The sequence below is a fragment of the Leptonotus elevatus genome, chromosome 9 (genome assembly GCF_054856555.1).
Source record: "Leptonotus elevatus isolate MCC_2025b chromosome 9, RoL_Lele_1.0, whole genome shotgun sequence".
Classification (NCBI taxonomy): Eukaryota; Metazoa; Chordata; class Actinopteri; order Syngnathiformes; family Syngnathidae; genus Leptonotus; species Leptonotus elevatus.
In genome coordinates, this window is record NC_141247.1 from 14426546 (window position 1) to 14569117 (window position 142572).

General features: G+C 38.8%; 14 protein-coding genes across 19 annotated transcripts in view; 5 read left to right on the forward strand and 9 right to left on the reverse strand.

Moving 5' to 3' along the window:
* Nucleotides 1-3821: 3821 nt before the first annotated feature.
* On the reverse strand, nt 3822-11178 carry LOC147168482 (protein NSUN7-like). Its single transcript, XM_086085564.1, has 3 exons — nt 11128-11178; nt 10163-10514; nt 3822-3901 (listed from the first exon to the last, which is right to left on the reverse strand). Exons 2-3 carry the CDS (start codon nt 10512-10514, stop codon nt 3822-3824), a joined length of 432 nt encoding a protein of 143 aa, XP_085941690.1. The 5' UTR covers nt 11128-11178.
* A 2806-nt stretch (nt 11179-13984) lies between these two features.
* LOC147168483 (neuronal acetylcholine receptor subunit alpha-9-II) lies at nt 13985-19919 on the reverse strand. Its single transcript, XM_086085032.1, has 6 exons — nt 19809-19919; nt 18790-18935; nt 17538-17692; nt 17191-17371; nt 16374-16725; nt 13985-15184 (listed from the first exon to the last, which is right to left on the reverse strand). The coding sequence occupies exons 1-6, from the start codon at nt 19846-19848 to the stop codon at nt 14388-14390; spliced, it is 1671 nt and encodes a 556-aa protein (XP_085941158.1). The 5' UTR covers nt 19849-19919; the 3' UTR covers nt 13985-14387.
* Nucleotides 19920-22080: 2161 nt separating this feature from the next.
* Nucleotides 22081-28787, reverse strand: LOC147168484 (ubiquitin-conjugating enzyme E2 K). The gene is made up of 7 exons (XM_086084225.1): nt 28418-28787; nt 27748-27841; nt 25787-25845; nt 25594-25676; nt 24562-24661; nt 23206-23334; nt 22081-23131 (listed from the first exon to the last, which is right to left on the reverse strand). The coding sequence occupies exons 1-7, from the start codon at nt 28478-28480 to the stop codon at nt 23057-23059; spliced, it is 603 nt and encodes a 200-aa protein (XP_085940351.1). The 5' UTR covers nt 28481-28787; the 3' UTR covers nt 22081-23056.
* A 2944-nt stretch (nt 28788-31731) lies between these two features.
* On the reverse strand, nt 31732-39665 carry klb (klotho beta). The gene is made up of 6 exons (XM_086084221.1): nt 38804-39665; nt 37144-37660; nt 36032-36300; nt 35692-35948; nt 34176-35077; nt 31732-32501 (listed from the first exon to the last, which is right to left on the reverse strand). The coding sequence occupies exons 1-6, from the start codon at nt 39560-39562 to the stop codon at nt 32107-32109; spliced, it is 3099 nt and encodes a 1032-aa protein (XP_085940347.1). The 5' UTR covers nt 39563-39665; the 3' UTR covers nt 31732-32106.
* A 3233-nt stretch (nt 39666-42898) lies between these two features.
* Nucleotides 42899-54507, reverse strand: lamp2 (lysosomal-associated membrane protein 2). 3 transcript variants are annotated; one of them, XM_086084222.1, is made up of 9 exons: nt 54362-54507; nt 52517-52632; nt 51983-52193; nt 50618-50779; nt 50331-50551; nt 50132-50251; nt 49822-49876; nt 49535-49705; nt 42899-43743 (listed from the first exon to the last, which is right to left on the reverse strand). In XM_086084222.1, the coding sequence occupies exons 1-9, from the start codon at nt 54405-54407 to the stop codon at nt 43601-43603; spliced, it is 1245 nt and encodes a 414-aa protein (XP_085940348.1). In that variant the 5' UTR covers nt 54408-54507; the 3' UTR covers nt 42899-43600. The 3 variants fall into 3 exon arrangements, with proteins under 3 accessions (XP_085940348.1, XP_085940349.1, XP_085940350.1); XM_086084223.1 differs by lacking the exon at nt 42899-43743 and adding an exon at nt 43751-45418; XM_086084224.1 differs by lacking the exon at nt 42899-43743 and adding an exon at nt 46954-48826.
* Nucleotides 54508-54798: 291 nt separating this feature from the next.
* Nucleotides 54799-65997, reverse strand: cul4b (cullin 4B). The gene is made up of 20 exons (XM_086085532.1): nt 65091-65997; nt 63387-63502; nt 63199-63302; nt 63031-63100; nt 61857-61930; nt 61617-61779; nt 61416-61505; nt 60450-60532; nt 60297-60364; nt 59839-59957; nt 59554-59746; nt 59380-59484; nt 59184-59294; nt 59026-59111; nt 58292-58399; nt 58090-58203; nt 56913-57018; nt 56657-56829; nt 56426-56578; nt 54799-55735 (listed from the first exon to the last, which is right to left on the reverse strand). Exons 1-20 carry the CDS (start codon nt 65542-65544, stop codon nt 55640-55642), a joined length of 2586 nt encoding a protein of 861 aa, XP_085941658.1. The 5' UTR covers nt 65545-65997; the 3' UTR covers nt 54799-55639.
* Nucleotides 65998-68222: 2225 nt separating this feature from the next.
* mcts1 (MCTS1 re-initiation and release factor) lies at nt 68223-70252 on the forward strand. The gene is made up of 6 exons (XM_086085372.1): nt 68223-68417; nt 68684-68836; nt 68915-69012; nt 69314-69447; nt 69906-69973; nt 70048-70252. Exons 1-6 carry the CDS (start codon nt 68407-68409, stop codon nt 70127-70129), a joined length of 546 nt encoding a protein of 181 aa, XP_085941498.1. The 5' UTR covers nt 68223-68406; the 3' UTR covers nt 70130-70252.
* Nucleotides 70253-71084: 832 nt separating this feature from the next.
* c1galt1c1 (C1GALT1-specific chaperone 1) lies at nt 71085-74549 on the reverse strand. Of its 2 annotated transcripts, none has more exons than XM_086085370.1 (2): nt 74380-74549; nt 71085-72777 (listed from the first exon to the last, which is right to left on the reverse strand). In XM_086085370.1, exon 2 carries the CDS (start codon nt 72765-72767, stop codon nt 71817-71819), a length of 951 nt encoding a protein of 316 aa, XP_085941496.1. In that variant the 5' UTR covers nt 72768-72777; nt 74380-74549; the 3' UTR covers nt 71085-71816. The 2 variants fall into 2 exon arrangements, with proteins under 2 accessions (XP_085941496.1, XP_085941497.1); XM_086085371.1 differs by having other exon boundaries at nt 74260-74549.
* Nucleotides 74550-77104: 2555 nt separating this feature from the next.
* urp1 (urotensin-related peptide 1) lies at nt 77105-79683 on the forward strand. Of its 2 annotated transcripts, none has more exons than XM_086085603.1 (5): nt 77105-77195; nt 77920-78042; nt 78139-78179; nt 78261-78366; nt 79652-79683. In XM_086085603.1, the coding sequence occupies exons 1-5, from the start codon at nt 77105-77107 to the stop codon at nt 79681-79683; spliced, it is 393 nt and encodes a 130-aa protein (XP_085941729.1). The 2 variants fall into 2 exon arrangements, with proteins under 2 accessions (XP_085941729.1, XP_085941730.1); XM_086085604.1 differs by having other exon boundaries at nt 78154-78179.
* Nucleotides 79684-80032: 349 nt separating this feature from the next.
* On the reverse strand, nt 80033-85328 carry clic2 (CLIC family member 2). The gene is made up of 6 exons (XM_086084625.1): nt 85118-85328; nt 83692-83801; nt 83107-83232; nt 82152-82252; nt 81883-82064; nt 80033-80867 (listed from the first exon to the last, which is right to left on the reverse strand). Exons 1-6 carry the CDS (start codon nt 85169-85171, stop codon nt 80706-80708), a joined length of 735 nt encoding a protein of 244 aa, XP_085940751.1. The 5' UTR covers nt 85172-85328; the 3' UTR covers nt 80033-80705.
* A 3100-nt stretch (nt 85329-88428) lies between these two features.
* Nucleotides 88429-94449, forward strand: LOC147168492 (protein eva-1 homolog C). 2 transcript variants are annotated; one of them, XM_086085110.1, is made up of 8 exons: nt 88429-88537; nt 89707-89906; nt 89996-90119; nt 91188-91340; nt 91688-91831; nt 92251-92322; nt 92423-92503; nt 93620-94449. In XM_086085110.1, exons 1-8 carry the CDS (start codon nt 88453-88455, stop codon nt 94012-94014), a joined length of 1254 nt encoding a protein of 417 aa, XP_085941236.1. In that variant the 5' UTR covers nt 88429-88452; the 3' UTR covers nt 94015-94449. The 2 variants fall into 2 exon arrangements, with proteins under 2 accessions (XP_085941236.1, XP_085941237.1); XM_086085111.1 differs by lacking the exon at nt 92423-92503.
* Nucleotides 94450-95738: 1289 nt separating this feature from the next.
* Nucleotides 95739-104147, reverse strand: LOC147168493 (alpha-1A adrenergic receptor-like). Its single transcript, XM_086085751.1, has 2 exons — nt 103024-104147; nt 95739-96554 (listed from the first exon to the last, which is right to left on the reverse strand). Exons 1-2 carry the CDS (start codon nt 103937-103939, stop codon nt 96001-96003), a joined length of 1470 nt encoding a protein of 489 aa, XP_085941877.1. The 5' UTR covers nt 103940-104147; the 3' UTR covers nt 95739-96000.
* A 27660-nt stretch (nt 104148-131807) lies between these two features.
* Nucleotides 131808-134673, forward strand: LOC147168494 (hepatitis A virus cellular receptor 1 homolog). The gene is given in 7 exon segments (XM_086085135.1): nt 131808-131830; nt 131832-131860; nt 131956-132294; nt 132567-132626; nt 133247-133287; nt 133497-133590; nt 133680-134673. Coding segments are annotated over 7 exon segments (645 nt in total). The 5' UTR covers nt 131808-131819; the 3' UTR covers nt 133751-134673.
* Nucleotides 134674-136537: 1864 nt separating this feature from the next.
* The window catches only part of LOC147168495 (protein sidekick-2-like), a 7278-nt gene continuing 1243 nt past the window's right edge, over nt 136538-142572 (forward strand). The window contains exons 1-14 of the mRNA XM_086085042.1: nt 136538-136583; nt 136647-136985; nt 138294-138422; nt 138512-138679; nt 138778-138848; nt 139858-140104; nt 140734-140817; nt 141072-141137; nt 141233-141361; nt 141448-141612; nt 142016-142068; nt 142269-142374; nt 142457-142487; nt 142569-142572. The exon at nt 142569-142572 is cut by the window's right edge and continues 1243 nt beyond it. Coding sequence (XP_085941168.1) covers nt 136538-136583; nt 136647-136985; nt 138294-138422; nt 138512-138679; nt 138778-138848; nt 139858-140104; nt 140734-140817; nt 141072-141137; nt 141233-141361; nt 141448-141612; nt 142016-142068; nt 142269-142374; nt 142457-142487; nt 142569-142572 — 1638 coding nt within the window. The remainder of the gene's footprint in view (nt 136584-136646; nt 136986-138293; nt 138423-138511; nt 138680-138777; nt 138849-139857; nt 140105-140733; nt 140818-141071; nt 141138-141232; nt 141362-141447; nt 141613-142015; nt 142069-142268; nt 142375-142456; nt 142488-142568) is intronic.

Below are 142572 nucleotides of genomic sequence, written 5' to 3' on the forward strand. Positions count from 1 at the left end.
GGAGTGTCTGACCTGTTTTTTATTTTATTTTGTTTTTAATCAAGGGCTACAATGCAGTTACAGTGGATATAAAAAGTTTACACACCCCTGTTCAAATGCCAGGTTTTTGTGAGGCGGAACAATACCAAGAACCAAGATAAGTCATTTAAAAACTTTTGTATAATTAATGTGGCCTATAACAAGAACAACTCCCATTGTATGTGTGGCTTTTTTTCTTTCTTTTTTTTATGTTTTCACAAGGTGAAGTAAAAAAAAAAAACTGAAATAATGTGCAAGTATTAATTTCATGCAATTTTAAGGAAATATATATTGGTCTTTTTTTATTATTATATGTTGTTAATATTAGTATTATTTTTATTTTATGTATCAAAAGTACTAGAGGTATCTGTGATTACTCAAGAGGTATCCCTATTTGTATAAACAGTATTGTAGATTTAAAAATAATAATAATAGTATAGTAACCAAAATATATATTTTTTATTAAATTATCTTTTGAGAAAAAAGTGAACAGAAATTATTTTCGGTTTTCTGTTCTCTTCAAATGCTGCTTCAAATTCAGGAAGAAAGATGGAAAGTCAATGCATCCTATTGACTCATTACATTTTCAGGCCTTCGCGAGCCTCGTAAAATGATGTGGCAGGCTGGATCCTTCCGGTCGACACCTGTGCACCACACAGCTAAGTATTTCTATATATTTTAGCAGGTGAGTTGCAAGTTTTGCAATATCACCATGCCAGTATTTAAATAATGTAATATAACACTAAGTCTTTATAAAGTCTGTCAGTCTAAATTTGGTAACATAATTAAAACCTTCTCAAGAAACGTTCACATAAGTTCAAGGACATAAAATAGAGCAGTGTATGAATGAGATTAATGTTTCACGTGGTTCATTTCACACCGAGCGAGGGGCTATTCCTGCTTGGTCCCTCGATTCCCCATTGTCCTTCAGGCTCTTTCAATTCTCCCCAGGATTTAAGGTTAATTTTCTCACTCCATTGTGATCAAGAACGCCAGAGGCTTTTTTTACAACCCAAACTCTATCCTTTATTCTCCCTTTCCACTCCCAACCCAGTAGTACCCTGATGTACGTCACTTTTTTCCCCGCCAGTCTGCTTCCATCGCCTCCCGTCTCCATCAAGGTTGAACTTTATAGACGCCAGCAGTGTAAAAGAAGCTCAGAGCTATTTCTAAAGTGTGTCTCATTGTGGCTTAGCTTTACTGTCTCGCTTGAAGGATGCAGAGTAACGATCTGCACCACAATACGCAGGAAGAGCAATTCACAAGGCGTGTGAGAGTGTTTGTCTGATCGTATATTCATGGATCACAGTGCACAATATGGGCAAAAGTATTCAGACAGCCGAATGCTATCCGAGCTCGTATCCCACTTAAGGGGTGAATGTTAACGAGTGTTGGCGAACATAGCGAATGTGCACTCGCGTAAGGGTAAACATGATTATGTTCACAATATCCTTGCGACAAGAAAAACACATTAAAACTGTGTAAAGAATATTTAGAGAACATTTAGGAAACGTTGTGAACATGAGTGAAACCTGATGCGAAATCAACATTTGCTAACGTGGTAAACGTTTGCCCCTTAGTGGGTTACGGGCTTCACAGTAAGTGAAAAATGGAAGAAAACATGGAACTACAGCTATAACGGTCCTCACTTTCTAAATTTGGGTATTTGTTTGAGTTTTTCAGCAAGTAAAGCAATTAGCTTGATTTCTGCTGAGTCATGTAGCTTTAGCTTATTTTAGCTAGCTAAAAATGTTTTAGTAACAGTGTGTATGTTGAGGACAAAATCTTCACGGAATAATTACTACTATTTAAAAATATGTGTGATAAAACAAAAGGTTTTACGAACTACAAGGTCGGCATAACAAAGTCTTACCAAATAAAGTTGATTCGACGCTTATTTCATCTGCTATATTTGCAACGTAACCTGGTCATTGTTTACAGCGTGAAATTTCACGGGTGGACAGTCAGTCCTCCAATTCTGGAATTATGTTTGCTTCCTAACTACACCATCATCAAAATTCATGGCAGCTCCATCCTCTAAAATATCTAGTCTATGTTGCCCTTTTCTGGCTCACTACACATCTGTGTGTGTTTTATTACTAGCCAAGTTTTCAGAACAGAAGACGCCTTCATCTTCTCCAGGCATCTTTTATGAGTAGTGTAAAAAGTAACTTCATGACAATCTCCTCCCGGGTATATGTCTTTGTTGTAACGACAGCACACACTAGTGACGGGCGGGATGTTCATGTGTGTGCTGGGACTTTAAAAACACTGAAATGTCTCTCACGTTCAACACACTTCATTTTTGGACAGATGTGGTGAAGACTCACAAGAAAAGCTTGCCCAAATACTACATCATATGAGACTATTTTGATTTCATCACGACATTAATATTAATAGTGTAGCTACTAGCTGTCCCTAAGCTCAATACACTGCAAAAACTAAAATCTTAAGTAAGATATAATTTCTTAAATTTAACCTAAGTTTGCTTATTTCGATTTGACAAGTTATTTTTACTTAAAATGAAATTGTCAGGCAAGATCATTGTGCTTATTTTCAGATACTTATTACTTAATTATCTTATTTGATCAAGCAGTCTTGGCATTGAGTGTTAACAGCTAGTTTTACTGTGAGGATTAAAACAAGCATTCCTCACATTTTAAGACGACAACTAACCAACATCAAAGTCCCTGAACTGGGGTTCTAGTAATAAGATAAATGGAAAAAAATACAAGACGAGTGCAATATGGTTAATTTCGTTATATTTACTAAGCTAATTGTTCCTTCTTTCAGTACCAGCTCAGTGGTCTAGTGATAGAGTTCCTTCCCTCAGACTTGAAGGTTGTGGGTTCAATTCCTGGCTAGGTTATGACAAAGAAAATTGGACCAGTTACCTCCCTGCTTGACACTCAGTTTAAAATAAAATACTCGTATATTTTAAGAAAATAGTTATATTTTTTACAGCTTGAAAAAAGTCGACATTACTTGTTTTTAGTCTGAAAATACTATTTTCAAGACCGCAGTGGTTGATATGGGCCTTGTATCATTTTCTTATTTTTCAAAATCTTACAGGTAAATTTAAGTAACATTTTTTTGTTCTGTTGGCAGATAATTTTGCTTATTTGAACTAATAATTTTATTTTATTTTATTTTCTACAGTCCTTTTTGCAGTGTAGACAGACAGTGTTTACAGATTGGAAATATTACACGTGTGCAGTTTTTTGTTTTTTTTACATAAGCACAAAGAAAATGTGTCTAATATATAAGACTTCAGCTCGGTTCCTTCTTTCTGGTTTGGTTTGTCTGGACATTCAGAACTTGTGTGTGTCCGGTTATGTAAATCCATCCATTGTGTCCTGAAGCTCTTCTTTCCAAAATCTCAGCGACCTCTCAACCCGTGTATGACATTGCCTTGAAGGAGTGCATGTCATTTACAAATCATAAGTTTGTCCCTCAACATTTGAGACCAATTACTCCAAAGAGCAGATTGTCATTCAGGAGTGACAAAAAAAAAGACACTCGCGGGTGCATAAGAGCAGCGAGTGAACGCAAATACATCAATATCACTGTTCGTGATTAGAGGCTGGAGATCAGAACAAAGAGCGTGTGCGGCGTGAACAGCAGGACATGAATATTGGAGAGAGCTGCGGAAAGCCTCGGTTGAGAGCTCGGGAGTGAGACTGTGAAATTAAAATTGCTACACGCAAGGGGGAAATAGGCTAAACTAGAAAACTGAATGGATTGATTTTTCATCGTGAAATAAAAAACAGGATTGCTTACTCCGCCTGTGTGTTCAAAAGTTCTCACTGGAAGCATTCACTTACTATTGGGTGGGAGATGAAAGAGCCACCGTCACTTATGACGTCCTCCAGTAGTTCTTGATCTGTGCAAAAACAAATGCATAATGTCAACGTCTTGTTAGTATTGCTCAATATATCTTTTTGTTGGCTGTTTCCTTCAAAGACTGTGGTAGACACAAAAGTCACATTACCATCTTATGGAATGTTTAATTTGAACAACAGATGAACAACAAATAAAGATAAAAGACAGTGTGCGGGCTTTTGGAGACAAATCCTCTAAATGCTCCTAATGTAATTCAAAAACACAATTTAATTAGACCAGGGTTCATTTCCTGTGATTAAACACTTATTTGGATCTTAATTAGACTTAATCTGATTCTTCATCCGCCTCATTTACTTCCATTTATTGTTTTTCTTTGTTTTTTTTGTGGGTGGCTTTGAAAAATCACATGACCTGGTAGCGAAATTAGACAAATTACTTCAGAAAACATTCATGGTACAGGATATAAGAGTTTAATGAGCAAATTTAACCAAACCTTCATCAGTTTCGACATGTTTTTTTTCTTCATTTTTGGATTAATGGGTTGTTGTCCTTCTGTGGGCAATAGGAGTAATAACATGCATGTGACATCCTGAACACTACACAGCAGGAATTAAAACTATTAACTGTTAAACTACATGCAATTGGATGTATGTTCATCCACGTGAATAAAAACTAGGGTTGTGCAGATCGATCCAAGTATACTATCGATAAAATCAATACTAACCTGAGTATCAGTATCGGATCGATACCAGAGTGCTAGTATCGATATTTTACATTTCTTTCTTTCTTTTGGTTTTTCTCATGGGTCCCTCGCACAATCCCTTTGTAGCACACGCGCATGTGACAGCGGTTTTACAGTGAATGACATAATATGACAATGAGTCATGTTTTTCTTCGTTTGGGCTTTTCCAACTGCTCGTTGAGCCAGGTATTAGTGTAGCACAACATGTAAGTATCGTTTATGTAATGTGACAAGACTAGAGGAGCTTAGGTGGCTGACGTTTTTTGGAGTGCAGAAGAGTGACAGGGACTAAGAATATGAAGATTATTACTACATTGCAAAGTTAAATAACAGCCGTGGTATGTTTCTGTTGAGGATATTTTTTAATGGCATGTTTAAGAGCTTAACAAGAAAGTCTAATTTGGAAAAAAAAAGTTATCTAATAGGACAAATGATTTAAAATACCATAATATTTAAAGAACCTAAAAGTACTTGGTATCGGTATAAATATCGGCGATATTGGCACCAGTATTTACTTGGTATCAATGGATACCAAAAATTTCAAGTATCGCACAGCTCTAATTAAAAACACTAGTCTTTGTGTAAAGGGATTGACTTGTCTTTCCGTTTTAAGTTACAAAAACAAACTTCTATTACAGTAGAGATGTGGTTTTCTAACTTTTTACATCACATGAGAAAAACTACCTTACCTCACCAAGTACAATAATAAAAGGTTTTAGTCCTAAATATTTTTTTAATATTTTTGTAATCCACTTTAACTCATTCACTGCCATTGACGGCTATAGACGTCAAAAATTCATTTGAACTATTTCTATTAGTTTAAAAAAAAAATCCACTTTTGTTAACAAGAGTATGAAAACCTAGAAAAAAATTATTGTACATTTAGAACAGATATCAAATTTGTGATTAATCGTGAGTTAACTATTGAAGTCATGCCATTAATTGGTCAATTAGTTAACATGATGCACAGTTTGAACATCAATACTGCACTTGAAGGGCGTTTATAATCCCCCACTGACCCCCTCCCCCCAAAAAAATAACTTTTGTCAAGCAGCGCAAACCTCACAGCCTCACGTTGACATGTAATATTGCTCAGTTAATCACTGCAATTAATTGTAAGTTACCAAAAATAAAACTCAAAAACATTTGCTGTTATAACACTACCTTACGAATAAATCAGGCTACCGACATAGTCGCTATCGCTAGCGTTGGTTTGTTTACAGTGCTAATTCTAGCTTAGTATTACTTGTGCTGGCTATTTTGTTGAAGCTGAATATGCGATCTCTGTGACTATTTATCAATTTCATAATTAGATGTTATTATGCACATTCCTGAGGGAGGGGTGAGGCTTTGGTCAGAGATTCAAGGCTGGGGGGTGGGGGGGGGAAGATTAGCAAAGTTAGGCTACATTCAAATCTTGCTAGCAGTTTTAACACTGTAAACTCTCCCTTAAACACTGCTCTTAAATACTGTTTGGCTGAATCTAGATTTACAAACAAACTTCATTTAGAGTCTTTGTTTGCAAACCATTTTTTGTTGTTGTTGCTCATTCTAGTTCCAGAACCAAGTCGCATTCTCAACACTTTGAGAATCATTGGAGTAGAGGCTACTATTGGAGGAAATACGATTCTCCTAAAACAGCTCTGTGGGGCAAGTTTATATGATAACTAAATCACTGCGCTGTATTAAATATAAAATATATATTGCCAGCAAATAAAAACACCCCCGGCCCCTAATGTAAGTCACCATTGGGGAGACATTACAATTTACAGTAGTAAGCACAGATAAGCCCGTAGGATAAAACCAATAAATGCACAGTGATCCGGGAGTCGTCATGCTTGGGGGGTGGAAGTCACATGCTGTACCGACACACAGCAGTTTGAGGAAAATATAACAAATATACATCTATTAATCATTTACAGATGAAACATTTACAAATCAGGTGCTGACTTTAGAAGTTTGCATAGATAGACAACAAACTTGTGACTGATTTGGTCTAAAACAAAACCTTTAAGTCTGGCCAGTTTCCACATCGTTACACCTGACTGTGCATGAATCAAACAGAGGAGCAACCCAAAAAAAGCCACATGCAATAAATGACCCATTATTATCACCACCTCTAAGTGCAACTCACTCTGCAATACCGAATGTTTGCTGAGGCATACTATGTGGCGCTAGTTGCTCTGCTCGTGGTCAAGGGCACACACACACACAAAAAAAGACTATTTTCTCTTCATGCTCTAAATCCAGCGTGACACAAAGTGGTCTAAAGAGCGTCTCCAGTCGCAATACGGCAGCCGCAGTCATGTGACAGTTTTGGGCAGAAATACTCAGAGGGGTGGGAAGAATGAACAAAATGTAGCTGCACAGCGAGGAAAGAAGTGGGCGAGTCGTGGCCGAAGACAAGGTCAACTACATTACTGCACATGAATCTGATCCGTGATTGGTCGTCACATACTGTTTATTTTCAATGTGCAGTATCTTGTGAGTCCATATTGACCTCACAATAATTGTCTATATCAAATCATGAGTTGGAAATCTTTCGAAAAATGTATAACCAGTCTCACATTCATAAATAGATGTTTAATCCTTCTTCAATGTTTCATAAAATGGGGAACGTTTATTTTTTGTTGTTTTTGCAGGTGCAGGTATTTCGCCTGTTTCAAGGGACCCCCTGACTTTTATATGACTTCTGTTCCTTATTTTCCGTATGTATCATCATTCTCTCGCCTTCAAAATACCCTCAAGAACCTTTAAAGACCCACAGGTGTGTGTTCTGTGGAAACCGATGCAAATGTGGTGGTAACACAGACAGTTCTAGGGACTGTTTCAAATCCCCCTGTACATACCATAAAAATATACATACTAATACATAACTTGCACTGTCTTTACTGTGGAAATAAAAACAGTTCTAGAGACTGTTTCAAGCTCTCTCTTTCTCTCTCTCTCTCTCTCTCTCTCTCTCTCTCTCTCTCTCTCTCTCTCTCTCTCTCTCTCTCTCTCTCTCTCTCATTTAATGGCACACTTTGTTATATTGCATTTCTGTAAAGTACTTTTTTTTTAAATTGTGATGTCATTGTTTAAGAGGCGGATCAGGCAGACCATTTAAGTCCCCGCCCAGGTCTAAAATACACCACCCTTCATTGCAAGGGGCGATCAAGAAGAACATTAGGAACTCTCTTGCTGTTAGCAGTTGTGCTCTGGGCAACCCTGTTTAGGAAATGTCAACTCGAACATGAAGTGACTGTCACCTATCGACCGTACAGTCACAGTGACAGATTCCTCTAATACAGAGATTACTGGGCTACTTTTGTCTTTGGTGCAGATAAGAGAACTAATCAGAGATCAATACCTGAGCTCAATGGCATTTTATTATTTTGCTGAAGAAGCGTTTCTTCGAGTTAAGAACTGAGCTCAGCTCATCTTTTGGATCAACCGCTTTAAAGCTACGCATCAATGATTAGCACGTTGCACATACGCTATATGGACATAAGTACTGGGCCATTACGCATGATCCCATGAACCTATGATGATAATGATGATGAAATTTTAATTTTAATTTTAATTTTAATTTTAATTTTAATTTTAATTTTAATTTTAATTTTAATTTTAACTTTAACTTTAATTTTAATTTTAATTTTAATTTTAATTTTAATTTTAATTTTAATTTTAATTTTAAATTTAAATTTAAATTTAAATTTAAATTTAAATTTTCATTTTCATTTTCATTTTCATTTTCATTTTCATTTTCATTTTCATTTTCATTTTCATTTTCATTTATATATTTTTGTATTTTTTAATTTAATTTTATTTATTTATTTTATTTTTTTTATTCATATATATATTTTTTTATTATTATTATTTAGTTATTTTTATATATTTTTTTTTTAATTTTTTTTTTATTTAAGGCAGCGTTGCCCGGCCATTCAACCATCTAGTCCATGGGCTGAACCAATTGGGCACATGGCTCAGGCCAATAGTAGGCCCATTGCGACAAAACACTGCATTAAGTACAATCCCTTGCGCATTAGCGCACACTCATGCCAGAACAGAAAATTGCCGTCTCGGAACTGCAAGCACAAAAATTGTCCCAAAAGTAAGATGAAGGCAAGCTAGTCTCTTATTGGTTATTCAAATGATACGATGAAGAGCTGTGTCTCTTCATATTAAAGAAAGAATTGATGACTGATGCAGTTTTCAAGACAATTGTGTAGTCTCTAATGGCTTGTACCTGATTTACAAGGAAGGCGCATCCCAGTACAAACCATTGTGAAGATCCTCCCGGGTGTATCGTAGCATGCACAATGAATCAAATCCTTGCGCTCTCACTGTATCCAGGTCATAGTATACATTTATTCTATAAACTGCTGAAACGTGGCTCCTCCTTACTACTTTAGTGTACTATACCTTGTCTATGTTTATCATAAGAATGACTACAGTTTACAAATGAGCCCATTACTATTTCCATAAATGTTTGATGAGCACAACAAGAACTTACCAACATACAAATCTATTTAGCTTATGAATAAGACATGGTGATTAAATTAAAACTGTTCTTAAATCATTCGTTGGTTGTCTGGAGTTGAAATCGTGACTTTTTCCCGACCAATCCTCCACGAGTGTAAGTACTATGACCTGCAGTGTTCCACTAATCTGTGTCGGTGACACATGGCGCCGGGGCCTTTGATGATGGATGCTCTGCTATGATCTGCATTAACTGCGGGACTTGTAGGCCCCCAGGCATGTCCTGCTTCAGTGGATGGATAGCGAAATGGAGGCGAATCATTCATGGCTATGAGGGTGTTCCCGATACCCGCATGACCTCTCCATCTACTACAAACACATTAATCGATTCCAGCCCCCCAGCCGCCTCACCTTCCCGTCCTTATCACCATGGTGATTGCACATGAGTGTGACTTCGGCCAGCAGGACCCCACCCTCATTGCAGATAACACACCATGAGACAAATTGATCTGAAGTGTCCCATGGAATTCCCCCTGGTGATTAGAGGTGTCAACCCTACCCCCAAATGAAATCAAACAAAATAATATGATTTAAAGAAATAATAATTTTTAAAAAGCCAACCTCTATATTGCGGAAATTAATTATCCATTTAATTATTCATTTAATTATTCATTTATATTTATTGTATATTCTCTGTATGTTAAACTATGTTAATTATAATCTATAAAAAAAAAAAAATTCTGTGTTAATATTTTTGGGTGTCTGCAACGGATTGCAATATTTGGATTTACATTATTTCCTATATTGGTTTGTTTTTTGTTCAACATTTTCCATTTTTCTCCTGTCAATCGCTGCAGGGTGTATGTAGACAAACAAGCATTGAGGCCTACATGAACAACTCGAAAACATTAGTGAACCAAACATGAATGTTTTGAGATATGGGAGGAAAGCCGGAGTGCTCAGAGAAAACGGACACAAGTACGAAAGCAATATTAAGATTCTACAGAGGAGGGCCTGAGCTGAGCTAGTCTTTACAAAAGTGCCAAAGTCCCAAGTAAGGTTTTTTGTTGAAGATTAGCTTTAAGCGTCACTTACATCTCATTGCATTGAAGGCCAGTTGATAAGCAGGACGTAGCATCTCGTCTTTGACTTTTGGCAAAGGCAGCCCCCTTTCTTCGCCGTACCTCACCAGCTGGCGGGCCGCTGGCTTCTCTTGGTGGCTATTCTGGAAGATGACGGATGCCAGCAGGTAGACGTCATCTGAGAAAGCAGATTGACCTTGGTTGGTGGACAGGAGCTCCGGGAGGGACTGAGGGTCACCGTCGTGGGGGTCCGGGTCACCATCATGTTGGGAAACAGGTTTCTTTGTTTTCCATTTAGAAGCGATACGACACTGTCCGCTGTTTACTTTTGTCACTGTTGTCTCTTTTTGTGTTTGCTCAGACATCTGAAATCACAACAGAACAGTGATTCCCTTCTCTTTTTTTTAGCCAAGGCACATAGTTTACATATAATTTTACATGTAGGCTACACTGCAATAATGATGAATATTGCTGTTGATAATATTATACTTCCAACTTTATATTATAGCATAGTTTGAAAATATTTTATTTCACTATAGTTAGTAGAAAATGTTGGACAACCAAATAAAGAAAATAAGTAAGAACTTAATTCTTTGGGAGTAATTTATTCAACAATAGCAGCTATAATACATCCAAGGTGAACTTATAGCCTACTTTAACTCGTTTACTTTTCTTCACTGCAGTGAAAAATAGCTTACTAAAATGATGGATAGCCAGCTGTTCTGAAGTTTAACCTAACTTACGTTTCCTATAACACTGATTGTATTTTACGATATACAGATCCGTAGCCTACTTGCAAAGCAAAGCAACGTTACGCGTTCCCTAAAATGACGCGCGGTGCATCTCCATGGCAACCGCAAGTCGCGTTCGCGGCAATCCTCAAACTTTGTACGCGCCCCTTCGTGAAGGACGTTGGAGCTTGTTACCATTTAACAGGCATGTTGAGGCAAATGAGATTGGATGGTATACATCACAAACCTTAATGCAGCATGGCGTCCTCAGGCTTATTCCAAACTTCTGGAGGAAAGGCGTGTCGACTCGTTTGTGGGACGCAGTGAGGAGATTTGGTGCCCATGTGACGCAGTGGGCTCTGCAGGCGCCCCCTCGTAAATACCCTATAACAATACACGGATCCTACACTGCACTAGATCCTTTTTGGGGCACATTCTGCCAGCCTGTATGCACAAAGGTGTATCAAAAACGTTGTAACATATTTGGATCATGTTGACATGGATTTAGTATATTCATACTTTACTATGGATGTATATAATATACAATATATAACAGTTGTAATAATAATTATTTAAAAAAGAAGGGGAAAAAAAAGGTTATCATTTATGCTATTTCTGCATGCTACAGCAAGACAATTAACAGAATGCAGACGTCAACTATACTGCACAGTTTGACCTCATTCATAAGTTGTCTGACCACTATATGCTGGAGTTGTTTTATTATGGCGTTTATTATGGCGCAGAGTTGTCATTTGGCCTATACACGTCATAAAAAGGTCCTACTAGCTAGCTGCATGTTGAGCACTGGTGTGTTTGTTAGATTGAAGAGTTCAAACGCCAAAGCAGACATCTACATTTGTTTGTGATTTTTAGTAGCAATTGCTGTTTATTTTATTACTAGTTTCCAGAACAACATGAGTATTTTTTATTTAGGGTACTTTACATTAGTATAAATTAATTAGGTAAGGAGCGATGGGTAAAAAAATTAAATACATACAATACAATAAAAATCAAACGTGGAAAAATTACTGCTGGGACAATGTAACTATCTGTCTATCTATCTATCTATCTATCTATCTATCTATCTATCTATCTATCTATCTATCTATCTATCTATCTATCTATCTATCTATCTATCTATCTATCTATCTATCTATCTATATATCTATGTATCTTTGTACTAGTACCCATTTATTATTATTATTTTTATTATTATTAGCAGTAGTAGTAGTAGTTGCAGTATTTCTTTCTTTCTTTCTTTCTTTCTTTCTTTCTTTCTTTCTTTCTTTCTTTCTTTCTTTCTTTCTTTTTGGCCAAGTGACTCCAACTACCAGCGACAAATTCCTTATTTTTAATTTACGTTCCTGGAGAAAGATTATTCTGCTTCTGCAGAAAAGATGCGTTGCGTGGTGCATTCTCTTGCATCACTGCAGCCATACACAGCTTCCAACACATAGCGTCATAGCCCCTCGGGTAGTCGAGCCACCAGCAGCATCATACTACACGGCATTATAGCGCCCTCTGCTGTTAAACAAAACAGCGAAAAGAAAGCATCATGTGTGTTGATCGCTTTTATAGTAATTTAAGAATAACAAATAATTGTTTATGATAACAAAAAACTCAGCGAACGTATATATATTCTATGCGTATATCTGTTAATAAATTATTATATGACTTTTACTTGGCCTATCGTCTACGAAGCAGAGTGGCGCAGCGGAAGCGTGCTGGGCCCATAACCCAGAGGTCGATGGATCGAAACCATCCTCTGCTAAACATTTATTTTCATGTCTTTTTAAGAAAAAAACACTGTGAATTGGTAATAATAATAATTATAACAATAATAAGGCAATCATATGTTGAAAAAAATTCTCTGCCTAACGGATGAGGATGTTGCTGATGATGTAAGAAGACGTATGATCAGGTGGGCAAAGGTATTGCAGCAGTATTGAGTAAAGCAACAAATAGCGGATTGTTTAAAAATAACATGTTAGAATATATACCACTACAGTATAATTGCTAATGCCTACAGTGTATATCATTATAAACTCACTGTCACAATATCAATGAAAAAATGAAAAAAAATTTTTATTTTTTTATGTCTCTATAAATTTCTCAATAATACAAGTCATGGTAATTTGCAAAAGTCTAATCAAGGCAGCATTGTGTTTTTTCATGTTTTACAAAAATGTCCAAATATGACTTGGGCAACTAATTGTAATATATATCTTATACCTGGCAAATGAGTGTCTAAAACACACACTTCTTTCCAATCAAAACCGCTCAACCTGCCCTCACATGCCCAAAACACTCTACCGTATTGTGCACATACTCGTATTAACATGCATGCTATTTTGGAGGAGGAGGTGTCACACTGTGTTCCATAATTGATGCTCCGTATTACCTTACATTCTCCAGTGCCCAGGCTGCGCTACAAACAAAGCCTGCTCATTAACAATTCACTGGGTGATTTTGAAAAAAAAAAAAGAGAAAAAAAAGGATTCAGATCATCTTGAGTGTGTACAAGCACTGTGCTATGGAGAGGCCTGGGCATCTGATTACACTGTGGTGAATGCCGGTAAAGAGCAGATCCTCTTATGTGTGTCCAAAGGTTGGGGATGTACTGTAGCTGTAATTCCAATTTGTGTTAGACAAGCAGCACTTTCAACAGATAACAATAGTGCATGTGTGAGTACTAAAGACATATGCAGTGTTAGGAAAGAGCAGTGTTTAATGTTGAGGATCTAAATAAGACATTTTTTAAAAATAAGATTAGAAGAAAAGGTCCATGTGATTTTTTTTTTTTAATGTGACAAGATATGAGAGGAAAAATTACAGTGCTGTGCAAAGGTCACCATTAGGTATGTTGTTTTAGTAAAGTTATAGGGACTGTACAGTGAACAACTCTTAAGAAACTATACTTTTTCTAACCAGATCATATGTGTATAAAATGTTGCTCTGGCACCATCTCTGTGCCAAAATACTTGAAGTAAGTTGAAGAGTTTTATGTTGTGCTTTGCTGCCATATTGTGACCACGCGTGTAGCTCAAAACACGCATATCTAAAAATCATACTTCCTCATTGAAATGAATGAAAATGCCATTAATCGGTTCCAAAGAGAATTTCATATAATGTGTATTTAAAACAACATTACTTCTTTGTTTTAGGAAAGTCTACCTAGCTTAATGCTAACAAGCATTCCAAAACGACACGACGGGCTAACGAATAGCATTGTCGTTGCGGTGTTTGAACACAAATGGCAACTGCGTATGTTACAATTGTGAGTTTCATTCTACTTTTTAAGTGCCTCAACTTTTGTTGCTTAACTTTATTCTTCATCTGATAATTAGAAATAGTAACATGTTATTTTAATGGCTACTGCTTTAAGTTGAGTCTTAAAGTGTTATTGGCATCACTGATTCTGATTACAAACTCGCAGCAGGGCTCAGTCCCTAAATAATGGGGGTTAACTATATAGTCAGCGATATAAAACCAGAGAGACTGGATTGATCATGGGGCCTTCCCAATGACAAGGATGCTCATAAGAAAGACCATAATGAAGAAGATCCACATGAAGAACCTGTCCATCACTTTAGCAATCTTCTTCCACTCGGCCCCCTTGGCGCATGTGGCCCTCTGCTCTCGAAAACAATTTGCAATGTACTCTACATTGCGCACCAATTTAGGGTCCCCACCAGGGATGCCGTTGCCATGACGACAGAACACACAGGGACCAAATGTTACCGTAGGGCCTTGGCCGGGTGTTTTTTTATCTTCAGGGCAGCAGGGTGGATTTTTGTCTCCGGGGCAACATGGAACCTTCTGCTCATTTTTACAGTCCCCAGCTGGAATCTTCCCATTAGGGCATTCGTACTTCCCAAGCGGAAAGGTAGAGTAGAGGCTCCTCTCTGCCCTGGTGATGTGGTGCTGAGGTTTTATTTTGGGATGTTGTCGTGGCGTCGGGGTCTGAGGCCTAGGGTTCTTTTGAACCTGTCGCTTTTCTCGACTCCTGTGACATCCCGCTTGGCCGTTTGCTCCAATGTGGGAGGTGAGGCACTGGCGACTGACATCATCTTGAGCCAAGTGAGCGGATGAAGAGGACGAGGATGAGGATGAGGATGAGGATGAGGCGCAGTTCTCGCCCACCTCGTACACGCAGAAGATCTTGGACATGTAGTCAATGATGAGGACTTTGGCCCAGTGGGGGACTGGTTTGGCCTCGGGACCACAGAAGTGGATATTCATGATGAAGATGGTGAGCGCTGTGGAGGCTGTGACCATGGTCATGGTGGCGATATAGTACTTGCCTGAATAACACACACAGGTGATTTTACAATGTAGTTTCTTTTAAGTGATTAAAAATGTCTTGCTTATTTTTGTGTCTCTGTATAAATGAAGGTACCGGTCTTATTTACCTATGGGCCATTCTGTGTCAATTCACACAAATCCTCACAACCTTCCCAGCGACACCACTTCAATGTGCCTGTTTTTTATTCCATTAGTGCCACTATGATGTCAAAAGACATTTCTGAGGTTCCTAACTCAAACGGTTTTTGAGTTATGGCCCTTGAAACTAAATGTTGGACCTTATTTCATAATTTTGCCCCGCATCTTTTTTTTTTAGGGTAGGTTCCAGACCTGTAAATTAAATTGATATATGTAGCTATATCTATATCTGCTTTCTTTCTTTATTTATTGATTCAATGACGCAATATATATATTTTGTTTACATTTTGGGGGTTCATATCTTGGAAATATTTTGTCTTGGCGGGGTTTCAACTGATTTATCATCATATTTATGTATTTAGAGCAGGAGTGTCCACTTTCACCCAAATATTTCCTGTGTTTTTGGTGCAAATATTTATGCGCACCGGTACATCCTTGAAATATTCCTATTTATGATTTTATCGCAGAATATTCTGAAATTTCTTACCCAAAATGTTTGGCTCAAATCCTGAGTAACAGCCAAACTTCAGAATGTCATTTAAGTAGACAAAATTAGCAACAACAGGTCATATTAGTGAAAAACTGCCGTTTGTGTTCAGTGCTCGCTGGCCAGATTGGACACCATGATGGATCGGTTCTGGCCCGCAGGCCAGATGTTTGATAGCCCTGGTTTAGAGAGTTTAAAGGCACTTTGGCCTTTGGTGCGAGTCGAGGAGTAACAGGGCATTACCATTTAGGACCCCCTTACTTTAGGCCACTGGTTGGCCCAGCTCCTTTACAATGAATTAAGCCTTTGGATAAGGTCCTACTTTGGAATCTTTTCAGAAAAATCTGGAAAGTAGGTCAACTGTTGTTTTAACTGCCTATTCATGTTTCTGGCATTAAAAATAGACCCACATAATTACTTACTGATTAAAACAAGGATGACATCAATGTAAAACACTTTATTCCATGTGTTATTTTGTACACATTTTGCTCTTCCAGGGGTTCCCCCCACCACCCCCCACCCCCCGGAGGAACCCTAAAAACGCAAAGTGAGACATCTCTTACCTATAAGAGGCACACTCTCCGAGGGAGGCATACTCTCAGCCACCATGAGCTGGAACACGGTGAGAGCCAGAAGCACTGTCACCCCCAGAGAAACCTTCTCCCCAGAGTCTGCAGGCAGGTAGAACCCGAGAGGAGCCAAGAAGGAGATGAGGAAGCACGGGAGCAGGAGGTTGAAGATGTAGAAGGAAGAGCGGCGCTGCAGCAGCACGGTGTAGGTGATGTCGGGGTACGGGTCGGAGCAACAGCCGTACATGATGACGTTCTTGGTGGCCGGCATGCCGTGGCACTCCCACTCCACGTTTTCTACAAAGTCGGACAGGTCGCCGCTGTCCATGCCCATGAAGATGTCCACCTGCCGTGTGGGGTGGGGATGAGATGGTGAAAAGGAAGCATGCAGCTTGTTGACGTTTTCAGTTCAATATATGATTCTTTTGTCATCCCCCCCCCCCCCCCACCTCCCATTTTTAGCCATCTCAGGGGGCGGCCATTTTGCCACTTGCTGTTGACTGAATGACATCACAGTAGTAAAGGTAACAACCAATCATATGTCACCTGTTTTCTGACTTTGGCCATGTGACGTTCACAAGCTAAGCTTGTTGGCTTCCAAATCCATACTGGTTGTTTTTTCCCCTCCCCCTTCTACGTTTTTTCATTTGAGAAATCTGGACGCTGTAAAAGGCAACCTGGCAGCCTTTCCCTTCTGTATCCCCCTGTTGGTCATTCTTTTCATTGTCTCTTGAAAGGGCTGTGGCTGTTCCATTTTATTGCACCTTGTGGTACAATGACAATAAAGCTTCTATTCTAATTCCACTCGTACCTGGTTTCCATTGTAGGTCCAGGATCCGAAGGTGAGGTTACATTCCTGGCTGTCGAAGGGAAAGTAAGAGACGTCCACCACGCAGGAGCTCTTGGTGATGGCGGGAGCGTCCCAGGTGATCTCTCCATTGTAGCGTAATCTCACGTTGGTGTCCATAGGCCCGGATAAGGCGTCGTCAGCCCTGGACGAGAAAGAGCAGCAAAAAAAGATATTTTTATTTATAATTTTGATAGTTTGAATCAAAAGATGCCCAAATTATATTAGTTTATTGAAAATCCTTATGACAGGAAGCGCATTTTGTGTTGTTAAAAAAGAAACATCTTAGTGTGAGTGACATACGGGCATACTTGTTATAGAGGACGAGGTCCGGTCTCCACACAAGGTTGCTGGGGATGTGGATGATCTCCAATCCGTCATAGTCCTCCTTATTCCATTTCAGGTAAGCGTCGTGCCACCGCTGTCTTATCCACAAATAGGCGATCAATACTTGGTTCCTTTCATCCTGAAAGCACGATACACACACACACACACCAAACAAGTGGTTGTTCAGTGCAGACCTGACACCGTAGTGGACCTAAACGGGAACCTGATCCAGCTAAGTAACAGTAGGCCTGATCTGGTATTTTAAGAGTCAGGCTTTTCATTCATCCATTTGTGTCCACCTGGCTTGCTTTTATGGAGTAATTTCAGCCATTTTAATGAAAATGTAATAAAACTTCCAGAGGGTGGGAACTTATGCCTGTTTTGTTTTTTTATCTCCAACTTTGGCTCTTTAAAGTCTCTGTGAGAAGAGGCACTAGCCACCAGCTAGCTTGCGAGTAACTAGCAATTGTGCCAGACATCTACTTCAACCCCCCACCAAAATGCTTGACTATAATATGTACTATGCAGCACCACTAGTCCAAATACAGTATTCTGGTTAATATTGCATTAGTGGAATATTGAGTTAAGCAGCAAAATCCAGCAGTTTTGATCAATAGCAGAAGGCGGCCATTTTGCCAATTGCTGTCGAGTGAAAATAACATTACAGCTCTGCTTCAGAAAACAGGTGAACTGTGTTTGGCCGTTGACTGAGCCCTGAGCAACTGTGATGTCATCTTCAGTCGACAGGAAGTTGCAAAATGGCCACCCCCTGAGAAGGATAACATTTTGCTGCATAACTCATATTCCACAAATATAATATTAATCAGAATGTCATGTTTAGTGAGGTCATCTTTAGACGTGTTTTAAACCATTACACGTATAATGTATTTAGTAGCGGATCTATGTATTCACATTGCAGTGTCTTTAAATATACCAATAACGTATTGTTTATATGAATGTGCATTTTTGGCACTATGGTGGGCACCTTTGGTCAATTTAAACCCATGAAAACTACCTTTATATTTGTATGTCCTCTTTTTTTTTTTTTTTTATATATATATTTGTATGTCCTTGTTATTTACTGGATTTAATTACACAATGTGGGTACATTGACTCAGTTACACAAGCCAATCTATTTATTTTAGGTTAAAAATAAAAAACTCCTTTTTTATTACTAAAATAAAATGTTGGTTTAATTGGGATGCTGCAATGATAATTGGGGCAGGCAAGACTCACCATATCTTTGATCTGCGAGAGCGTGATCTGTAAAGTGACGTTCAGTGCTCGGTCTGTGTCCTCCACGGGCCGCAGGGCACTGGTGTAGTTCTCCATCAAATCATAGAGTAGCTTCTGGGCATAGTGACCCTTAGCCGAATGAACCACTGCAGGTACAAAGATGGCATTATCCAGACCAACCGCCAACACACTTCTTGCTTCTCCTGCTGTGAAGTGCAGTATTTCTAATATTTAAAAAAAACAAAAACGTATTGATGTGATATTAACTCATTCACAGCCATTGACGGCTATAGACGTCAAAAATTCATTTGATCTATTTCTATTAGTTTAACATTTTCATCTTAACAAGAGTTATGAAAACCTAGAGTTTTTTAAAATTGTATTAGAACAGATATAAAATGTGTGATTGATCGTGAGTTAACTAGTGAAGTCATGCAATTAATTACGCCCGATGCCCCTAATTTTTTTAATCTTTTCTTGAAAAAAAAAAAAAGATTATAAAAAAAAAATATATATATATTTTATTATTTTAAAAAAAGATGATTAAAAATTAGGGGCGTCAGGATTTTAATCGTAATTAATCGCATGACTTCACTAGTTAACTCCCGATTAATCACAAATTTTATATCTGTTCTAAATGTACAAAAAAATTCTAGGTTTTCATACTATTGTTAACAAAAGTGGGAAAAAAATTTTAACTAATAGAAATAGTTCAAATTAATTTATAACGTCTATAACCGTCAATGGCAGTGAATGAGATAAAAGTGACATATTAATTGAATGAACAAATTCAATCAAAATAAAATAGAGCATTGTCATGCTTGTAATGGAAATTGGACACAGTGACAAATGAAGTGTGTTTAGTCACAGTACAAATATTTTATTGTTGTACTTCAACAATAAGCAAAAACAAAACAAAAAATTACATGGTTAATTCAATTTTATAACTTAATTTAATTTTATAATTCAAAGATGCAAGTCTTAACGAAGAGCAAGTCAAATACTGTTCTAGGTCTTACCCGAAGGTAGCAGCATGGCCAGGCAGAGGATTTGGATCATCTTGTCCAGGTGTGATGGAGAAGAAAAAAATTATAATAACAGCAATAAAATTATATAAAAAGTAACCTGTGGCCTACATGATTCCTCACTTAAAGATGTCCACTGGCCGGCCTCAAGACCTCAAGCAAGACCAGGACTGGCCCGGTGCTCAGGGACAGGACGCTCAGCCGCCAGTGACAATGACACTGGAGCTATCACGTAACTCAGCTGCAGCAGAAGACAGAGAGAAACAGGATGCCCACCAGTAACCGCTTCGCCGCTCATGGCTGATTCACCTGGCGGGCATCTTCACACCACGATGTTGAAAACATGGAACCTTTGGACAACTGAGCACAGATCAAGTTGTACAGCCATTTTTTTTAACAGACAGATTCATGTAAGGCAACCATGAGGACAATGAAAACAGCCTTTGGCGTTTGGAGGTCACAGGCCAAGACTCCGTAACCTCATTACGAGGCTAATTAGCTTAATTAGCTACACAAGAGGGTAGAAAACAGAACTAGCTCTCTCTCACCTTTCTGAGTCACTTACAGTAGCAGTAGAAGCGTGTCTTTATTTGTGTTTGCATGATACTGCCTCCCGGTGGCCAAGGCCGGCCAAGTAGAAGGCGCAGCACTAGAAATTGGCTTGCAGCATTAAATTATGATGCACAATCTATTTAATGTTTCATATTCTATTTAAGTCATTACACTCACTTTTTCCATTAAGTGCAGTATTATAGAATATAAAATACAGTACAGCACACTACAATGTGTACGAGGTTAACTAAAACGTTTTAATTTAATGATTTAATTCTGGATTCTCAGTTTTTAACATCATACTATTAAAGTGTTGTTGATGATGTTGCTTTTCTACAAGTCTGGATTTCTCTAAATGTTCAATGCACCTGTGCAACTTCTTTTTTTTTTTTAAGGACGTGCACTTTATGCCTTTCTGTAACTCTTCCAGTCTCATCACTATTGAAACTTGCTGATGACAGTTTTAAGTTCAGTAGGCACTTCCCTGTCAAGATGTGAACAGCATGAGGAAGAAAACCGTTTCAATGCAAATTCTATTTGAGCCAGGAAAAGCAAATAGTCGTTGCATGGATCAAACACCTGTTGGGAATTTTGCCCTTCAGCAAAATGTACTGAAACACTGAACAGTTAGACAAAAGTTTGGAGAAGGTCAAATATTGGACATGGTCGTCTTTGGTAGCTCTTGAAGTCATCTTGTGTATAACAAGTCATTGCTGTATACACATTTACTATTTTTAGGTGCTTTGTTTCTGCCATAAGGCTATGCCATAGTGACCTGACCTTGGGAGTGCTTCATCCTGTTTTGCCGCAAGCGGAATGGGGAAGGCAAACTCATACACTGAACACCAACAGCGTTGTAGGACAACTGTAAAAGTTATTCAACAAAACAATTCCTCCTATGAAATTGTCTTTTGGGGGAAAAAAAATCAAACTGGTCAATGTTAAGATTACATGATACAATTCAAATAGATCACGGAGGGCCATCACAACAATGAGTGTAATTCATTATCTGTAGTGTTCTTTTATGGCAGTATGTTTAATTTAGTTCTTATGTCGTTCCTCATTAAATAGTGCAGGTGTACCTTTGTGGAAAGCTGGGTCATTTTCACAAGTGCAAATTCATATTTTTCTTGTCGTTTGAGGTGCTTTGTAGCTAATAAGTGGTTAGGCACTCTTGCACTGCTGCTGTGTCTTGAAATAAAGCCCACTGCCAGGGTTTGTTGGAGACGATCTAAGAGGCACAACCTGCTAGCAGGCGTACCATCTGTCACCCTGTTCTTTTCCACGCCTGCGTATGTAAGGTGATCTGTATTTTACAATAGATTAATATAACTCTGCCGTCTTCCTGCTCTAAATATGCTAAAAATATTTTTTGCAGCCAAGGATCACAATGGCAGAGGAAAACAAGTGTACATGCAGCATCACTGTAAGAGGGACACTAGTAATCCTGATCTATTTTAGCACTTCTGCATGCATTTTAAATTTTGATTTCACATCTCTTACGAGACAGATGCAATTTCCTCTTTGCAACATTTTTTTCTACAGCTGATAGGGTCTCTGCCCATTTTTAACTCAAATGTCCACATAAAAAAGGTAAATATAAGATTAAACATCATTTCTAAAACCTCAAGTTTGTTGTGTACTGTACTGGATGCATTCTTGCCAAGAAATCCAGAACAAAAACATATTCAGAGAATACAAAAAGTCAAACTGGTAATTTACACACTTTATCTTTATTTACAGATGAATCTTTTGACACATTTATCTGTTGGCATTGTCAAGGTGACGCAATACTTGCGCGTTTTCTTTTACTTTGGAGGTTGCATTTCTGTTTATTCTAAGTTTTTAAAAACAAGAATCCAAATATATTCCTGCAGAAGGCCAAAACCAAATAAAACACTCTTTTCCTTCCTTTTTTGTTTTAAATATCATGAGAAGAGACAGGTGGTTTTATTCAAGTAATGAACCGGTGGGGGGGGGGGGGGGGGATGTCAGACCGCTTAAGAGAGCAAATAAAATAAGAGCATTACACTGTAAATTCTTTTTGGTGGGATTACATTAACCTGGTTCCAAACTTGTATGAAACAGTGTCACGTGAATGTGTTCTTTGAGCTGATGTGGTATCGAAAAGAAGGAATACGCCTCGGTTAAGTCTATGCCGAAATGATTTCAACGTCCTGCCTTTCGATGAAATCATATTTGTGGAATTTATTTACACTAGGCTACCATAACTAATGCCATTAGTGGCACATGAATGTATATGGGTTGTTGTTGTCTACATTTTTTTCGAATGACATTTGCCTTGGAACAACTGAGAGTCCAAAAGAGTTTGCCTGACTCTTACAAAAAAGGTTTTCCAAAACCGAACGTGAATGCCTGCATAGGTGGCGAACGCTTGTTGGGAGACATGACAGCCGGGTCACAGAGCGGGGACTTAAGTGGTCGGACTTCTGATTGTAGCACTGACCGGAATGTTGAATGACCGTCAAGGAGGCCAGCGCGCTTGCCAAGCAACTGATTGGAGCGTGTGGCACAGCAGAGGGGAGGGGGGAGTGCGGGTGGGGCAGAGTCCACTGTGAAACAGAAGGTGCGACGCGGGGATAGACGCTGAGAGATGGCGGTAACGCGATGGTGTGTGTGTGAGGAAGGGGGGAGGGAAATGAGGAAGATGTAAAAGTTGTCGTCAAGATTCAGTTACTGATTAGTAGCTCCGTCGCCGTCTCCACGTCCCAGGATTTTGACGACAAGGCCACTATTACTGCATTCTGGAGGAGAAAGGCACATGAGAAATGAGACAGCATATTATATAGCAGGGGTTCTTTAAACATGTGACGCTCACTTTTTCAAAGCCCATGGCACAAAGTTCGTCTATTTTGCGCGTGTACTCCGGACAGGAGACGGGAGCGCCCGCGTAGACGTGAGACCAGAGCCTCGCTGTCTGTTTGAACATCTCTGGGTTCTGCTTGTACTGTGGAAAACACAAGCATTTCCATGAAAGAGGTTCATGGGTGGCATATTTCCTTTTCTATAGACAAGTGGTTCTCAAACTTGCTATGCCAAGTCTGAAAAAAGACTTAGCTCTCCATGTACCACCATCACTTATGTCAGGTCTAAAAGACTAAACACAAATGTAACACACTTAAGTTATTAAACAACTGACGTGAGGTATCGTAATTTCCGGACTACAAAGCTACAAAGTTTAAGACGCTGAATTTAGCCAGAAAAATTATCAAATTCCACTTCATTTCATTAGCTGCAGATCTCCATGTTCTAATGTGGGATATTTGCAAAGAGAAGTGTCTCGCAGATGGATTTTTAAAAACGTTATTACCTCAAACATTGGAGAACGTAAACAGAAGCCTCCCAGAAAAGTGATCGCTGTGTCCAGCCTGTGCATGCTCTATCTTGACATAAATGCGTAATGATGTCATTTACACGCTTGCAAAATGGCAGCATCCTACCAAAGCTATACGGCGGCAGGAAAGCTTGTTTCAAATTACTTTTACCTTAATTTAAATCTAGCTGTTGCTTTAATAAAAGTGTTAAAAGGATCACAACTCATGTGCTAAATAGATGCATGAACTCCATCTTGATTTAATCCCGTGATGTTTACATCAATCTTCGCATGTCAGAGCTGTAAAACGGGTGTTCTGATTAATGTAGTGGCACATATAAACAGCAGGTCGGATATAAGTTTACGTCCCCTCCTAATGAGCATAACTATAAGGAGAGTAAAAGGTTTAAAAAGGCCCCCCAAAAAATCTATAAAATCTAAAATACTTTTTGATATTTTCAGAGGCTGCCGTCAGCACTGGTGTCTGCTAAAACTGAATTAAATGACCAAAAAAACACAGTTGGCAGATTTCTACTTCAATTTCAACAGTACTTGATGTTATGGCAGCTCAATGACTATGTTGACTTTTGTTCCTTTATCCTTCATTTTAACTTGGCGCACCTCAAAATGTCTTGAACTGAAGCAACTTAACTCAATCTCAATCAGTATTTGGCTCAAATAGTCTCACAAACCTATGAAGTCATTTAACGTGAATGTCGCAGGATTAGAGTAAACGATGGATGTCTGGAACAAAAGTCCGTCCAATCCAATATTTGGCTCTATTCCATCCCCTTACAAGTACTTAACAGTATTAATATTCGTAAGGGTGAACAAATTGCGGAAGCATGCATACTCGCCGACCTGATTGGCTACCACTGCATCCTGTGGATCGTCGGGCTCTGCAGCTGCCAATAAAGCTTGTAGTGACAAGAGGACTGTCCTCAGCGTCATGGCCGCTGCCCTGAAAGATTCACATTCAGTTCATTGTTTACATTGCCTCACACATGATGCTCATATTTACATTTAACTTAACTGTCCAGGTACAATGAAAAGCTTGTAGCATATCTTAACACTGTGTTGTTTTTGTGTGTTATCTAAAAAACAAACGTGTTTGCATAAAAAAATAGATACTGGATTGATGGATGTTGTTTTGTTTTATAAAAATCAGTCAATAAATAAATGAAAAGTGTAACAAAGGTTGGAGATGATTTTTATCCATTCTATGGGCAGCAATGTGTTTAAAAATAAAAAAAAGCTCCTGCTTGGTTATTCTCCCCAAATGCATTTTTAACGATTTAAGCGATGACATTCAATGGTCAAATTGGAACATGTGGTACATTCCGCTAGAAAAAAAATAAGATTATCTAAAGCAGAAGGAAGATGAAATGTTCACACAATTTTGCATATTTTTGTTTATAGCGCTCTTCTTAAGAAAATACTGGAACTGAATGTAGTTATATTCAGATATGTTGAACATTTTCAAACCTTAAAATCAATCAAGTACAAGTAGTTTCACAATAAATTATAATCTATATGAATTAAAAGTAAAAGTGCAAATTCATTGTGATTGTGCTTGTATTAGAAAAAAGGTAGTACAGTTATCGCACAGTGCTCAGCCAAATGCTTTGTTTGTTTCAACCAAGGTTGCCCAAACTTTTCCACCGCTGCATTCATAAAAAAAATCAAAAAAAGCAACAGCCACTTTGACATTCTTCACCGTTAATTTATTAAAGACACTAAAAGCATTTCGGACAAGTGCAAGCGCAATGCTGGCCATATAGTTACTTTTAGAATATACCGAGTGCATCCTACTGTCCGGATATGGCCGACTGGTTAGACTTGCATGTCTGGCTTGTGTGGGCAATATGCGACGCTGTTGAGAAGCAGACTCACCACTGGTCTTTGAGGATGTCCAAACATATTGCACCTGTGACTGAACTGATGTTGGGATGCCAGATCTTTGAGATAAACCGTACCTGCGTGATAGAATGGTGGAGAGAGAAAAAGAAAGAAAACATGCACTTACATGTCATTTGTAAATTTAGGGAGCGACCATTACATGATACTTAAGAGTAGACCACTCTACCTTGGGTGGATTGAAAGGATATGTCTCTGGAATTTTTATTTCTAGTTGGTATCTACCCCCTGAAAGAAAGGAACAAAGATCATGAATTCATCAATAAATACTAGTATACTCAAACGTCATGATACGACATTATTGCGACATGAACCTCATGGCACAATAATTATCACGATACTGCGGGGTGGTTGCCGTTATGCTTTGTATCGTGTATCATGTTGATTAAGTGTCTGTTCAGGTATATTTTAATTGAGATTGTTTACAGTAAGTGTGTTAGCCGTAAACTAGCTTAATGCTAATGCACTCAGGGAGATTTGTCACAAACTTGCCTGAGTTTGTTGTAAAACGGTAATAAAATTATGCAATTTACCACAAGTTACATTTGACCAAATGCAAACAAAGCTTTTATTCTGACTACCGACCGTATTTCTGCACACAGGGAACTTTTGTCTTTATTCAGTTTGGGATAGAATATTTTTAGTCAATATGATGGACCTAACTCTTTATTTCCTAATGTTACATTTCAAAAAACAGATAATGGATTGGATATTTAAATATTGAAAAATAAATTAGGGAGGGGGTCTGCAAATGTGCAGTTTCCGAAAAGCGAGTATGCGGGTCCACTGTAAATACGTTGCCATGAAATACTTAACAAGAATATTCAGATCCACTACAGCAGTTTAACTTTCTTTTTGTCAGCAATCTGATGATGTTTAACACGGCGAAAGCTGACATGCGGCCATTGTGATTTAGGCAATGTTGTGCCACAGGTTATGTCTTCCCAAGAAAACAAGTTGGAGCGCACAAATAGCATATATTGATGGGTTTATCAAATAACAGACAATACTGATTTTACTCATAATTTCATATCAAACTCATATCAAATGTTTCATCGTACCCCTCGCAATGTGCTTGTGTACCCCCCTGGTTGGGGAAACACTGGTCTATGAGATAAAGGCTTGAGCAAAACACTAGTTGTTGGCAACATTAAATGTTTGTGACATTTTCACAATGAAAAGTTTATTTATCAACCACCACTTGTCTTCATTTTGTCATCAAAACAAAAGTACAGTATATTGTGTCTTTTCGTTGTGACAGAAATGCATTTAGTGAAAAATACAATGCAACAGACTGCAAGTTTCACAAGTGACGCTGCTATCAGTCTCATTTTTAAGTACAATATTCCACACGCTTGAGGCGCCAATCACCTGTTGATGTTTAGGGAGCCATGTTAATCACTAAGCAAGTGATTGGCAATTAATTGATTTCAAGCTAAAATTGCGCATAGTAATAAAGTCGCTTAGTCGATTCAATGAACAGAACTTGCATTTTAAAACTGGTTGATTTTTTTTCCAATTCTGTTAAGATTTTGTTTTATTTGCTTTACAGGCTATACAGTGTGATTTTGATTTACTAATATCAACAACAACAAATGTTTTATTAGAGGAGCTAAAACTTCAATAGAAAATGAATTTCAACTCATTTAAATTGGGAAAATTGATGTATACAAATATATTAAGTTACGAGCTTGGTCACAGAATAAATTCAACATGAAAGTGAAGGTACTACTGTATTTAAAAAGTATCTGTCAGATATTATCTAATTTGTGTATGTGTACAGGGTCAGATGCTGCAGTGTCAAAACCAGGTTAGACTGGACATAAAATCATAGTTGAAGATCAAAAGGTGCTATGTGGATGCAGGGCGAGAAAATGTCTACCATTTTAGACACATTTCAAGCTTGGCAGACACTCCGGTTCGGATTTTGTGTTGTAGAAATCAAGATGACTTCAGCACACATACAGGGCCACTTTGAAGTTTAGTGTCATTTTGCAAGGCCTTGTGAAAAATGAAGTTAATGACTGTAATGGAAGCAAGACTGATGTCACCAACCAAGTCTCCTGAAGCTTCTCACCTTATGGCATTCAGTGGCATATTGTCAAAACAAAGTCTTCAGAGGCCTCTCACCTTCATATGGTGTATCGGGTGGCCCTGCTATCTCCCCCTTAAGTTCTGTGAAGTTCTCGTCCACCAGATCTACCTTAATCTGGTTTTTGCTCGTCTGAAACGGTGAAGAAGCAAAGAAGCAGTGAGCAAGACAGACAGGCTGGAAAGCGTTAATTGAGCTTGCTGTCAAAACACAAACCTGCCTATGCAGCATAAAAATGACACCCCACACCACGAGCAACAGCTATTTCAACCGTTAGCCCCCAACTTGTTGAGAGCCCTGTCCACATTTGTGGCACAAATAAACAATAATCTAAATAACACGTGAATGAGAATGACACGGGACTTTATTGAACTCTTTGATGGCTAACTGAGCTAGCAGTTACCATACGCTAATAATGCGCTAGCTCATGCACGCCGTGTAAAATACGGTTTTATTTCCTCACGAAATGTGCTTAGTTGGGTTTTTAGAACGGCGTGCGAGTCGCCAAGCTGTCCACATGACTTCAACAACAGCGGCTAAAAGCTACTTTAGTGAAGCTGAACGGCAGCACACAAGTTAGCTCGAGCTAAGCTATCCGGAGGTTAGCTGACAGCTGAGCCAGCGACGCGTCAAGTGGCGTTCTTCCTATCATAGCCGGCCAAGACAAAGAAAAGCAAAACAATCAAACGGGTAACCGAGTCGACTGACCTCTTCGCTTTTGAGCACCTCCTTGAATTCGCGTTTTATCCTCTGAACTGCGATGTTAGCCATGATTGTTCCACCCGGTTTCCCAGTGCGGTTTGGGGCCTCCTCGCCGCTGTCTGTCCGGGCCTGGCGATCGAACGTTAGCTTGCTTGTCGTGCCCACAGGAACACAGAGCTTTGTAGGGAACAACCTCCGAAAGTAACCGCTACCGCTGCTGCTGCTGCTGCTGCTGTTGTGCTCCTGGAGCGCACCGGGACTAATGGTCCGTTTATCCGCGTAGTGTTTTAATTCGTTACGACTATGTGTGAGCGAGAAAAAGTTGGCTTGACGTTCGATGTTTGATATTCACTCCTACCGTCTTACCTTAGGGACCGTCTACAAATTACATTCTCCAGGGTGACGTATCATCAAATCACCATAAAGTTTTTATTTTATTTTATTATTCTAACTGCTGTAGTAACTGGGAATGAAAAGCAACTAACTACTACACCTCCAATATTGATCATATCTTTCATTATGGACAATTTGAGGACATTTAAGGGACAAAAAAAAAAGACCACAAATGATCACAAATATTCACCAAAAATCAACAAAAACACATTTTCTCATTCTGATTGCTTTAGTAGATGGCATTGGTATGCAACTAACTACTACAGCTCCAAGGATACTATTAGTGGTATGGACCCAAGTGACAAGACTGCAAGACCAGCGAATTTTAAACCGTTTTTATTGTGCAGAAATGTATCAGTAAATACTTGACCGACGGAGGATACCCACATGGATGCTGGAGATTCCAAGAGGACATTACAAATGAATTTGAGGTCATGACGTGTTAAGGAATGTAATAATAATAATACTACTAATAATAATAATAATAATAACAATGTTGTTGTTTTTTACTCACATAATAGTATGAGGCTTCCTTACAAAACCAACCAAGTGTTTGAGGCAAGCAAGAAGACTGGAATAGCGCGTGTTGTTTTACAGGCTTGGAAGAAACGAAAACATTTTAATGGCAAACTGCATGAAGTCTGACTGAGAGCGAGCCATGTGACGCACACAGGCATCCTCGGCGTCTCCTGTCATTGGTTAATTACTGCCTGACGTAGTATTGATTCATAATAACAATAATAATAATCCATACAACCCCCCCAAAAAGTATTGGAACGACAAGGTCAACTATTCGCTTTTGTTGTATACTGAAGACATTTGGCTTTCAAATCAAAAGATAAATATGAGCCAAAAGTTCAGAATCCCAGCTTTTGTTTCATGTTATTTACATCTAGATGTGTTAAACAACTCAGGACAAAGAACCACCCATTTTTTGAACAAAATTATTGGAACCGTTATTATTACAGTGATGTTTAATAATTGAGAGCAGAACCATTACTTATCTGCGTCAAAAGCTTACAACCCATTGACTTCACCAGACTGTTGCATTCTTTATTTGAAATGCTTTTCTAGGTCTTTACTGCTGCCTTTTTCAGTATTTGTTTGTTTCTAAGGGGATTCTCCCTTCAGTCGCCTCTTCAGAAGGTAAAATGGCCAATCTTTGACCTTCGACTTTTTCTCCCTGATGAAGTCTTTTGTTGTGTTGGCAATGTGTTTTGGGCCTTTTTCTTGTGGCATGATGTAGTTTGGAGCAAGGTTATTTTAGTTAACTAAAACTAACGAAAAAAACTAAAACTAAAATTCAAAAAACAATTCTGTTAACGAAACTGAAACTGGATATTCAGTATACAACAAAAATAAAGGAATTGACCTTGCAGTTCCAATACTTTGGAGCACACCCTTGTTGTCTATAGTTTTCCTGAGATAAAATGTAAATGGAGTAAAAGTGATTCTACATGGCAAACCTTCTAAATATTTAACAGGCTAACAAGACTGGATATGTGTTACGATACTGTATGACAAACTAGGGTTACAGATATCTACAATTCAGTTGCATGTATTCGTAATTCATTAGTGGACATCTGCAACTGAATTGTAGATAGCCTTCTGTATCTGTATTGGAAAAACTCTTTACATGAATGGCAAATTGATGTCACTTGTCATAGGCAATAAATATGATGAGGAAAAATAGCTGTTTGTATTGGTTCCACCAGGGGGAGACATTGTCACGTCTTGATATACAAAAACATCGCAGCTTTGTTATGATGGTAGTCAGCATCATGGCATAGCTATCATGATCAAGGATGTAATGAGTTTGAGATGATACTTGGACTTCGTCTGTTCTATCTTTTTGATAAAGACAACATTTACACCAGTCAGTTTGTCTGTTTGCACACATGGAGTATGAATCTGCCATTTGATCTTTGGTTTTCAGAAAGGCCGGGGGGCTATCCATTTACCACCTAAAATAAGACAAATTCCCGGATACAACTAGGTTCAGTTATTACCAGTTAACCTACACCCATCCCAATCATTCATCCACTGCCATTTAAGTCCAGTGTCATCAAGCCCATCGCTCAGCAATCCCACACTGGCATTCCCAGTCAAACCAGGCGGGGCTATCTAACTATATCGACCACCTAATAACTATGGCTTACTAGCTAATGGATATGGGGCTGTCAGACGGCATTCGGGGCACTAAACTAAACTATACTACAATTGAATACAAATCTAACAAAGTTTAGTATAATCTAGATCAGATGACTGACTGTTTGGGTGCTGACATTCACTCTAATCTGTAAATCTATCGGCATATGAAATTCATAAACTATACATTTCTAGATATAGGCCTACTTGACAAAAATTCACAAGATATGATGACTTCAAGTTAATGACAGCCATTTAAACACCATCATGGCCTTGGAATTTTATGTAATACTAGGAATCATACTGGAAAAAAACAGGGTGTGAAAATGCCAAATTCTCACATAAAAAAAAAAGCACTCTAAAGTCTACAAAAGTACCTATACGCTGTATCTCAATAAGCATAATATATCCAGACATGCACTTGGCAACCAAAATATACCAAACTTTATATTCAACTTCTTCAATGCAATACATTCTGAGTAAAAAAAATTAAAACAACAATAATTTGGGGGCAGACATCTTGGATTTTAGGGCCACAACCTGGAATTTTTGCCAGCAGTATTTTAAAAAGAGTGAAATCTGGAAAGTACATGTATCAAATTTCACTATTTGAACAATTCTTGCTATAACTGCAATTACAGTTTTTGCTGTATTATATGTGTGTCAACTTTTTGGGGTCCAGGGAACCCTTACAGGGCAGTCATTTTTACAAGGACCCCATCATAATCCTAACATCACTTAAACATAACTAACACCGTTTACTCACTGCTAATGCCAATGTAGTTACAAAGTTGCCTATTTTTTTAGGGGGGGGGAAGTCATAATAACAAATTCATATATATTTTTGTTGTTGTTGAGAAAAACAAGAACAAAGACGTTTTTGTTGTGATGAAAATTGATATTGTTCTAGGATAAAGTCCTACTTTAGCGTGAATTATAAAAGTACAACTTTATTTTTGAAATATTATGCCTTTTTTTCTGGAAAGACACCTTTGAGAAAATTGGACTACCAGTTTCTGCTGCATATTAGTCATTCGCCAATTATTTTGTGGCCCATCAAGGCACAGCTCATGGACCCCCAGGGGTCAATTTTGAAACCCCTCAATTAATGTACATTATATGAGTCTGTTTTGTGTTTAACGCACATGAGCACATTACTGCACCCTTGTTCTTCTTCTCCTGCTCATAATGCTCACTCTGCTCTTCCGCCCTTTTATGTACTTTCTCCTGGTAATGATGGTGGAAAAGACCAGCGCGGTGAAGATGACAGCTGTGAGCATGAGGCAGCAGCCAAAGACCGTCAGCGCCTTGTTCTTGGACACCCACACGCATAAGGAACACACTGGCCGGACCTCACTGGAGCGACACGTGTGCGCGGTTTCGTCTTTGGGGAAACCGCTTCGAGTGATGATTCGTCTGTAGAAGTCAATGGAGGCCTTTGCTTTGGATTGGTGGTGGGTCGAGCTGAAAAGACCATACTGAGGTACATGATCATCTTGCAGCTTCCATACATAGAAGCCCTGCAGGTTGACTCCATCCAACTGGCGTGCTGAAGAAACATGGAGAAACAGAAATATTCATTTGTCATCCATTTATTCCTTCATCTTGTTTATCTTATAGATTTAAATATGCTAGTTCGCTGCAGGTGCAATGTAGGTGAGCAAATGGCCATAAAGGGCAAGGTATAAAAAACTAATCTAATTCATCTCTCCATTGTTTCTCTGCCCTCCCACTTTTTATCATCTTTATGGTTCCATGGAAGTTTATAGGAGGCGGCAATATAGCCATAAAATCTATATTGCTTGTCGAGCTTTTCCTGGGCGTCAACATCATTCTAATCCATGCTGAAAGTACATTACACAGGAGTGAAAATCAACATTACTTCTGGGCCAGCAGAGGAAAGTAGTTTTTTTAAGGCAGCAGTTCTTTTCATCACTACTAAGTACTAAAACAACAAAAAATCTTGACAATATGCGTTATTTTGGTTAATATTGCATTGGTGGTAGTGGAATATGAGTTAAGCATCAAAATCCAGCTGTTTTTGTCAATATCAGAAGGCAGCCATTTTGTCACTTGCTGTGGAGGGAAAATGACATCGTAGTTGCCCAGATCTCAGGTAACAACCAATCACAGCTCAGCTTCAGAAAACAGGTAAGCTGTGATTGGTCATTGCCTGAGCCCTGAGCAACTGTGATGTCATCTTCAGTCGACAGCAAGTGTCAAAATGGCCGCCCCCTGAGATGAATAAAAACGGCTGGATTTTGCTGCATAACTCATATTGCACAAATGTAATATTAATCAGAATGTCATGTTTAGACTAGTGAGGTCACATATAACATATTATTGTCAGGAAATGTTTAAGGTTGACTTCTCCTTTAAGTAATAATAATAATAATAATAATTTAAATAATTATTCAATTTAAATGTATTTACAGTAATATGTCTTTTGCATCCCCACTATTCTAAATATGGCATTCTGATTAATATAGCGTTTGTGGAATATAAACAATGCAGCAAAATCCACACGTTTTTATCCATCACAGTGAGCGGCCATTTTGCCACGTGCTGCCAACTGAAGATGAGGTCATCGTTGCTCAGGACATAGGTAACAACCAATCACAGCTCACCTGTTTTCGACAATGTAAGTTTGGTCATGTGACATTCGCTAGTTGATCCATGATTGGTCATTACCTGAGCCCTGAGCAACTGTGATGTCATTTTTTGCCCCAAGATGGGTAAAAATGGGTGGATTTTGCTGCTTTATTCGTTTTTCACAAATATATTAATCACAATACCGTGTTTAGACTAATTGGGCTGAATGGAACATGTTATTGTAAAGAAAATGTGGGCGTTAATGTCACCTCAAATGTTTTGTTTTGTTGTATGTGATGCTGCTTCCATGTGTGTAAAAATAGCAGCTGTTTATAATTATTACATCTATGTTAATTCCAACTAGCCACTCTATGAATTTTGCATTGTTAGCGATTTGTTAGCAGACCTTGCGGAATATTTGGCTTAACTTAACATTTTGATGTTTAAATATACAGTACAATGTTTAATCATCTTTTGTTTTTGTCAGTTTTTCCAGTAACATTCAACTGGGATTTGTAAAATAAAATAAAATCTATAAGTGAATATGAATATGAATATGAATATGAATAAGTTCTATTTCATACTATTAGTCACCACAGAGGAAATATTCCATGGAAACTAAAAGGCTGACCTTTAAGAGCCTCCTGCAGATAACTTTTTATGTAGTGTTGCCTCATGCTATCCTGGACAGGAGCCTGGTCATCAACCCCACTTGCTGTGATAATGATAGGTCGAGCCCGTCCATAGCGATCAGTCACCCAGCTCAGCATCTTTCGTAGCCCCCAAGGGACGAGAGCTTGGCCCAGACTGGAGGAGGGCCAGGTGGGATCAGAGAGGATAAGACAGTCATGATTGCCAGGATGGTTTTGCTGTACATTATTTGGAAAAGGAGCAACCAGGCGGGTGGTGAAGTGATTCAACGCAATGAAACTCAATGCACCTTTCAGCTCCTCCCTTTCAGTTTTGGTAAAAGTAGGAAGTCGGGCTCGCTCATTCAAGTAAGACTTCATTTTTCGAGGGTAGTCTCCTTTGCCCTGCTTCTCCTCATCTGCAGTCCGCAGCAACGGGTCCAGGAAGCGAGCGAGTTCAAAAAGAAGGAATCGCTCAACCGCTGCTGCATGTGACTCCAGGAGGAATGGGTTTGCGGGTTCAGCCCAGTCGGCGTGTAGCGCCAGTGACACCATAGCGCCCTGCTGACGAGAGTACTCACGCTCATGGAGCCGCCAGGCTTTTGCATGAGCCAAAAGGAGGTTATGGACAGCCCGGTGCTGCTCATTCGCATCGGAATAAATATCCGTCAGTCTGTTTGGCTCGTTCACCGTGATCCAGTAATGGACCCAGGAGCCCAGCTCCTGGTAGCATAGTGATGCATATGCCTGAAAGGCCTCCACTGTGCTGTAGTTGAGCCAACCTCCAGAGGCATGCAGGGCGCCAGGCAAGCCAAGATGTGGAGCTTTGTGCGTCGGGTAATAGAGGATAACGAGAGCTTCTAGGTCCAGTTTCTTCAGCTCGGTGAGGACACAGCGGTAGTACCTTTTAAACATAAATGTTGAAATACATAGAAAGTTTATTTTTGTTTTGCATGAAAGTTGAAAGAAACTGTTTAGTGTTTTTCCACTTTTTCAACAAATTGCAATTAACAAAGGAGCTGAACGGCATAATTCACAATAGGTAGCTATTACCAAACGGACAGAAAATAGCATTCACTCCACTCAAAATGCCCCTTTGTACAGTAGCCGTCAATGTCAATGACCCAATTTTTGGAACCACGTAAAGGATTTGACTAATATGTATGAGTTGTTTTACGCTGAAAGACCTATTTCTTGACTCAAAGTTGGGTCAAAAGTTAGATATGTGCATTCAAAAGAGGTCAAAGTAAGTTTACGGTTCACAGGTGGTTATAACACATTTTAGGTTCATCCTAAAACTTCACCCCAAAGCCCCATATTGCTAACTTTTAATGAGTACAGTGTAATGCAGGAAGTCCATCAATAAATTCATTTTTAACATATAATGACCGTATATAGTTTGCGCCCTTGTGGGCTGAAAAACATAGCTTCTTGTTTTGGATTTTTGTTTTGGTACAGAAATAACCATCATGTATTTGAAAAATAGGGAGTTCATTTTCAGTCAATCTGCATTCTTACCTCAGTGCTTCCACATTCACACTAGAAAGGTCTCCATGTGGTAAGATCAGAGACCAGTTTAGAGCAAAGCGGTAGTGCGTTGCCCCCGTAGATGCAAAAAGGTAAAGATGACTACGGATGGCCAGATAATCTGTGCACTGGGAGCGATTAGTATGAAGCTTGACCCCTGGGACTGCATGCAATGATCCATCGCCTGTCCAGTTCCAAGTGTACACATTTGGATCTGTAAATTGGGGGGAGAAGGGGTAAAAGCGGGCCTAGCAAGAGAGAGAGGGGGAAATGGATGGATGGATGAGGGTGATTGCATTTGTCTCAATCCATTTTATCGGGATGCAGTTACCTGCAAGGTGGAGTCAGCAATACCCCATTGAAAATCACAAGGGAAACGACCTTTAACCTCTCTGGAGGGCTCCGCTTGGGGGAAACCATTGTCAGCAATAACCCGCCTGTAATACTGAGCACTAGTTTTGGGCGTCCTGGTTCGATTAGGATGCGAGAAGTCAACGTAGAAAAGCCCCCGGCGGACTGAGTAGTTGTAGTTCCATTCAAAGCCATCTACCAGTGACCACGCAGTGTAGCCTAGCAACCGAACCCCATCCAAGCGGACAGCTGGAACACAAAACACAGCAACAAGATGAAGTTACATGTGTGGTGATAGTAGAGCAGGGGGCCCAAAGTATGGCCTGGGGGCCATTTGAAACAACCTGTACCTTTCTTTTTTCCTTTTTTTAAACAACTAGTTTAAATTTAATTATATTGAAGGTTAAAAAAAAAATCCTGAATTTGTGGTGCCCCATGAAAACCCAAGAGTCCTTCCTTAGCATCTGCCTATTTTGCCTAATTGGTGTGGTTGAGACACCCATGTCCTACATTAGTGCACCGCCCATGACAATTTATTTTCCTAAAATTAAAATTAAAATCAAAATTAAAATTAAAATTAAAATTAAAATTAAAATTAAAATTAAAATTAAAATTAAAATTAAAATTAAAATTAAAATTAAAATTAAAATTAAAATTAAAATTAAAATTAAAATTAAAATTAAAATTTAAAATTAAAATTGAAATTGAAATTGAAATTGAAATTAAAATTAAAATTAAAATTAAAATTCAAATTTAAAATTTAAAATTAAAATTTAAAATTTAAAATTAAAATTAAAATTAAAATTAAAATAAAATTAAAATTAAAATAAAATTAAAATTAAAATTAAAATTAAAATTAAAATTAAAATTAAAATTACAATTTAAAATTAAAATTAAAATTAAAATTTACATTTAAAATTAAAATTAAAATTGAAATTGAAATTAAAATTAAAATTAAAATTAAAATTAAAATTAAAATTAAAATTAAAAAATAAAAATAGCTTGTTTTTATTGACATGCAAAGATGCAAAAAATATTTACAACTAAAATTTTAATATTTCTTTTCACTTAGTTTCTTTCCTTACTGCTTACCTTGTAATACACAGTTGATAAATCTCTTCATCAAGTAAATGGCCACTGTGTCCTCTCTTCCCACGTTAGCTTCAGAGAACCATCCGCCCTCAGCCACCAGAACTTTCAAGTCCCCATACTCCAGCTTTATCCAGCCCAGAATGCGCCTCAAGTCTGGAGACACGGCCTGGCCAAAATGGGGCAGGTTTCTGCCCAGGCGGAGGTTGTTTGGCCCGAAGGACAGGGCGAAGAAATCAGCCGTGTTCTTCACCCATTGCTTCTCTTCGGTAGAAAATATGGGCAGAAGGCCGCCGTGCTTGATTTTCAAAGATGATGGATAATCTCCATCGGCTAAAATGGGATTGGCGAACCAACCGAGAACAGCTTCCATTGACTGCTGACAAAAATCGACACTGGTGGTTGTTGTGGTTTGGCCTTTTTGAGGTTCAACCCAGTGGGAGCCCAAAACAATGGACAGTTTACCCTTCTGAGTTGGGCGGTAGTGGGTGTCATATGTGTGCCAGGCTTTGGCATGTGCCTGTAAATCACACAAAAAACACAACATTATTCTACCTAATCAATCATTTGCTTTGGTGTGTGAGCTTGATTTGTTCCATGACCACACTCAAAACATGTCTAGTCAACTTTCCCCATTGAAATGAATGGAAATGCCATTCATCCATTCCAGCATCCCCCCCGAATGAGGATGTAAAGTTAGCCAGCTGTTAATTAATTAGCCTTAGCATTAGCCACTGTGTGTGTGTAGAGTGATGACATCAGTTGAGAGTCATATTTATTAACCTAACAATGTTTATATAACCACAGAAGTGCCATTGTGTAACTTCAGCCAGTTGTACTTTGCAAAAGGCAAATTGCACTTTAGTTTATTTTATTTAGTGCAAAGTGTCCCGACCTTTATTAAATCAAGGTGCATATTTCACATTGGAAAAAAATGTGACGGCACACCACTTTACAAAAAAAGTGGATACATAGGTTATTTATGTACCTTCTGTCATCTAGTGGAAGAGCATTTTATCATTTAATCCGCCTGTTACTCTATGTCATTAGCGACAACAAAAAATTGGGTTCATTTTATTTTATTTTTTTAGGTCCAAATAAGTGACACTGGATAAATTACCACACACTTGATGACCTCTCACAGCATGGTACACTGGTTGGGAATCACGGATTTCATCGCAATTTAGTAAATAATCCCTAATGTGAGGAACTACTGTATTCTTATTTATTATATTTTAATTCATTCAAAAATATTATTTCAGAGAATATATAAGTGTTTTTTTTTATTGGTGCGTCCATGTTGTTTGTGACGGTTGGTCTCTCAACGGTTCCATTCAAATTAGGACCGCCACCGACGGTGACTTGAGTAACAGATGTGGTAATCAGACTCGACCTAACAAGTACACGATAATGATCATTTTCTCATCTGAGCGTCAACACACAACAGCTGTGCAGCGCTCTAAATGGCAAAAACATGAGTGATTTTTATTGAGGCATATCTCCATGACTTCCTGTCACACACTGTACGGACATGCTGGACTTTAGACCTCATAAAACGTCTTGTTTATTGACAAGAAAATAACAGATACATGTGAATTTATGTCAACAAACTTGTGCTTTTACTGGCTCATGATGGGAGGAAAAGATGAAAATAACTCATTACCTTAATCAAATTGTGGGCCACAATAAGAGAGGCAGCAAGCCCCCCTGTTTCCCCAGGGGCATGCATCCCCATGCCATACCCTTGTACAGCCACCAGGTATGGATTATGCATTGTAAGCCAGTACCTAACACGGTCTCCAAATGTACGGAAGCAAAAGTCAGCGTAGTCCTCAAACAATCCAGTAAGCGTGTCGTTTTTCCATCCTCCGTACACCTCCTGCAGGACCAGCGGCAGATCCCAATGATGGATGGTAACGATGGGCTCAATTTGCTTTTCCACCAGCCTGTTTATGAGGAGGTTGTAGTGCTCCACAGCAGGTTCACTGGGAGGACCTGTAGCATTCCCGTCAGGGAACAGTCTGGGCCATGAGAGGGAGAACGAGTAGGACTTCACCCCCAGATATTCAAGCGCCTGCACATCTTCTTCCCAGCGAGCATAGCTGTCACTGGCCACTTTGTCCATCTTGGATCGGGTGAAATGGTCCCAGATGGATGCACCCTTTCCATCCTGATCCCAGGATCCTTCAGTCTGGAAGGCGGACGTCCCGGACCCCCAAAGGAATCCTGGGGGGAATGTATCATGAAGAAAGGATTGTTCTAGACTGATAGCGACCGGCTTGGGCTTCTGCCACATCTGCCTGCCATCGCCGAGAGCGCCAGCCACTTGGTGACAACTGTTCACCAACCACAAGGACAGTAAGAGGCACTGAATGATGAGATGGGGTGGATCGTCCAGCATGCTTATTCCAGAAATCCACATGAAGTGCTAGGTAGTCTCAGTGTGAAATATTGTTCTTTTTGGGAACAATAGATCCATGTCGGTGGAGGGCAGGGGAGAAATGACCATAGTCCGGAGAGAGGAATATGTGAAGCGGTGTGATCGTTGTAAATCTGGCAAGACATCCCTCTCAGTGCACTCGTGTGGCCACTCAGCCCCGCCTTCCCACGCGTTCGCACATGCAAAGGTTGACTGATAATCAACCACCTTGCTTGTGTCACTATGAGAGGCTTCCATCTTACCTAGTAATGTATCGTCACAAGGCGACTCGGCACTTTGAGGTACATCATTTAATTACAGCGGTGCCTTGACATATGATCTTAATTTGTCCAGTGACCATGCTCGTAACTCAGCTCTTTTGCCAGTGAAATAAGTGGAAATGCCATTAATCCTTACAATTAGTTTGCAATGATTTCTATGAGAAATATTGTGCTCCATAATATTATAATTTATAACATAAGTAAAAGGGGGGAAAAATAACAGTTTTTGCACACACAAAAATTCTATTCACTTCAGTGGATATTGTGTTACTCCTTCTGGTGTGTGTGCATTCACAGTGTAATACAGACATACCTTGTGTCTTGAAAAACTCAAAAAGTCACCTGTATCTCAAAACACCACAATATACAATACAGTGCCGGCTTGAGATACAAATGATTCAACTTCATATAACCCTTTAAGCAACAAATATTTGAACACAAAAGTTTCAGTATCCGATAAGACAATAAAACAGTACTCACAGTCATGTAGTCTTTATCCTCTGCGAGGAGCAGAAACAAGCAAAACCTCAATGAACAGTATATCCATATGTCCGTCTTACACTGCCCCCACGTGGCCAAAGCGGGCACATCAGAAAGAGCAGCAAAGGGGCTATTCAAGAAATAAAAATGTTTTTTTGTTAAGTTTGCTTAAAAAATGTGAGACTGGAACAGATTAATGGCATTTATATTAATTTCAATGGGGAAAGGAGATTTGAGATACACGTGATTTGAGTTACGAGCGTGCTCATAGGACAAATCAAACTTGTATCGACTCAGAGCACCACTGCATTATTCTTTGTGTGCTATTTGGGGGCCTCCAAAATGTCTTGAGTCAAATTGCAAATATGAGCTTCAATCAATTCACATTAACTGTGATGCCTTGAGGGACATTTATTAAGGGAAGGAGCGTAAATAGGATTTTGACAGCAACTTGATGAAAAACTATACTTCTTCTGACAATCTTATGGCCAATTGGCACTAAAAACCGCTCACGGTGTTCCCTCCAGATTCAATAAAAGCATGACGGGTGACAACAAGGTTACCAGCTCATATAACTTTATTTAATTTTGCTCTATTTTTCAGTCACTAACCCAGGCTCACATTGCTGGAAAGTGCGTGTGTGTTTTTTAATGTCCACCTGTCTGTATGTGTCACTGTCTTTAATTAAGCCTTCAGGTCAGGGCAGCTTTCTCATTAAGGCAGTGTGTGTAGGTGTGGAGAGCAAACAGTGTAGTTGCTCGGGAAACACTGCATCATGAGCTAAGAAGCAGACATGTTCATTCAGTTGGGCAGCTGCCACTATTACTACAGAAAAAGCTCAACAAAGTTGCACAAGAGTGGCCTGGTAGGTAGGTAAGTAGGTAGGTAGATAGGTACTCGCATACTGTATATGCGTTATAACTGTCCAATTATGAGAGTGTGCACACCTGTGCAACCACATTAACTCAGTTATTTTTAAGTGAATTTTAATGCATTGTACAGGTTAAAGGTCACATTCATGGTGGATGAAGTTTAAAATGAAGTCACTTTTTGGTATTACAAAAACACAATGCCACGCTCACAAGTCATTTCAACTGGGGTATGTAGGCTTCACTGCGTGGCTAGATACAAATAATAATGCCCCGTTTAGCAATATCGGGAAGGTATTAATTTACAAATGCGTTTGTAGGTGTGGTTCGCTCTGCAGTGATTGTAGATAGAAGTACACTGCATCATATTGAGAGGAAGTGTCCTCTCATTTGGATGGCTTTTCTGACGGCTGCCGCCATCTTGTGTCAATGAGTGGTAGTGATCATACATACGTCATGATAAACCAGGCAATATTGATGATAAATATTTACAGTATAGAAACTACTGATGATAATAGATTTCTTACAAGGGTAACCAAAACACAAATTATTTTATCAATATTTGGTTTATATTATTTTGGTTAGCCTACCCCGAAGTAATCCGTATTTTAGGGAAAGACAAACACCGTATTGATAACAGAAAACCTATCCAACCTACTTTTTGAGAAAATTATTAGCGATGACACTGGACAATAATGTTTTTCTTTTCAGATTTTCCCTCCCAAATAAAAATGTGAAACTTACTAACCTAAAAAAATATCCGTTTGTAATTGCCTATATTTATATAAGCGTATTACTGCCACACCCAAAAAAATGAATAAAATCATACTTTCCCAATACATGATAAATATGAAGTGTTAACATTACTTTCACATTTTAACGTGATATTGATGCCCAAATCTGCACCTTGTGCTACTTGGCTAGCTTGTCTGTCTCACAGTTCTGGGTTTAAATTTCATACAAATCTACCTCCAACATGCCCCAATGAATGTTCCACTGTCATACTCTTACCAATGTTTTAGAATAACTAACATTCCTAATTTGTAACTGTCACACAAGTGTAAAGTTGGTAAAGCACTGCATAATAAAACTACACACTCACCCTCTGATGGCGCATTATGATAAACTTTGGTGAGGGAAGGCTGATAACATGCATCATGCTTTTTAACCTTCTCAACCGTCATAGATGTTACCTGCTGTACTGTAAACCTTCAAAATGCATGACTTACTCACCAGTGATTGACAATGTATTAGATGGGGATTACTTCTTTACGTTAACTCACTTTTGTACTCAGCAGGCAGGACGCAGAAAGCACAAATACCATTCCTGTTCTGTAATTGAGCTAGTGAAACTAGAGAGGGCTGTTAAGTTTCTGTTATTTGTCCAAACATTTGAAAAATCTGTCAACTTTCCCTGAATGGTATAATAGGCATGGTGTTCTTGGAATGCAAGTCGGCATACTTTCTCCTCCCAACATGACAAGTGGCGTTTTTACTAAATACTTTTTTTGCCCCACTGTATATAGATTTTGTAAGAAGTTAACTCCATATTTGCTTCCGTTTTAATGTGTAACGGTCACATGTGCCCATATTTTATTTTCCACTCATGTCATGAACTTTGAACATGTTATAAACCAGATCATCAAACGGCCAGTCTGGCAACCTTTGAATTCAGTCACAAGATCTTAGACCATAAAACAGAGCTAGAAAACAAGAACCAAACTTCCATTTATTTCATTCGTCCCCTTGTCCCAACCTCGCACATGTTAAGACAAGCTCGTCATCACATTACTTTCTTCTCGAGCGAAGCAACTGAACGGTGGCTAACTGAAAGGCACAAAACTGTCTGTTGGGGGGGAATCAACTGCCGTGCAATGCAGTGTCCGTTTAAAACGTGCCTTGATGAAAATAATGGTGCAATTAAGCAAATATCCGCAGGTCGAGATTTGAAAAGTATTCATCTTTTCCCCAAAATGTGTTTGCAGTGCTGGTAAAGTGTTTAGTGTCCCTTCTCATTCAGCAGTTCATTTCAATATAGTGTGCATTTAGAAATAAAATAACATTTTCTGGCAAACAAGTCAATGTGCTATAACTTACTTTTACATTCAAGTCATTCAACAAGTTATTTCATTCTATACAAGAGGTTAATCATTTACACGTATAATATTGTAAAGGGCAGAGAGGGAAAAGCCCCCCTCATGTTGGGAGTGGAAGTGGACATGCAGTCTTGAGTCAAACAATGCAATTTTCATTTGAAATGGTTTCGCTGACTCCATCGTTGGCAAAGGAGGAGGAAAAGACAAGTGCGGAGGTAGCTGGGATACACAGGGGCATAGGCTCAATGTTACTTTTCAAAGGCCAGGGGGCGCAAAAAGAACATTTGGGAATGTTTTTGGGGCAGAAGCAGAGCTTTAGACAGACTGGTAGCCAGTGCGACTCTTCCTCCGGCCAATCAGGTAAGAGAGAAGGACAAGGACGATTAGGAAGCTGAGGGCCACGCCCACTGCAATGGGCACCAAAAAGCTCAAATCAGAGTCCAGGAAGCACTCCTCGGCTGAGTGGCACACAAACAAACACGCAGAGACACACGAGAGACAGTTAAGTTAGCGTTGTCAATTAGTAGGAAACAAGCTTAGGGGAAAATAGAGGCAATTGTGAATGTTAAAAATCAGCAAAGTGGTTAGAAGAGGCACATATCCGAGCCTGGAAGAATTACAGATTTACAAAAAGCAAATCAGCAATGTGAGAATTCAAAAGCAAGATAATTAAAATGACATTCTGTATGCATATGCATTAGAGGACTCATTTGACATGTTTGGGAAAATCTGTTTAATAATACCATATACTGTATGAATGTAAAGTGCCTCAAAGCTCATTACCAAATGTGTACCTGTATCACTATCGCTACAAAAGAGTATCAATAAACAGGACAGTAGCACATAAGCATTTAAGACAAATATGTTAATATCCTAAACTTGGCGTACAAATAAAACTATCTTAACTTTTCAGGAGTAAACGACTTTACGGATGAGAAATAAGTGGCAAAGATACTCGCTTAAATTTTCTTAATGCCACAAGAATAGTGAATTACTAAGCTAAGAAAAGCTTTTGTATGTTTTGGTTGTCTTTAGAATAGAGCAGAACGTTAGAGTATTCGAGAAGTAATTAAAGGGATTGCAATTGGCAAAGTATGAAACAATGAAAACTTCACAAGCAATATCATGATATTGGAATCAAGTGGCCAAGTTATAGTCCCTCACAAATGTTTTAATAAAATCCTAAAATAACCAGTAATAATAAGCTAACATACTGTCCTAAGCATTTTAGTTAAGTGCCAACATACTTCAAAAGGTGATGGCAGATGTTTATCATTACAACTAGACATTTGAACATAATTGGGTAATTATGCTAACATAACCTAAATAAGCCTAGTGATCTTCAAATTTTTGAGCGAATAAAAGCACGTTTTACAGTCAAGTGGCCAAGAAATAATAGTTTTTTATAGATATATATATTTAAAAAAAACTATCCTAAGCTCTTTTGTTTGGGCTTAGCAACGATACATCTTGGAATTGTATTTTAGATGTGCTGGCAGGTAGCTGTCAGTTAGCTTAGCCATTACGCTAAACTAACAATAATCAAAAACTACACATGCAAATGGCCGCGATATCACCCTGCCCTCACCGTATATATATTTTTTAAATAATAGCACAAACTGAACAGTTATGCTAAGCTCATAGTTTTTTTTTTTTTTTAATAATGTTTTTCTTTCATGTCATCTTTGGAGCCAGACATTTTATTTCACAATCTTATTTCTGGAGCAATCCACTAAATACTTGAAATCAAGTGGGCGAGAAATATCCTCTCATTAACAAAACCACAAATTTATTATTCTACACTAAGCTCTGCTAATGTAGTTTTTGTTCCCCGTGAGTGACATGATTCCCAAAATGTCAAATGGTCCATTAAGCAAATAAGCGCATGAGAATAGGAAATGCAAACACCAAAGAGCGAAACTAAAGTCTGAGAACAGAGAACACAGGTAGCCCTCTCGATTACAAAGCAACCCCCCAATAAAAGACAACTCTAGAAAGACTCGTAACCGCTGGCCATGTTTCTCTTTCTCCCGATGAAGTAGGCCAGCAGAACGATAAGAATGAGAACAAGCAGGGCAACGCCAACAGCTATGGGAACAAGGAAGTTCTCCGAGTCCGTCTGGCAATCCTCAGCTAGATGAGAGTGAAGAGAGAAGAGGTCAGACGTCTTCATGGAATAAAGTAGAGATTAAGTAAGTGAAGAATGGGTTAGGACAAAGCTAGCCTCTAAGATTCAACAAACAAAGAAAACATTTACTCAGAAGAGCCAGGACAGCAGCACACTTTTATTTATAATAAACCTCCAAAATACTAAAACGATCACGTTTGAGACACTGTATCATTCATTTTGTGAAAGCAAAACAAAGCAAGAATGTTATGTTACACACAGATTCCCTTTTGTTGAACATGCGAAAAATCATAAACCTAACGTAGGCTTAGTCATGGAAGCCAATATACTTGTACTGAGCAAGGCACTATTCTCTACAGGTTGATGTAGCACAAAGCTGAAAAAAGTAACAACGCTGCAATTGTTCAAACATTCACACAAAGTCCGGGAGGAACCAAAGTTATGGAGAAAATATTTAAACGGCTGAGGAAAAAACACAAACATAATTGCTGTCCCAGTTGGAACATACAAAGGCATATTTGGGCCACACCGAGATTTAAATCCAAAGAGAATATAGTCAATAGATTCATGGAAAATTTGTATTGAGGGGGGAAATGCATAATTTAAAAATTATAATTTTTTAATAGTATGAGTCATTTGATTAAACTACACATAATATGAAAACTACAAAGTACAAAAAATAAATTTTAACGCGAGAATAATTTTAATAAAGTCATAATACTTCAAGAAATACATAATTTTATGAGACTAAAGTTCTAATATGAGATATGTAATTTTACACAAATTAAAATCGGAGAATGAATTTGGAAATGAGAAAAACCTGATTATGAGAGTAAAGTTTTAATGAGAAAGGTGTAATTTAAACAAGAATACAACCTTAATCATATTATGGCTTTACAATTTCAGATATAATTTCAGTTGTTATATTGCACTCTAAAATGACGACGGTCACATTTCGAGTTTTAAACCTAATTTTATCCATGACTAAAGTTTTTTCTTTCAACATTGTCATTTTAACATCTGATTTTAGTCTATTTTTTTTATATTCTTGTTGGACTTTTTCTTTTCAGCATGGCCCTAATACACTTCCGTATAAACGGGTAAATGTCACTGGCTTGTTATCGTCGCAAAAAGAAAAAGGGGAAAACACACACACACACACACACACACACACACACACACACACACACACACACACACACACACACACACACACACACACACACACACACACACACACACACACACACACACACACACACACACACACACACACACACACACACACACACACACACACACACACACACACACACACACACACACACACACACACACACACACACACACACACACACACACACACACACACACACACACACACACACACACACACACACACACACACACACACACACACACACACACACACACACACACACACACACACACACACACACACACACACACACACACACACACACACACACACACACACACACACACACACACACACACACACACACACACACACACACACACACACACACACACACACACACACACACACACACACACACACACACACACACACACACACACACACACACACACACACACACACACACACACACACACACACACACACACACACACACAATACTGGTCTCCTGAGGCTCTGACATGGCTGCAGTGCATGTTGTGAGAGAAAAATAAGCCATCATACTGGAAGTCAAGGAGGGGGTTGGTACTTAGCGCCTTCCACACCAACATGGCTGAACAGTGAAAGGAGAGTTAGGTGTCCATGAAAAGTTCAAATCTAAAGTCATCCAGGAAGTGAGGCAAGAAAATTGGCCAATCAGAAAGCAGAATACTGCCACATAACTTGCTTAACTCCTGTGCATCATCCTCACTTCGGATTTGTCAAGGACACATGACCATGTTACACATTCATTTAGGAGCACCTGCAGCAGTCAGAGCCTGGATCACAACACAATTATCAAGTAATTTTGTATGCAAAAAGAAAAAAGAAAAAGCATATTTTAGTGCATTTACATCAAACAATACCATCCCTTTTCAGAACCTAATATCTCGAACAATTATGTAAGAAACTCTCTGGATTGATTTTTCTGACTCGTGCAAAGTGTTACAGACCCTTTGAGCGGAAAATGTGACGCGTCTGGTGCTGGATTTGCTTGACACGTCTTAACACCTTCCGAGGGCACTGGGGGGGTAAAAATGTCTTCCACAATTGTGTAATCTAATGTTTCTCCCGCTCTGCAGGGGCAAACATTGGCTAACGCTTTGTTTATATGCTTTCTTAGTGGTGCACACCTTCACCCTTTGGTGAATGATTTAGCTCTACTATCTTTGTTTTCTGCAACTGGGTGAAGGTTTTGCATCTGAATCCTGAGAAACTATTCAGCAACAATGAATTAAATCATAGCAGGGGCGGGGAACCTTTGCCCAAAAGTTTTACAAAGTAACTACATTTCAAACATCTGTGGATTAAATGATTAGAAGCGTTCTGAGGCTTTGTTTTGTATAATAGCATGGCTGGCCATATACAGCATAGGTTCCCCCCTCCCTGGATTATTGGGATGAAAAATACAAATCATAGTATACAACGTGCAAGAGATGAAATCATCAGGGAAACAAGATGGAGTGTTGGGAGAGCAAATGCAAAATCGTCGAAATGTAGTTGAGGAAAGTCCCACAGTGGCACTATATTGTGTTACACAACTGTGAAGGCTCAATTCAAAAAGTGAAACTCTTCAAGGTAACACAAAATTGACCAGAGGAAACTATTGTAATGATTTTTTTTTTTTTTTTAATATAGAAATTGGCACTCTTCAAAGTACTTTGTTTAATGACTCTATACAATATACATACGAGTTTCACTTTTTGAATTGAACTACTGGAAAAATATTTTTACAATAATCAAATTTTGTGCGAAACTTCTGGATGTCTGCAGTCTGACATGATTGGGGATAACAAATGTGGATTTTGCATTTGCTCATTCACAAAAACAAAAACAAATGAAAAACAGAAGAACACAAACACAGGGAGCAGACAAGTTTGGTCCTTGAAGAAACTACCACATTATTGTCCCTGAAAACTCTCAGAAATATTCTATGTGCATGTTTAACACACAAAACAGTTCTGATTTCAATGGAAAGGATTTGAATTGTCGAGAGCCAATCGAGTTCATTGCACATAAATCAAGGACCAGGCTTGATGTCGTGTTTTGCGACTGATTTGCAAAGTGGCTTCTCAAAGGGTCTGATATCCAACATAGGTCTTTCTTCGACCAATCACGTATGCGATCACTACAATGAGAATCAAGCCAGCCAGAGCAGCGCCGACAATGATTGGGATTAAGATGCTGGTGTCGTCCAATGAGCACTCATGGGCTGCAGACGAAAAGAAAGTCAGTCAACCACAGATTTCTGCCGTTTGTACGCAAAACAGCATGTTCTCTACTTGCTAGAAAGGTTTTCCCAGGAAGAACCATTTAAAAAATATATATATATTTTCACTTTAAGGCTGGAATGACTCAAGAATGCAAGGGTCAAGTAATAATTCTAATTTTTGTGGCAGAGTTGGATACTACAGTGGTACCTTGACTCATGAGTTCACTTCATTCTGTGACTAATTTCATAACTCAATTTACTCATTTAATCAACATTACACACTGAAATGAATTGAAATACTATTCATCCATTTCTTCCCCCTGAAAAATAAACGTTTTGGTTAATAGTGAGTGACGACAGGAACATGAGTAGTTAGTCTAGTTGTCAGTTTGTGTTAGCATCCGGATGGGACTTTTGGATTATTGTAGCTCTTTGCTTATGTTCACATTTTGTATTTTTGATACAGTTTAAAGTGCATCGGCTACTTTTACTCCCCCCAACACACACTTCAGGTGAGCAGCAATTTATGAATAAGGTTGCTCGTAACTTAAACAACACTCTTAAGCCGGGGCACTCGTAAGTCAAGGTACCACTGTACTTCTGAAATGATAGCACGATTTCTCTAATGTTAAGCAAAGATCAACCGTGAACTGTAACAATGATGTGTTTGTAAACGCTGCTAAACTACAATGAAGTGAAAAAGGGTACCTGTACTGAAGACGCCCTTGTTCACAGCAAAAGGCTGCACTTGAAGGTTGAAGGTGAAGAGGTTGAGCTGGCTGGTGATGGTGAAGTTCTGCTCCTTGTTGCACATGTACGAGGTGCCCACCGCCGCCTCCCACAGACTCAAGCTGTTGTTCGCCTCAGAGACGACCACACCTGGCAACAAACACACAAACCAACATTAGCCGACTCTTGCTTGGAGAAAGTGCTCATAGTGTTTGTTTGTTTTATTTATTTTTTTGGGGGGGGGGGGGCAAAATCACATGGCTTACCAGAACTCGGGTTTGCGGTGACATTAACAGCCTGTAGGTGGAATTTTTTGGTGTCCTGTAAGGAAACATGAATTTTCAGATCAAAGACAAGAAATCACACGCATAAGCAGGATGATTAACCATCTTGGAATTGCAACATAAAACTCCACCCTGTTGATACAAAGAGCTCACGAGACACTCCATTAGATACACCGACACTCATAACCAAAAGCAGAACTGTAGCTTTGACAAAAGCCTTGGAAATGCAGATGGAGGTGTACCTAATGATGTGTCCAGAAAGACCAGCCACGAAGAATAGTCGAGGACTTACATTGGTGAAAGTCAGCGCGATGGTCATGGCATTAGACACCAACACCAGCTCACTAGTGTTGACTCCGCACGATCCAGACACTGTGGTCACGTTGGGGTCCAAGTTGATCTCCTGATACTTCTAAAGCAGCAAGGACCAGAAATCAGTGTGGCCACATTCCATTTGGAGAGTTAAATGTTTGGCAGGATCACACACACACCTCGCCATGCTGGACGCCAATCCGCAGGGCGAAGTTTGCCAACAGACAAGCTGTGCTGTTCACGTCCGGTTTGATGGTGAACTTCCCAGTGGTGGGTGTGGGGAGGGTGGGGGCGGGGGCGGTCGGAGCGGGCGTACTGGCGGTGGTGGTGTTTGTCACTGGAGCCACTGTGGTGGGAGAGGCAGTGGGGGTGCTGGGCAGGTCGGCGGAACAGCTGGTCACTGCGAAGAGAGGGAGGCGGTAAGTAGGAAAACTTGGGCTTAACATTAGGCCGAGTTCACCCTTACAGTTTTTGCTCTGTGTGCCGTTGCTGATGAACGCCTGGATGAGCACGTTCCACAGGGTCTGGTTGACCGAGTCGGACTGGATGGTCTCTTTACTCTTGCAGGAGTAGCTGGTGTCCGTGCTTACGTCAGTGATGTGAGAACTCACGTTCACAGAAAGAGTGTCTGAAGGCGGAAAAGGGGACATTATGGAAAATCTTTTTAAAATTGTTTGCATTTCAAATATTTGTACATAAATCGGAATATCATCTGTGGTGGCCTTTTTATCGCCTTAGAGTGTCCACATGGAAATTATCACAGAAATCAAAACACCATAACCAGGTCTTGTGTGATTCAGTCTAATAATCGGTTTAGGATTTTGATAACATCTATGCATCTTCTATACTGTTTATCGCCACTAGGGACGCAAATTTGAGCGACAAGTACACCCTGGACTGCTCGCCAGCCAGTGGCAGGAAACAGAGACAAGCAACCATTCAAAACTCATTTTCACACCATCTAAGCAGGGCTGGGTAATAAATCAAATGAATTCATTTAATCGTCATTTTGAGAATCAAATCGTGGAAAATTTGCTAAATCATGAAAATGAATTTTGTCTTCTGGAATATTAAAAGCTGTTGTTTTTGTGTTCCGTTACATCGATGTTATGTGAGCTGAAATGTTCCCACAAGTGGCAGAATGCTGGATGGGTGCTTTACAAGACGGGTTTACAAGCTACCAACTACTTAAATGTGGCTATTAAGCACAAACTTTTAATGTTGTTTGTTAAAACTGATTTAGAAATCACATTATTGTAGTCTGAATATTTTTGCACAGGAATTATTTTTGAACAAATGAAACCTTTAAATAAACATTTGTGTTTATTAGCTTAAAATCGTAACTGTCCTGCAATAAATAAATACTGAGATTTAATTTTTTGCCCATATATTGCCTAGCCCTACAACACCTAAGGATAATTTAGTATCACCAATAAAGTAACTGGAGAAAACCCTCGCAAGCAAGAAGGGAAAATTAAAAAAAAATACTCAAAAGGAAAACCAAAACCACAAATCTCAGAACTATGAGGCAGCTGGGCTAACCCTATGTCAAAGTGTACGACTGATAAAAGACAAAAACAAAGACAAATATTTGATTTAGGGTGTACTATCAGAAAACTCAGCCATTTTAACATTGGTGTGTTCACTTCCCACACACATCACTTGTTTGTTAGATTCTTCTTCATCCTGCATGTCATTTGCACTCACCATAGAGCGCCAGTGTCATTAACAAGCCTGCACTAAACGTAGCACGGTGTGTTGTTAATTTGCTAACACCCTACTGCTGAAGGTGTCTTGTACGAATCATTGTGTCGAGTCTTGGAGACATTACCGGTCAATGAAGATTTAGGGAAGATGGTGGAGTCGTTGAGGTTGTAGGAAAATGTGATAGAATCCGCCTGGTAAGTGCTCCCGTTGAGGGTGAAGTTCATGCTCCAGGAGTGTCCGGCTCCGAAGTTGAGCTTCAGGATGGAGGTTGTGTTGTCACATTTGCTTCCATTAGACATAACTTCAGATGGAAGTTCAAACTCGGCCAGCATAGTCTGAGGAGAGAAACGGCATAAAGAATAAAGGGGGGGATTTTTCTCCACCTACGGCACTGTACATTTCTTATTCTCTCTTTAATTTGTTGAATCATAACTTGGAAGTCAATTAGTGCTACAAAACAGATCGAGTTCCACTTTGATGGTTCAATTGTGAAAGCAACCTTGCGGTTATCCGAGCTGCAGCACAACAATTCACCAGTGCATGTGACAGGATGTGCGCCAGGAAAACGCCAACAAGTGAAGCGCTGACTAGCAAGAATCTTTGGCGCAACACACATCATTTGAGCGTCGCTGTGCTATAAACGAGATTAGAAACTTACCTTGTTCTCTGACGTCTCATACGACACAGAGAAGTTGAGCATGACATTGGCGTAAAGACATAACTTGCCATCTTTGTCTCTGACATTCACCTCAGCCCCACGTGACAGATGGATCACTGTAAAGATAGATTTTGAAACGTACGTCACTTTTATTTCCCTATAGATATATGTATGTCCTGCAACAGTAAGCACACAAATTGCACTGTTTGGTTCTCACTGACAAGAACAGAGGTGTGCCTTGAACGCTTCTCAGTTGAGTGAATAAAATGCCCCTTGGCCACTTTGTTTCATGTCATTGTTCTGCCTGACATGTTTCTTTTCACAAAAAGCTAAATTTTCTCAATTTAGGTGAGACCAAGTAACCCATATTATACTGCCGATTACTACAGAATAGAAAGCAGTAGAAAAGATATAATATTCTGGTGAAAGATGATAGACTGGTTTTGGTGTTTGTATGTATTACAGTATTCAGTGGGTCTTTGCAATATGAAACCAGCAGATCGAATTTAACGCTAAACACCGCTCAATGATCCACTGCCAGAATTGAAGTGGATATTTTGCCGCGACCGGCTAATTGCCACCTCGCGCTATTTTGCCGTCAGTCGAGCGTGAACTACAAGTAAGAATTCTGCGCCATTGAATGTGTACTAGCTCGTGCGATACTGGTCGGCCAAAAAATGCTAGGTTCCCAAGTTCGAATCCCACTGTCTACATTTGTTTAGCAACAAATTTCTTTCAACCACGTGTTTAAAAGGCGCAATTGCTGCATTTAAAGACGCAAAGCGTGATCTACTGCCTGATAACCCAGCTCTGATGGTTATGGTTAAGATGATTGATGCCGATAACAGACTACTTTATCTTTGCTTGCAAAAATAAATGAAAAACTTCGTGAACACAGCGAAGGTAGTCAAGCGAAGCCAGAACCACGCCAGTGCATGACTCGATTGACCAGAGCAGTTCACGGCAAAATACAGCTAGCAGGAAGAGTTGCCAGTCACGGCAAAATATCCACTGCCAAGAGAATCGGCGTCTGCTAGCGAGCCTCAGAATAGCTGTCCTGTACTGCGTTAGCTTCAGCACAAGCAAAGACGTTTATAAACAAAAAGATTGAACATTCGGAATATTTATTTTATAGCTAAACGATATTTTAAGAGTATGTAGGGCAGAAATTAACCTAACTTTCTGCTCAGTTAGCGCTTCATGGGGTTGCCTCGCAAAATGCCAACAAGCAAGCGCTATTTTATTTCACGCAGTTAGATTATATATATATATAAATATCGTTCGGTTTACATTGTTGCCTCCTAGTGAAGGGAGCAGAGGGCAGTTAAACAAGCTGTGGGGTGTGGTTTAATCATTAACTAACATTAGCTTTTTCAAAACTAGCGTTAGCCAAGCACTGTGCTAGTGCGCTAATGTACGCCACAGAAGTGACACTAGCAAAGCTACTTTTCACAATAGCTGACAGCCTGACAGTAATCGGGCTATAAAATACCGTTGCCTTGCCCGTACAAAAATAAACATCTTAATACACCAAAGCGTGTAATTTAAGCTTCATGCGTCCCCTGTGCTACTCGAGTTTCGATGTTGTTGACGAAGACGGTAATTAGCATTACATCTAACAACAATCAGCTGCGCTGATGACACATCCGACGGGTGATTGTGGCTTCGTTTTGAGGGTTTTGCACAGACGTGTTTTAAAAATTACACGTATAACTTGAAAACACATTTCTGGTTTCACAATTTTACTAAAGCAGCAGGCCGACGCTCCTCAGGAGTCGACAGCCCATCACAAATTGCGACCCACCTCAGTTTCATTACTAAATGCACATCAATAATTTAACTTACCACATCCAAATGCGAAGAGAAGAGCAAACGCGGCGAGTCGAAACATGATGTCTTGCTGTTTGGCGATAGAGAAACCCCCCCAAGAGTCGAGCAGTCGGTGCTCCCTGGACTTGACTGACTTGCTGCCGACTGTATGAGGAAATGCACGTCACGTTAAGTCATGTGACGGGCCTATTGGTCACAGGGGTAGGAGGTGTGGACTCCCATAACCTGCCTCTGTAACGTAATTTCCACTGCACTTTGGTCATTTTAATTCAAGGTTAGTGGACCTACAGACTGCCGTCGAATTATAAAAACAAAACTCAAAAGGACCGTTAATTGAAATTAAAAATAATAATAATAATTTGTTCCGCGCTGGCCAATCAATTCGAACAATCGATGAAAGGGAAATTTACCCCAAATTGAAAGGTAATTTAATCTTAAAAAAAGGAATTGAACACGTTTGTACAAATGTTTATTTTTTCGTTTTGCACGCCAAAACACATTTCTCACTTTCCGCACGCCCCAAAGAACTCTTTAGTGTGTTATATGACGGGCTGGAGACAAACAGGGGAGTAGGTTAATGATGATGAAATGTTGTGCTTTTGGCATTTAAATAAAGAAAAGACAGTGCAGTAAGCAGGTTAAATGTCACGTCGGATAGGTACGGCTTGTATAAAATAAAACTAAGAAGGCCTGATGGAGTAGCAGCTTGAATAATGAAGTGCTCCTTTTTCTGTCATGTGTTGGCATTCACAGTTTTGACAACCTGAATTTGACACATCCATCCATCCATCCATCAAGTAGTCTCATCCACTAGTCTCATGTTTGACAGCGGCTGAGGAAACAAGGATACCATATTTTTAATGTGTTTGAATGTGTGTTGGCATTTACAAGGGGCTGAGAAAATAAAAAAATGGACAAAGTGACTCCGCAACAAAGAGCATGTTTCAAAGTGTGGACAAAGAATCTTAAGTTTGAAAATAAATATATTCCATTGCTTGGAGAAAAAAAAAAGAGAGAGAGAGAAAAGAAAAAACAGCAAACATGTATGCGTGCATCCTTTGTCCAATGAGCTCAGAGGCACTGAGAAGTATGGACAAAACTCTTTTGATGGAGGTGCAGCCTACAGAATCCCCGACAAACATCCTGCGGAGCGGCATCCATTCAGCTCATCGGTGGCTGGGTTGACGATGACAATGTTAACATCCACTGGGGCAAAAAGGTTCATAGAGGTGGATCACTCATGACCATGTGTACCTCCTTCTCTCTCACAGTTCACTTTTATTTGTTTGTTCTCTAAGCCACATAGTTGTACTGGTTGGGATTTTCCTTGTCACGCTCCATATAGTCTCTGTCAATGAGAGACTCTATCCTCTTCTTCAGGTCAGCAGGCTATGTGGAGAAGCAGAGGAGGAACATCATTTGAACCACACTGTTAAACTGAAACCTTCTGTCACAAATCACAATTTGTTAAATTTAATATTTTTCACACAAAATAATACCACTGGTCAGTCCTCATGTGTGGTTGTTACTTTTGCAAATTATTGACCAATCTAAAGTCTCGAAAATGGCTTGCTCTCTTTGATGACGCAATGTTGAAAATAAATGCCGTTTTCAGGGTCTCTTGAAAGGTGTGATTTTTAATGGTTGTTTATTGGCGGTACAAGCAAAAAAATAAATAAACAAATAAAGACACACTTTGTCGGGGGTTGGCACGTGCGGATCAAATTTGGTACAAACAAAAATATGTTGTCTTTTTCATCATTTAGGCCACAATGGAAAGGTTAAAACATCCGTTTTTTCCCCCACTTTTGCTTGAGAAGTATATTGTTCTTCGTGCCTTTGAGTCAATACAGAAGTGTTCCTCAGAATAACGGTTGAGTTCCGCTATTCACCCCCCCCCTCAACTTTATAGGACAACTGAATGATAAGGAATAACAAAACCAGGAATGTCCAGTGATGACCAACAGCTAGCTCCAGATAGCTGAACAATCAGTGAATCATTTTGTGCATATGTACTGCAACAAAAGCAACTCGTTTGCTTTGCAACATTCTTCCCAAAAAACAAAACTGTCTAATTACCTTGACGGGGAACTTGAGTTGGTTGTACACCTCGGACATGAGAAGGTTATGGCTCAGAGTCTTTCTCATCTTCATGATGCGCACGATGGCGGCGTCAATCTGATACTGTCGATCCTGGAAGACCCTCTCTGTTGTGCTGGCCTGCTCCTCCACCTGCAGCGACATAACAACTTCCAAGTTCACTTCCGTCATCCCCTGAGACACAGCGAGCGTGAGACCGAAATGCTGTACCGTCTCTTTCATCTGGATCTGGTTTATTTTGATGCGGAAAAGCCTGTGTTTGAATTCGTCATTGCAGGAGAACTTATCGCCGTCCTCCACATCTTTGCTTTTGGGGATTTTGGTGAGGACACGCGCTTTGCCACATGCCAGCGACTGCAGAGTACGTCGCAGCTCACTGTCCTCTGTACACAAAACATGACACCTGGGATCAGTCCCGCTCAATGAGTGGGACGTGGCAGCAAAGTGCTGGCGAATCCAAACTTACCTATTCCTGTGGCCAGTTTGATCTCCTCCAGGGTGAACTCCTCCCCTTCGTTGAACATCAGCAGCACTAGTGTTTGGAAAAGTGACACCTGCAGCTCCTTCTTGCCCTGGTGTGAGAAAACAGAACATTACAGTTGATATAAGAAGAAGTGGACGGAAAATTTGGTCTATTTAATGCAGGTAAGGTTGGTGAGCCCTGACGGTTTAAATACTATGTCGCAGGTAAGAGTTAATTCTCAATGTCAAGAAGAAACCCACTAAACTAAAGCTAAACTTCAGTAGTTATAATTGCTTCAACAGAACAAAGACAATATACAGATATGCTCATAAATGTACATAACCTGGCAAAATGTGTAAGCTGCATAACATTCTTTGAAGAAGAAAAAAAACTGCTCAGCCGAAAACAGAATAATAGGACAATCGTTAAAGTTCAATCATCAGTCACAATTTCGAAAAATAAGAATAATATATATATGTGTATTTATCTTTACAAATTATGTCAGGGTATGCATGTAAATCAATAAGCACAACTGAACATGTCTGTGTATTAGAGCTGTCAAACGATTACATTTTTAAATCGACTTGAACAAATATTCTAAATGTCATATGGAAACATTTATTAAATGCTTTACTTTAGAGCATGTAGTTATGTTTATTGTTCAAACAACCTGCACTAACTTAAAAATAATCATCCACTGATGGGGGTGGGGGTTTGTATTCTTGTCAAACCAATAAAAATACATTTGAAAGAAAAGTACCCATCAGATGTCAAGATAATGGATAATCTGCTGTCAAAATTAACAGTGTGATTAATCTGCGTTAATACATGATTAATGCGATCATTTTTTGTGATTAATTAATGAGTTAATGCTTTAACTTTGACAGCCCTACTGTGTATATTGTTGGATGCTCTATTTTCATGATTTATTGTTGCATATGTAACAGTTGCTTACCGTTTTAAATTGACTGCAATAGCAGAGCTAATTTCCATTAGCATGTTTTCCATTATATGTGAGCATTAAACTAGCAAACGATTATGGCAGTGATGCTGTGTTGAAAATATTTTTGAAAGAACATTTATGACAAATGTTTGTTTAAGCCACAAGGTGTTGAAGTTGAGGGTAAAAAGTCATGGCTTATTGTCCAAATTTGCGGTATTCCAGAAATAATGGACCTACCTCTTTAAATTCTGCTTTTAAGACACAGTGACCAAGTGTCGACTGCCACTGCAGTTTCCTGCCGCTGTGTTTGCCCAGGTAGAAGGTCTTGAAGATCTCTTGCAGGCGCACCATCTGGACACAGATAATCAGCGGTGTTTCAGTGTACCACATTTATTACACGTCACAATATAAAACAGCTATTACTTAAATATTTGCTCACCTCAGGAGGCAGATGCACTTCCATGGGGATGTAAGTGGGCCAGTAGCCCATTGTGAGGATGTTCACAGTCAGTTCGATGTTACCCGGAATGTTTTGGCACTGCATATACTGAAAGACAAACGACATGACAGGAGATAAACATGCTTTGGTAACAGGCATTCAGTCTTTTTGTGGGTGGTTGGGTGGGAGATGGCGATGGTCAGTTTACTAAAAGATAGAAGATATTATGGGCCACAGTGAAAAAGTAAAAATATGATTGTAATGCCACAATCTTACATCAAATAATACAATATGTATGTGTGTACTACGGATCAAATAACACATCATTATGAATATGAGCAGTTAATTGTGAAATGCACTAAAAATCTCAAAATTGTCCATAGGTGTGAATATGAATGTTTTTGTGTCTATAAGTTCCCTGCGATTGACTGGTGACCAGTCCAGTGTGTATCCCAGTCCTCTCACACAAAGTCAGCTGGGATGGGGTCAAGCTCATTTGTGATCCAAATGAAGACAAGTGCTACAGAAAATGAAAGGATGGCTTTCTATTGTTTGTAGTTTGTTGTATTGACATTATATATTGAAAACAATGTGGAGGCCTCTTTAGCTGGTACCTCCCTGACAACCCTTACAATATTTGCAAGTTAGAGTTCTTTCTCACTCCCTAATCTCTATAATGGGGTGTTGTAGCTAATTAGCTGTAGGAAAAAACTGACCATTTTGTATATTCTTACCTGTTTGAACTGCACCATTATGTCTTTTGAAAGCTCCATATCTTTGAACATGCCCTCCAGCTTGCTGGTGAATGCTGCTCCACATTCTGGGATGAAAACATACTGTCAAACTCCATACACGTTCCCTCTCTCTAAATTGTGCATTAATTTATTTTTACCGTGTTTTAGTTTGGACAACATTGACTTCTCAGCATCCACAGAAGCACTTTTTCCGACTAGTAACCGCTTGGCCAGGTCCTTCTTATAAAAGGCCTCAAAAACGTCTTTTCCTGAGGAAAGGAAATGGGATAATATATTTGTAATTGACCACAGAGGGAAAACGCCACCACTATTATAAAGCTTGTTACTTATTACCATAGATGAATCGAAATATGATCATGATCTTGTCCAGCATCTTTTCCAATTCTTCATCTGTTGCCTCTTTGTTTCCAGCTCGCAGCTTAGAATCCACATGTTTAGCTGGAAATTAAACGGCATTTAGAAACAAGAAATGAATGTTTGGGACTTAAACTGTGTGCAAAATTCCACCTATGAGCTCTGCGGGCTTATTTGGCCGCTTGTTGATGAATGTTTCGAATGCCTCCTTCATGGCATTCACAAATTTCTCGTTCTTCATGAAGCACACATCGATGATGTGGTCCACCTTGTCCTTGAAGTCCAGCAACTCTTGCACCATCGTTTTGTCTTTTTCAGGGTTGATCACGATTGTGCTTCCGAAAGCCTGCAGGATGAGTACGGAGTACGTTGAGAATTAAACTTTTAGATTAGATAACAGTGTCTCCCATCATATTTACAAAATAAACACACATGTACCTTTATGTACTCTATCCAGTGTTGCAGGAGGACCTGAACGCCACCTCGCACTCGACTGAAGAGCTGATAGAGGAGAGACAGATCCTGAATCCTATTTTCATCCAGCAGGTGCGTCAGCCCTGGAACAAAAATTCACATTCACTGAAAATGAAGGCTTCATCCAGTATGAGGGGTGTGATGGAAACTGTCAAATTAAATTGGAATAGATTACCTTAAATTACAATCAAATAATTTCAGATAAAAAAAACTCTAAAAGTAAATAAAAACAAATTGTAATGAAAATTCTGAAAATATTATAATCCTGCGAATATCACAATCTTGCTTTGCGATGCATCTATTATTAGCTAATCTCTTTTCAAAGATAAACTGTATAATGCTCTTTTGTTTTTAAAATATTTGTTTACGATATTCTCTGTATTGGAGCATGTAATAGTTTTCACATTTTAACTACTGTTTACCTTTTTGCAGGGTTGCTGTGAGATGTTCACCAAGCAGCTGCTTCTCCACTGTGGCAATAAGAGGTTTTCTACAGTGCAAAGAAACAATTATCAGACTTTTTTCTTCTTTTTTTAAATCAGAATGAACCATCAAGAGTGAAGTGGAACACTCACTGTGTGCTCTGGTCTAGATATGTAATGACTCGGTCTGCCTCCTCCTCCAAGCGTTTGTTGACATGGTGCAAATACTCTGGTACCTGCAAACATACGATGGCCAGGCAGTGAGATTTATTGTACTATAGCTAGGGCTGTGCAATTAATCAAAATTCAATTACAATTTCAATTATTACACTCCACAATTAGAAAAAACTGCATAATTGTAAAGAAACCCATTATTAATACAAATTTTTTTGTTGTTTAAATTTATACATTTGCACCTTTTTTTTTAATATATATATATTTTAAAATAACTAATTTAATAAATGTTGCTTCATCCAAAAACAAACTTGCATAATTATAGTGTTTCAAAGAATTTTATTTGTCTTAATATATTTTTTTTTAAAGTTTAAAAATGTTGTTTTGTCCCAAAAAATAAATGATCGTCTTACATGCTGCACTCCACCTTCAAGTTTTTGCCAACATAAATAAATAAATATATATTATTATAAATTCTGTTTGGTCCAAAAGCAACTTACATAATTAAAGAGTTTTTTTTTTAATGCTTAAACATGTTTTTGTTTTGTACCCCCCCAAAAAAACACAATAGTTTGAATAATATATATTCGATTAGCCCTAACTATTGCTCTTGTTAAGGCAGGGAACCAGTGTTACAATAGCATTATATTAACAATCACCTAAGTATTAAAACTTTTTTTTTTAAGAAAATAGTCTTTTGATGTACTACAGTAACTTGTTTGTGGTAAAAAAAAATATATATATTTTTTTTTTAATTATTACGATGAGTACTCCTTTGTTGAATTTTCTCTTGACATAAATTGTAATATACCAGTAAAGAGCATCATTATTAAAAAATATATATCTATTCAAAATCAAATCCCAAAAGACACCCCCCAGTGGTGTAAATAAATAACTAATTGAGAAAATCCAGTTCAGTTTGTCCAAGATTGTCATAGAGCTCACCTCTCGCTCCTGCATCAGCCTCTGGCCCTCTGCAGCGTACAAGCGATTTGTCTCCTCCAAAAAGCGCTGCTCAAAAGAGTCTTGATAAATCTGTCGGGGTCAGAGCACTTTCAGTAAAGTCATCTGTCAACAGAACGCAGGCGGAAAGCAGCTGCCAAAAAGTGACGTGAGCAGTACAACAATACCGGATAGTTGGGTTACCTGCAGATCCGAGAGCATGCTCAGCAGGCTCCTCAGCAGACTGCGGTCTATCGCCTCGCCGTTGCGCTCCCTCTCGATGAGCAGCAGAATGCCATCGATGGTTTTACTCTGGACTTTCAGGTCGCTGATTATGTAGAACCTGAAGAGTTCCAGACCCATGTCCCTGTGCAAAATGAACAGGCTTGTGAGCAGGGACTTTGTTGAAGGTTTGTAGAAAAGAATAGGCTGCAGATCACTCACCAAATGGATGGCAGCATAGAGTTTTGTAAAACATAGGTGCGGTCCAAAAATAAAAATATACCCCTGATCATAATCTGTGAGGCAAAGACAATTCTGATTAAAATACATTCAGCAAATTTCTATCATGCCATTCCTCATTTGGGTTGTAGGTGACAGGCCTGGTACATCCTGTACAGGTCGCCAGTGAATCACAGGGCATAATAATTATAGACAAAAATATTTATCTTCAATTAAACTAACAGGCATGTTTTGGGGATGTGGGAAGAAGCCAGATTACCTGGAGTAAACTCACACAAGCATAAAAAAACCATACAAACTCCACAGAGGAGGATTTGAACTGAGATTCCAACCCGGGACCTCTCGACTGCGATGCAGACGTGCGAACCATCAGGATTAAACTAAATGTAACAACCACTCATACCAAGTGGTGTTCCTAATATTTACAGTCTTAGTTAAATGCAAACCATTAGAAAGACCTCTCGGTGCTTTACACCATTGTAAACTGTAATAACCACAATAAAACCTCTCAAAACTGGACATTAGAAATCTTTGTAAAGGAAGAATGTCTTGATACAGCGCTTGTATTGTATCTCAAATTGGACAGGTGTATCGAGTCAAGTATCCAACAATACTAGCACATGCATGTTGACTGATTAGCCTTATAAAAGACAGTTATCCAACCAGAAAAATAAATAAACAAAAAACAGTACAACCGACAAAATCAAATACCACAATTCAGAATATGTGCAAAACTTTTAAAAAACTAAACAAACTCAAAGTGAACAACAGCAAGATTGTAAACATATATGTTGTCAGTTACCCAGGTTGTTTATAAATGTTTCAGACGTTCAGTGCTTATCTTTTCACTTGACAACTTCAAGTAAGAATCTTGTTAGGAAAATGGAGACACGTGTGTATCTGCGACGCATTGCCACTGTTTACTCAAAATGTGTCCGTATAGTTCAAGGTTTTATGACACGAGAGCAGTCAACTTGTAATATTTCCAATGGGGAAAAACTGTTGTGTTCCAAAATAGTCTGCATTCTACCTACTGAAATTGTTTTGAATGGCATGACAATGCCCACCAACTAGTGTATAAAGCAGCTTTAGATCAAGTACAAAAAATGTGTGTACTGTAAATGTATTGGTGACACCCAAATGCATTAAAACGTACCATTTGTCTGCAGTGATCCTGCCAGCACTTGTCTATTTTCTTCAGGAAGAGCACACTGTCCAGGGCTCCCGTGAGAACCACGTTAAGGCAAACGTCAGATTACTACTGTGTTAATGATACACTCAATGAATTGAACAGGTCTATCTAGTGAAAGAAAAAAAAGGATATTCTCTGAACTGATTGATCTGGGCCTTGATGTGATCTTCACACACGGCCCTCAGCTGTTTGTAAAGCTTGGCGGAGATCTTGTGGGAGCATAGGTTCTCAACGGCCTGCAGAAGGAATAAAGGACAATGTGAGGTTTCGGCAAAGAAAGAAGAGAAAGGGGTGATACGCGGTAAAGCGCGCAGCGCTACCTGGTAGAGCTCCTCCAGGTTGTATTTGATGGACGTGCTGTTCTGAATGGCCTCCACCGCTTCCTTCAGCTTCTGCCACGTCTCCTGTGTGTAGTTCTCTGGCAACTTGGGCTTTTCTGAGTGCAGAACATAGTTTTCTTTTTATACATGCGACTATTCACTGTAATGAGTTCTACCTTTTACAAAAGCAATAATACTCAATATTTATGGTTCTAATGTGCAGTGGTGTAGCACAGCAAGGCATTCTACTGAGACCTGCCACATAAGTGAACTATTCAAGTATTTCTGTTACAGATCTTGACTTCTATATCACTAGCTCATCTATATTGCCGTCAAGAGCTACGTTTTCCAAAATAAGTCATTTTCTGCCAAATTTATTTGACACAAGAGTAAAAATAAGTACACACAACTATAAATTAATGGTTGTAGAAACCTGACAATGCCTTCTACCACCCCGTCATGTTGAAAGCAGTTGTCGCTGTCCGACAAATATTTTATATGGGACACAAGATTCAGGCGCTGACGTCACTGAATTATCTTATTGTGGGATGATGCCATCTCGCTAGATGTAGGCGGAGACGATTTACTTAAGCCAAGTGTAGAAATAATTTGACTCAAGTAAAAAATTAATAAATAAAAAACATTAAAAGAAAGAAAGAAGCCCTCCAAATAATTACTTCACAAAGTCAGTGTATAAAATACTCAAACACTGAGTAAATTCAGATTTATATGTTGTTGTATGTGACGTCACATCCAAGCTCTGAGCTAGTGTTTTAGTCTAATATGCCAATATTGATGTGCCTCAGGTTAAGGTGTTTTGGTTGTGTTGAGTAATTTTAAATACTGAATACAATCATGTAGAGTTGTGCGATGTAACAACACATGTCATAGTGTAATATAAAAACATCTTCCATATGATGTAAACCTCTATCGTTTCTATTATTTAGATGTACTGTATAGGGAATCAATCAATCTGACTGCTACGCGAATGTAACAGTTGGATTAAGCGCTAGTTAATTGCTCATGTCTGGGGACTGGGCGCAGGGAGGACGTTCTAAAGAGGCGACTGTTGTTAAGCTTGTTACTTATAAATCAAGTTAAATAAAAATTGAGTCTGTGATCAGTGTATAATATGCTCCAAGGCAATAGTGCACTTTTACACTGCCTATTTGCTGGCTTTTGTATTTTCAGTTTTATTGTTTTATACATAAATACGTACGTTAAATGGAAAAAATATGCAATTTTAAGAAAAAACAAGATTTTGGTAAATATATTTACCGGTATATAAAATTACCTATATATTTATGTGAAATGTCCTGTCGTGAAACGCGGACTACAGCCATTAATGTAACATCGGTTCACGAGCGTGTACATGCTAGATGCATGGCGTTGATGCTTTACGATCCTCACCGTTTCAAATGCGTTGCCGCCACCTTGTGGCATAACTTATGCAATTATTGGTCCCTATTTCTTGTGGTGGTTCAGTGTATATGTTTTCCTTTTTGATTTAATGTAGCATTAAGGAGCAAAATAGTAGCTTTATTGGCTTTATATGAAATTGAGTCAAGCCTGAACCACATTTACAACACAACCACGGTGCTCTGGGGATTGTTTTGCCCATGGACTTAAGTTGCAATATTGCTTGGGAGGCTAAAAGCTCAAATGGTGTGTACTGTGTATTATGACATTATGATCATGGGTTACCTTTGAAATTCTTGATGACTAGCTTCTTGGCGGCGCCAGGTTTGCTGTTGGAGAAGGTCCCGGAGCCCGCCGCGCTCTTGGTCAGTCCGTTGGCATGGTGGCCCCCCACGCCGGCGGCCAGGAGCACGGCTTTGCTTTTGTTGTTGGAGCACGAAGCAGCGGCAGCCTCCTCGGCCATTTTCACATCCAGTCCGATGAAGTCCACGGAGTCCTCGAAGCGCAACTTCTTCTGGATGTGCACCGGCGACGAGGAGGTGGACGAGGAGGAAGTGAGGGTCTTGGGAGGCGAAGGGGAGATGGTGTCGCTGGTCTCTTCCCTCTCTGAGCCGTTTATTTTCCTCTTCTTCGAAGATATAATGTTGCCGCTGTCGTTTTTGACATCAGTAGTCGTTGCTCTTGCCTCCTGGGTTGGCGGTGGTGGGGGGTTAGGGGAAGATAAACCTGTTGGAAACATGAAAGAACGGGGAATACTAATTCTTAGCAGCCAGTCTTCTGATCGGAAACTTCCCAAAGCTAAGCGAGGAGATCGAGCTCAACGTTGGCGGCTGTTTCTTAAGCTCCACGCGAAGCCGCCCTCGGCTTGCCTCTTCTATTCCGCGGAGGAGAAAGATAGAAGAGTGTATATTGTCAAAGTACAACCTCCACTTGCTGCTAGCCTGCTCTCTTTCTTGTTATTGCTGCTGGCATCCAAAAGAAAGATGGTGGCCTATTGCTTCCTCTTCTCGTCTTTTACCGCGTTGTCGAGTGGTCAGGCGAACAACATCTGACAAAAGGAGTCCGTCAAAAAAAAACACTTACTTAAGGACTAAAGTTAAGACACGAGTAGGTTCACACGAAAGTAAAGGGGGTCACTGGTAAACACGACAAAAACGGCTCATAAAAACTACTCCGTGACCCTACCGGAAGTACTTTGTACAAAAGTACTTTTTGCACTAACGTCTTTTTATTTTTATTTTGGCTGTTTTGCCCACAAGATGGCGCCATATAATTATAACACAAATCGGGTACTCAGTTTACGACGTAGTTGCAGTATGTCCCTACGGCGTCGACTGCACGTTAATACATTCCACGTAAATGGAAACGCGTACACTAACTAACCTGCTCACAACTCAACTTTATTTAGATGGATGGATGGACGGATGGGTGGGTGGATGTAGATAGATAGATAGATAGAGAGATAGATAGATAGATAGATAGTTAGATAGATAGATAGATAGATAGATAGATAGATAGATAGATAGATAGATAGATAGATAGATAGATAGATAGATAGATAGATAGATAGATAGATCGATCGATCGATCGATCGATAGATAGATAGATAGATAGATAGATAGATAGATAGATAGATAGATAGATAGATAGATAGATAGATAGATAGATAGATAGATCGATCGATCGATCGATCGATCGATAGATAGATAGATAGATAGATAGATAGATAGATAGATAGATAGATAGATAGATAGATAGATAGATAGATAGATAGATAGATAGATAGAATGACTTATATAACATATATTTGATGCATGCAACTATAAAACCAAATCAACAAGAAAGTGCTTAAAAAAGACCCCTTATAATTGAACCAATCTGGTATAAACAGCAAGACATTCAGCTGTTGTTCACCATTTTATGACAGGACACATTTGTCACATTTGTGGGGGATTTTTCCCCCCACAATTTAAAACAGTTAAAATGTCTTAATATAATTCATATTGTTATGACTGTGTATTGGGTTGGGTCACTTGTCATATGTGACTGTTTCTGGGTTGGGTCATTGTGTCATTGTGTTATGATATTAATGTTGACAGTTGCGTATGCAGTTGCTATGTTCCTTATGATGGTAATGTGGTCAGTTACTATGCAGTTTCTAGAATGCACAGTACCTATATTAGTCACTTTTAGTTTGGTCACTCATATTTTATCATATAGACCTTTATTCTGTCATAATGAATTATATAATAATGAACCTAGCGAGATTTACTGGACTGAAATACACTTTTGTCAATACCTTGGGGTTCCTTAGACGAGGTTTTCTCTCAGCACATTGAGGTTTCTTCAATGCAAGCTTTCTTCCTTGCAAGCTGTCTTCCACATGTTTTGCTTCGAGCCCCGCTCAAGGTTTCTCCGTCAAGTGTTTTCTTTAAGGTCATCTAAATCCAGCCCAGCTCAGTTTTTACTTTGTATTTTTGTATATAAAGACTCCCTGTTTCACAACTCCCGTGTCTTGTCTACTTTTGGGTTCAAAATCTGCTCCTCTCATGACATGTGACATACTGTAGTGTACTTATATATATATATATATATATATATATATATATATATATATATATATATATATATATATATATATATATATATATATATATATATATATATATATATACATAAAAAATTACCCCAAGGATCAAGAATTACAGCACACTCCCAGGATTCCCCCGACTTTTTAGAACCCCACCCTACCTTGCTCACAGCCCTTGTTTTTGTATAGTTTTTAACTATTTTTGTTCTGCCGTCTGTTTATTGTGTGCAATGCAATTATTGACCACTAGATGGAAGCACAGTATGTTTAGCACAAAATTTGAAAGAAAAAGAATGAAAACAGTCTAGTTTTTGCTGAAGAGTATTGACGGTCACATTCTCTTTAATCCTGCTTTTTACATCTACTTAAAGTGGTTGCTATGGGTTTATTGCCTAATATACATCCTTGGGGATTATTGTTTATGTATATTGTGAGATAAAATAAGTTTATTAGTTTGGACAAATAGGATTTGTTAACTGTTAACGAAATGTACATAATAGCATGCATTATGCAATAGACGGTCAAATTTATAACTTTTTAAAAACTTCCCACATAAAACGACAGGAGCGACTACAGATATAGAATATCTAGATTTGACACACTGACTTCCAATGGCAACTAAGCTAGGAGAGTTTAAGTCGTCAGTGCATCCCAAGAGAAGTAAATGTCACAAAACTCAGTTGAGAACTGAGAAAGTTCCGACTTATTTTAATGTCAATTCAGTGCCTTTTATTGGAAATTCGCCCCTGCCAACATGGCCGCCACGCAGGCACGGCGGTTAGCCGGACTGCTACAGCGCCTCGACGTACATCTGTAGGAGCTGTCGTAAAAAAAAACGCAAGTAGTCACGCTGCTTTCCCGTCGTCGCAAAATAAGCGTGGATGTGCTAAACTTTACGGATTTTGCACTATATTGTTACCTTCTCGCGTTTTAAATAACCACATCTGCCGCAGTGAATGCAAAATAAGCGTTTAAGCCCTCAGGAAAAGCAAGGAAGGACGACCAACGAAAATGTTTAAAAAGTACGTGCCTATTATTTTGATACCGCGGCTAACGGACTTAGCTAAGGCTTGGGCAGGTGTTCTCTTGTTGAATGTTTGTCTTAAACATAGTCGATCTTTGCCAATTACATTTCAGACTCTTTATTATGTTAAAAGCGTGAAAATGATGTTCTGACGAAGCTACAAGGGTTTTGTAAGCTAAACGATACAGTATGCTGCTATCCACGATTGCTGTACTATTAATGTCTTGTGCTCCTAACTAAAACTCTTGTGATTCTCCGTTTTAGATTTGACGAGAAGGAGAATGTATCAAACTGTATACAGTTAAAAACATCCGTCATCAAAGGGATAAAGAACCAGCTACTGGATCAGTTTCCTGACATCGAGTCATGGCTCAATCACATCATGCCAAAGAAGGACCCTGTCAAAATAGTGCGATGGTACGATTGCGCTCATTTACATCCATTTGATTTCTGAGAACTGAATATGACACCTCCTCTGTTATTCACCATTTTCAGCCACGAACACATTGAAATCTTGACCGTGAATGGAGAATTGCTCTTCTTCAGACAGCGAGAAGGCCCCTTCTATCCCACCCTCAGACTGTTGCATAAATGTAAGACTTTTGTATCACATAATTTTAGTTAAAAAAACAACAACAACAACTGTTTTTAACTTTTTGAAACCACACATGAGACCGATAACCGGACCATAGCTAACGTCTTTATCTTCTGTTGAGAAACAAATAACATGAGTGGAATAAGTTCCGCATTGATTTCAGTGTGTTATGCAAATGTAAGGAGAAAAACATGATTGTTTTGTGTGGTAAAATGTATATATTTAATTATAAACAACATATCCCCCAGCCTTAGATGATATATTAATCTGTGGTAACAACAAGCCTTATCCCCTCACAGATCCGTTCATTCTTCCTCACCAGCAAGTAGACAAAGGTGCCATCAAATATGTTCTAAGTGGCGCCAACATCATGTGTCCTGGACTGACGTCACCAGGCGCCAAACTCTACCCAGCTGAATCAGACACTGTAGTTGTATCCTTTCATCTATTGTTGGTTTGCGTGATGTTAGCTACCCTTCTTACCACCTTGCAAATACAAGCAAGTTACGTGAACACTTTGCAACATGTGTACAATATTTTTGTGTTATTGTGTTAGTAATTGTGTTTGTATTGTTTTAAACATGTATGCGAAAATGTGTAACTGCTGTACATAATGTGTATATTGTATTCCCTTACACAAATACAGAACACACTTATTCACTTTTTAGAGAACTGTGCACAATTTCCAGTACTGAAAACGTGTAATATTACTTGGTAAATGGCAACTCCAATTATTCTTGACATATATTGTAAGTATTCCAAAGAAGTACAAATAGCCCCCCCCCCCCCCCCCTTAAAGGAAGCACAAGCATTTGAAAATGGTACCTTCAAAATCACATGTAAGGTTGCATTATTTTTGTGGTGTATGTTGGCCTTAACAAGAAATTGTAGGCTATTATGGCAGAGGGCAAACAACACGCGCTGTGTGTTGGCGTCATGAAGTTGTCTGCGGAGAGCATGTAAGTTTCAAAGTGAATTTATCGAAATTGTAATGAGTTACGACGCTGATGACAATCATTTGTCTTTTGTACAGAGAAAAAGTCAACAAGGGCATTGGCATCGAGAATGTTCACTATCTGAACGACGGACTGTGGCACATGAAGACGTATAAATAATAAAAATTAAAAAAACACCCAACCTTCCTGCCAAAATGTATACATAGCTCTTGCTAGCAGATGTTTACACCGATTTAAGGCTTTGTACCAATTAATTCAATTAAAAGAAACGTCTCACTTTGAGCACTTGTCTTCTTCACATTGCACCTGGTTAATGTCAAACAGGATGTTTGCAAAATGACTGAGGCGTGATCCCACCCTGACAATAAACATGGTATCGCCAACTGTAGTGAAATGCATGTACATGTTCATATTATAAAGACCCTGTAAAGTGAGTTCAGAGATGTTTAAAAAAAAAAAAAAAATACACTTACACTTAACATTTGAAGAGCACTGCTAAAAATGTGTCAAGACTTAGAACTATGTAAAACTGAATTTCAGGTGTCCCGATTTATTTTTTCTGTGTGCGTGGCTCAAACAGGGCTTAGTGACACACCTTGGCACCTGTTCGTGAGTCAACCCTCCCCTACTATATTAAGAACATGAGCACCTTCTTTTTGGATCAGTGTTTAACCGGCAACAATTGCAACATGCTTTGAGCCATTAAAATACAAACTTGGTATTGCAAAACAATGGTATTGTTTAATATTGTGTTTGTGGAAAATTAATTATGCATCAAAATCCACCTGTTATTATCCATCTCACGAGGGCAGCCGTTGCTGTTGACTGAAAATGACATCAGAGTGCTTAGGGGCTTAGCTTGCAAATGTTTCATGACCCAACCCAAAAACAGGTCAGCCGTGATTGGTCTTTACCTGAGCCCTTAAGCAAGAAATACAATCAACTGTTTTGATAAGGTACTCAAATGGAGTGTGAATCCAGCACACACGCCCGCAGCACTTGGAGACACTGGCTAGATTTTTCACAATTTGAATGCCTCATCTTTTTTGGCAGGGTTGTTAACGCTTGTCAAATTCACAAGTCACATTGTATGCACAGGACACACACCAAAAGATCTTTATGAATGTCTTTAATTCAGAGATGGTAAATTGGCTACTACAGCGATTACATAGTAGTCGTTGAAGATTAAATCTTAATCAATGACAAGTGTTGGGACACGTTTTCAATTTAGTTTTTATATATATTTTTTAAATATTGTCAGTGTTAAGTGCAGGTTAATAATCATTCAACTCGCACAAAGTCACCCAAATTTGTTCTCTTCATTGGTACAGTAAACTTTCAAGCTTTTACTCATAGGCCCATTCTATAAACTCTTCCACAATAAAACATGCATGATCAAACAAATGTGAAACCAGTTTTAAGTCTTTTGTGGTCGTATTTTTTTTGTCCCCAAATTGCGTGATCGGCTGAATTAAATGCCATCGGTTCCTAACTTCCTCAGTCTTGCGTATAGAATCAGTATTTTTTTCCTCTATATCTTTCCCTTTAACATTGAAAATCTTGAGCAGCCATGAAATGGAATTTGCGGTGTGTCGGAATTTGGTGTGTTTGTGTAATTCAAAATTCTAAATGCGCTATCAAACAATATGACAAAATTTCAGGTACGTTTCATGTCACATAAACGCAGTTCACAGCTTTGCCTTCAAAGTCCGGTCAGTGATCATTTCCTGTTTTTATCTATGCCACAGGAACGGTGTGCCAAGTGCAAAAGGTACAAAATTTGTAAAAACTGGATTCCCCCACTCAAGCAGCTAGTATAAAAAGGCCTCGTGCAAGCCAGTGTGTCCTAGTCATTGTCCGAACCTTCTGGCGGGTCAAACAGCAGCAAGTCGTGGAATTCGTGGCCGTACGGACGGAGCCGGTACACGCCATACATCATCACCTGCATCTGACTGGGGGTCATGCCGTTGAACGTGATGGCCAAGTCGGAGCAGCAGCCCTCTACCACGTTTTTGGGGTTTTGCTTCATGCTGTCCTTTATCAGCGTGTCCACGCTCTTACCATTGAACAGGCCCTTGCCGTGAGCGTCCTCGCCGTTCTCGGCAAACACTCCGGTGTACTTGAGGCAAGTGGCCAGCTGCTTGTCTTCGTTCATCTTCCACAGGCGGGTAATGTGCACGGGACACTTGTCCTTGTCGTCCAGAATGCTTACGAACCTTCTCAAAGCCTCGTAGCTGAGGACAATGCCGCTCTCGTACGCGACATACTCCAGCTCCCCGGACTTCATGGCGTTGCCCATGTAAAAGGGCTCGTTTGGGTCCTTGGTGAGCAGCAGGTACTTGAGGTTCTCGATGATGGCGAAAGTCGTGGGCTGCGCCACGAAGAACCAGCTCAGGTCCCCGGCGTTCTTGTAGGTGTGCTTCAGAGCTTTACACAACCTCGCCCAACCGTCTGTTTCCTGCAGGTCGACCGCCTCGAGGGCCTTGGTCGACTCCGAGGTGTAAAACACGGCCTTGTCGCAGTGTTTGCTCCAGGTGCCCGCGGCAGTGGCCCAGTGCGTCAGAATCTTCGGGTGGACCATGATGACGCAATAGACGCGGACTTTATCTCTCCACTCTTGCATCTGGGAGTCCGAGAGTTGCTTCAGGTCATCGTTACTCTGTGCCTGGACGTGGTGGTGCTGGTGCTCCAAGCCAGACAAGGCACTTGGGCTGAAATTGCCCAAGAGCGACAGCAACAGGTAGAAGAAGGCTCCCAGGGCCAACCCCTTGACAAAAGAGCCCCATTCAGACCACATCTTCAAGCGTCTGCAGAAGAACAACAAGGAATCACTGCCTGATTACTGTTCAGTTTTATTTATTTTAATGTACAATACATTCATCACTGAGTTTTTTTCTTGTACTTTATTTAAAGCTGTTTAATTCACAAAATTTCTAATTGCTACTGCCAAGTGTGGCCCAAAAATGAAACTGCCCACTTTTTTGTTTTTTTAACTGCCCACTTCCTTCTTCACGTACACCACGTGCACATGACGTCACATCCGCAGACAGAGGAAGGAAAATACAAACGTGAATCAAGTCTGTAAACTCTTGGCCAGAAGCTCAGAGTGCCCAGTGTGAACAGCTAAGGTATTAATCTGCTTAATAGAAGAGGTTTGGGTCATAAATGGTCAAATAAAAAGGCTATTATTTGTAAAGATATTTTGGGGCAAATTGCTCCATAGAGCAACTTTAAGCATAGTGCTAATGTTCAAACTGCATGTTAGAGTGGTTTACAATAATATTAAATATTAATTTTAAGACTGAAACCTGTCTTATTATTAATGATATTTTTTGTCTTGACTATGTTGTTGGTCATTATGATGGTACTGGTACTTGGAGAGAAGTATTTGATTAAGTGGTATCTTGATGTAAAAAAAATACAAAAATAAATAATTGAGAACCACTGCAGGAACTAAATTATTCAACACAAATCAGCCACTTTCAGGTAGGTCTTATTGATAATATTATGTAGCAAGCGTGCCTAAATAACACTTACACTAACAGAAGTGGCATTACACAAATATCACCACTAGCATTTTACACAAACTGTATGTTATTAAATTCACCTTTTCAGGCATTTATACACAATTTAAATCATAGCTAAGTAGGCTACATTGGCTATACTATAGCTACTTCACAATAGAAGCAAGAAGATAAAAAAGTTTTAGTTTCAATTAGACGGTCCGCCAACAAAACATCACAAAAGCAAAATAATCCAATATTCAACCAAAGTAATATTTCTATTTAGCGGTGCGTTAATCGATGATTAGCTGAGAACATGCGCAATATCAAATTAGAAATTGGTGTCAAGGAAGTTGTATAAGTCAGAGGAGCTAAATTTAGCCCAGGTTGACTTAAACATGATTCTAAACTGATCATTAGGGTCACGGTTCATTCAAAACAAGCCGATTTTATGCCTTTTATTTTTATTTTTTTAATAATCAAGATTGCACTACTTTCTCTCATTTTATAGGCTGACTAATGACTAACATGAAAGAATGAACAAGTATTTTTTATTCTTCTGAACTTATGCCCATCAACAAGAATAGTCAATTGCTGCATATAAGAACTTGCCATCATGTTTAACGCCAGTGTCAAAGTGGATTTGTCGCGTAGTCCTTTTAGCGTGGACAAATAGACATAAAGCAGCTTACCAGTATGAAGATCATTAACTGCTGCAAAAATTAAATTTAAATGTCACCGCGTTTTAAATGTCGACGTAGACGCTCACGTGAGACGGACGCTTACCATCAACGTTAAAATGAACCATTGTTTCTCTTTGGAGGAAAAGTAAATTAAACTTAAAAACGCCGGAGCCAGGAAGCTAATAGTTAGCAGACTGTCACGGTAGACAACTGGCTGCCTTACTATGCAGACGTGGCTTTTCTTGACGCTGCGCCGGCTGGTCAACCAACTCTCACTTTTCCAATTCCGGGCAATTACCGACAACCTCTATAAATGTCACATCGACTTGACTAATTATGTGGACGGTTCACATTTTATCTATCTATTTCCGCCTCTCGGGTCACGTGTACTTGTTTTTCTTGCTCGACAAGTTTGAATGACGTCACTGTATCGACAGCGCCTACAGGAAATGGAGGCAAGCATAGTACCATCATGGTTATTTTGTTTCTAGTATCATAAATATATTTACGTTAGGTATATACAAAAATCATCATATTTCCACTTTTTAATCGAATCTTTATTTTATTTTTATTTATTTTTATTTTTTACCATGACGTTTGTGGTAAAAGCGCAGTACGATACGATACGATATACTTTTATTTTCCCCGTGGGGAACTTTTTCCTGGACTCCGTCCAGCTGCAGTTACAGTAAGGAAGAAACAACAGAATAGAAAGAGATACAATTCAATTAAATAGTAATAATAAATTAAAGTTAAATAAGAAGTGCAGCAATAAGAAATCTTCACAGAAGTATACATGTGTAGAGAAGTACATACATGAGGACTGCACACACCCATACACACAAACACTCCTAAATATATATATATATATATATATATATATATATATATATATATATATATATATATATATATATATATATATATACATGAGTATGTACAGCACGGCTGCATATATTCCACACACACAACATTGCACCATATATCTATTGTACTGAGTTAATGTCGGTTGTAGTAGTGGGCCTACAGGACAACAAACCATTTAGTTTATTTGTGTTAATTGTCAGGGACGACGTACAGAAAACATTAAACTCGAGTCTGGAGGTGCTTTTACCAGATTATAACTTTATAGCTAATTTCAAAGTGTATTTCTCAAAATACACAACGTGAAAAATAATCAGTGGTGGCATGCTGGATTATCTTTTTTTTTCTTCATGTTTCTTAAAGGTACAATGTGTAGAAGTGAATGCAATCTAGTGGTGAACTAACAGAATCCAAAGATCTTCGAAGTTCAAAGCACGCACATTTTGAAGCACATGCACTAGGGTGCCTCAGAGAAACCACACTTCGCAATTAAGCCTATACTACCAAATACTACATTCACAAAGTTATTTTCATTCGAGTATCCATAGTAGAAAGATGGCGGTGAAACATACCAGCCTCCTAAAATATTTAGGGATTATTAGACTTATGATTGTATATATATTTTTTTTTCAGTATGTTGATGTGATAGGATATAAAAAACTAAAATCTTATTTTGTTAAATATACATTTTTAATATTACACCTTCTTCTTTGTGGCTAGTGTAATATGCAGCTGTGCTCAGTGCTAACCTTCTGGATTTTTAACCAGCCTAGCTTGTACGGTATGTAAATGATCTTCCCTGGATATATGAGTAATGAATCCATAAATGTGCCCTCTTCAAAGTTTGCCGGACCAAACTTGATTTCTATTTAACCGTGCTCAGCACCAAGATGTATTAAATGTCATTTTCGGTAACAACTTCAGAGACGCTGAGACAAGCTAATACATCATCTGAAACCATCTCACGGTCATTAGGGACCTTTCACTTTGACAAAAGGCCGCAGCGGCCCTATAAGCTTTCTCGAGTCTCCCAAGATATTGTTTGAGTCTTTTAAAAAAAAAAGTTGTATCTAGCTACTTTACACTTGACTACATGATATTGTCTAGTATGATACTGCCAACTTAAAATGTGATGTGTGAAAATCTATACGATGAGAATAAAATCAGTCTAAAATGGTGGATGTGGAATAGTTTATCGATACAGCTGCAAAAACAGTTTTGTCTTTTGATTAACAACAGGATAGACAAAACACAAAATATGACCAACAATTATACACCTTAATAAATTACTGCCTATTTCTAGATGGAAAGGAGGGTTGAAAGCAAGGAGGAAGGGAGCAAGGAAGGAAGAACCGCCACTTTTCGGGTCTCCAACAGATCTCCACACACAAACCCACACCCGGATTTGAAACCCTAACACTGGCACTGAAACCCTCATTTCAAACCTTGAAACTTGTTTCAGTCTTGGCTTGAAATCATGGTATATTTCCTAATCAAGGACCATTCCCTTATTGAGGAATGTTGTAAAAAAAGTTGTAAAAGTTTATGGACAGGAGGAAGGGAATACTTTTTCCATTATATTTTTTACATTATGTCAAATGCACTGTGTTAAATGTTCTTGGTGTACATATTGTGGTTTTTTTTGTTAACAAATTGACCTATTTGCTAAACGAGACAATTGTCGGATGGGTCCTTTCACATAAAATGACGTCGGATCTTGCAGTGACGTCCACGCGGCAACATTGCGGCACAAAAATATCAGACGTGAGTGAGCGATGATGCCCTTGAAGACACTAGACGTGAACTCTCAGCACATAAAGCACACCAGATTCTCTGGACAGACATGCGTTATTAGTGAGGAAGAGTAAACATTTGTTAGGCTCCCCTGTACAAGCACAGATAGGCCGCAGATGACTTGACAGGCTTCCCCTAAATGGTGTCTGTGACGCCCGATCCATTAAGAAGCGATGCTGGCTCTGATGATAATGTATTGATCGCTTGTGATGGACGGCCGGCATGCGGATATATAAGTGAAGTTCTTTGCCAAGATCGTAGCAACGAGGCCAACTGCAGACAAAGTCACCATGCTGTCTCTAGCTGTGCTTTACCTCCTCGCTGCAAGATGGACAAATGCACTACCTCTCTATCCTGAATCCAACCTGGAGACACAGTCAGGTACGATCAAATTCTTTTTTTTAATTACAAGCTCTAAAATATGTGACCTTACATTAACTTGATGACATCTATGTACAGTAGGGCCTACTTTCTGCCGTTATATGCTATAAGTGAATACACCACTGTTAATTAAAATATATATTTTTTAAAAATATATTATTTTTCTTATTCCCCAACATTTTATTTATTATTTTTTTTAATTATATTGCGCTCTCTTCTTGGACACATAGGGGTGTGTTCACCTTCCTTTTATTGTCAGTATTTCATTTTTTATTTAATTCCTGATAAATTATTGTGCTAAATTTTTGTTAGATCGGGATTTAAACCTTATTTTTTAATAACGTTGTAACTTTCATTTTCTTCCATTGAACGGTATGTCTATTTCTACAGAAGTTTGCTCACAATAATAATAATAATAATAATAATAATAACATTCCAAAATATTGCTGGCTTCAGGCCGTAACCTTCTATATGTGCACATTTTAGTCATTTTAATAAATATATTTTTCACGAATCCATACAACAGGTCAGTCCAAACATTTTTTTTTTCAAATTATTTGACCAATCTAAAGTGTTGAAATTGGCTTGTGCTCTTTGACGATAAAGTGTCAATGGCTCAACAAACATGCCGTTATTTTTACTTCAATATCCTGAAAAGTGATGGTTTAGAGGTTTCTGGCCAACACAAGCAAATTATATAATATATGAATGTTTTTCTGCACAGATTTCCTTCAGAAGCTTGTGTCAGAAGATGCCTCTTACAATACAGAAGGGGAACAGAGGGAGGTAAATAATCAGTATCCTCTACTGATGCAACACAATGGGCAAAGACAATCCTGGAACAAAGGTAATTGAATGTGTCTTCATTTGCACCATTTCAGTTACAGACGTCAGCAATTGAGGCAATGAAACAAAAATGTGGAACTTTTGTTTTTGGTTAAAGGGCCTGAGGATTCAGCACAGCAGGATAACTATGCAAATATGGTAAATATTAGCCAATAGTATATACAAAATAAACCTTTGTCTACATGTGTCCATCATGTTTTTATTTGTTCATGTGTGAAGATTGAGGGTCTTAAGGCAGTGGTCCTAAAGCTGGCCGCAGCTGACAAGCTTCGCTCTCAAGCTTTTGTCAGGTCAGAGCAAAGCTTGCCCAAAACCAACAAAAGAGGTGAGCCAAAACGACACAACAAAGCAGTCATTTAACACAAACAGTTAACATTTGTTGCTTCTGACATTTGCTACAACATGCACAACGCTGAATTTGAAACATAAATCCCATTCCTCGCTCAAAAGTTTCAACAATATTGGCTGTGCAAAAATGTATCAATCAAAATAAGGCTTTCTACCTATCTTATTTGTGGGCCAAGTGGAATTATTGAAATTTCTGCAAGGATGTCATCACAGAAAAATAAGACCACAAGGTCACGGCACCAATTGAAATGGGTTAGGGTTAAGGTTAGATCAAGAAAGATCAAGACACGGCTGTGGAGCCCTTATCCGGCAGATGCGAAAAAAGGTCCAATATTTCCAAAATGGTATCAACTCTTATACTATCTTTGATGTGCGTTTAAGTGTGTGAATTAAGACTAAGATAAAAAAATTTTTTTTTATTTGAATCGACAAAAATGTTATTGATCAGTTTGTATGAGACGGTTGAGGGCCCCTGGAAATCTTGGGGCTCCAAGAAATTACCTGTGTTTAATTAATGGTAAGTCCTCCCCTGAGTGTAAGGATGAGGTCACATTAACACCTCCATCTTTTTAAAGTCCTTTTTTAATCCCTGTTCTGTTCTGTCTTGTATGTTTTCTATGTAATAAAGATACAAATAAATAATGATTGCATGCAAACTTCTTGTTGACTTGTCCAAGAGAGAGCATAGGATTGTTCTCAAACTATTTTTAACACTATGTTTAATAATAAATAAAAGACAATGTGGTGAAAGACCAATTTGTGACAAATAACATTAACCACATTTGGACATACAATGACATCAATGCAAATGTTTATTGTTGTGTTTGTAGTGGTGTTTGTATTTTGTTTTGTTTTGTTTTTTGCAGCAACATAACTTAACCAAAAATAATTGGGTAATTGTTCAGTATAAAACAGTGCAGTTCTATGCCACTATTAACTATAACCACAACAATAGACTTATTGCTAAATGAATAGGTCTATTTTTCTTACAATGTAAATCGAATTGTCTTTGTAAAGGAAGAATTTTGGATTCAGCTCATGTATTAGATCTCATGAGTGTACAGGTGTACCTAATACCGTGGCCGGTTGATGTATGGTCATTTTAGCATTTTTGACATGTTTGCATTTTTAACTAGTTCATGTTCATGTGCTACTAGACAGTACCACGGCTGATTAAGTACTTTTACTTACTAGTGTTTGTTACCTGTTTGATACATGTTCTGCCTCCAATTGTCTTGACTAATTCTGTGTGGCTTTCACAGCATGTTTCTGGAAATACTGCGTGACCAATTAGACACCAGCGTCGAAACCACCACGAAACTGCTTTCACCACTGAATGAAGAAAATCTATTTTTTAAAGTTGTAAAATTGTCTTTTTTTTGTGACTGAATAAACTATTAGACAGGTGATGTGTGTGTTATTTGTGATATTTTTACTAAGCTGCTCCTATCAATTTTTTATTTTAATTTTAATTTTTTTAGAATTCACCAATTTAATGATTATCACATTGAATAATCAATTAATCACTTGAAAAATTATGTTTTCTTTATTAAACAATAAACTTTGCATGGGGGTGCAGGTATTAATGTTGTCCTCTTGGGGTCACCATCCACACACGAGAACAAAATATTTAAGATGACAAGCACCTTTGATTGTTTTATTAGTGTGAAAGTGGCACGTTTCCATCATGTCAATTGTGTTAGTACAGAATAAGGTAAACAAGACAAGTTGATTTTCATTATAAAAAAGGAACAGTTTTGAAAGGTTCTGCTGTTACTAACAATCATTGACAATATATTGTATGTATGTACACTATAAACACAAATGTGGTAAATTAAATAAACTGTCAATTGCACAATTGGTCTCATAGATGACTAAAACAGTCAAACGGAAGAAAATATTGTGTTCGGTGATTTGAGCTCTTAAGGCAGTGGTGGCAAACAAGTGGCACGTGGGCCATATAAGGCAATTCTAAAAACACATCTGAACTGGTTTTAAAAAACAAAACAAAAAACAAAACAAAAAACAAAACAAAAAACAAAACAAAAAACAAAACAAAAAACAAAACAAAAAACAAAACAAAAAACAAAACAAAAAACAAAACAAAAAACAAAACAAAAAACAAAACAAAAAACAAAACAAAAAACAAAACAAAAAACAAAACAAAAAACAAAACAAAAAACAAAACAAAAAACAAAACAAAAAACAAAACAAAAAACAAAACAAAAAACAAAACAAAAAACAAAAGGTTGCCCATCTCTGTGGCTATAAAATCTTTGGCACCATGCAGCACCCTGTGCATTTTGAATGAACATTTTATTTCCTCTTATTGACCACTCCAAAGTAAGCCTTCTCGATTTCGATTTCGGCCGGACACGTCTGTTTGAACTCCTCGCGCTCGAAGGCGTTTTGCAGGTATCGCCACACGCCCGTCAACTGGGCCGGGATGTCGAAGCCGCAGTACTTCTTGGAGGCAACCTGGATTCAAACAAAAGAACAGCTCTCATTCGCTGACTTAGAACACACCTTTTGAAGCCTCACACATTCAAAGTCACATAAACTACTGTGCAGAACATGAAAATGGGGACAAAAATAATACCTGTGTTTCACATGTATATTTTGTATTAGGGTATATATGGTTGCTAATTTGCTTTGTAAAATTAATGTAATACCACCATAAGGAGGGGCTGCTACACTGTATTTATGCAGATCTTGAAAAAATTATTAATAACCGTCTGGCATTAATAAATGATTAATCCTTTATTGGTGTTTCAGAGATAAGTGAAAGCATATTTTTTAGGGGTGTCAGGCGATTACATTTTTTAATCGTAATTAATCACATGACTTCAATAGTTCACTCACAATAATTACAAATTTTACATCTCTTTTAAATTTACAAGAAAATGTACAATGAAAAAAGTCCCCTCCCCCTAAGTTTTCCTACTCTTATTAACATAAAAGTGGGAAAAAAAGAATAGAAAAATGGCTGCATCTTTCAGTCGTTGATACAGTAATTTCATAATAATTCCTAAAATTGAATTAAAGCTAAAAAACGAGTGTGACATTGATTTGTGTTGAGATCATTTTTGTGCCACTAGATGGCATGATTGCATTTGTAAGACGTTGGTGACATCTCAGTGCATTTTTCTTTTCATATTAAGAGCTATCTAATCTTTAACATGAAGTAACTTGTGAAATTCTGCATATTTTTTAAATTGTAAAATACAAGTTGACCCCAGTCTCCACAAATATATGCATTATTATCAAATGTATTATTGCTAAATTTTGACGTGGACGTGTCTGCTGCGTTGCGACTGGAATTCCCCCAGCTCAGGTTTTCCAAGTAAGGAGCGGTCATTAATCGTACGTTAAAAAAATGAGTGCCGTTAAAGGAACTTTAAATTAACTCAAAATTAATGCACTCATTTTGACACCCCTAATGTTTGTATTTGCCTTATGTTTAGAACCATATTCTTCCCACTGACTGTCTCACCCTGATGACGTGGAGTTTGGGGAGAAGGTTGCAATCGGCTAAAGTGAGGCGCTCCCCGTCCAGGAACTTCCTCTTGGAGACGGCGACGGTCTCTCTTGAGTTGTGGTCGATTTCCTCGGGCAGGGGAGAGTTCAGGTAATCGTCCAGACGCTTAAACTCCCGCAGCAGGTTTTTCTCCTGATCTGGAAGGTCAGACATAGCATTTTGGTCAGATCTTTTCATCCCTATCTGATAAAATGTCAACAATGCCCAAAAGGAAGCCGACTCACAGGCGTTGTTTGGTGTGTTCTTGATGAAGGCGGAAAACTTTGCAAAAATGTCAGCGCCCACGTCAAAGGACTCTTTGTTTTGAGGGCTGAGGTGAGGATACCTGCAAAGGGAGGATGTGTTTGTTTCTACATGGGACACTTTAAGTACAATGTAATTCCAAAAAGCAAGTTAAAAAAAAAAAGAATATAGTAGAGCGAGCGTTGCTAAAATCAGTCTGTATTGTAGAGGCGGTTCTGTCTCATGCAAATGAGCCACTGCTCACTGTTACCATGACGACTAGGGGCAACACTAGGGAGTGGTTACTTGTTGAACCCCAAGTCTAAAGATGCAAGCACCGTGATGAAAAACCCATGCAAGTACGGGGAGAACGTCAAGGCTAGTTCTGCAACTGTGCTGAACAAAAAAAGGAAGCTCCTATCTGTATTAGAAGTCTTTATAACAAAAAATTTGCCTTATTTATTGAATGACCCTCGTATGTTATAAGTGACCTCAATAGTCTAATCATGACATTCTGATTAATATTACATTTGATCTGAAGATGACATCATTGTTGCTCAGGTCTCAGGTAACAACCAATCACAGCGGTTGTTACCTGACACCTGAGCAACAATGATGTCATCTTCAGACAGTCGCCAATCACAGCTCAGCTTCAGAAAACAGGTGAGCTGTGATTGGCCGTTGCTTGACCCCTGAGCAACATTGATGTCATCTTTAGTCGACAGCAAGTGGCAAAATGACCGCCCTATGAAATACAAAAACGGCTGGATTTTGCTTCATAACTCATATTCTACAAATGTAATATTAATCAGATGAGGTCACATATAACACATATTATCGTCAAGATTTTTTTCTGGGTTGACTTCCCTTTGAAGCAGACATGCTAACCGCTAGCCCACCATGCTGCCTTTGATAGAACTCCTGTATTGGATCTCATCAGGCATATGAATATCCTACCTGGGAGGGGCCAGCGTTTGCTCGAGAAACTCCTCGATTTTGATGAAGTCTGTTTTGAGGGTGCCGTTGTAGAGCAGGAAAGGCGGGTTGGTCCCGGGGGCCAAGTCCTTCAGCTCCGCAGGCTTCCTGAAGTAAAGAAACAACTAATTGGTTTGTTGTGTATATATATATATATATATATAAATATATATATATATATATATATATATATATATATATATATATATATATATATATATATATATATATATATATATATATATATATATATATATAAAACACTACTAACTGTGGAGTAATAAGGCTACTCCCCCTCTTATTACTTGGACCAGTTATGTGTTGTGAAACCCTCAATTATCAGCGTCCATGCCAGGCTTCCTGATCCTGTTTTTCCACCAGTATTAACGCACAATGTGGGTAAGTTAAAGAAGGTGTTTGTTTGGAGGCGATACAGACCTCTTACACATGCTGATGGTGTGAAACATTTTGAGGGTGGAAAAACAACAACATCCCAGTTCCTCTCACTTAATAGAAGGTCTTTGAGGACATAACGCTGACGAGGAGAGGAAGAGGGGGCATGCTTACTTCCTCATGTCAACAGTGGTCACGGTGAACTTGACTCCTTTCAGCCACAGCACCATGAAGAGCCTCTGGCAGAAGGGACAGTTGCCCACGTTCTCGCCGTCATGACCGGCCTGCCGTACACACAAAGAGAAAATGAACTGATTTCCTTCCTGCTTGTTAACTTTCCAAGACACGTGTAGGGTGGGGTGTTTGCTGGACGGTGGGACACAGGCATTGTGTTTAGCGGAATAAGCGAATGTGTGCTCACAATATGACTGCACGGACTATTTAAAGGGGAAGGCAACCCCAAAATTGTCTTTCAATAATATGTTGATGCGACTCCAAGAGTCTAAATAGGGCATCCTGATTAGTATTGCATTTGTAGAATATGAGTTAAGCAACAAAATCCCCCCATTTTTATCCATGTGTGTGTGTGTGGGGGGGGGGGGGGGGGCATTTTGTCACACTTGCTGTTGACTGAATAATGAGGGACTAAATACGTATGGCCTCATAAAACTTTCCAACAACTCCCTTACATGACATCACTTGAGACCTCAGTCGAGGGGTGTCCTAATATTTTTGTTCAGTGTCACTACAGTGTTTTATCTAATCTTCATGTATGTATGTATGTATGTAGAGGTGAAATGTTAAAAAATCCCAAATCTGAGTAAACAGTAGAACATGGCAGGAACTTGAATAGGTCAAATTTACTTAAAAATATATCAAGTAATTTATCAAGTGCTTATAAATGGTTTATTACCAATTTATAAACCCTTTATACCCCTCTATCCCATTTTATTGTCTGTATATGAAAGCGGGTTTGCCTATGTCATGTTTTAAACAGCTGAGACTCTCAAGACAACTCGGCTTTAATGCCAAATAAAGCCAGACAACATCAGTCCCTCCCTTCCTTCTCACACAGCCAAGAAAGCACATTTCACAACTCTTTGGTATTTTGCAGCTTGGGTGCTTTTGGGAATAACCTTCCAGGGACGTACCCCACCCAAACTCAGTCGTCCTGTGACCTTCGATTGACTAGGCGCGATAGAAAATGGTTGTTTTGTTAGGAAACAAGGAGCCATTTTCTTGACTACATGTGCATGATTGGGTGGGTGTGCCTGCGTGAGGCTTTGGGGGCCCGACATCACAAGCATGCTCTCTGCTCACTTGGGCTGTGATAAGGTCGTGCCTGTGCTCTGATAAAACAGAGCGACCGCTCAGCTGATGGATACAAATATTAAAACGTCAGAAGTGCATGCAAGCAAATCAAAAGGAGTGGTTATTTCGTTTGGTTATATTTATTCTATGTCTGGCCTTTCATCACATTTTTTAAATAATATAGGCTAATTATTGGCAGACAGCCTTTTTCCAAATAAAAAAAAAAATCTGCGGAAAACCATGTTTTTTTAAAAGTTCAAAGTGTTATAAGAAAAATGAAAATACTGACCTTAACAAATAACTCAATACTCGGCTCCTTGTCTGAAAGTTGTCGCAGTGCCATGCTGTCCCCAAAAAAGGCTTTTTATTTACGTCAAAAAATTAAAATAAAACTAAATACTAGAACTAGAAAAATAAGGCAAAAGAGCAACAAGAGGTTCAAGCAAAGGATGTCAGGAGAGTGTCGAACACCTCAGGGCTGCTGGTTGTTTGGAAGCTATATCGCCCTCAAACATATGACAAGTCAGTGGAGGGGGAGGACCCAGAGAAGGGGCGGGTTAGACGCTCTTATAAAATCTATGAGGATGGCTTAAAATAGCCACATATGCACATTTTGCAATACGCAGGAGCCGATACAGCCGTGACCCAAAACACAAATTTTCCGTGTTCTATACTCGCATTCCAATACTGTGACACATGTAAGGGTGGTATGGGCTGGAATACTTTCACCATTTATTACAAATCATATAATTGGACATGGAGAGGAAACATCAAATCTTATGTTTAAAACAGTGGTTTTCCAGATTTTTACATCGAGGACCACCTAAAAAAAACTATTTTTTAATTATTTTTTTATTTTTTACTCTCCTAATGTCACCATATTGAGCTGTATTTTTATTTGTATGTAGTATAGTAGTCCCAATTTTGATTCCTAAAATGCACTTTTATTATCACTGTAAACCATGTTATATTATGGACATGCAATTGGAATATAGGAAATTAAAAAAACACAATTTTCCATTAAAATGTATTGCACACACAAGTTAAATAAAAACTTCACTTGAATAAATTTTTAAATACAAACAAACAGTTCCAAAAGATGAAATTAAATTGTATTGCACTTTAAAATTGTGCATAGTTTAAACAATTAATTACTGCAAGTAATTCTATCATGCAAGAATTTAGAAAGAAATCACTCGCAGGTAAAACAATGCTTAGGGTTGTCAGAAAATTCATTGTAGACTGACATTCATACGGAATGAGGTGCCTTGAGATACAAGGAACCTGACTTAGAAGTTTTTCGAAATACAAGCTGTCATTTTGTCGATTTTTAAAAATTTCTCTTTCAAAATATTCAGATACTAGATTGAACTTTACTGTTACTGATTACTGTTAAAATAAACATACAGCAAACAATTAAATATGTATTTAACAACCACATAGATTTGCCTTAGAACAGTCTGCTTAGCTTAAAGCTGATAAACAATGTAAAACATCATATCTAGGATAATGAGCAAAGCATATGTAGATAGATGACAACAATGCTCACAGGCATAAATTATTTATCCTCTGCGAAGAATGCTCAATAATACTTCATCTTACTGAGGAGTAGTAGCTGTCCCCATGGAGATCTGGGTGCGTGTTTAACACTGCCCCCAGGTGGCCATTACATGCATACCAGAAGAAGAAGCACATCATCCATTAAACTGCATTGAACACATTTTATTAATTCTATGCAGAATTCAATTAGAATATTATATCATTTAACTAGCTGCCCTGCGATTGGCTGGTGACCAGTCCAAGGTGTACGCATCTTCTCGTCCAAAGTCACCCGGGATTGGCTCCAGCACACCCGCAACCTCTAATGAAAGAAATTCGATAGATATTATTTGGTATTTTTATTAGAATGTAATTCATAACAAAACGTGACCTGATATTCCTCGCAGGCCTCTGAATGATTTGAGTTCATATCCATTAATTTAATACATTAAGATACAGTATAGTTGTGGTATTTTCTAAATCCAGTTCTATTTTTAGGATTTGTCAACTTAAAGGGTGAGTATGGGCAAAAAAAAAGAGCAACATTTTCAAAACGTAACATAAAAAGGCATAATGATATGAACCAATTTTTTTTGCCCTTTTTTTTGTCATACAAAATGAATAAATGTCATTCTGCAATGACTGGATTAAGTGGCAATCCCTTAACAATAGTAGTACATTAAGGAGACCTGAATGCGGAGGTACACTTAGTTTGGGGATTTACTGTAAGTGGGTATGCTTTACTATAAATTAAGTACGTGGAATTTAAAACTCCCTTCTTCAGTACTTCCTCCCCTTACAACGAATTTGAAGAAAAAAGGCACTAAATAATACCAAGTGCCAACTACGTTCTGCTTATCTGCCCCGCTAATGATTTGAGGAGTTTTTATCACTTGGTGGGAGCGTGACGAATATGAACATATCACGTTGAAATTCCTAAGAACACCTTAAAATTAACGATCCACTACCGGAACTCGAAGGGAGGAAAGGTTCCTGCTATCTGGATTATGTGGCTCACGGTATTCCAAGATAGCTGGACTAGTTAGCCAACTTGAATGGAATTTGCCTGCCCAATAATGAGGGAGTGCCGCAAATATTGAATGAAATGATAAGCCGTCATTATATTGTCCACTCTGCTGCCATGGAGGGAGTGTTTATTCGAGATTGTGTGACAAATGATTCCATTCACCATTCATCTGAGGAAATGTATGGCGTGTCAAGTGTTTGGTCGCCATGACAATAGCATGCTTGAGGAAGAAAAGCAAAACAAATGTTCACATAGAAAATGAAAGTGCTGATTTTGGCATTGTTGTAAGGATATTCCCTCAGTTGGAATTTCCAGTCTTCCTGGAAACATCAGGAAAAACGGGAAATGCGAGAGCTCTCCAATGACCTTTCACTTGCCCCTCTCTCTCCCTCTCATAGACAAAACGATACCAAGGTGCTATCTGGTTAAGAGGCACTCACATATCTCTGCTGCGCACACACAGCAACTGGAAGTAACATCCTGAAAAAAATGTCTTATCTCAGCGAACAGGACCTTCTATGTTGACAACAAGAGAAACTGGATTTTTACCTTGAAGAAAAAAATAAATCCTGCATCCAAGATAAAACTGAAATGTCAAATAACAAAACCAGCACCATGACAACGTGTAATAAACAGAAGTGTGAGAGAGCAGATTTGTGCAACGGCAGAGTCATCATTACATCTCTCGCTCAAAGTCAGCTGGGACAAACTCCATTGACCAGTAAATTCTAAAGAATGTGAGAAAGAAAAGTATAATACAAATAAGATATGTCTGCATTACGCACATCTTAGTTTTTGCGTCACTTAGCTTATTATCAAATACCGTAAAAAGAAAAACCTTTCTGGTTTACTCCATTTCACAGAAATAAAATGCATTTGTGTGAAAGGTCAAATTGAATAATATTTCAGAAATACAGAGCAAACATGTCAACAAGAGTGACGTAACATTAGTTCGTTATTCTCAGTTAAAAGTGCCCTTATGTTTAAAACAATGGCGTCATTGATCTCTGCAGGGCCATTAACAGAAATGCAAGACCAGATTACAACAAAAGAGCACAATGACAGCGCTGAGGAGGTTCGGCTGCTTTCTCTGTTTTTTGGCTCTCGGGATCAATACTGCCAAGTCGGCCCCTGATTTCTCTTGTAAGTACTCTTATGGTCATCTATTGTTTTACAAGTAGAAAGCAGAAAATTGATATAACTACGCAGAGATAAGCAGAATGAGAGTTAACCTTCCAGTTATGTAGTGTTGTAGAACTGACTCATTTGGAAGTGTTTTTTTTGTGGAAGCAGTTCATAAAATAGACGGATGTATATATTTTAATTGTTGTTTTTCCTGGCTTTGTTATCCTCCCCTCCACACTCTCATTTCTTTATGGATTATATATTAGATATGTAAATTCAGTAGCCAAACAACAGACATACAGGGGGGGCAAATTTTTTTAATTTTTCAGATTTATTTCTTTTCAATACTCTATTCCATACTCATCATTCTCGCATATCATCACCGTTTTAAAATAATGGCACAAGTCATATTTTCACACAAAATATGTTTGTATTATTGCGCCTTAAACACCTCCTCGGGTTGCTGGTCACCTCTGCTAAAATCGGCTGCATCCTTAGTTAAACATATCATTCAATTCTACCCATGAAACACAATCAGTAATTAGTTTTTTTTTTGTGTTTTCTGAAAACACACACACACACACACACACACACACACACACACACAAGCATCCGCTATTTCACCCCAATTTAACACATAAACATAAAGCGGGGATAATTGTTTCATCTTTAAAATATAAACAGGACATTTTAAAAAGTAGAGACGATGTGTACTTCTGTTTGATATAATTTTTATTGTATTGTGACTTGTGAGCATTGTTTTGATATATCGACTGTGTTTGTGAAAAAGGTTACAATGTGTGTGTGTGTGTGTGTGTGTGTGTATGTTTTCATGCTCTGGAAGGCCTAATAATAGTTCATTGTGAGCTAGTGCCTGGTACTGCCCAAAATAAACAGACAAACACGCATGCGCGCACGCGCGCACACACGCACACGCTTGTCTATTGTTGTGTCTTATTTACATGTGTGGTCATCGTCCAATAAATCTCAAAGCGCTCCACCCAACAACTGCGACACCGCCACCCATTTGGCAATTGGGATTTAAAAATGGCGTAGTGTCATGCAATAATTCAAATGTCATCATTGACACAAACCTTCTTACTCAAAGCTCAACCATGTTTTTGAATGAAGTGAGCACAAACATTTTGTAGTTATGTCATAAGGCAGGTTTCTCTTTTCTTTCGCAGTGTATCTCCACAGTGTTCTGAAAAACCACACGGCTCATGCTTGCGAAGGGGAAACACTCACCATTGAGTGTCCTGCCAGGACGTCCGTGGCCGTCTTATCAGCCTTCTTTGGACGGCGCGTTCCTCAACACTATTTGTGTCCCAGCCAGGAGACAAATCTAACCGAGGACGTCGAGTGTTCCTCTCCGGTCGCTATCAAGGTGATTGCTAAATTTTCGTGCTAATAAGGCACATTCACTGTTGTGGGAAAATGATTGTGTTTTGAGTGGTTTTGTTTTTCCCGATGCAGAAAGTGCTGTCAGAGTGCCAGGATGAGCGGTCATGTCAAATCCCCGTTCTTGGCCCCGTGTTTGGGCAGGACCCCTGCCCACTCACCAGCAAGTACCTACTGGTGTACTACAAGTGCAGACCAGGTAAGTAGCGGTAGGAGATGAGTTGAGATTAGTATGGCCGCTGGCGAGTAATCACAATTTTCTGCCATTCCTGCAATGACAAAAACTAAAATGTTTTGTAATTTAGTGTCACAAATTTGTGTAGTATAGAGGGTTAAAAAGCGGTTTGAGCTCTGAAAATGGCCAAAATAGCTTCCAAAATAGAGTTCCTGTGTCTTTTTGGCTGCAGATTCTAGAGACTTATTAATTGAAACAGCCTCTGGGGGTTGAAGTTTTAAGATTTTCGAGGGTACTACCAATTTTCCACACCTGCCAGACCTACAGTTCACCAGGATCAACACACCTGCACGTCCTGTGTCAAAAAGACTCAGGGTTGAATCCTCATCTGTTGTCATGAAAACACAGTGTAGTGTTGTCCCACTATTGGAAGTGAATGGGGATAGAGTCCTGCCACAAATTGAGAAAATAAGCCCCTAAAAAGGTTTAAACAAGTGGTGCCTTGAGATACGAGCTTAATTCGTTCTGTCTGACCACACTAGTAACTCAAAACACTTGCATCTCAAATTATTCTTCTAAATTGACTTGAATGGAAATGCCATTAATCCATTACATGAAACAGCCGTAATTCTTGACATGCTTTTTAATAAGAAAACAAGCACGCTATAATATTGTACTTTATTAAAAAAAACATACATTAATGATATAAATAGAATGTGAAGAGTTCAACAACTTTTGCCGCATTTCTTGCGTTAATTCAATGAACAATGTGCTGCTCTCTTTGGTTAATGATATAAATAGAATGTGAAGAGTTCAACAACTTTTGCCGCATTTCTTGCGTTAATTCAATGAACAATGTGCTGCTCTCTTTGGTGTGCACACCTTGGCCACTTGGGGGCAGTATGGCGACAGTGACAGCTCCTCAGAAAGTTGCATTAGTCGTTTTTCGCAGAGGATAAAGAATACCTGCCTGTGAGTATTATATTGTCTGTCTACATGTGTTGCGCCATGGGACTAAAGCAATGTGGTTGTTTCAGTGTGCTATACTCATTCCTTTTATGTGTAACTTGGGTGTCTTTCTGTGTTTTGCAGTTCACCACCGCACGAGACTGGTTTGCGAGAATGAACGCTTGAGGTTGTCGTGTAAGAATGACAGCGTGCTGGCTATCTACTCAGCCACTTTTGGACACCTGCTGCATGGAAGCCCCCTGTGTCCTCAGGGACAGGGCACACTGGTGGACATGGGTCAGCAACACTCACAATGAAGCATACCCAGCGGTGTTAATTGTGTTGTTGATGAACCAGACATAGTTTTGTTTCACTCCCCTCATAGTGAAAATCAGTGGCTGTGCTTTTGATTCTTAATACTACCAATATCACATGACAACATTTCAACATGTAATACATCTTAGGCTACTCACCAGAGATGCTGATTATTAAACATATTCATTCAGATCGCTCCAGATGTGTTTTGCCAGTTGAACTTTCTTCTAAAAAATATTCAAATTGCGTTTGTGCAAATGTAGGTCAGTGTTTCTGATAGTGTGCTGACTTCCCACCACTGGTGAAAATGCTACAATTGTGCATTTCAGAGTGCCTGTCGGCATCTGCTCTGAGGAGAGTTTCGCGTCGGTGTCACGGCCGAGCGAACTGTTCAGTGCTGGCTGACACTCAAACCTTTGGGGACCCGTGTTTCCCCGGCACCAGGAAACACCTGCGAGTGTCCTACACTTGTGGTGAGCAGCTAACTGTCATTTGCATGCTTTTTTTGTAACTGAGACTTGACATGACACTTTACCTCCACCAAGCGCAAAAGTGTGAGGGTGGGAGATGTATTAAATAAATAATAATAAATCAATCTAACTTTCTAATCTCTCTCTCTCTCTCTCTCTCTCTCTCTCTCTCTCTCTCTCTCTCTCTCTCTCTCTCTCTCTCTCTCTCTCTCTCTCTCTCTCTCTCTCTCTCTCTCTCTCTCTCTCTCTCTCTCTCTCTATCTCTCTCTCTCTCTATCTATCTCTCTATCTATCTATCTATCTATCTATCTATCTATCTATCTATCTATCTATCTATCTATCTATCTATCTATCTATCTATCTATCTATCTATCTATCTATCTATCTATCTATCTATCTATCTATCTATCTATCTATCTAAGTGCCCAGGTATCTTATGGAAGACGTTGGTAGAGGGACAACAGATCCTTTCATGATTTCAGACTACACACACGGTGAGTGTAAACGGCATCACCACTACTACACTGCTGCATGCAAGTTTTTGGTAGCACGCAGTTTGATTGGCGTCTGAGCCTAGGCCCCTCTTGCCTGCAGGTGGATGGTACACTGGCCCCACCTACAGGCCTCAAAATGTGCTACTAACCAACTCTCTGGAGATGATAGAAAAAATGTTGGGTATGTGCACTGAGTTACCGACACACGCCTTTAAAGTGGTCATTTTACAGTATATGTTTTTATAACTTTTAAGGCACTTGATTTATTTTAAAGGTCTATAAACACACATTTAAACACTTATTGAGAGAGAGAGAGAGAGGGAGAGAGAGAGAGAGAGAGAGAGAGAGAGAGAGAGAGAGAGAGAGAGAGAGAGAGAGAGAGAGAGAGAGAGAGAGAGAGAGAGAGAGAGAGAGAGAGAGAGAGAGAGCGAGAGATAGAGAGAGAGAGAAAGAGAGAGAGAAATGGATAACACAAAAATATTGTTCAGATAGTGGAACAGTGTACCAATCCCTCTGCAAGTTAACAGTTAACAAATCCTATTTGTCCAAACTATATATTACTATATAACTACAAATACTCTTCAGCAAAAACTAGGCTGTTTGAATTCTTTTTCTTTCAAATTTAGTGTTAAACAACATACTGTGCCTCCATCTAGTGGTCAATATTTGCATTACATACATAATAAACAGGCGGCAGAACAAAATAGTTAAAAACTATACAAAAACAAGGGCTGTGAGCAAGGTCCTAGGAGTGTGCTGTAATTCTTGATCCTTGGGATATTATATATATATATATATATATATATATATATATATATATATATATCCAGAATAAAGGTCTATATGATAAAATATGAGTGACCAAACTAAAAGTGACTAACATAGGTACTGTGCATTCTAGAAACGGCATAGTAACTGACGACATTACCATCATAAGGAACATAGCAACTGCATAAGCAACTGTCAACATTAATATCATTACACAATGACGCAATGACCCAACCCAGAAACAGTCACATATGACAAATGACAAACCCAATACACAGTCATAACAATATGAATTATATTAAGACATTTTAACTGTTTTAAATTGCAAGGAAAAAATCCCCCACAAATGTGACAAATGTGTCCTGTCATAAAATGATGAACAACAACTGAAGGTCTTGCTGTTTATACCAGATTGGTTCAATTATAAGGGCTCTTTTTTAAGCACTTTCTTGTTGATTTGGTTTTATAGTTGCATGCATCAAATATATGTTATATAAGTCATTTACGATATACCCGCATTCCTTTTCAGGGGTACCTGAGCGAGTGGCTTTGTATTTCGTCTCCGGGATCTGCGCTGGTCTGGTTTTCCTGCTCTGCTTGTTTGGAGTACACTCCACACTTGTGAAGGACGTGAAGGAGCTGGTGTCGGATCTCCATGACGAGCTGAAAGAATCAAGAAGACAGCACAAGGACCTCACAGGGGACCTCTTCGACGATGACGAACTCTCGCTTTCGGACGCTTCGTCATTTCGCCGCCTCACTCAGTCGTATCGCACGGCGGACATGCTCGCTGCCCACACGCTGACGGTGGAGATGATGGCACAGGGTGGTCAACACGCTACAGGGCTGCCCAATGGAGACATTTGGCCACATTCGGACACCAACCCTTATGCCATTCATCAGATTACAAAATACAACAATTAACTTTTCTTTTAACCCTTAGCTACTGTTTGGAACAAATATGACCCATTTTGACAGTTGGCAGCAATAAAAAAAACAACAAGCTGTAAATTCATGGACTGTGAAATTTGATGAATTTTCCAAAGTGTCCCAAAAGACACAAACATTTGTACATCTGTTACATAGTAGGCCTATAGTAGGCAAATCGTGGAATAAGGGGGAATCTTGAAATTATGAAATCTTCATGGCAGTAGTCGATGCCAGCTGACTGGGCGAGAGGCGAGGTACACGGCGATTTACAACCAATTTCTCTGACTCCCCTTTGGCTTAGCCTACTTGCTGCTTTTTATTATTATTAAGCATGGAGCTACTCCACACAAAAGGAGAAACCAAATCAATCACAAATCCCATTTATGTAATGCTCCACTCATAATAATGACAATAAAATGTATATTTGAATCATTGAGTCAGTAAATGACTCATTTTAGGCGTCTCTCACAACCTTATTAAAGATGGCTGTTTTATGTGAACGCCTCAGTGGCACACATTCATGATATTGCATCCACCCATCCATTTTTCATAACATGTATCCTCATTACCTGACTTGGTGAGAGGTAAAATGCATCTATACAACGGCAAAAAATATTATTTAAGGGGATGTCAATCCAAAAATAACATGATGTGCCCGCACTAGTCAAAACACGGCTGTTAAATACAGTACAGGCCAAAAGTTTGGACACACCTTCTCATTCAATACTATGCTTTATTTTTATGACTATGTACATTGTAGATTCTCACTGAAGGCATCAAAACTATGACGACAACTATGACAACTAACAAACACATGTGGAGTTATGTACTTAACAAAAAAAAGGTAAAAATAATAAATATAATAAATAAATAAATAGCCAACCTTTTTCTCTGATTACTTTTTTTTTTGTGCACATCCTTGGAATTCTCTCGATGAGCTTCAAAAGGTAGTCACCTGAAAGAGTTTTCCAACCATCTTTAAGGAGTTCCCAGAGGTAAGAATGCCAAAAATGCAAAAATGTAACCAGAGCATGTTTGGAAGAATCTATAATATAAAACATGTTTTCAGTTATTTCACCATTCTTTTTTTGTTAAATACATAACTCGACATCAGTTCTTACAGAGTTCTGATGCCTTCAGAGTGAATCTATAAAGTAACCAATCATGAGAATAAAGCAAACGCATCGAATAAGACCTGGATTGGCTGGCAACCAGTTCAGGGTGTACCCCGCCTACTGCCCGAAGGCAGTTGGGATAGGCTCCAGCACCCCTGTGACCCTTGTGAGGAATAAGCGGTTAAGAAAATGGATGGATGGATGGCATTGAATAAGAAAGTAAGTCCAAACTTTTAGCCTGTACTTTAAGCAGCAAAATATAAAATATTTTTATACATCTTTGGAAGCGGCCATTTTGCCATTTGTTGACATCACATTTGCTCAGGTAATGACCAATCACGGCCCAGTTTCACAAAACAGGTGAGCTCTGACGGGTTGTTACCTGAGCCCTGAGCAACTGTGATGTGATTATAAGTTGGCAGCAAGCGGTAAAATGGCCGCCCGAGATGGATAAAAACAGGTGGATTTTGCTGTTTTACTCATATTCCACAAACGTAAAAGGATTTGCAGTACTTTTATCGTATTTGTAACATACATTTTTCGAATGAGGAAACTAATACACGATTTCACAAACCATGTTATATTTTAATTTCACAACATTACATTAACAAATCAAAAGACTAAAATTAATAGTTTCTCACATTTCACTGTACATCAGTCAGGTCACATTCAGGTTTACAGATAAGATGCGGATTTTGTAGCACAAATTATTTTTGAACTTTCCCAAGCCCACTCTTTTTGTCCATCTTCCTTTACTGTCTCAATGCCCCCACATATAAACAAATCCCAGCAGCTAGATCATTTTGTGTTGACCACATAGAGAACCATTATTTTTCAGAGACGGATAAATAGTCATCATCTACAGTCACATGTTATAAGATGGCTCCGTACAGTCTTTTGCAACCACTCCCTTGTCTTTTTCCTTACCAAAGGAGAAAGAAAAAACTCCCATCTCATCTCCTGCTTCCCCTCCCTTGACAGCTGTGATGAGACAACCCCGCTGGCAGTCTATGTGGCTGCCAGGCAGTATGTTGGGAGAAGGAGAGGGAGTTGTAGTCCAGGTGTACAATGCCTCGCCCTCAGGGCACGATGGTAGACCCGTGCTGAGGTAGCTGGGGCTCGGGCTTGCCGAGGACGGCAGAGTGCGCTGACTGCCGTTCACGCAGCCGGGGGTTTGGTCATTGGAGCCTTTGCGTGAATGTCCGGAGGAGCTGAAGGTGGAGGAACGGTAATTATATGAACTCCACCTGGGCCGTTTGCGTTGATGACACTGGCATCGGAGGATGCGGATGAAGGCCAGTTTAAACTCGCGGTTGTAGCAAGGGTAGATGATGGGATTCAGGCAACTGTTGAAGTAGCCCAACCAGAAAATCACCTTGAAGAGGACCTCAGGTGGGCGTAGGTTCACATTGAAAGAGCCTGCACAATAAGACAGAGAGCAAAACATATCACTCATTGGGTGGCAGTCGATCAGTAGTTTCCAGCCAGTGTACTGTGGCACATTAGTGTGCTGTGACTGTGAGAGGTTAAACATATACAACTAATGGTATCTTTGTACAGCTAAGTGAACGACGTACAGGCAGAAAGCTTAAATTATATTCCACTAGATGGCAGAGTGTACAAAAGTGATCTGCATATCTATTTTATGTCACCTTTCTGTTTGGAGGTGTGCCATCAGAGTTCGGATTTTATCTGCATAAAAATGGCCTTGAAAGTTACATTGTTATTCAAAAAACAATTTAAAACTGCGAGTTTGCACATCAATATTTTTGTTCAGTGATGTTTGAAGAAGAAGAAGACAAAAAGAAAAATATCACCGGTGCAAATATTAATGGACCTGCACAAAATGTTGAATTTCATAAAGTGCATGCAACTTTCCTCACATTTTTTTTTTAACTCCGTGCATTCGTATTATATATTTACAGTAGGTTCCAAAATATGTCTTGAGTAAATCGGGTCCAAGTGCAAGTCAAGCTGATGTAACTATTTTCCTAGCCACTAGGGAGCAGCATTGTCACAAAAAGCAAAACGGCACAATCAGAGCTACCCAGTGACCAATCAAGGTTCCTGTTTCGACCACACACAATAACAGTGAGAGACAGGAGTGCCACACGAAATGTTCTCAACCAGCCTGAAAATGTTCATTTATTTACTACACATTTATCTGGCTCTATCTATGAGGAGAGGTCTATGGAGATGAAGCAGAACAATGCACTTCCACTAGATGGCAGAATATTACAATATAATACAGTAAATACAGCATATTGAACCCCGCATATTCTCGGCTTGGCATTCAATGAATTTTCCTTTTTGCTGTGATATATTGTTGTAATGTAAATAGCTGTATAAAGTTTGGGAAACATTGTTTTAGTGGTCGAGACCAGTCACTGCACACAATCGTATGCAGAGGACATTATGTTGTGTAGAGAACCTGAACATTACCATTAAATGTTGACATTGAAAACAAAATACTAATGTACTGACATCGAAATAAAATATTGGTACGGCCAACTTGCACTCAACCAAATTCTAATTTAAATGGTAAAACCTAATAGCAGTGTTCTGGCTTTCTAGTGCTGTACATTTAAATGATTTAAATTACGAGAAGGAAATGCAGACCTCTGCCAAAGTGAGTGTTAGTTTTGCTGAGTAGCGAATGAAAATGTCTGGCTCTGGCTCAACATGTAATGGCTTATTTCATTTAGGCTGCTGCGAACGTCATAAAACAGCTGTCTGTGTAATTTGGTGCAATTTTGCTTATCAAATGGCAATAAAAAATTGACCTCAGCAGAAAAGCTGCTAATGCTATGATTAATTTAAACCTAAGTCAAATGAATTGGGACCTGCGCTCAAAGTGATAGTTGCTCTTTCCTTTCAAATAAGGCAGTTTGGTGCCCCTCCTTCATTGAGTCAAGCATTTCTCTCTAATGTTATTATGCAATTGTAAATAATAATATGATGCAGCCGGTGATCTCAGACACTACTTACTGTATGTCAGCTTACGCACTCTTATCTCCTCATGTTCCTTCCTGTTGATGCTCATCCATCTTGTGGAAATGAATGTCTCAAAAGAGATTAGTTTTGACTAGACGTTCGACCAGGTAAAAGCAGGTCTAAATTGTGGCGCAGGTGGTTTACTGTAACGCAATTTTGTTGAATTTAATTCACGCACAGTTGGATGGATATATTCTGTGCTCCGCTTGTGTTGGATAGGTCATCGTATTCTGCTCAAAAATTTGACATCAGCATGCATGAAACCCTCTGAATCATTGTATAATTCAGTTAATTCAATGCATTATTGTCATTATTATCATCTTTATTATATTCTTAAAAGCACCCCACTGACCGTGGCAAAACTGGGCCTGCTTTACATTATCCTTAAGTGGAGATAGTCTTGCAGTTCTTTATAAACATACTGATCTGCTCCAGCGAGCGAGTCCCGTTATGCTTCCGCCATATAGCCAGTGCGGCTCACCTGTATTGAATTTAAAGGGAATCAAGTCGTGTGTGTTCACACCCACAGAAAAATGCATTAAAAAGTCCCCTCAACATTCTACACAATGGTAGTAAACAATGTAAAAAAAACCCATACAGCTGTAATAAAAGAAAATGGGAACATTTTGAATAGGGATGAATACTTTAAAAAAAACACTGTACATACAAAACTGCCTTTCGAGAACTTGGCAGCTGGGTTTCATAACCATGCCCTAATTACAAATAATCGATCTTAATCTAAAAGGACAGAACTATTTGCTCTTCCAGGTCGCTCTCCAATAAAGCACAACATGATGACATTTATGGAAAATTGGTGTTAACGTCCCAGCAACCTGTCCTATCAACCGTACAGCTCCATGACCCGTGGCCAATTTTACTCTCTGTTGCTTAGATTTTATAGAACATTTGTTAGCTTTCTTCCTTCCCTAAAATGTTTCTATTGGCCTTGAAGCGCACAGAAATAAGAATATTAATTCTAAAGTCGCGCTCGCACAGATACAATTGATTCACACATTTAGCTGTTTCTGTCACATTTAGAGGCGCTCTGCTTGCACCATTAAATGTGAGCCTTTCACAGGACATTAGTGCCTGTTTGGGGTGTTAAAGAGCTGCGGGGATGGTGTGCCGTCAAGTAACACGTGTATCCCCTGAGGACTAATGATTCCTCTCCTGCTAATGAGATTTTTGCATCTCATTGAAAGTAAATATAGAAATATCCATTTTGGGTACTATGTTTTTTTCTACTTGGAGTGGAATTGAACTGAAACTAGTTTTTCTGACAAATCTGTTGGTGTGTTGACGCTAAGTGAACGTGTTTAATTTTCAGGAAACTTGCCTTCAGTAATATGCCCTTAAAAAACGTCCTTTAGACATTTGTATACCAAATGTTGCTCCAGGTTATCGGCATAAAAGGACATTGCACTGATTTAAAATCTGATAAGGGGCGACTTTTGCCTCCTGGAGTATAAATATGTAAGATTTATATTGACATACAGTGAAATGTTTATTCAAGTATTTTTTTCCCCAATAACTGCATATCAAAGTCAGCAGTCACACGGCTGTAAAGTGCCACATAATCACAAAATAATTGTGAAATGTAGTCCAATCGATCCAATACGCATAAAAGTGCCAACTCCATGCAACAGAGATGTCAAGTAATTCTCACAAACAACAGTTAAACAACTAAATATTGTATCAGTGATTAATAGAAAAGAAAAGTCTTCAAGAGTTTGTAAAAACAAAAACGCAGTTAAAAAGTTAAAAGTGGTCCCGATGTTAAGTCACTTGACAGCCCGAATCAGCGTGCTCTACCACAGACAGTGTAGAGAAATGCCCTCAGAATGTTTTTTGGCAGTTGGTCGTTCAGTGCTGAATAAACACATCCCCCCACCCCCCCAACTTGTCCCCTGACTGTGTGCTTCGTGAAGCTTCTTCCATCTCTAAATCACAACTTGAGTATTTGTTTCCTGCTTTTAGCTTATGACAATGACTGGAGCTGGCTAAGGAATGTCACCTGTGGGACTCTGTTTAGTGAACTTGTGGAAGCTACACTGTCCTTACATGACCACACTGAATCATTTCTGTGCTACTTACTGTAAATGATTACCACCATAACAGTGCTACAAAAGGTCAATGACCTGATTTTTTAAATCTTGTATAGGCTACATCATTCTTGGAATGCTTGTTGCCCTGATTTTGTTAAGTGTGCACTTAAAATAAAAAAATAAAAAACAATTTGGTATACTGTTAAGACGAAAATGATTCCTCCCCTGGAAAACCTTTGCATTATTAAAGTAGTTAACAGCTGGCAATAGACTATAAAATGACGTTTTAAGAAATATAGAAAACGTCGTACAAATATTCCTTCTCAATGCAGGCACTATGAAGTGCCTTTGCTCTCCTCGTCAGAGGCACTCAGTCATCATGAAAATGGAGCAGAATAATGAAACCCAGGGGTCTTGTTACAAGTAGCCAACCATTTGCCCACATACCAGTGCAATAATTCTCATATAATTCCCATCATATTATGGGTGTACTTGGAGGTTGTTAAGCTTTAACGTGCCTATACAGTCATAGTGAAATAGGAACTGAAATAAACACCTTTCATACATTCAAAATATATTTTTTAAATGGTACATAGTCAGCTTGCTAACTGAATCATGTTGCTAAGTGAAGGTACACATTAGCTAACATTAGCCCAAAAAAATTCCACCCTGTCAGTCAGTATGCTAATATATTTTGCTGTTTGTATGTACTTTGTCTGCATTCAATTAATGGATCAACAAGTGTGGAAGCTTGTCCAATCTGCATTTTTAACAGCAGAACATCTACTTAATACAAAAAGAAGAAGCTTAAGAGAAAATCGCAAATTTTGGGGGTGGAAAGCCACATTATGATAATTTTGATTCACAATTCCAATGTTCTATTTTGATCATTCTTTCAATTTTATCTCAATTTCTAAGTTTAATATTAGACTTGCAAGTTTAAGTTTAATGTTAGTTTAATGTTTTATTTCGCGAGGAATGGCATCCACTAGCAATTGAAAGACATTTTGTGTGTTAAAATATGGTTGAACAGTCAAATAAGAGTGTGCAACATGCATTTTCGAGTAACTTCAATAAAAAATATACTAACTGAAAATCACATTTGGATATGCAAAAATTAAATTGTGTTACAGGCAGTGCGCGTATTGCACAATTTTATAATCTATTATTTTATATGTTGCTGGTATTTTGATATATAATAAAAAAAATTCAACTTGAAATCTATGTAATTCCAGTTCTCTGGTCAGATATGCACATTTAAAATGATGTCAACTATTTCAGAAGACCCTTTAAACTACACTGGTTTTCGGACACTCCTTTGTCAGCAGCATCACAGTGCTTGGCGGTGACCCAAAAAATCCATCCGTATATCAACCGGTGGGAGTCCACATGGCTCACTGCCTGAGTGCTTTTCTCATTTACTCGGGGAATACTGGATATGTTGTTCTAATGAGGTTCAGGTAAACCATGAAGAATTGCTAGACTCCCGTAAACAATGAATGTCCCTAAATGGGAGGCCAAACAATCAATAATAAAACTGCACTCAACATTGCAATCATTTAAAATCCCTTCAGCACATTAATGAACAGTGTGGTTGTACCAAAGTGAACTGGTCCATGTCAACAAGTACTAGTTACCACCCCCAATAAATCTAATGAGGTCCAATGTGATTTACAGTATGTAAATATCAGCTTCATAATATGTTCATATTCACATGGTTGCAGGTAGTGACTGTAGAAATGCACTGCATCCTCTCTATAAAATTTGGACTTTATCATAATCAATAGAGAATGCCCCAATACATTTACATAATTTGAGATGCGAACATCATATGAGTAAATACTTTTCCACGGTAAACAAATTTAAAGCTTTATGTTGAAAACCAAAATATTTATTTCTGAGAATTCCGCCAGAATATTCAAACAGAAGAGATTTGGCATTTACAGTTTTGTTCCTGGGATCCTTCTATCTTTGCTGAAATCTCATTTTCTGCCTTCCTTTCAATTCCCAACCCTTCCTTTCTTCCTTTCTTATTCTCATTCCTTCCTTCGCTTAGTCATGCTTTTTACACATGAATCCTTAGACTACTGCTGAAAAGCTTGCCTGTATCTTTCTGCCTGTCTTTGTCTATCAAAAATTAACTATACTCAGAAACCTCTTAAACACCCCAAAAAACCTCCCACATACCAAAAAAAAACACATTCCATCTCTCTCTCTCTTTCTCTCTCTCTCTCTCTCTCTCTCTCTCTCTCTCTCTCTCTCTCTCTCTCTCTCTCTCTCTCTCTCTCTCTCTCTCTCTCTCTCTCTCTCTCATAGACACACAGTCACACACACACACACACACACCCAAAAAACACTTGCAACAAACTCAAACAACAAAACCAAAAACTCACACATAGCTAAACACCTCTCATTAAAACTCACAAACTCCAGGCAATTATCTCTCGTATACCTCTCTCACATAAAAAACAATCACATTGCATGGAAGAAAAAACTCCCACTCACAAAAACCTCTCACGCTCAACACCTCTTACATTTAGGCTACTTAGCCAAAAACGTTTACACTGAGCAATACAACTAAACAACACCGAAACCTTTCACTCACAACAACAAGCCTGTCTCAGGCTAAGCTAAAACCCCGTTATCTCACAAAAACGTTCTTATGTTTCTGAAATATGCGTGCACAGTGCACACTAAAGAAGGAAACATGACCAAACACATACAAAAACCTTTCATAGAAAAATAGTGTTCACTTTTTTGTGAGTGCAGGCTATGCTGTAAAAATAAAATAAAAAATGGATGTCATAATTGTGTTTACTAGTTTGACAAGTTTAACGACGGGAATTTACCTATGGGCAGGGCGAGGAAGAAGGGCAGCCAACAAAGTGTAAACATTCCCACCACAACTCCCAAAGTCTTGGCCGCCTTCTTCTCCCGAGAGAACTTGAGCAGTTTGACCGTCAAGGAGCTTCTGGCCTGATGTCCGCGGCCCTTGCCGCCGCAAGCTGCCGGCTCGTCGTTCACCTGAGAGCCCTTGTGGATCCTCAGGGTCAACTCGCTGGAGTTCATCCTCTCGCGCATGACCCCGGCCTCCAAGTTCTTCGTGGTTCGTTTGGCCACGATATACACCCGGCAGTACATAGCCAGAATGACGACCAGGGGAATATAGAAGGAGCCGAGGGAGGAGAAGAGCGCGTAAAAGGGCTCCTCGGTGATGAGGCACACTGTGTCGTCCGGCGACGGCGGCTGCTTCCAGCCGAGCAGGGGTCCGATGGAAATGACCAGGGCCAGCACCCACACCCCGAGCATGGCCAGCAGCGCCCGCTTTTCCGTCACGATGCCCGGGTACTGCAGCGGGTGACTCACGCCGATGTAGCGGTCGATGGAGATGACGCACAGGCTCATGATGGACGCGGTGCAACACAGCACGTCCACCGCCGCCCAGATGTCACAAAAGATCCTCCCGAACACCCAGTGGTCGAGGATCTCCAGGGTGGCCGAAACCGGCAGCACCGTGGTGCCCAGCAGCAGGTCGGCGATGGCCAAGTTGATGATAAAGTAGTTGGTCGGCGTGCGCAGGTGCCTGTTGCACACCACCGAAAGGATGACGAGGATGTTGCCTGCGATGGCGAAAACGATGAAAGCCCCCAGCACCAAGCCGAGCGGGATGGCCCGGCTGAGCTCCACTTGGGCGGGCTCCGTGCGGTTGACCCCCGAGGTCTCATTTCCCCATAAATCCGTGACATTGTCAGTGCTCACGCTCATTTTGACCAAACGGCAACTCCATAGCAGGCTTCACATGTCCGGCGTGGCTCGCTGCAACTCACACAACTTGCATAGTTGAAATGCTCGCGTGAAGCGTCGTCCCTCTTCTACTGCAGTCCTGCTGCTCCGTGGACAAGTGAGCGTGGGGTGCGGTGGGGGGGAGAGCCAGCATGTCACCCACTCACACAACACATCACCATATACACAGCGCGAGAGGAGACTTTGAAGCATGTTTAGTAAAGTCTCCCCAATACATGCCCCTCTATTTGTGCATCATTGTGGGAGGGGGCTTCATACAAATGCTAGCAAGACAGGATGGAATGTAATTTTTGTCCAAAGTGCATTTGCCGGTTTGAGGTCCTTGCATAAACACTATAGATGGAAGTAAAGAATTAAAAGATTGAGCCAAGGCACATACATATTTTGCATTAGAAAAACCTCACTGCGCAACAAAAATGTCACCAATAATGGATGCACAATTTAATTTCCATTTCGTGGAAGAGCATAAAGTAGGCCTATTTTTGACTGTCACTCCATGTTACTAGCATAGATAGCCAAATGTGGTTGAGATGAAGTGGAATTTTGATTATTTTTGGTGGCACTTGATGATCTGTCACACTCACACACCTAAAGATGTTTAGTAGTCACTGCTAATGTAATTAAAGCCAGATTTCCAGCACAGACACTGGTCCCCAAACTTTTTGCACCACGGACAGGTTTCAGGTAAAGGACATATTATTTAAACAGACCAACATAAAAACAAAGAACAACAAATGATTGAAAATGCTACTCACCATTGTGGTGAATAGTTGTAATGAGTGAGAGCCAGCTGGGCCAAATTCAGAATTGAATTGAGAATAAGCCCTACAATCCAATTAAATTCTTGAATTTGAATTTAAATTTGAATTGTTGTGGCAAACAGGAAGCAGCAATTCAAATTTGAATCACAGGAAGTAGAATTGAAATTTCATAAAATTAAAAGAAATTTGTGATGCAAAATTAGAAGTGTATTTAACAATGAAGATACAAGTACAAAGTAAATTTCATACAAATATTATTATAAGGACTTCATGTACATTGAATATAGTAAATAATAGACAAGTGTAGCAATTGTTTTCATTAATATTAAAAGCCTGCTCAGATAAAACAGATCATAAAATTGAAAAACCTTGAAATTATTTGATATGATAGTAGAACAGAACCATCCTGCCTCAATGACAAAACATTTGAGGAAATGCTGACCATTACATGCAACAACTTTACCTTGTAATGTAAATTTAAAAAATTACCACAAACAGGGACATGCTGGGAAAATATTCGTCAATGGGGCGGGAATTGTGGACGACGGATGACATGCTGCCATTTCTCAATAGAGGGGGCGTGTCCAGCAATTAGTATTCGTCGACGGGTAAGGGAGGCCGTCATCGGGAATGTCGTGATTTTCCCGAATGGATCACCAGACGTCGTGCGCACTCCCTTCCCCCGTCGACGAATAGGATTCGCCGTGTGTCATCCATCTTTTGCTGAGGATCTCAAGCCTCTAAAAAGTTAAAGTGGCTCTAATGTACTTTGGTGCTAGATCATGAAGAGACTTGTATATAAGCAGAGTTGTTTTGAAGTATATTATCTGAACAACAAGCATCTAGTGCAGAGACCTGAGCACTTCGCTGATTACGCATTTCTAATTAAGTGCTTGGCTGTTTCTATTTTCCTTGTGCTTTTATTGTATTTGAAGATAGAATTGCATATTTTGCAAGTGACTGTGGTCTCATTTTTGTTAGAATATTTTCACTGGAGTTCAGATGACGTTGTTCCAGGAACTGTCAGATGCTTAGGGCACTGCCGAAGCAGTGATCTTTTTTTTCTCTCCAAAACATTTATTTATCTCAAAAGGGGTTAATTGATTCAGTGTAAATAATACATTGTATTTGTTAGTGAAGTGAAAACATGTATATTTAAACATCAGCATTGTCAAAGCACAGTAGTTTATCTTAAAAAAAAAAAACATTTAACATGAATAAACTTAATCAAAGAAAATGTTCTTTTCGCAGCATGTTTTTTCTTCCATGTGAGATACATTTTTTTGAACCACTTTTATTTAAGGGACTTTCTCTCAAACTTGAGTAAGTGAAGTTTTATTATAGCTCTAAGTGGCTCCACATGATATAAAGCAAACATTTGAGTCTTTTCCAGATCCTCTTCATTGACCCTTTTTGGCTTCGCCCTTCGTGGATACATGCCTTTCTTGCTGTGAGAGGTCGAAGGTGAGAGGTTAGAGCATCTCTTTGACCTTTCAACCATATATTCAGTGCAAGTACAGCTAATTTAGTGAGAGGATGCATTTTTACTATAAATAGCCACAGAGTTATTCTTCATACACTTTTGCTGTGGTTAACCCTTAGCGGACAAAGTGATCGCATCGCCGTCATTTATAGTATAATGGTTTTTTTATTCTCTCTATAGCCATCTTGATACCAGCTGGTAACAAAGCCACACACAGATCAATAGCAGCCCACCTGATGAGTGGGCTCATGGTGCAGTCTATATACTGTGTAATGTGCTCAGATTCACAAAACACTTTTTGTTGTAATTAGAAAAACATTATCATTATATCATTGATAGATCCGTCCTAATTTCTTCAAGCTGTGTCGGCTAATCACAAAAGCATGCATATTATTTGAAGGTGTGGACAGACTTGTGAGGAAGAAAGTGGATTTTATCACTGCTGCTCAGCTATTAGGATGCAACAGGACACTAACTAGTTTTGGCTAGTGGTGAAAGTACTCAAAGTCACATATTTGCAAGTTATAAGTAACTTTCAAATCTTAACTTTCAAGTGCCAGTTTGCCGTAGCAAAAATAAAAAAAGCCATGTCGAGTAGTCACTAAATTTCAAGCAAGTCGTTATTTGGGTTCAGCAAGTTATACTGTAGGCCAGTGCCGGGCCGCGGGCCACTTTGGACCGGGCAGTTGAAAGAATAAAAAACTTACTATACTTCCGGTTGACTAGCCGAGGCTTAAAAATATTTTATTTTGAAAAGTGACCGGATTCTCTCTGTTTACGACAGACTCTTGACACATGTCAAGATGCTAATTATCTCAGTTGCGTAGCGCTGATGCTAATTGACAAGTTAGCAAAATTAGTAAAAAACGGACATATTTGGAAAGTTTTTTTGCAACGGAGAAAAGGCCCAGTGATGAGACAACACAGGAGCCTATGACCAAGAAGAAAAAGAAAGGTGCATGGATTTACAGCTACAAGTGATTTTCACGCATGATGGGCTCTGCGGCGAGCGGCTCTTAATCTAGCGTTATGGTGAATGAGTTACTCTCCCGGACTTTATATTTGTTCTGTGGTGCCTTGTTATGTTGGCGGCGCCAACATATCATGCCCTCCTTAAATCTATCTAGCTGCTAATATAGTTACATAAAAATGTGGCTTCACATTTATTGTTATATCTACAAAATACCCCAGTTTTTGTGTTGCTTGTATCATTCATAAGCATTACCATATTGAAGTGTTGCTGTTACCCTTGTTATGGTGTTTGTGCTGCTAGTACAAGTACACAAAAATGCATAGTGGATTTGCATTTGTTGTTGTAGCCTTAGCCGCCGAACAGCCAAGCATCCCCCCCACACTTGCTGTCGAGTGAAAATTACGTCGCTCAGGTCTCAGGTAACAACCAATCAAAAAAAAAAAAAAAAAAAAAAAAAGAGCAATGATGATGACATTACCGAATGAACAATACTGAGCTCTTTAGAAAAAAAAGAAAAAAGAAAAGAAAAAAAGGTAACAACCAATCACAGCTCAACTTCAGAAAACAGGTGAGCTGTGATTGGTTGTTGCCTGAGCCCTGAGCAACTGTGATGTCATCTTCAGTCGACAGCAAGTGGCAAAATGCCGCCTCCTGAGATGGATAAAAACGGCTGGATTTTGCTTCGTAACTCATATTTCATGCATGTAATATTATTCAGAATGTCATGTTTACACTCATTAGGTCACATATAACATATTCTTGTAAATAAATATTAAAGGTTGACTTCTGCTTTAAGTGAAATTGGATGATCAGTACACTCGTTGCCAGGTTGGGATCACTGCTGTAGTAGCCTATAATATAATGTAGCAAATCATTACATGACCCAGTGGAAAGGGTCAGCACGCCCCCCCCCCCCCCCCCCGACAGAATTGCAAGGAGAATTGGAGCCAATAATAGGAGTAATGCATCGCTTACATTTGATATAGCTCTTATATGGCTTTTGGCTGACTTATCTCAGATGATCACTCCTGAACAATCAATATTTCGGAGCAGCTTGTTTTGACAAAGTAGCGGTGTGGGAGTGTAGTTGGGTGATGAGCTAGGTTAGGGTTTTCCGACGGAAGTGAATTTTGTGGCTGAGCGGCCTGGCCTGAGCCCAATGAGCTTGACACAATGCTGATGAGTGGACTTCGTGAGACCTGGCCATTAGTTGATTGTTTCTGAGGATTTGCAAGGACAACGTGCCACTTGTGACTTCAACATCCAGGTTTGAAGTCAGGCCAAGGCCTTTGTTGCCCCCATTGTATGTAAATATTTAAATACATGTGGGCTTGTGTGTTTTAGAAACAGTCACAAAGGTCTTGTTAAAAAAAAAATAATCCTGACAAGGGCTTTATTCTTTAGGCAAACCAGGAGAAGTGGTTAATAAATATTAAAATAATCTTAACCTGAATTCCATTTCAGCAATATATTATTTAACAACTTTTTACTTCAAACAATGGCAACCAGCTGAATTTGGTACATACGTGTTTAAGTAACAAGTGAATGATCCACACCTTGCCAATTAACCTCAGGTCAAGTCAGTTGCACTCATAAAATGTACTGATAAAAAGCAAATAGCCTTCAGGCAACAATCAAAACTATCTCGACTTTCAGACCAAACTTTATGCAAGTTGGTAAAATGGTAATGTTCTAATCAATTTGAAACAAAGGCGCATTTGCCTTTGTTTTCATTGTTTGTGCATCTGAAAACAGTCGCGAGACAATCAGTGTTGACAATACTTGTGTGAGAAGTAGTGAGATAAATTATAGCGTTTCAGCTTCTTTTGTTCCTCACAAAGCGGATTTGACGGGACATAAAAAAATATATATTTTGGAGCAGCTACGGGCAATTTAGTACTTTCATATGCTCTCTGTATTTTCCTTTTGACCGTCAAGGAGATTAAAAGGGTTAACCTTGAATGAAATGTACACGTTCGCTCACAGGGAGGGTTGCAAGTTTGAAAACCTCAGTGAAACAAATACAATTATGGCTATATGTTTTAGCAGAGATTCATATTTTGTGTTTTACTAACTTTGTTGCTTCAGCGGTCATATTTGGAATTTGCATTGCTGGATCTAGTTTGTTGTAATGAGGATATTCATCTGAATTATTTTCAAAATTCCCTATAACTTTTTTACGCCTGGCCCTTGGCCAACTTTTAAAATACTAGATTTTTGCACACATTTGATTTATTTTGCCATAAGGCTCTTTAATAAAAGAGCTTTCAGTATGTAATATATTATCTAAAAATGCTGATACAGACAAGACCAAGAAGCAAAAATGAGGACTGGTTAAAGGAGGCATACAGGATCACATCCAAATATTCAATTTTTTATTCATGCAAATTATGCTGCCAACATGCCTGTCCTGATTAAATTAAAATTTAGTAGTACTTAAATAGTAATATCTGTGATAGGGTAACTTGAAAAAAAAAATCTTTGGAACTTACATAAATCATATCTGGACTGTTTTGAAATGATGCCAAAAAGCTCTTTTTGCTTCTCTTTCTCGCTGTTTCCTTGACTAAAAGTAATTCAGGTAGATCACATGACCTGATGATTAAACAAATGAAGGTAGACCTGCTTACACAGTCAAAATCGACCTTTTTCATTGATGAAGTCAGATGCGTCCTTCTTTAAATTCAAGTGCACACAGCTAATTCAAAACAAATTCGCGTTCAATCTCTTTCACCTTGAGCTGCCAAAACACATTAAGCCACTGCTTGCATATTTAGTTTTCCATTAATATATTTTGGATCCACCCAGTCATATCACTGACAATAACGTTCCAGTTTTTGCATCCAAACTGTTGAATATCAAAGAGGGCATAGCATTCATTACAAACTGTATGTTGCATTTTTCTTAAATTCGAAAATATCAGTTGCCATCACTGAATAAAAAAAATAAAATAAAAACAGCTGCGGTTTGGTTGGTGTTTGTTCAAGTGAGAGGTCATTGTCCCTGCGGCAGTTTTCCATCAAATCCCACGAAGCTGGAACATCCTGTGTCATTTAACTGAACTCATTCTGAAGATCATGAAGCTGACAACTGTCTTTGTTTACCCCTTAAAAATATTGGTGATTATTATACGGACATGAAAACAGCGGACAACTACTATTCGTGGGGGATATAGCGACTGATGCTCCTACTTCTTCTTCAACACCGCTTCAGCAGCAGAAGAAGAACGTCTTCCATGTCAAGGCAAAGCGAGCTCATGGAAACAAATTACACATGATAGAAAATCAGATAAATGCTCGTTTTTCAATTTCCGATTTTTAAACAAAAAAAACGGGAGATGGCTCATTCTCGTTCATTGGAGACAGCAACATCGCCTCCTAGACGACGAGGAGTTCAGCCTTTCAACATGTGAATGTTTGGAGATGTCCTGTTTGTCCGAAAAATAAATGCACCTGCCCGCTGATCCACAAACGCACATGCAACAATTCACAAGCAGAATTATTACTTACAAATAATATGACATGATAAATGCACACACAACATAAAAACAAACAAACATATAATTTGCGTAAATATCTGTGAATCTGAATAACACATGAAAATCGTGGATATATTGTATATGTATGTATGTATTTATATCTAAAAAAACGTTAAAATCGCTAGATATATTTGTGGATCTGAAAAAACACGTGAAAATCGTGGCTATACTGCATTTGGGGATCTCAGAAATGTGAAAAACCCTGATATATTTGCGGATCTCAAAAACACCAGAAAATCACGGATGTATACAGTTGGCACTATGTGGATCTCAAAAAGATGAAAATTACCAATATATTTGTGCAACTTAAAAAACACATGAAAATCACTGATGTATATGTGGATCTAAAAAATTTGAAAATCGCAGATATATTTGAAACAGATGAAAATGAAGGATATACGACATTTGTGAATCTCAAAAAAACATGAAAATCATGGATATATTTGCAGATCTGAAAACACATGAAAATCTTGGCTATAATTGTGAATCTCAAAAACATATGCATGCAGTATGTGGCTCTCAAAAAACTTGAAAATCACGTCTATATTTGTGAATCTCAAAAACACGCATGAAAGTCACAGATATATTTGTGGATTCTAAAAACACGTAAAAATTGCGGCTATATTTGCGTAAATAATTTAGAGACAAATCTCTACCCATAACTATAGGCATACCCCCAATAAAATACTTAGAATTAATACTGTTGTGCAGATCTATAATGAAACATAAATAACTTCAATACCAGCTCTTTATGCTCTAAAATGGATTCTCAAATCAAAATATTGACACATTAAAGCCGTGATATAGAGTATATTATTAACAGGAACACAGTGAAAAGTAAGATCTTGTCTCAATGATACACAGTTGGCGAACTACATTTCCTTCAGCTTGGGCGAGTGTAATATCCGTAAGCGCAGCAGTACGCCACACTGTCAGTCAGCCTCAGACTCTGTATGATGGTATTATAACAAAGCATCATGAGGAGTCGTGAGTGGCACTATTTCAGCTTGAAACAGCCGAGACGCTGTTTGCGATGTTTATGGAAAAACGTTAAAGAATTGTGGCGACACAACAAACCCTATGAAACACCTCGGGCTAAAACACAACACAGAATATGAGGCGCTTATGATGAGTCACAGACAGAAGAGGAGAGCAGTTGGTGCTGAAGGCAGAGCAATTGCAAAGAAACAGCCAGGTGAAATTGGAAACATATATATGAGAAAAGATGGATAAAGAAATTATTAGCTTTTTTTTTTTTTTACAATAATTTGCAAAAGACAGGTAGACTGCTGTGATTGGGATGACCCCCAGCTGAAAGATCATCGTCACATGACCCAACAAGAACCTTGCTACCTTCCCAAAGATAGTTGTTTCATTTATAGGCTCGTGCGTTTCTGCTCCCGTGATAAATCTCTTCGCCCGGGCTTTCAGCGAACATGGACTTGAAATTGGTTCTCACAGTGAGAGGTCGATAACTGGCAACAGAACATGCAGATTGTACAACTGTGCTCGCAGGGATCATCAGATGCAATTGATTTGTGGCTGAATTTAAGCTGGAGAAGCGCTCTGGTTTGAAAACCTACGTGGGTATGAACAGCACAAAACAATCATCTCTGAATCTTTTTGGAGAGCATCCCAAATGGGAGAAAGTACATGAGTGAAAATAAACTTTGCATGGAAGTTTGTAAATAAATACCCAAATAAGGCCCAACACGTCGTTCTCTTGCCAAGTCTCTTAGAGAAGGGAGATATTTTCATCATGAGAATTGTTGTGGACCATGAGATAGTCCAGCGAGGATGATCGAGGATGTGAAGTATTTTTGTAAAGGATCACAAAATAGGTCTAGGGCCATTTATAAACAAGTCCAAACTGTATTTACTGTGAGATGGGAAGAGAGTTTTCATTAGATGACAATCGTTTTATGAGTTTAGGATTACCTTTGTTGGTGTTCAAACAGAGGTAGCCAGCCTACACTTTATAAATAAAGTATCAGACCCATTAAAATTCATCATATCAAGACATTTTGGATAATTGTACGTTTCCAACATATCACTGGCGTCCGGCCGAAACCTCTCACAATTTGGGATTTATTTATTTATTATATACTAGTACACCAATGTGGGTGTTATTTATTAGTATTATTTTTAATTTTTAATTTAAATGTTTTAATATATTTTTTATATTTTATATTTGTATTTTTTTATTAATTGTTTTTATTATTATTTTTAATATATATATTTTTAATTTTACATTTTTATTTTTTTATTTGTATTTGTATTTTTAAATATTTTTTTTAATAGTATTTTTATTTTTATTATTTTATTTTTTTATTTATTTTTTAATATTTTTATTATTATTATTATTATTATTTATTTTATTTTAAATTAATTTTATTTAATTTTATTTTTATTTTTTTTTACAAATTATTGACCAATCTAAAGTGTTGAAAACAACTTGCGTTTGCTGTTTTTGGGGTCTCCTGAAAAGTGGAGGTACAAGGTTTCATTCCGTCGCCAGCATGGAGGATGTTCTACCATGACTATGACCTCAATTCAAGGTTTAAAAATGGGCAGGCACTCCAGAAACAATACTACTTGTTTTCAAGCAATTAGATAAATCTATTTTCCATAATACTTTGTCTAATTTAACTGATGAATCATTCCCATACTAACGTCACTGTAAAATGTAAACTGTGAAATTCCCAATTGGTTTCCATTTGTTGCCTTGGCTGCTCTGCTTGACTTGACTAAGTAGAGCATCAAATTAACTGCAGCTTGCTGTTAAGCTTTTCCTGCTCTGCTTCCATTAGAGAAGCCTGATGACTGTTGGTCCCCTTGATCCTAATCACAGCCATGCCTTTGCCGATCTGACTGACACTTTATGATAATCATCTCTTTGCAAGTTTTCAGCTTTTTATGTCAAAGTTTCCTCACTGGGAGGTACTTTTTCACAGTTTATATTTCATAACAAAGTTTTTTAACCTCCCTCCTAGTTGCTCCAATGATAAAAACACTGCCCCAAAGGATATAGTGGCCTGACCTCCCTTAGGAGCAAACAATACTGGAATAGCATCCGGCTTCCAACTGCGGAAATTCTTCAGCGTGTTAAGCATCTTTTGCTCTTGCTATCAAACAAACTTGTGGACAACTCGACAAGGCTGCGATGGCCGATGTTCTGCTTCGTTGGCAAACATTTCCCCCCTATCGAAATTGTGACACAAGCATTGCAGGCACAAACCTCAAATCACACAGGAACCCCATTCCAAGCTTGGCATGGAAGATTATGCTCTGCCCAGAGAGATCACAATCTGACCTTGGATGATCTCTGCCTCACAGTCATTTACTTGAGAGAATCATTTGCTAGTGCAAATTAATTTAACTGAATTTCAACCTGTGTAGAGACTCAGGCACTGGGGATTTGTTTGCATTCTTTAAAAAGTGGCCCATTGGGCATTTGTGGGTAATTTAAGCATGTTCATGCACAGTCTGGTATGCAAAAGGTCAATTAAAAAAGCTTCTATCTTTCTCTGCCCTCATCAAGCATGCAGACCAGAAACTGCTTCCCATGTGAGGACAGACCGGACTGTATATGCACTGTGATGCATTCACCAATAGCTGGTAACATTTCTAACTAGGCAAGATTGGTTAAAATTGACAATACAAGGGGAAATGGGAAGGTCAAAGATAATCTATCTAAGGCTGGTGGTTTGATATGGGGGGCAATTGTATAGTCTATTTTCCTCACAATTTTTGGTTTAATTCTGAATTTTATGTAAGGTTCTGTTTGCTCCTGAATGGTAATCAAGGGAAATTAAACATACATTTTCATCAACTAACATTTTGTGCAGAAATAATACATTTTAAACTACCACTGACACCACAAGGCCACATCTGTCAAAGTATTGTAAAGTAGTATTGCAGAAGTAAGCAATCAGCCATCTGACCGTGCAAAACCGCCAGTGTTTTTATTTATTTTTCCAGACAATGCAGCAAACACTTGACATCTGAGTCCCACTGGCTCCGTCTGTGATGCGATCCACTGATGACGAGTCTGTCAGAACCTCCTGCACCTACAAACAACAATCTATCATCCATCTTATTAGTCCGTCTGTCCAAAATGTTTCGGTGTTCCACATCACATATGAGCCTCTGCTATCAGTTGTGATTTCCAAGTCCTCCTAAACGATTGTGGTGTGCACAGGATTTTAAATAATGAGGCAAAATCATCACCATCCCTGATTTATATTCACTTCAAAAAATAAATCAAATAGAATTCCTTTTGCTATTTTGTTCAATTTATATTTTTTATTGTTAGATTAGATGCAGCTTTGTTGGTATGGAATCACAGGAGTGCCAAAATGAATAGGAAATACAAAGACAATCAATAAAAGAGAACATTTACAAATACTTTCCCCATTGTGCTTTTGCTTATTCCGTTTTGTTATTGCATGTACTTGAATGCTTCACGTCTCGGAAAAACAAATGCCCCGCCCATAGCAATGGCCTTGGGCGGATCGTTTGTTTTCCCGACTGTGTGATGTCTGAAGTCGTTTTTGGAAAAGCAAAAAGCCCCGCCCCTAATCTGTCGAGCCTGACTATTATTTTTAGTAATGGTTATTGTACATTACTTTGCATTTGAATCTGTGTTAGCTTTTCCATTTCAAGAGTTAATTGCAATAACTACGTGTAATGTACAGTAATTATATTGACGAATATTTTTTCCCAAATTGTGACGCCCCCTGTAGGTGCTTGCCTACATTGCCTAACCATCTTCTATAGCCATCTCAATGATATCCATCCGAATATTAATACATTTGGACTCATTATGCAGCTCATCAACCACTTATTTCCTCGCACATGTATCTTTGAACGGAATGTTTTACTACACTGTCAAGTATCTGCCTACGAAGGGCGGCATTTAGAGTTGACCATCTGTCTTTCAGCACCAATTAGCCCTTAAGCAGCAGAGATGGCAGTGAAACATCAGACACCAGCAGGCTGTTTTTTTTTTTCTTGCTTGTGTACATCTCTCATTTGGCTGAACAGTGCAATGTCACAGAAGGTTCTGCAAGTAGCCACAAAAGACTTGATGAATGTTGGTTATCAAACCACAATAACCTGTTAGCATGTACGAGCAGCTTGCTACATGCTGTCTTCACCCATTTAATCAAATCATGATACACCAGCATTAACGCATTCGTCATCTACAATTATAGAGCTGAATATGTTACAAATCACTAGCAAATAAATGTTTCATTTATGGCTAAGTGTTGATATAAATGTTAGTTTATCATTTATGATTGAAAGTAGACAATAAGGTGGACTCATGGTTAGCAGAGCTACTTCACAGTCCTGAGTTCTGGGTTTGAATCTCGCCACTGTTCTTTCTGTGAGGAGTTTGCATGCTTGCAACCATGATACGAATGAACAGTAGAAAAGGAGATTATTTTTCATTTCATTTATTTAGGCACATATTGAAAATACTTAGTTGTAACACATTTGGGTTAAAAAAAAAAGGAAAAAATGACAGTCATGCCAGGCAACCCCCCAAAAATCCCTCAAGGGGCATGACAAGTAGTCTTTTCTTTTCTTTTTAGCACTAATACAAATTTTTGTTTTACTTTCACACTTTTAGACAGGACAGCCTTTATAGTTCCCAATTAAAGTTTACAAACACAGGTGCGAAACAACCCACAAGTATTTACTCTAGTAGAAAATGTGTTTGTTTCAGCTATTTCACGGCTTAGTTGTGTTCTAATGTTACATAAAATATTGCGAAAGAAAACTGCACATCATTTTTGATTAGATTCTTAATGTTTTCATAGTCAGGACCGCAAATTATAGGTGAAAATCTGTGATACAGAGACCATATATAAAAAAAATTATTTTTAGAAGTAGTTTTACCCCTCCTGCACGATTTTAACACATTTAAATCTATAAAAACAATTTCTTTTCTTTTTCCTTTCTTTTTTGAAAGTATCCCTTAGCACCTGTTTGGCTGTCAAGAAATGAAGCAGCAGATGATAATAGTCAGAAGTGATTCAACAAAACAAAAGTGGGAAGTGGACGTTCCATGGAGCAGATGGTAGGCAGCTACTCATGCCAAGCGGACAACCTGGAGGCGGCTGACGGTTCTCTGGTCCAATATGCTGGATGTTGCCACCGTCAAATCCTACACCGACTCCATCAAACATCACTTTGATTATATGTGCACTGCATGGGCATATAGCTTTTCCTGCCACTCTATGAAGAGGTGCATAGAGTACTCCAAACACATAATATAGTTAGACAATGGCTTCAAAAACAAAGTGTAGTCACGATTCGGCCACAGGAATACATCAGACAGCAGCGTCGAACGAAGAGGAAGAGGTGTGTGGCTGAGAGACACAAGTCAAAAGCTGGTTCTCCAAGAACACCTGAAATAACACTTTGTGACAATTGTTGAGTCACGTAAAAATCGAGATGGTGATTTGTGCTCCAGTGATTGGTTGAGTTGTATTTGATTTGTCACATTTGACCAAGTTACAGCAGTTACTCTACACTACATTGACAAATAAACATAATGCAAAAAATAAATACGTTAGCCACTCACTGGTGAAGTCTTTACAGTGGTGCCTACAGTGCGGACAAAAACAAAGAAGAATAGACTTCTTACTAAGTTGTAGAAGAAGTCTACTTTGTCCTTTTTCATAGAGAAAAAGAATATATGTCTGTGTATTTTTATATCTGATTCACAATCTGTGTTCATATATTCATTGTTGAAAGGGTTGTAAAACACAACTATCAATGCTAACCATTAAAATGTCAATGGTATTTTCTATTAGATGTTAGCATTAAGCTAGCAGGCTTATCCATGCTTTTATATCTAGCAGACTCGATTACTGTAACTGTAAATCTAGGTTGAAAACTTTGTTTTTTTTCGTATAGCTTTGACTAAGGCCATGTTTTTTTTCTTCTTTTCTCTATTTTTTAAAAACTTTTTTACGCTAAAGGTTTTTATAGATTGCTGTCTAATGTTTTAATATTGTCAATGTATGTTATTTTAGTAAATTTTGTAACCTTTTGTTTTCTCTTCTTTGCTTCTGAATGTTGTTAACTGCTGTGTTTGTTGATGCTTATAAGTCTTGTATTTCCTTGTGTAAAGCACATTGAGTTGCCTTGTGTATGAAAAGTGCTATACAAATAAACTTGACTTATGGCAACGTTGTTTGGTTGTTTTAAACACCAAATGTGTAATACTGTAATTACTTTGACAGTCTCATGGTCTGTGTTTTGTTTGGTTTATTTGTCATGGTTGCCTTGTGTGTCCCTTTGTCAATGTATCGTCAAGTTTTATCATGTCCACCTGTGCTTGTCATCCTTGTCCCTCGTGTTATCCAATCAGCTCCCTCGGACATGTGTGTGTAATTAACAGAGGTGTGGACTCGAGTCATGTGGCTTGCACTCGAGTCAGACTTGAAACATTTTTGAAAGACTTGCAACTCGACTTAGACTTGACCAACAATGATTTGTGACTTCACTGGGACTTGAGCTCTTTGACTTGAAAATACTTGCTTCTTCCACCAAAACAAAAATATTAAAATGTATGTTAATGAGTAGGTTCCTGTCGGTGTGTATGCGAGCTGGGCTGACAGCGCCGTCATTCAGTCATGTCACGGAAGCCGCAAAGGCGCAAACACACCGCCTCCGCTAAAGCAAACTTCAAAATGAAGCTGACCAAATGATACATTGACACCAATGCAATAGTCTTGGTGGATTTTACCTTGAAGTCTGCCTGCATGGTGGCGTGAACGCCAGCTTGACTACTTCCCTTTGACATTTTGGCTTGCATTATCAACGTTTTTATTGAAATTACATATTTTCTATAACCATTATCATAATGCCACCCCTAAAGTATATTAAATAGCAAATTTAGGACGCAAAGAAACCACAAGTTAATTACGCCGTCATTGCACGATACGGTACAAGTCTCCGGCGTTCGTGGCTAGTAGCTAACTGTTAGCGTTAGCATTGAGTGAATGGCTAGCAACAGTAGTTTGACAGCTGTTGCCTGTTGTCTCCCTGTTTAAACGACGGGAATGTGCCTTAAACTCACTGGTAACACATTGCAGACACAGAAATCTGTTGAACCATTCTGGGTTCACTCCCTGACTCCTACTTTGATGCTCACCCCAAATAATATCATCTATGATGTTGTTAAAATGACTCGAAAGGACTTGAAACTCAAAGTGTACGACTTGTAGGTGGGTTTTCATCCCCCTATTTTTATTCGAATTTTCAAGAATTGTGAAAAAGAAACTGAATGGAAACGCCAGAAATTCGAAAAAAGCCCCAAAATTCGCAAACAATTTTTTACGCTTGGAAGGGGGTGGTTTGTGAAGCGTATCAAAAACAGGAAAATGCGCATTTTGGCAATGGAAACAGGTTTTGCGAATAAGCGACTACAACACCGGATGATAAAGTAAGAAAAGTGTGGGGACACAAAGAAACACGATTATTTTTATAATTAATTAAAGAAAAAACCATTAATGCAATTTTAGATGGCTTTATTAGCATCAGCACGACACACTTCACTTACATGCGGGAGGGAAGCCAACAAGACAAACTACTTCCGTTCAGTCCGTCAAAACCAACATTCCTACCTGGAACTCCCCATTGTCCCAAAGTTCCGTCACTACAACGTCATCTCGCGGCGCATATTAGCAAAATAAGAGCGAATGGAAACGGGCATAAGTTGCATGTCCGTTTTGCGCATTTTCACAAAATTTGCATATAAATTTGGAAACATTTGGATGGAAAGCTGACTAGTCTTGACTTGGGACTTGACTCGGGACTTGAGGGCAAAGACTTGAGGCTTACTTGCAAAGCAATAACTTACTCCCACCTCTGGTATTTAGTTTCCTGCTTTCTTTCAGTCCTTGTTGGTTCATTGATCTTGTCTATGTCACCTCTTTGTTGACGTTTGTGTCGAACCCCGAGTTCTTTGCCAATTTTTAGTTAGTTTTCACAGTGTTTGTTTGGAGTTTGATACTTGTTGTTTTGGACTTTGTTTTAGTATTTTGCATGCTGCAGTGCCATGCCTTTTCTTTGAATTAAATCACTTTTTGACTGCATCGCTGCCTTGCTGCCTTGCTTCCCTGCACTTAGCAAGCCGTAACAGACACAACTTCAGCCAGCTGAACTTGAAGCCTCTTTTTTTTTTTTCAATCTAAAAATGTTCACTCTTTACTAAACTGCTGCTTATTGTGTAGTGACTTGAATAAAACTTACTGCCACCATACAGTGCTTGTATCTCAAGTGTGCGCTCACAAGCCAAAGCATAGATATTTTCCAAATGACGGCTCATATCTAAAAAAAACTTAGGTCGCTCGTATATCAAAGCTCCACTTTAGTTACTTGAAATTATAATAGTATTGAGTTAATTCAATTTTTAATCACACTTGGACTACTAAAGGAAATTTGTATACTTAATGTAGAAATATGAAAGTCTGTAAAATAACAATGAAATAATGAGCTGTAATAACCAAAAACAAAATATTTAAAATAACCCATTTAAAATAAGTCTATTTTAAAAGGTATAAGGGGAAAAAAATCCCTCAAACAGCTTGAAATAATATGAGAAAAAATGAATGTAGGTCATTTTGGAACTACATTGCGGATTACAAGTGGTGCGCATATGTTAAACATCAAAGGATTAAAATAGCAGGAGCTCGCAAGCTTTATGAATTTCTTGTTTTAAGAAGAGCAGGGGGTCATTCAAGGCCAGCAGAGGTTAAGTTGAACTTGGCTGCAAGTGGTAAAACCCTTCAACGCTTGTCACTAGTGTGCCACCTAAACTTCAGAGGGAAAAAGCAAACACTTAGTGATTAAAGGAAAATTCATTACACCAGCAATCAATCACATTCCCACATGGATATAACATTCCAAGCGTATATTCATTTATGTTCAGCAGTGGTGTTGCTCAAGATATATATCTTGAGCAACACCACTGCTGAACCTAAAACATTTTACATTTGTCAATATCCATTATCAACAAGACCTTCAAAGGATTGGATGCACTGCATTTCACCACGGGAGTCGTGCTCTAGTTGTTCCCGCGCTGAACTGGACATTTCAGAGATTATAGAGCCTAATGAGCCATCTGTGATGAACTGAAGTAATGAAATGTCAATACAATGTCAACTGAGTAAATGATGCATGCAAACTTTCTGTCAATGAGTCTGCGACTGCAACTCGCTCGTCTTCTTCATGATGGCAGCTGTCTCATTCTCATCCCACACGGTTTCACACCCACCTTGTTTTGTTTCTGGTGACTCGAGCGGCGCTCGCCTTGTTTTGTCAGGTGTGAAGACAGCATGGGTGCTTTTTTTTTTTGGAGAGGGGTTCCTGGTCTCTTCCTCTCCCTTTATTTTTTTTAGATAATTTAAGTTTGAAGTGAGGTCAAGCTATAAAGGATTCTCAAACTGAATTGAATGCTTTTGTAGCGCAGCACAAATGGACTATTTCGACCCTGCGGCAGGCTTCCGACAAAATGAAACATTTTGCAAAAGACACACAAACACACATGCACAGCCAGAAACACACGCTCACGCTCATAATGATTATTAGCAGACCATGTGGGAGCGGAGCTGATATCTTCTCTCTGTTTTAATTAACGTCATCACAATGAATATGCAGAAAAGCAAGACAAGTCAGTGAAGGAGAGCTCTTCTCAGACTTTCCATTGATATACTTTATTGTTCACCTTCACACTCTTCCACCATAACAACTCATTGAGACACTGAAGCCATTTCCGGGTGATCTGCTGAGGTGATAGAATACACTGGACGCTATCTCCTCACTTTTTCCCTTTTGCTAATCTAAAACCCTATTTATTATTTTTTTTCAGTAAATGGTAGCACTTACTAGAGTGCAGATACTTGTCAAAGTTGGACAGGTAACAAAAGATAAGAAAAAAATGATGTAAACTGTATTTTGCATTACGGTACATAGGATATAAAAAGTAGGAGGGGACAGATTATGAGACAGCCATTATTCAGAATTTTGACGAATAGCGACAGTCGTTTCTTAAAAAAAAAATCTCACAGCCAATTAAAGAGGTTAATTTAAAAGTGTGTTAAATGCATGGAACGATTGAATTACATTTTCAGTTAACTTTATGTGATGCTGCGGACCCTGGGAACTCTCTGCACCTTTGGTTTTAGTCTATTTTCCCCAAATAAATAAATAAATAGATTCAAAACTTTTCCCACCACTAATTTGACCTACAAACTGTAAAACTCAGCTTTAAAAAATTAGGGAGGGGAAGTCAAAATAAACAACTGAGATAATGCAGTTGCACAAGTGTATAACTTCTTATAAGCCAGGAAGGGGGTGGTGTTCAAAATGAACCAATCACATTCAAACTCATGTTAATGGCCGTCTGATGAACTAAACTAAAGCAACTCTGATTAACTCCAAATAAAGTTAAACTGTCCAAGCAGGCTTTTCCTCATTGTTTTTTTCCCCCTTTTTTTGTTTGTTGCTAACACAGGAAGCTATTTTGAAATTTCCAACTACATTGTCTCAGCTGTTTAATGTTCTTTACCTCTTTAAAATATTTCATGCATCTTTTATGTTGTATATATTTCTGTTGTTAGGACGGCGTGTAATTGTAAAAATCTGGTTGGTAAATCAATGTAATGATACCTGTAAATGTCTATGGCAATCTCTTTGGTTTTGAAATCAGTGCAGTGTTGTTGTTTTTTATAGTATGAGACGTTTTCCAGCAAAAACCTTGTTTTCTCTGATTATAGGTCAGAAATATGTGTTTTTGGTTAAACCCAACCGCAGTCTACCGCTGATTACGAAAGAACAAAACAAAAAGCTAAAAGATGAAAGTCTTCTCTTTATTTTGGTATTTTAAGTGCTTAGATGTAACACAGTATTCTGTGGGTCTAGAGCGAACTACTGGCAATATAGGGAACTCTGCTTTTAAACTGGATCTGCCAGCAAATGAGTTAAGAGTGTAAAGAGTTCAGAGTTCAATGAATCACAGTAACTGTGTGTCCTTTATTTCACCCAAAGACATTTTTAGTGACTGCCTGGATGGAAAAATAATGGAGCAAAAAAAGCATACCACTTTCCCCCTTTTGAAACAGCCGAGCAACATAAGTCAAGGTCAGACCACAAATAGTCAACAAACAGTATCAAGTTGAGAAAAGACCCCAACACCACCTCTCCGCTGAAAGCAAAGGAACACAAATTCTGCTGTAGCAACACGCAAGACTGGACTACAACTTGTGTATCGGGTTGTGTGCTGCGTGTTACAACACTAGCTTGAATATTGAGATTTCCTCAAGTATTTGTTATGTCTGAGGCTTTTTGTCATGATACATGATTTGCCGTTTTGTTTACATGGTAAAAATGAAATGTTTTTCAACCCACTAACATCTTGGCAGAACATTTTTGGTAAATTACTTTGATGAAATCCTCAATTATTTTGAATGCCTTCAGGAATTTATTTCTTAAAAAGGCACAAAACAAACTTGGCTAGAGATGAATCAATATTTTCAGTATTTAAAAACAAATATATTTTATAATTGCAGCAAAACTGTGAAATAGCCCACTTAAAATATTCCTTTCTATATCAATGACAAATTACAACGTTGCATCTGTTCTGTTTTATTATCCTCATTTAAAAAATGGGGCCGATGATGACGATAATAATTTTACAAGGCTACAAGGCTTTTCAGCTCAACACAACAGCAGCTGAAATGTACAAAGTACATCATGAGAGTCTTTCATTTCAAAGGACATCTTGCGACCTTCCAGTTCAAAGCAAAGGTTTCTGTCGAAACTGCTCTGAGCAGAAACTTATGGTAATGATGATAAGCAAAAGGCTTACTGCAGCCCCGCAGCTCAAACACTTTTCACATCAACAAAGCTCAGCCAAACCAAACATCAGTACAATAGAAGCCAAGTTCATCTGTCACTGTCTCCTCATTTGTGCTGCGCGCCATCATTGTTCGTTATGATGAGCAACATCTGCAAGGTGTTGCTTCCTCAAACGTTTGCCTAGTTTACGGAACGGCACATAATTGCTGCCGCTTTTGTGTGTCCGCCTCATTGTAATGCAAAACGCGTCCGTGAGAACTTGGAGTCGCCGAGCCAAGCGAGCTGCACACTTGTCGCCAGCGCATCTCCGAGGAGACGGCGCTTTTATTGAAGTATGTCCATGTTCTGTCCGCAGCAGGGAGCGCAATTGCATTACGAGAGGTCAGCGTTTCGTAACTGGAGTCATTTCGCTGATTGGCTGTCCATTTCTGTGCCAGTAAATGATCGTGTTTACTTGAAAGCCATGTGCCAAATGGGGGAGAGGAAGAGTTTGGAGGAGGGTCTAATCAACATACCCTTTACTTTTGGCTAGGAGGAGAAAACTTTTAAATCACTTTGTAAGACTAAAAATATTCTTTACGATCTTTTCCAGTCTTGTATTGACTTACCGATTTAGTTATATTCATCTTTAAATAGTTGGCACAAACATGACCATTTAAAGTCCCTTTCTGTTAACAAACTGTAAGACTGAACTAGTCAGATTTTGTTTCCCATTTTTACTGAGGATATTTGGCTTCTCACAAGCAAGTTTAACAATCTTATAATAGGGATGTATACATAAATATGAGGGATGGGATGAGAGCTTGTAATACGATACCAATAAGATATGGATATCAATGCTTTGTTATGCTCTTGTTCTGAAGTTGGTCCCGGCAGCGTGTCACGGCGTAACGACGACTTGACTCGTCACTGACATCAGTAACACAACATCGTCTCGAAATAAAGTTCAATGGATAATTACGGACGCTAAAAACAAATCTGGCATTTTATTTACGCCTCCTGTTGTCAGCATTTAGCGGCAACTCATGCCTTTAATGCGAATGTGGCTAGCGCCGCGAGTGTTAACGCAACGGTGGCATTTTAATGTTCTAAACTGTCACATAAGTCTAAAAAGTGCTTAGACTTATGTGACAGTAAGTTGACAGTGTAGTTGTAAGACTATAACATTTACTCATTTTGTTCCTTGATTATATGTGATAACGATAATGATTTTCAAAAAAAAGCTATGAATGGAGAACTGGAAGTGTCCTTGTGCACTCTGCGGCGCTATTTGTCTTTTATTCGAAGTTGTCAACTTACTGTTCACTATTGTATTGAGCATCTTGGACAGAGACCGTCTAATATAAGTTGCATAAGAGACCAAACCGAAGTGAGGCTGCCTACCTTATTTACCGGGTCGGCCGAAAGAACTGGTTGAGTCAATCCCACAATATATACGGAGGTGTTTTCAGTCATGCAAAGGTGACGTTTGTGTAACCCTAGAGGTCTATTTTTCCAGGTTGAACTGCATATAGCATTCAACTTGATCAAACTGCACTGTCCACTGTCTGCAACACTGATGTTTTAGCCATAAACTGCGTTGCCTATAACATTAATAATACATATACAGTAAGTTTGTCTTTCGCAGACTCCTATATGAAAATAGAGTGGGTTGACCCAAAGATGTTATCTAATCCCTGTTGACTCAGGTAGTGTTATTTCCTAACCTAACACAACAGCGGCATCACTCAAAACAGCCTTCGACATCAATCATTTTTTAAGTCTTTATTATTATTATGATACAGGGTTAGGATTGATCATCGTCTGTAAAAGTTGTTTTCATAACACAGACATTCTTAGCAGTTTTAAGCAGCCAAATAACACCAACTTGTTGCCTCAACGATGATCGATGATCAAATCTTTGATTCAATCACAAAGATGTTAACACAACTAAACATTGATCAAACGTGGAGGTCATTTGTCTTTATATTTTGTGAAAGGAAGTATTGGACACATGAATCATTTATTTTACAGCACTTAATAGGAAGAATTTTGGCCATAATCTTCGACAAAATTCGGCCTTGTTTGGCCTACGGTGCCACTGATTTGAGGAGTAGTTAATTGGAAAATGTGAAAAGCGACAGGATATTATGATGGCAATGGAGTGACCAGTGAATTAAAAGGTGATGTCATCCTTGCATCTTTTCAATCATATCAATTAGTCTAGATTTCAATGCAATATAGTGGAACCTGGAATTTTTGAATTTTAAAGCATTTTTTTCCCCAATAGGGAATAATGGAACAGTCCACAGTTGAACTCTGCCCACAATATAACCATCTTACCTTATCCTGTTCAGTCGCAGGGAACAGAAATGTAATTGGTCGTTCTTTCACACACACAATGTTTGTGTCCAGGGCTGGACTGGCCATCTGGCAAACAAGGCAGATCCCCCGTGGGCTGGTGTCCTTTGGGGTCGGTGTGGTGCTATTCAATAATTATTTTTCCTCCATTTTACCCCGAGACTGGCCTACAATTTAGAAGTAGCAGCCCATTCATCCATTTACAATATAGAGATCAAACTGAACCAATAAACATCAGTGGTAGAGCTACGTGGTAGCCAAGGGCGGTCAGGAATCGGGCTGGTCCAGCGGGCTTACGTCAAAATACCAGCGCTGATTACTTGTGCCAGTTTGTGTCTATTCAATTATTTAAACAATTAACTAATCCCATTAGATAATGTTTACAAATTATATTGATTGACGACTATCTAAAAGGCTCATAAAAACAAAGTGAGTGGTGGCCTAAGACTACTTGTAATTGGTTTCTAACTAGTGTGACCTTTTGGGGGTTCAATGTTGAGATTCCACTGCAGTGCAGAATTTAAAGCATCATTAGAGTGAATGTTTGGCAGTTTTTTTTTTCTGCTTAAGACTGGACTATGTTTGAAACACAAATACTGAGAGCTACATATATGGAAGACAAACTTCCCAGAGGAATGCCACAATTGGCCCTCCAGGTGAATTATTCTTGCTTCCTCTCTTCCCGCTCGCCATTGTGTCTGCCTATGCACACAGAAAGCTTCCTTCCGTTCCTTTCAATGAACAGAAATCTGTGCTAAAGATGGACTGATAGCTCAGTGGTCAAGGTGTATGCGTGTGTATATATAAATTCCTGACATTCCTCAAGTAAGTCATTTGGTCTGCGTACAGATTCCGACTCTGACCCTGACTGTGACGCTGCTGGAACACTTGCTGAAAGGTGAGAGCTGCCGAATTGGAAAAGCATCTTAAATCAAATCAATGTGATCGGTCTAACACTAATAAAACTGAATTATTAAAAACAAGCTTTGCTGTGGATGTAGTTGCGTCACAGGAGCTCTACTTAAAAAAAAACGATTTATGCCTAAGGCTGGATTGGATGCGACATCAATCTCTTTGCAAGAGGCAGGATTCCGTTCTGAGGATATCCGTGTCCAAGCACTTTTTGTTTACATTGCGATGACACATAGCCCAATTGTGCTATTTGAAAAACAAAAAATGGGAATTGTGTCACTTGAACTAGGCATTGTTAAATCCAGCCTTGGGCTTAGGTTGCCCCATCTTTACATGACCAACCATGCAATAATGAGTGCTCTGCTGCTCCCGGTCCGCTTAGCTTGAGTCAGACAGTCATGATGAAACTATTCACTCAGTTCTTTTCCCTACTGATAGCATAAATCAACAAACACACACATGCGCAGAATTGTGTCGCCTAAGGAATATTCAGGAGGCATTGCACAGCTGACCTGACCTTGGCATCAAACTGAAGTGAACTTCTGCATCCTGTATTTGTCTCAGATGGATGCTGAGTGCCTCCATTTTACAATTGTTAATGTATTCTCAAGGGATCTAATCATCAAATAATTGCCTTAATCAACTTTTTCTCATTCGGTGGCCATCTGTCCCTCATCTCAGACCAACTACAGTCGAGGCAGACGGGCACCTCATACTGAGGTTTATTTCAGATAGTGATTTTTTCTTGCCTCCGTCAACATGATGCCGGGTTCAAGACCTTGTCCATGTGTTAAATGCCCTGACATAACTTATGTTGTCAGTTGATACGATACGGCTGCAGGTGATCACGCTAAATTGCTTGGCCTATCTGTGCCAAAGGGAGCTTGGTGCGCTCAGTAGTCGACTTGCGACTGTTGTGACGGTACATCGTGTGATTTATTTATTATTGTAATTCCTTCATACTAACTATGTCGATCCAAAAAAGAAAATGGTTGGACGAATATGTGCAATATGAATTCACATGTATAACGGAACATATGGTGTTCCACAGGGTTCAATTCTGGAGCTTCTGCTGTTTTCATTATATCTGCTGCCACTGAGCGTTGGTTGTTTTAAAGTGCTCTTAGAGTTGAATTTGAGTGATGGGAGTCAGCGTCCTAATTGCATGATTTGCAATGCCAAGTTGAGCAATTCTAGGCCAGCACAACTATCTATCTGGCAAAACTAGAGGAGCACTTTAGTTTGGAGGTGGAGAACACAGGAAACTGAATTCAAGGTGAAGAGAGACAGATTTGATGAAAAGGCAACTGTCCTTGCTCATTTGGTTCATCAGTAAATCCTATACGTATGCCTTGAATTTGAAAAAAGTTCAGTACCGCCGTCAAGGTTAAGAACCACTTGGCTATATGAACGCAAGGAATTGGCAGATTCTGTCCAGGGGAAAAGATTCCATTGTGTTTTGTTATACATAACTTTATTGACCTGCATATGTGCTGAAATGCAGACAAACATCTTCTTTCTCATGAACCTTGACTCATGCTCCGTTTGGTGCCACAGACTTGTTGAAATGTTCGTTCTATTGAGGATGGGACAGGAAAAAACAGTCTGACTAATAGCCTGGAGGAATTAAACCTCTAACCTGCACTTGATTAACTTCTTTAACCCCAATTATGTTGCTGTTTATCTCTCATCGTTTTCTCCTCAGCTTTATGAAGCATGCAGCCATAAAACTCACCGCTCTTCTCTTCATGTTGTGTTTTCTCAGCATCCCACTGTCCTCATAATGCAGGGGTGGCTGCACATGTAAGGCAGAAGTGAACTTCCTTTCCCAGCAGAATGAGAGCAGGATCCCGATCAGTCTCAGGTCAGGAGAACTCATTCTCTGCCATACATTCCTCGACATCTTGGGGTCATCAGGGCGTGTTTATGTTTACAAATGTTTCCCGTACAGGAGAGCGACCGCATGAGAGTTTCACCGAGTGTCCTCACGTCAGTTCATTGTGTCTACAATATTATGAGAACCTGATGAAATTCGTCTTTTCCATGTATTTTATTTATTTATATTCATACAACAATCATAGAAAACACAATGCCCACAATCGCTGGTGAGCTATTTTTAGAACAGGCGGACTCACGTGGTCCTCCTACCTGTTAGCCAAGTGAAAAATGAAAAATACAATTTAAAAGCTCCAACAGAAACAGCGCTTAGCCTGCCTCATCATAAATGCATCTTATTCTGTGTTGTGGTTTAGCCTGAGATGTTTTAAGGTTTGTAATGTTGCCTCAACTCCTGACCGTTTTTCCACAAACACCACAAACCGCGTCTTAGCTGTTTGGAGCTGAAAAACAAAACAAAACACACACAGTACTTCTTCTCTGCTATAATGCGATTGTGCACATCATCATAACCATGAATCATCAGAAGGTGAATGAGGAGGCATTTTAAAAGTATCTTAAAGGTGGAAAAGTGCTATGCGCTATATGGTTCTTGATATTGGCAGGACACTGTTAAGTGTTTTTTTTTTCATAATGGAAAAGCTAAAAATCAATGCTGACTTTTTTCCTACATTCAACATGCCATTTCAGATTGATTCATAGTAATCGCATCTAATGCAATACAATGAGCTTGTCATCATGTCACATCCAGCAACATACCAAACAACAACTTGAATGATTGGGAATTCAGAGTAAGTCGCTTCTGGTGGTCTCTAACTGATACTGCAGACAAGTGTGTCATCCTTCGCAAAGATGGGAAGACCACAATTTTTTCTTTCAAGTCCTTGAAATACAAATTCAGTAATAAATAATGAGGATTTCTTCTGCTGTGCTTTTAAGGATTGCCTCACAAAGTCTCTGTATTGTTAGTAAGTCTAAATATTTAATCTGTGGAAGTGTCTGCTCTTTGCCATTTGGTGTCCTCAGAACGATTACCTTTTCCTGTGGCATGTAGCGTCCTGACATAATACATGGAATGTTAAGTCAAGCACACATCAAGCGTCCCAGTAAACAATGTTCTCCTATTTAAGGTTGTCTTCATGTGTGGCAAGATAAGTGCATGTGGTTCGAGTGAAGACAAGTTGTTTTGGCAGCTTTTCATCTGATTAACATATCAGGGGAATGGAAATGCTTAGCTATTGAAGAAAGTTGCTGGCAGCTCAGCATGTTCACTCTATCTCAGATCACAGCTTTTTTTTTTCTTTCCTCACCTTTGCAGACCTTAACTATACACTGAATGCAGCAAGTTTTCTGTATCCACCAGAATGTGCATGCGCGGGCATCCACCTCCTCCAATGCTAAAATAAACTCAGACTCTGACCTCTGGAGTCTCACTTCTTCTTCTCTGTTTGCTCCCTGTTTTATCAGAGATCAGCAGAAGTCGCTTAGACATTGATTTGTGAGACACTTTGGCTTAGGACCCCTTTTTCAGCTCTCAATCCAAATTTAAAGCTTTATCTCTACAGTGTTTTAACAGTGGTTCAAGTTTGTGCTGGACAGGCAATGGAAGTAAATAAAACTTCAGTCCAACTAGAGCAAGGTTTGCGACGTGAGGCAACAAGAGGTTAAATGGGGATACCAGTGCTAAAAACAAGCAATTTTAGACCCAGTGACAGGCTGACATTTTGGTCCTAGTTTTTTCATTTAAACTTCCATGGACAGTTAATCTTTGTCATAGCAAGAACAATATAGAAGTCATTTATCAAAAGAAACGTGCCTGACGTTCCCTTAAAAAAAAAAGTTAAAAGTTGACACATTTCCGTGTCAACTATAGCAGAGGTCCTGAATAACCCCCAGACACATTTCTATGGACCCAGAATTGTTATTGAATTACTTCGTTTTAAACATCTCATGTACCCCCACCCCACCCCCTGCATTTACAGATGTCTCATTTTAACCTCACAGCTCTTCTGGTCAGCAACTTTGCAACCGAGTGTGAGAGAAGTCCAAGAAAGCAAGTTTAGATAAAACAGCAACAACAAAAATTGAAGCCATTTGGGTTGTTAATTCACTTCAGATAAACATGTTAGGAAAGAGTTAATACATTTTATTAAACCGTCAGCTAGTGACAATATAAATTGTAAATTAACAGTGTTGCAATTTATTTCTCCAACTTAATGCATCCAATGAATTATTGCCCATGTTTATGTCTTAAAGGGGAAGTCAACTCCCCAAAAATATTTTCAACAATATGCTCTATGCAGCCCCACCAGACTAAACATGGCATTCTGATTAATATCGCGTTTGTGGAATGTGATTTAAGCAGTAAAATCCACCCATTTTGATCGATCTCAGAGGGTGGCCATTTTGCCACTTGCTGTTGGCTGAAAATGACATGGGCTCAAGTAACGACCAATCACGGCTCAGTTTGGAAACATCACATGATCACACTTAGAAAACAGGTGAGCTGTGATTGGTCGCTAGGACGTTATACTTGAGCAGTGAGCAACTGTGATGTCATGTTCAGTCAACAGCAAGTGGCAAAATGGCCGCCCCCTGAGATGGACAAAAACGAGTGGATTTTGCTACTTAATTCATATTCCATAAACATAATATTAAACAGAATGTTGTGTTTAGAGTTTAGACAAGTGGGATCACATCCAACATATTATTGAAAAGACGAATTTGGGGTTAACTTCCTATTTACTATTTGCATTTTTGGAACAAACATTAATTAAATGGTCAAGACATACAAAACATATTGTATTTTTTTTTAATCAGCCATTTCTTCATTCAAGTTTTAATCTACAGTTTATTGTATGCATATATATATTTTTTTTTTTATGTTTGTTGATTTTTTAAATTTTTTTTATGGGAAGTCAAAGATTAATCTAAGTCTTGACTGCTAGTTTTCCTTCCTGATTCTCAAGAAAGGGAAGTTGAAAATGCATGACACATCATGCCATTGTGTGGAGGAAGATAGGTAGCCTCATTTCAGTGTAAAGTTATACAAGAGCCTCCACATGAGTAATGTTTTATTTATTCCTGTCCATCCTCAGCCAAGGTAAGTCAATATTGGTTGTTTGTTGTATAGCCCTGAGTGGGCGCACTGTGACGGGTTCACATTTTAGAGTTGTGATCCTATGTCATCCTATGCAGTTCGCTCCGAGGCCATCAAAGTCAATGGTCACATCGGGCACAATGTTACGTTGCCCTGTGCCTACGACGCCCAAGCTCAAGGTCTCTTGAGCTTCTGTTGGGGGCGAGGAAAGGTCCCCACTTTAAAATGCTCAAACAGGATTGTCTACGCCAAAGATGGGGCGGTGCGCTTCATCAGCGAGTCCAGGTACCAGCTGCTGGGCCAGCTCAATGATGGAGACGTATCTCTGACTATTCTGAATGTTCAACCCGACGACGCTGGAGTGTACGGCTGCAGGGTCGAGCTGCCAGGGTGGTTCAACGACTATAAAATCAACATATACTTGGCTGTGCAGGAAGGTGAACATGCGGCTCTTTTTGTTTAAGTGCTGTCATTTGTTATTTTTGACTCTATCCCTTCTTCTCTGCTTAGTGGATATAAAATGTAATCATGAAGATTTTCACATGGGCTAGTTTTGGCTCTCATTCTCTCTGCTCTGTGTTTTTATGTACCCTTTTTCAGGCAAATGAGAATTTTTTTGTTTTTTTCTTGAGTTGGTATTATATATTTTAAGGGCCTACAAATAAAACTCCTCCAGCGAAGTCATCTTTCTTCTTTTCTATTTCTACAGCACCTTTGGAACAACCAGTTACTCAAGCCCGTCTGCCATTGACACATTTAAGACAACAAGGTGAGGAAAGTAAATCAGAATAATTTCATTGAACTCATTCATTGCTATTGACGACTATAGACGTCAAAGATCCATTGTAACTGGGCTGGCAGTGAAGGAAGTTGACCCAATATATATATATTTTTTACAATAATATTTTATATGTGACCTCACTAGTCAAAACAAGATATTCTGATGTTACATTTGTGTTAAGCAGCAAAATCCAGCCGTTTTTATCCATCTCAGAGTGCAGCCATTTTGCTACTTGCTGTTGACTTAAGACGACATCAATTTTGCTCAGGTAACAGCCAATCACATCACAGCTTCAGAAAACAGGTGCGCTTGTGATTTGTCGTTGACTGAGCCCTGAGCAACTGTGATGTCATCTTCAGCCGCCAGCAAGTGGGAAAATGGCCGCCCCCTTGAGATGGATAAAAACGGCTGGATTTTGCTGCATAACTCATATTCCACAAATGTAATATTAATCAGAATGTCATGATTAGACTAGTGAGGTCACATGTAACATTATTGTCAAGAAATGTTTAAGGTTGACTTCCACTTTAAAGAAACGCTGACCATTAATAAGCTTGTATCATGTTCCTTTCAAGACATTTCAGAAGTTTCTGTATTTGAACATGCAGAAGGAGATGATACAACATTAAACAGGAAAGGCAGAGCTGAGGTATGATTCTTTTGTTTTGTGCTTGTGCTTACAACCAGGCAACATCAACTAGGCAAAATATTTCAGCGCACATAATACACTACCTTAATCATGTTGATTATAATTTAAAGGGCACAAATCAGTTTTGCGTGTTTTCAGCATAAGATGTTATTGTATGTATGAAATGAATATTGCTTTTCCTCCAATGATGAGGTTGACTTTCATTGCAGGATACGTTCATAGCGTTCAGGGAAGTTGGCAACATTTGCAGAGTAGCAGCAATTGTCTCCCTTACTGTGCTCATAATCACGTTCATCATGACTTGTAAGTATCATGTGAATTCTATCTTGCAATAGGCTATGTCTTGTAGATGAAGGTGTGAACTGACAAATTCCTGTGCTCATTTTCTACAGCACAGAAACAAACTCGGCCACTTCCACGCCTAAAAACATCAACGTTGGAGAATGTGTATGAAATGATCTAAATTCACTCGCTTTTGCTCTTCGGTGTCTTTGCTTTTTCTTTTTTTTTTGTATGATTCAATACAAAGAGTAAAGGCATTCTAATCTCAGACAGATGAACATACGATGTGTGTCAGAAAACTTCAGGACTTGCTGAGCAGAACAACCTTGTTGGAACAACCTTCATATTCACCTGACCTAGCTCGTGTGTGTGTGTGTTTTTTTAAACTATTTTCCAAGATCAAGGGAGTTAGATTTGTTTTCAAGATGTGGATGACGTTAAGACGCCTGTGATGACAAAGCTAAAGAGCATCCAGGAAGAATTCTTACAAAGCATTAAGGTAAAACTCCAAGAGGGATTACTTCGATAAAGTTAAAGTACCACTGATTGTCTCACACTAAGTGGGGCAAAATTCTTTCTCCGCATTTGACCCATCCCCCGACGGAGCGGTGAACCATTTGGTGATCTAACCCCCCAATTCCAACCCTTACTGCTGAGTGTCAAGCAGGGAGGCAAATGGGTCCCATTTTTATAGTCTTCCGGCCGGTGATCGAACCCACAAACTCCCAGTCTCAGGGCGGACACTCTACCACTTTTCTGGCACACCTGTACATACTTTTTGTTGTTGTTGTTGATAATGCCATGTACAATAATTATGTGTACTGTAATGTATTAAATTGCCTTAATAAAATGTTTTGTGTTTGTTTGTGCCATAAACAAGGCATACAGTCTGGTAGAAGTCCCATGCTGAAATGTATACTGTAGCCTAATCATTTTTGAATCATTTGGAAAATAAGTTAGATGATTAATTTGAGGTATTTTTATTTCATATTCCCATAAATCCTGATGTTGACTGATGCAGATCACTTCCTTTTTATAGAAGACATGATGTGAAGGTGTCATGTGTGCGTTGAGATGTCCTAATAAAACAGACAATAAACCACACCTCTTTTCTCTAAATTGCTTCATTATTCTGTCACCTCACATATGTGGTCTAAATGGGTTTCAGTAAAGCGTTTGTTTCATTCAGTTGCTCTTGCAGCCCTTTCCTAAATCCCTCTCAATATTTTATCGCCAATGGCTGGCAGTGTCGTCATGCGTTAGCATTTGTGCTGTTGTATCTGTTTTTGGAAGCAGTCAAAGAGGAAGTATGTGCTATGCTGAGGTTACTTAAGTTTCAACTAAGTAAAATTCACACTCAGCTGATTGCCCCTGAACAACACAGTCTCTCTATTTACGAGTTTGTTACTTTCAGGATAGATTTGCGTTTCTGATACTAGCATGGGTCCAAGATGGAGTGAATGGGAATGAGAATGTCTCTCCACGTGCTCTGTGATTAACAGACAACCAATCCAGGCTAAAGTTTGCCTTTTGCCTAATGTCACTATAGGCTATGTGAATGTTTCTAACTCCGGGGAGGTACAACAATTGTGACGCGGGGTTGGCGCCTAGCCCACTGTTTTGTTTTTTGTTTTTAATAAAAGTGAACCTGTGCACTTCCAGTTGCATTCCTGTTTTTGCAGTCCCGGTGCGCCGTCCATGTCCGATCAGCCACCGCGCATTGCACACTTCGCTAGCAACAAAGCGAGATGTCTGCGGTTAGCGGGCGCTAGTTTGTTGAGGCAGATGATAACTACCTGCTTATGTGTGTATACTGTATACACACAGAGACAAACAACCATCCACAGTCACAATCAGACCTATGGACAATTTGGAGTGTTCAATTAACCTGCCATGCATGTTTTTGGAATGTGGGAGGAAACCGGAGCACCCGGAGAAAACCCACGCAATGTATTTCTCATTATTCTTAAAAGTGTACGTCCTGTCTTTTGTCTAGTTAGGTTTTAACATTATTCCCATGAAACCTTGACCCTGAAGTAGGCAATGTAAAAAAAAATAGGGCGAGTACTAATACCAGGTATTGGTATGAGGCCGGTACGCTAACTTATTTCGGGGTATCGGTCCTCACAACTCTTGTGGCCATTTTGCAATCAAGCAATAGAAATTAGAAGAATAGAAAATTTCCATTAATTTCATGCAATTTGAAGGGGAAATGTTTTTCTTTAAAATGATCTGTCAGTTTTTGGGTGAAATTTTATGTATCAAAAGTACTTGGTATCGGTATCGGTGACTATGAAAGAGTTGGGTACTTGTCCTGGTATTGGTCTGAAAAAAAGTTATATCAAACATCCCAATAAAAAATGAAAGAATGGATGATTACTGTTCTTTATTTCAACCTCTCCCTTTCTTTCCTTATACTATAAAAGGGGTGTTGTTGAATGTGTGATCCAAACATATAAACATCTGGAACATCATGTTTCCTGTGTTTGTGTAATTTCTTGTCAAAATGAAGTCAAACATTCTCCTTCCAAAATAGACTTTCCGTTTCCAGACGGTGTCAAATGGCCTTTTCGAGATGGATGCGTGCCCACGGAGCAGCCAATGCATTGCTGAAATTTGTAACTCATATTTCAAGGATGACTGATTGATTTCTGAGTCGGCGCTACTTCATTTGTTACCACTGATAACAGTCAAGCACATTAGCTCTGTTCCCAAGTTTGTTGATAAGCTCAATTCCGTCTATTCATCACAGTGAAACTGCTTGCCACTTGAAGGAGAAGGAACCAAAACCGCAAAAAAGGAAGCAGGCCCCTTCTACATCCCACCTTGCCCTGCAGAACTGTCTGTGTGAGCACATCGGGGTCACCGTCATGTGACTTGGGAAACTTGTCAAAGCTGCAACCTCTCTGTGGTCCAGTTTGATGCCCAGCAGCAGGTGAATGAAGCTCCTCACTGAGCTGATGTGAAAATGATTTATTTAGTCAGTTTGTGTTGCATCATCTGCCTTCTTTTAGGTAAGAGACTTGATAGGCATCGGTGTGCGTTCACATTGTTTCACTATTTTCTTGCCTTTGCAGAGTGCAGCTTTGCAGCAAGCCTGGAGGTTAAAGTTGGCACAGACGTTACTTTAACATGCAAGTACGATGCTCGCTACTATGGAAAGCTGTCAGTGTGCTGGGGTCGAGGGGCTATCCCTAGCAGAGGTTGTACTAATGAAGTCATTCAGACGGATGGAACCTCGGTCACCAGCAGGCAATCGGAACGCTACCTGCTCATGGGTAATATCGCGGAGGGTGATGTGACGCTGACCATCAGACAGGTTGTGGAGAGCGACTCGGGTGTTTATGGCTGCCGTGTGGAAATCCCAGGCTGGTTTAACGACCGCAAACATCAAATGACCCTGACTGTGGTACCAGGTGAGACCCAAATTACTGTATGGGAGCTGGCACAAACACAGAGGTATTGATTCAAGTCAAGTCTCATTTCACAAAATCCCCTGGTCTAAACATTACATCCAGGCATATATATATATATATATATATATATATATATATATATATATATATATATATATATATATATATATTAGTTTAATGTTTTTGTTTAAAAAGTGAAACTTTTTTTAAAATGTTTTTTTCCCAACTATATAGTACCTTTTTTCAAATAACATATCATACTGAGGGGAAAAAATAAATAAATAAATCACTAATTAAGCTATTAAAACCTGTTCCCATAGTTTTGTTAACATTGGACAGAACATTTGGAATGTCAAAAATATTTTTTAAGCTAGCGCAAGAAAAAAAAAACACATCACATGCAGGCAAGGAGAAACCTGAGAAAACCTATAGTCACTATTAAATACATGACTCCTTGAGGAAATTTTATTATGATAAAGACTATATTCGGTCCCAGTCTAAACAGAGTAAACTTTATAGAGTAAAATAGTCCAAAATGGCGGGAGAGAACATTCATCAGTTGAGGAACAATCACAGAACCTTCAGGTTGGGATGCAGCCACCTTTTTTAATCTCTTATATCGTATTGAATACAAAATAATTAAAAATTTAAAAAAAAAGATATAATAATAATAATAATAATAATAATAATAATTGGCTGCACAGTTAAAACATGTTCCAGTAGCTTTGCTAATGTTGTGAACTGACGAATAAAAACAAAAAAACTAATTTAGCAAAATCTATTTTTCAGATTAGGCAGAGAATTTGTTAATGCCAGAAGCTGGCAGTTTTTAGGCTAGTGCACACATTTGAGACAAATCATTCTTGTAAGCGACCACATTGTCCAATTCTCTTGATTCGGGCCGTGGATGGAGAATATCTAGCTTCTCTTAAACTGCTGAGTCAACATAGTTGGTTCTATGTCCCCGCAGTACCTGTTTTTTCTGCCTCATCAGTCCTCATCTCAAATGCCATTGACTTTGCAGCTCTCTTTATAGCAAGTACAGATATTAGTTTTCAAATGTAGGGTGTAAAAATGTTATGCCAGAGAATTAAATACTCAAGTAAAGATGCCGGAAAAGTCTAATTAAGCACAATAATAAAGGATTTGTAATTTTCTTTTTCTTCCCGCCACTGGCTTTAACCAATCCTTAATTAGCATCTTTGTGAAAGGAACTGTCAGGAAATGTGTTCCCCGTTGATCTCACCAGTCGATTTAGGCTCTATCTTCATTGTGATTGCATATTTAAAAGCAATTCTACCCCTTTAGCACAACCTGATGCTCTGAAGGTGGAGATGCGGGAGGTGAGGGACAGAACCGTCACGATTCGCTGGGCTCATGTGTTTGACGGTGGACGGCCCATCAAGTCTTACAGGATTGACCTCAAGAGCAAAGAGGGTACGGCAAATCTCGGATCATACCCAGAAATGTCGTGTCTCATTTGACAACTCTGTTTTTTTTTTGTTTTTTTTGTTCCTCCCGCACAGCTCTATGGGATGCTGCAGTGACAACTCACATATCAAATCCAAACCTGACTCAGGTCACTCTGGTAGACTTGCGGCCAACTAAGTTTTATAACCTTCGCATGTTTGCAATCAACAGTCTGGGCATGAGTGACGCCAGTAATGTTCTTACAATCGCCACAGAAGAAGCACGTAAGAGAAAATGTTATAAAGGATTATTTTTGGTTTATGCAACTGAGATTTTCTTCCATTTTAAATGAATGTTATCCATTTATTTATTTGCTACTCAGCACCAGATGGCCCACCCGTGGACATGCGTCTCCAAGCGTTCTCATCTACAAGCATCAGAGTGTCTTGGAAGGTGAAGTTCACTTTTGACAGTTCATTCAAGACCACTTAAATACCCAAATCTCTCAGCAAAAATAGGCGGTGTTATGTAATTAAAAAAAAAAAGGAGAAAAAAAATAAACTGTTTTATATGATATTATTTATATTTTTTATTGTATTACTTTATTGTATCCTTCTTTGCTAATTTATACACTTTTTGTTGATAAGATAAAGGTATAAAAAATGTATTATACAAAACATACAGTACATTTTAGTAGGTTACAAAATCATCAATTGGTTTAACTTTCCTCCAGTTTTTTTTGCGCATTGTAAGTCACCATTATTTATTTCATTTATTTTCATAATAGGTAAAAAAAAATAAATAAATAATAAAAAGCTAATTATTTAGGTATTTGCAATGTTTTTGTTTTGTTTGTTTTTTTGTTAAATATTATTATTACATAGTACAAAATTCCATAATTGAAATGTGAGCAACACAATAAAAAAAATCAAAATAATATTGAGTTGTACTGTTACTTATAGGGGAACAATAATATGCTCTATACAGCCTCACTAGTCTAAATACGGTATTCTGGTTAAAATTGCGTTAGTGGAATATGAGTTAAACAGCAAAATCCAGCTGTTTTTATCCATCTCAGGGGGCGGCCATTTTTCCACTTGCTGTCAACTGAAGATGACATCATTGTTGCTCAGGTCTCAGGTAACAACTAATCACAGCTCAGCTTCAGAAAACAGGTGAGCTGTGATTGGTTGTTGCTTGAGCCCTGAGCAACTGTAATGCCATCTTCAGTCGGCAGCAAGTGGCAAAATGGCCGCCCCCTGAGATGGATAAAAACAACTAGATTTTGCTGCATAACTCATATTCCACAAATGCCATATTAATCAGAATGTCTAGTGAGGTCACACATGTTAAAAACGTGCAGAAGGATACAATAGTCAATTATGGAGAAATAGCATTGCAATAAAAAAAAACACTAATTCAATATACATTTTGCTAATGATAACGGTTGTGTTACCTATAGCTTCCTCGGACCGACCTAAGAAACGGCGTGATACGAAGTTACAGCGTCAGATACAGAGAGTACGACCCTGTTGGCAGACATTTCAAGTGGTGGCAGCGGCAAACTGTCTTGGCCACAGGGCCACAAGAGAGCCTCATCCTGAGTGGACTGAGGCCTTCCACCCAGTACGGCGTGCTCATACAGGCCAACAACAATGCTGGAATCGGACCTGCTTCTACTGCACCCCTCTGCTCTACTTTGGCTGAGAGTGAGTTATTTTATATTTTATTTCAGCAGTCAGATTCAAAAAAGTGAAACTCATGCATCCCATTCATCTTTTTTACATGCACTTTTTATATATATGCCACGCAGGCTTTTGATGCACCCAATTTGTGAACTGGGTATGAGAGTGCAAACACTGACTGAATTCTGAGGCTGGATGTGAATCATAGAGTATCGACTTTTTCTGGGACTCATGAATGTCTTTGAATAAAAACCGGACATTTTGATGATATTCAAATTTATTGAGATGGACCTGTAGAATAGAAATTTTCAGCTATCTTTAACAGAATAAAGCAGACATATTAAGAGAAGAAAGAAAATATTGTGGTAATACTTTACCTATTCATAATAAACCTGCGCAGGCTGCGCTCGACATAAAATTAATCATAACAGTTAAGAAAGAAACAGCAACTGCACAATAATATAAAATAACCTCTCATCTCTCTAAAACAATTAAAATAAAATAAAAGTGAAGATATGTCATAGCTAACTTGTATGCTGCTAAATATATGGACTTTTGTACAGCACTGTATGACAAATTCACTCACTTGTAAAATATACCAGTAATTGATTTGCTTTACATTGTTATTTGTTGTTGTTGTTGTTGTTGTTTAGTTTTCCAAACTTCCACCCAGGCAACAGTCAACACGCTCTTCACCATTACCTGGCCGATGCCAGACATCACAAGGTTCATTTCAGGTACTAATGACACACACTCAGTTAACAATGAAAACAAACAAATCATTGAAAATGGGAAGGGGGGAATGACAACAATTTTTTTTCCCAATGTGAAAAGTAATCATGAAGAAGTAGATGAGTATAGTATATTTTTCTATTATTCATGATTACGATGTGACCATAGTAACTCAAGTTATAAATAAATAAATAAATAAATAAATAAATACATTCTTGTTATTCTTTCTTATGGAAATCCTGCTCTTTTGTGTTCACAGATGTCACAACTCCAACACCAGCAAATGTGGTTATTGCCAGCACAGCATGGCAACAAAGCTCTGCAGGTTCAGCGTTAATAGATTGCAAATATAATTCATGATCATCCAGAATAATTTGATTCAAGATGAAAATATGTTTTGGCCACCTGTGTCTCCCTCAGTGCTCCCAGATCCCCCTGCTGTTGAGTTGAAGGAGGTTAGAGACAACACCGTTTCTCTCTCTTGGATTCCTGGGTATGAAGGAGACGCCCCCATTTCCGGATATTTCCTTGAGTATAAAGCATTGAATGGTACGACACAGTGAAATCAATAAAAATGTGTGTGTGTGGGGGGGGTCCATTTAGTGCAAAACTGACTTCTGTTCCAACAACCACAGGCTCATGGGATTTTAAAAAGACAGTGGTGGACTTCAGCCCAAACCAGACAGAGGCCACCATCATAGAGATAAATCCCTCCACGTACAACATCCGCATGTTTGCCAAGAGCAGCCTGGGTACTAGTAAAGCCAGCAACGTTGTTACCTTCACAACCGGAGATACAGGTGACAGTGTGACATTTTGCTACCAATATTAACCGTGGTAAAAAACAGTTTCTCTCTTAAATGGGAAAACTACGACTTTCTTCTTGGTTATAGTGGTGGATTCAAAAACTGACCTCTTCTGGAGAAATGGAACAATTGGGCAATAAATAAATAAATGAATAAATAAATAAATAATAAAGAAAGAAAGAAAAAAAAATTTTGAATGGGAAAATGTAATAACAAAAGAAAAAATATTATTTAGAGAAAACAAAGATAAATAAATATTTAATCTATTTTAAATACAGTCAGAATTGTATCTAGTGAATGAATCTAGTCAAAATGTTTACATTGACATGACTTTATTTCATAACAATATACAACTTCAATCCCATATGCTCTGCAAATGTCTTTGTGTCTTACACAGGTCATCAGCAGGATGTTTTCTCAACAACCACAAGCATAAATTCTCATGCTGCAGTAAGTATGAAATGAACATGCTTAGTGTATTTCACTGTGTGGTTGTAATAGCGTCATAATCTGTTTGTTGTTGCCCAGTGTCCTTACAAACGTCAAATTGAATGAACTAACCTGGATTGCATTGCAGTGTCCCCTAGTGGACAAAAACGGGTGAATGACAGATGTTTACTTTTCTTTAACCATGGCCGTTTGTCCTGTAGACAAGCTCTGAGGAGGGTGGAAGTGGCCACCTTGCTGCCATCGTTGTTCCACTTGTGCTGGTGTTGTTGTTGATTGTTGCCATAGTGACGACATGGCACCTGAGACGTGAGTATGCTAATTGAGGGAGTGATGCTTCAGATCAATCAAGCTCCTTCTGAAAAACTGTCTCCAATGTGTGCCCTCACAGGGATGAAAGGGAAAAAGGGGGACATTAGCCTGTGAGTGTCTGCATCTTTGTCACTAATTTAATTCCCAAAGGCATGCATGCTTGACTGTATCAAATGTTTTCTCCTTCACAGGTGG

Bases quoted from the DNA above. Each gene is read 5' to 3' on its own strand.
- LOC147168482 (XM_086085564.1), bottom strand. From the start codon at position 10,514: ATGTCTGAGCAAACACAAAAAGAGACAACAGTGACAAAAGTAAACAGC. The intron at 3,902-10,162 runs GTAAGTGACGCT...GTTTTTGCACAG, and splicing joins GGCCTTCAATGCAATGAGAT to ATCAAGAACTACTGGAGGAC.
- LOC147168483 (XM_086085032.1), bottom strand. From the start codon at position 19,848: ATGATCCAAATCCTCTGCCTGGCCATGCTGCTACCTTCGG. The intron at 17,372-17,537 runs GTATGCCCGTAT...TTTCTCGTCCAG, and splicing joins GACCTCGTCCTCTATAACAA to GGCTGACGACGCCTTATCCG. The intron at 15,185-16,373 runs GTAAGAGATGTC...TGTGTTATTCAG, and splicing joins GGAGAGTGTGCCTCTTATAG to GCAAGTACTATATCGCCACC.
- LOC147168484 (XM_086084225.1), bottom strand. From the start codon at position 28,480: ATGGCTAACATCGCAGTTCAGAGGATAAAACGCGAATTCAAGGAGGTG. The intron at 25,846-27,747 runs GTGAGAGGCCTC...CCTTTCTTTCAG, and splicing joins ACCCGATACACCATATGAAG to GGGGTAGATACCAACTAGAA. The intron at 25,677-25,786 runs GTAGAGTGGTCT...TCTATCACGCAG, and splicing joins ATCCTTTCAATCCACCCAAG to GTACGGTTTATCTCAAAGAT.
- klb (XM_086084221.1), bottom strand. From the start codon at position 39,562: ATGTGGATTTCTGGAATAAGCATGCTGGACGATCCACCCCATCTCATC. The intron at 36,301-37,143 runs GTAAGCAGTAAG...TTTGTGTTCCAG, and splicing joins TATCAACTGTGTATTACAAG to CTGTCCGCTTGGATGGGGTT. The intron at 35,078-35,691 runs GTAAGAATGCAG...TATGTTTAAAAG, and splicing joins GTGAATGTGGAAGCACTGAG to GTACTACCGCTGTGTCCTCA.
- lamp2 (XM_086084222.1), bottom strand. From the start codon at position 54,407: ATGTTTCGACTCGCCGCGTTTGCTCTTCTCTTCGCATTTGGATGTG. The intron at 52,633-54,361 runs GTAAGTTAAATT...CTATCTTTACAG, and splicing joins TCTCTTCGCATTTGGATGTG to TGATCCATCTGTCACGTGGG. The intron at 52,194-52,516 runs GTAAGTTTCTAA...TTCTCTCCTCAG, and splicing joins ATGAGACGTCAGAGAACAAG to ACTATGCTGGCCGAGTTTGA.
- cul4b (XM_086085532.1), bottom strand. From the start codon at position 65,544: ATGTTTCCAACAGGTTTATCTTCCCCTAACCCCCCACCACCGCCAACC. The intron at 59,112-59,183 runs GTAAAAATAAAT...TTTTCATCCCAG, and splicing joins GTTGTCCAAACTAAAACACG to AATGTGGAGCAGCATTCACC. The intron at 58,400-59,025 runs GTAAGAATATAC...TTTGTCTTTCAG, and splicing joins TAATGGTGCAGTTCAAACAG to TATATGCAGTGCCAAAACAT.
- mcts1 (XM_086085372.1), top strand. The intron at 68,837-68,914 runs GTACGATTGCGC...CACCATTTTCAG, and splicing joins CCTGTCAAAATAGTGCGATG to CCACGAACACATTGAAATCT. The intron at 69,448-69,905 runs GTATCCTTTCAT...AAGAAATTGTAG, and splicing joins CTGAATCAGACACTGTAGTT to GCTATTATGGCAGAGGGCAA.
- c1galt1c1 (XM_086085370.1), bottom strand. From the start codon at position 72,767: ATGTGGTCTGAATGGGGCTCTTTTGTCAAGGGGTTGGCCCTGGGAGCC.
- urp1 (XM_086085603.1), top strand. From the start codon at position 77,105: ATGCTGTCTCTAGCTGTGCTTTACCTCCTCGCTGCAAGATGGACAAAT. The intron at 78,043-78,138 runs GTAATTGAATGT...TTTTGGTTAAAG, and splicing joins AAGACAATCCTGGAACAAAG to GGCCTGAGGATTCAGCACAG. The intron at 78,180-78,260 runs GTAAATATTAGC...TCATGTGTGAAG, and splicing joins AGGATAACTATGCAAATATG to ATTGAGGGTCTTAAGGCAGT.
- clic2 (XM_086084625.1), bottom strand. From the start codon at position 85,171: ATGGCACTGCGACAACTTTCAGACAAGGAGCCGAGTATTGAGTTATTT. The intron at 82,253-83,106 runs GTAGGATATTCA...CTCCCTTTGCAG, and splicing joins CAAACGCTGGCCCCTCCCAG to GTATCCTCACCTCAGCCCTC. The intron at 80,868-81,882 runs GTGAGACAGTCA...GTTTGAATCCAG, and splicing joins CCAAACTCCACGTCATCAGG to GTTGCCTCCAAGAAGTACTG.
- LOC147168492 (XM_086085110.1), top strand. From the start codon at position 88,453: ATGACAGCGCTGAGGAGGTTCGGCTGCTTTCTCTGTTTTTTGGCTCTC. The intron at 90,120-91,187 runs GTAAGTAGCGGT...TGTGTTTTGCAG, and splicing joins GTACTACAAGTGCAGACCAG to TTCACCACCGCACGAGACTG. The intron at 91,832-92,250 runs GTGAGCAGCTAA...TATCTATCTAAG, and splicing joins GCGAGTGTCCTACACTTGTG to TGCCCAGGTATCTTATGGAA.
- LOC147168493 (XM_086085751.1), bottom strand. From the start codon at position 103,939: ATGAGCGTGAGCACTGACAATGTCACGGATTTATGGGGAAATGAGACC. The intron at 96,555-103,023 runs GTAAATTCCCGT...CTTATTGTGCAG, and splicing joins CTTCCTCGCCCTGCCCATAG to GCTCTTTCAATGTGAACCTA.